A 137,056-nucleotide genomic window follows, 5' to 3' on the forward strand; every position below is an offset into this window, starting at 1 on the left:
GAGCCTTGTGCTCTCCGTGCTGTGCTGAGTCTGGGCGGTCAAGCAACCGCTGGAGGAGCCCTGCAGTTGCCCTCCCATTGCCTCTAATAGAGCCCTCCCTGCTGGAGCGCTTGGCAGTGTGCAACCCACCGGCAACTAAGCCCTCCACAAGAAAGCCTGGGGACTAGCTGCAAAGGCAAGGCAGGAGTGGAGCTGAGGCCAGGATGGCGCCAGTAGAATCTCCCAGTCTCGCGCAGCCTGCTCCTTCCTGGACTGGAAGACTAGCCGCGAGGCAAGTCTGGGCAAGGCTCGCCCAGGACACAGCAGCCTCACGCCAGCAACTCTGCCAGATCGGGCCTCTGAGCAGTGCTGGAGCTCTGCCGTACTAGAAGCGCACTCGGCTCCGCCCAAGCAGGGAATGCAGCCGCACGCAGCCGGGCTGCCTTCTCTTCTCCCGAGGAGTCTCGCTTCCCGCATGCTGTAAACTAGGCTGCCAGGCGAGGACCCCCACGTCTCCCAAAGGTCTTGACTCAGGAGCTGCTTCCCTGAGCTGGGGCTGTGGACGGGAGCCAAGACACGCAGGGGCAGGCCCCAACCACCTGCACACGTCTCTGCTGGGAAGGAGAGTACTAGGGAAATGACGTCTCTCAGGCACCTTCTGGGCTCTCCCGGAGTTCACCTCCGGAGTGTGGGGCTGCAGACCCCAGCCAGAGGCCCTGTGAGCCTTGTGCTCTCCGTGCTGTGCTGAGTCTGGTCGGTCAAGCAACCGCTGGAGGAGCCCTGCAGTTGCCCTCCCATTGCCTCTAATAGAGCCCTCACTGCTGGAGCTCTTGGCAGTGTGCAACCCACCGGCAACTAAGCCCTCCACAAGAACGCCTGGGGACTAGCTGCAAATGCAAGGCAGGAGTGGAACTGAGGCCAGGAAGGCGCCAGTAGCATCTCCCAGTCTCGCGCAGCCCGCTCCTTTCTGGACAGGAAGCCTACGCGAGGCAAGTCTTGGCAAGGCTCGCCCAGGGCACAGGAGGCTCACGCCAGCAACTATGAGAGATCGGACCTTTGAGCAGAGCTGGAGCTCTGCCGTACTGGAGGGGCACTCGGCTCCGCCAAAGTACTGATTGCCTTCGCACGCAGCTGGGCTGCCTTCTCTTGTACTGAGGAGGCTCGCTTCCGGCATGCTGTAAACTAGGCTTCCCGTCGGGGGCGCCCCGCGCCTCCTACAGGTCTTAGCTGAGGAGCTGCTTCCCTGAGCTGGGGCTGTGGAAGGGAGTCCAGACACTCAAGGGGAGGCCCCAACCACCTGCACACGTCTCTGCTGGGGAGGAGAGCACTAGGAAAATGACGTCTGTCTGGCACCTTCTGGGCGCTCCCGGAATTCCCCTCCGGTGTATGGGGCGGCAGACCCCAGCCAGGGGCCCTGTGAGCCTTGGGCTCTCCGTGCTGTGCTGTCTGGGCGGTCAAGAAACCGCTGGAGGAGCCCTGCAGTTGCCCTCCCATTGCCTCTAATAGAGCCATCACTGCTGGAGCGCTTGGCAGTGTGCAACCCACCGGCAACTAAGCCCTCCACAGGAACACCTGGGAACTAGGTGCAAAGGCAAGGCAGGAGTGGAGCTGAGGCCAGGAAGGCGCCAGCATCATCTCCCAGTCTCGCGCAGCCCGCTCCTTCCTGGACTGGAAGCCTATGTGCGAGGCAAGTCTGGGCAAGGCTCGCCCAGGAAAGAGCAGCCTAACTCAACAACTCTGCCAGATCCGGACTCTGAGCAGAGCTGGAGCTCTGCCGTATTGGAGGCGCACTCGGCTCCGCCAAAGCAGTGAATGCAGCCACACAAAGCAGGGCTGCCTTCTCTTCTCCCGAGGAGGCTCGCCTCCCGCATGCTGTAAACTAGGCTTCCAGGCGAGGCCCCCGGCGCCTCCCAAAGGTCTTGACTCAGGAGCTGCTTCCCTGAGCTGGGGCTGTGGACGGGAGCCCAGACACGCTGGGGCAGGCCCCAACCACCTGCACACGTTTCTGCTGGGAAGGAGAGTACTAGGGAAATGACTTCTCTCAGGCACCTTCTGGGCTCTCCCGGAGTTCACCACCGGAGTGTGGGGCTGCAGACCCCAGCCAGGGGCCCTGTGAGCCTTTTGCTCTCCGTGCTGTGCTGAGTCTGGGCGGTCAAGCAACCGCTGGAGGAGCCCTGCAGTTGCCCTCCCATTGCCTCTAATAGAGCCCTCACTGCTGGAGCGCTTGGCAGTGTGCAACCCACCGGCAACTAAGCCCTCCACAAGAACGCCTGGGGAATAGCTGCAAATGCAAGGCAGGAGTGGAGCTGAGGCCAGGAAGGCGCCAGTAGCATCTCCCAGTCTCGCGCAGCCCGCTCCTTTCTGGACAGGAAGCCTACGCGAGGCAAGTCTGGGCAAGGCTCGCCCAGGGCACAGGAGGCTCACGCCAGCAACTATGAGAGATCGGACCTTTGAGCAGAGCTGGAGCTCTGCCGTACTGGAGGGGCACTCGGCTCCGCCAAAGTACTGATTGCATTCGCACGCACCTGGGCTGCCTTCTCTTGTACTGAGGAGGCTCACTTCCGGCATGCTGTAAACTAGGCTTCCCGGCGGGGGCGCCCCGCGCCTCCTACAGGTCTTAGCTGAGGAGCTGCTTCCCTGAGCTGGGGCTGTGGAAGGGAGTCCAGACACTCAAGGGCAGGCCCCAACCATCTGCACACGTCTCTGCTGGGGAGGAGAGCACTAGGGAAATGACGTCTGTCAGGCACCTTCTGGGCGCTCCCGGAGTTCCCCTCCGGTGTGTGGGGCTGCAGACCCCAGCCAGGGGCCCTGTGAGCCTTGTGCTCTCCGTGCTGTGCTGAGTCTGGGCGGTCAAAGAACCGCTGGAGGAGCCCTGCAGTTGCCCTCCCATTGCCTCTAATAGAGCCCTCACTGCCGGAGCGCTTGGCAGTGTGCAACTCACCGGCAACTAAGCCCTCAAAAAGAACGCCTGGGGACTAGGTGCAAAGGCAAGGCAGGAGTGGAGCTGAGGCCAGGAAGGCGCCAGTAGCATCTCCCAGTCTCGCGCAGCCTGCTCCTTCCTGCACTGGAAGCCTAGCCGCAAGGCAAGTCTGGGCAAAATTGCCCTGGGCAGAGCAGCCTCACGCCAGCAACACTGCCAGATTGGGCCTCTGAGCAGAGCTGGAGCTCTGCCGTACTGGAGGCGCACTCGGCTCCGCCAAAGCAGTGAATGCAGCCGCACACAACAGGGCTGCCTTCTCTTCTCCGGAGGAGGCTCGCTTCCCGCATGCTGTAAACTAGGCTTCCAGGCGGGGCCCCCTGCGCCTCCCACAGGTCTTGGCTCAGGAGCTGCTTCCCTGAGCTGGGGCTGTGGACGGGAGCTCAGACACGCAGGGGCAGGCCCCAACCACCTGCACACGTCTCTGCCTGGGAGGAGAGCACTAGGGAAATGACGGCACTCAGGCACCTTCTGGGCGCTCCCGGAGTTCACCTCCGGTGTGTGGGGCAGCAGACCCCAGCCAGGGGCCCTGTGAGCCTTGTGCTCTCCATGCTGTGCTGAGTCTGGGCGGTCAAGCAACCGCTGGAGGAGCCCTGCAGTTGCCCTCCCATTGCCTCTAATAGAGCCCTCACTGCTGGAGCGCTTGGCAGTGTGCAACCCACCGGGAACTAAGCCCTCCACAAGAACGCCTGGGGACTAGGTGCAAAGGCAAGGCAGCAGTGGAGCTGAGGCCAGGAAGGCGCCAGTAGCATCTCCCAGTCTCGCGCAGCCTGCTCCTTCCAGGACTGGAAGCCTAGCCGCGAGACAAGTCTGGGAAAGGTTTGCACAGGGCAGAGCAGCCTCACACCAGCAGCTCTGCCAGATCTGGTCTTGAGCATAGCTGGAGCTCTGCCGTACTGGAGGGGCACTTGGCTCCGCCAAAGCAGTGATTGCAGCCGCACACAGCTGGGCTGCCTCCCCTTCTCCCAAGGACGCTCGCTTCCCGCATGCTGTAAACTGGGCTTTCAGGCGGGGCCCCCTGCGCCTCCCACAGGTCTTGGCTGAGGAGCTGCTTCCCTGAGGTGGGGCTGTGGACGGGAGCCCAGACACGCAGGGCCAGGCCCCAACCACCTGCACATGTCTCTGCTGGGAAGGAGAGCACTAGGGAAATGACGTTTGTCAGGCACCTTCTGGGCTCTCACCGAGTCAGCCTCCGCGTGTGTTGGACTGCAGACCCCAGCCAGGGGCCCTGTGAGCCTTGTGCTCTCCGTGCTGTGCTGAGTCTGGGCGGTCAAGCAACTGCTGGAGGAGCCCTGCAGTTGGCCTCCCATTGCCTCTAATAGAGCCCTCACTGCTGGAGCGCTTGGCAGTGTCCAACCCACTGGCAACTAACCCCTCCACAATAACGCCTGGGGAGTAGGTGCAAATGCAAGGCAGGAGTGGAGCTGAGGCCAGGAAGGCGCCAGTATCATCTCCCAGTCTCGCGGAGCCTGCTCCTTTCTGGACTGGAAGCCTAACGCGAGGCAAGTCTGGGCAAGGCTCGCTCAGGGCACAGCAGCCTCACGCCAGCAACTCTGAGAGATCGGGCCTTTGAGCAGAGCTGGAGCTCTGCCATACTGGAGGGGCACTCGGCTCTGCCAAAGTACTGATTGCAGCCGCACGCAGCAGGGCTGCCTTTTCTTGTACTGAGGAGGCTCGCTTCCGGCATGCTGCAAACTAGGCTTCCCGGCGGGGGCGCCCCGCACCTCCTACAGGTCTTAGCTGAGGAGCTGCTTCCCTGAGCTGGGGCTGTGGAAGGGAGTCCAGACACTCAAGGCAGGCCCCAACCACCTGCACACGTCTCTGCTGGGGAGGAGAGCACTAGGGAAATGACGTCTGCCAGGCACCTTCTGGGCGCTCCCGGAGTTCCCCTCCGGTGTGTGGGGCTGCAGACCCCAGCCAGGGGCCCTGTGAGCCTTGTACTTTCCGTACTGTGCTGAGTCTGGGCGGTCAAGCAAACGCAAGAGGCGACTTGCAGTAGCCCTCCCTTTTCTTCTAATAGAGCTCTCACGGCTGGAGCGCTTGGCAGTGTGCAACCCACCGGCAACTAAGCCCTCCACAAGAACGCCTGGGGACTAGGTGCAAAGGCAAGGCAGGAGTGGAGCTGAGGCCAGGAAGGCGCCAGTAGCATCTCCCAGTCTCACGCAGCCCGCTCCTTCCTGGACTGGAAGCCTATGTGCAAGGCAAGTCTGGGCAAGGCTCGCCAAGGACAGAGCAGCCTAACGCAAGTAACTCTGCCAGATCAGGCCTCTGAGAAGTGCTGGAGCTCTGCCGTACTGGAAGCGCACTCGGCTCCGCCCAAGCAGTGAATGGAGCCGCACGCAGCCGGCCTGCCTTCTCTTCTCCCGAGGAGGCTCGCATCCCGCATGCTGTAAACTAGGCTACCAGGCGGGGCCCCCTGCGCCTCCCACAGGTCTTGGCTCAGGAACTCCTTCCCTGAGCTGGGTCTGTGGACGGGAGCCCAGTCACGCTGGGGCAAGCCCCAACCACCTGCACACGTCTCTGCTGTGGAGGAGAGCACTAGGGAAATGACGTCTGTCAGGCACCTTCTGGGCGCTCACCGAGTCAGCCTCCGCAAGTTTCGGGCTGCAGACCCCAGCCAGGGATCCTGTGAGCCTTGTGCTCTAAGTGCTGTGCTGAGTCTGGGCGGTCAAGCAACCGTAAGAATAGACTTCCAGTTGCCCTCACTTTCCCTCTAATAGAGCCCTCAAGCTGGAGCGCTTGGAAGTGTGCAACCCACCGGTAACTAAGCCCTCCACAAGAACGCCTGGGGAGTTAGTGCAAAGGCAAGGCAGCAGTGGAGCTGAGGCCAGGAAGGCGCCAGTAGCATCTCCCAGTCTCGCGCAGCCCGCTCCTTTCTGAACTAGAAGCGGAGCCTCGAGGCAAGTCTGGGCAAGGCTCCACCAGGGCAGAGCAGCCTCACGCCAGCACTCTGCCAGATCGGGGCTCTGAGCAAAGCTGGAGCTCTGCCGTACTGGAGGCACACTAGGCTCCGCCAAAGCAGTGAATGCAGCCGCACACAGCAGGGCTGCCTTCTCTTCTCCCGAGGAGGCTCGCTTCCCGCATGCTGTAAACTAGGCTTCCAGGCGGGGCCCCCTGCGCCTACCACAGGTCTTGGCTCATGAGCTGGTTCCCTGAGCTGGGGCTGTGGACTGGAGCCCAGACACGCAGGGGCAGGCCCAAACCACCTGCACACGTCTCTGCTGGGGAGGAGAGCACTAGGGAAATGACGTCTCTCAGGCACCTTCTGCGCGCTCACCGAGTCAGCTTCCGTGTGTGTGGGACTTCAGACCCCAGCCAGGGGCCCTGTGAGCCTTGTGCTCTCCGTGCTGTGCTGAGTCTGGGCGGTCAGCAAACGCAAGAGGCTACTTGCAGTAGCCCTCCCTTTGCCTCTAATAGAGCCCTCACTGCTGGAGCGCTTGGCAGTGTGCAACCCACTGGCAACTAAGCCCTCCACAAGAACGCCTGGGGACTAGGTGCAAAGGCAAGGGAGGAGTGGAGCTGAGGCCAGGAAGGCGCCAGTAGCATCTCCAAATCTCGCGCAGCCTGCTCCTTCCTGGACTGGAAGCCTAGCCGCGAGGCAAGTCTGGGCATGGTTCGCCCAGGGCAGAGTAGCCTCACGCCAGCAGCTCTGCCAGATCTGACCTTGAGCACAGCTGGAGCTCTGCCGTACTGGAGGCGCACTCGGCTCCGCCAAAGCAGTGAATGCAGCCGCACACAACAGGGCTGCCTTCTCTTCTCCCGAGGAAGCTCGTTTCCCGCATGCTGTAAACTAGGTTTCCAGGCGGGGCCCCCTGCGCCTCCCACAGGTCTTGGCTCAGGAGCTGCTTCCCTGAGCTGGGGCTTGGACGGGAGCCCAGACACGCAGGATCAGGCCCCAACCACCTGCACTCGTCTCTGCTGGGAAGGAGAGCACTAGGGAAATGACGTCTCTCAGGCAACTTCTGGGCGCTCCCAGAGTTCATCTCCGGTGTGTGGGGCTGCAGACCCCAGCCAGGGGCCCTGTGAGCCTAGTGCTCTGCGTGCTGTGCTGAGTCGGGGCGGTCAAGCAACCCCTGGAGGAGCCCTGCAGTTGCCCTCCCATTGCCTCTAATAGAGCCCTCACTGCTGGAGCGCTTAGCAGTGTGCAACACACCGGCAACTAAGACCTCCACAAGAACGCCTGGGGACTAGGTGCAAAGGCAAGGCAGGAGTGGAGCTGAGGCCAGGAAGGCGCGAGTAGCATCTCCCAGTCTCGCGCCGCCCGCTCCTTTCTGGACTGGAAGCCTAACGTGCGGCAAGTCTCGGCAAGGCTCGCCCAGGGCAGAGCAGCCTCACGCCAGCAACTCTGCCAGATCGGGCCTCTGAGCAGAGCTGGAGCTCTGCCGTAATGGAGGGGCACTCGACTCCGCCAAAGCAGTGATTGCAGCCGCACGCAGCTGGGCTGGCTCCCCTTCTCCCAAGTAGGCTCGGTTCCCGCATGCTGTAAACTAGGCTTCCAGGCGGGGCCACCTGCGCCATCCACAGGTCTTGGCTGAGGAGCTGCTTCCCTGAGCTGGGGCTTTGGACGGGAGCCCAGAAACGCAGGGGCAGGCCCTAACCACCTGCACACGTCTCTGCCGGGGAGGAGAGCACTAGGGAAATGACGCCTGTCAGGCACCTTCTGGGCGCTCACCGAGTCAGCATCCACGTGTGTGGGGCTGCAGACCCCAGCCAGTGGCCCTGTGATCCTTGTGCTCTCCGTGCTGTGCTGAGTCTGGGCGGTCAAGCAACCGCTGGAGGAGCCCTGCAGTTGCCCTCCCATTGCCTCTAATAGAGCCCTCACTGCTGGAGCGCTTGGCAGTGTGCATCCCACGGGCAACTAAGCCCTCCACAAGAACGCCTGGGGACTAGGTGCAAAGGCAAGGCAGGAGTGGAGCTGAGACCAGGTAGGCGCCAGTAGCATCTCCCAGTCTCGCGCAGCCTGCTCCTTCCTGTACTGGAAGCCTAGCCGCGAGGCAAGTCTGGGCAAGGTTCGCCCAGGGCAGAGAAGCCTCACGCCAGCAGCTCTGCCAGATCTGGCCTTGAGCATAGCTGGAGCTCTGCCGTACTGGAAGGGCCCTCGGCTCCGCCAAAGCAGTGATTGCAGCCGCACGCAGCTGGGCTGCCTCCCCTTCTCCCAAGGAGGATCGCATCCCGCATGCTGTAAACTGGGCTTCCAGGCGGGGCCCCCTGCGCCTCCCACAGGTCTTGGCTCAGGAGCTGCTTCCCTGAGCTGGGGCTGTGGACGGGAGCCCAGACACGCAGGGGCAGGCCCCAACCACCTGCACACGTCTCTGCTGGGGAGGAGAGAAATAGGGAAATGACGTCTGTCAGGCACCTTCTGGGCGCTCCCGGAGTTCACCTCCGGTGTGTGGGGCTGCAGACCCCAGCCAGGGGCCCTGTGAGCCTTGTACTTTCCGTGCTGTGCTGAGTCTGGGCGGTCAAGCAAACCCAAGAGGCGACTTGCAGTAGCCCTCCCTTTGCCTCTAATAGAGCGCTCACGGCTGGAGCGCTTGGCAGTGTGCAACCCACCGGCAACTAAGCCCTCCACAAGAACGCCTGGGGACTAGGTGCAAAGGCAAGGCAGGAGTGGAGCTGAGGCCAGGAAGGCGCCAGTAGCATCTCCCTGTCTCACGCAGCCCGCTCCTTTCTGGACTGGAAGCCTAACGTGCGTCAAGTCTGGGCAAGGCTCGCCCAGGGCAGAGCAGCCTCACGCCAGCAACTCTGCCAGATCGGGCCTCTGAACAGAGCTGGAGCTCTGCCGCACTGGAGGCACCCTCGGCTCCGCCCAAGCAGTGAATGCAGCCGCACACAGCAGGGCTGCCTTCTCTTCTCCCGAGGAGGCTCGCTTCCCGCATGCTGTAAACTAGCCTTCCAGGCGGGGCCCCCCTCGCCGCCCACATGTCTTGGCTCAGGAGCTGCTACACTGAGCTGGGGCTGTGGACGGGAGCCCAGACACGCAGGGGCAGGCCCCAAGCACCTGCACACGTCTCTGCTGGGGAGGAGATCACTAGGGAAATGACGTCTGTCAGGCACCTTCTGGGCCCTCACCGAGTCAGTTTCCGCGTATGTGGGGCTGCAGACCCCAGCCAGGGGCCCTGTGAACCTTGTGCTCTCCGTGCTGTGCTGAGTCTGGGCGGTCAAGCAACCGCTGGAGGAGCCCTGCAGTTGCCCTCCCATTGCCTCTAATAGAGCCCTCACTGCTGGAGCGCTTGGCAGTGTGCAACCCACCGGCAACTAAGCCCTCCACAAGAACGCCTGGGGACTAGGTGCAAAGGCAAGGCAGGAGTGGAGCTGAGGCCAGGAAGGCGCCAGGAGCATTTCCCAGTCTCGCGCAGCCCGCTCCTTCCTGGACTGGAAGCCTATGTGTGAAGCAAGTCTGGGCAAGGCTCGCCCAGGACAGAGCAGCCTAACGCCAGCAACTCTGTCAGATCGGGCCTCTGAGCAGAGCTGGTGCTCTGCCGTACTGGAGGCACACTCGGCTGCGCCAAAGCAGTGAATGCAGCCACACACAGCAGGGCTGCCTTCTCTTCTCCGGAGGAGGCTCGCTTCCCGCATGCTGTAAACTAGGCTTCCAGGCGGGGCCACTTGCGCCTCCCACAGGTCTTGGCTCAGGAGCTGCTTCCCTGAGCTGGGGCTGTGGACGTGAGATCAGACACGTAGGGGCAGGCCCCAACCACCTGCATACGTCTCTGCCTGGGAGGAGAGCACTAGGGAAATGCCGGCACTCAGGCACCTTCTGGGCTCTCCCGGAGTTCACCTCAGGTGTGTGGGGCCGCAGATCCCAGCCAGGGGTCCTGTGAGCCTTGTGCTCTCCGTGTTGTGCTGAGTCTGGGCGGTCAAGCAACTGCTGGAGGAGCCCTGCAGTTGCCCTCCCATTGCCTCTAATAGAGCCCTCACTGCTGGAGCGCTTGGCAGTGTGCAACCCACCGGCAACTAAGCCCTCCACAAGAACGCCTGGGGACTAGGTGCAAAGGCAAGGCAGGAGTGGAGCTGAGGCCAGGAAGGCGCCAGTAGCATCTCCCAGTCTCACGCAGCCCGCTCCTTTCGGGACTGGAAGCCTAACGTGCGGCAAGTCTGGGCAAGGCTCGCCCAGGGCATAGCAGCCTCACGCCAGCAACTCTGCCATATCAGGCCTCTGAGCAGAGCTGGAGCTCTGCCGTAATGGAGGGGCACTTGACTCCGCCAAAGCAGTGATTGCAGCCGCACGTAGCTGGCCTGGCTCCCCTTCTCCCAAGGAGGCTCGCTTCCCGCATGCTGTAAACTAGGCCTCCAGGCGGGGCCCCCTGCGCCTCCCACAGGTCTTGGCTCAGGAGCTGCTTCCCTGAGCTGGGGCTTTGGACGGGAGCCCTGAAACGCAGGGGCAGGCCCTAACCACCTGCACACGTCTCTGCTCGGGAGGAGAGCACTAGGAAAATGACGTCTGTCAGGCACCTTCTGGGCGCTCACCGAGTCAGCCTCCGCGTGTGTGGGGCTGCAGACCCCAGCCAGTGGCCCTGTGATCCTTGTGCTCTCCGTGCTGTGCTGAGTTCGGCGTTCAAGCAACCGTAAGAATTGACTTCCAGTTGCCCTCCCATTGGCTCTAATAGAGCCGTCACTGCTGGAGCGCTTGGCAGTGTGCAACCCACCGGCAACTAAGCCCTCCACAAGAACGCTTGGGGACTAGGTGCAAAGGCAAGGCAGGAGTGGAGCTGAGGCCAGGAAGGCGCCAGTAGCATCTCCCAGTCTCGCCCAGGCCGCTCCTTTCTGGACTGGAAAACTAACGTGCGGCAAGTCTGGGCAAGGCTCGCCCAGGGCACAGCAGCCTCACGCCAGCAACTCTGAGAGATCGGGCCTTTGAGCAGAGCTGGAGCTCTGCCGTACTGGAGGGGCACTCGGCTCTGCCAAAGTAGTGATTGCCGCCGCACGCAGCTGGGCTGCCTGCTCTTGTACTGAGGAGGCTCGCTTCCGGCATGCTGTAAACTAGGTTTCCAGGCGGGGGCGCCCCGCGCATCCTACAGGTCTTAGCTGAGGAGCTGCTTCCCTGAGCTGAGGCTGTGGAAGGGAGTCCAGACACTCAAGGGCAGGCCCAAACCACCTGCACACGTCTCTGCTGGGGAGGAGAGCACTAGGGAAATGACGTCTGTCAGGCACCTTCTGGGCGCTCCCGGAGTTCCCCACCGGTGTGTGGGGCTGCAGACCCCACCCAGGGGCCCTGAGAGCCTTGTGCTCTCCGTGCTGTGCTGAGTCTGGGCGGTCAAGCAACTGTAAGAATAGACTTCCAGTTGCCCTCACGTTGCCTCTAATAGAGCCCTCAAGCTGGAGCCCTTGACAGTGTGCAATCCACCGGCAACTAAGCCCTCCACAAGAACGCCTGGAGACTAGGTGCAAAGGCAAGGCAGGAGTGGAGCTGAGGCCCGGAAGGCGCCAGTAGCATCTCCAAGTCTCGCGCAGCCCGCTCCTTTCTGGACTGGAAGCCTAGCCGCGAGGCAAGTCTGGGCAAGGCTCGCCAAGGGCAGAGCAGCCTTACGCCAGCACTCTGCCAGATCGGGCCTCTGAGCAGAGCTGGAGCTCTGCGGTACTGGAGGCGCACTCGGCTCCGCCCAAGCAGTGATTGCAGCCCCACGCACCCGGGCTGCCTCCTCTTCTCCCAAGGAGGCTCGCTTCCCGCATGCTGTGCACTAGGCTTCCAGGAGGGGGCGCCCCACGCCTCCTACAGGTCTTGGCTGAGGAGCTGCTTCCCTGAGCTGGGGCTGTGGACGGGAGCCCAGACACGCAGAGTCAGGCCCCAACCACCTGCACACGTCTCTGCTGGGGAGGAGAGCACTAGGGAAATGACGTCTGTCAGGCACCTTCTGGGCGCTCAACGAGTCAGCCTTCGCTTGTGTGGGGCTGCAGACCCCAGCCAGGGGCCCTGTGAGCCTTGTGCTCTCCGTGCTGTGCTGAGTCTGGGCGGTCAAGCAACCTCTGGAGGAGCCCTGCAGTTGCCCTCCAATTGCCTCTAATAGAGACCTCACTGCTGGAGCGCTTGGCAGTGTGCAACCCACCGGCAACTAAGCATTCCACAAGAACGCCTGGGGACTAGGTGCAAAGGCAAGGCAGGAGTGGAGCTTAGGCCAGGAAAGCGCCAGTAGCATCTCCCAGTATCGCGCATTCTGCTCCTTCCTGGACTGGAAGCCTAGCCTCGAGGCAAGTCAGGGCAAGGCTCGCCCAGGGCACAGCAGCCTCACGCCAGCAACTCTGAGAGATCGGGCCTTTGAGCAGAGCTGGAGCTCTGCCATACTGGAGGGGCACTCGGCTCCGTCAAAGTACTTATTGCAGCCACACGCACCTGGGCTGCCTTCTCTTGTACTGAGGAGGCTCGCTTCCGGCATGCTGTAAACTAGGCTTCCCCGCGGTGGCTCCCCACGCCTCCTACAGGTCTTAGCTGAGGAGCTGCTTCCCTGAGCTGGGGCTGTGGAAGGGAGTCCAGACACTCAAGGGCAGGCCCCAACCACCTGCACACGTCTCTGCTGGGGAGGAGAGCACTAGGGAAATGACGTCTGTCAGGCACCTTCTGGGCGCTCCCGGAGTTCCCCTCCGGTGTGTGGGGCTGCAGACCCCAGCCAGGGGCCCTGTGAGCCTTGTACTTTCCGTGCTGTGCTGAGTCTGGGCGGTCAAGCAAACGCAAGAGGCGACTTGCAGTAGCCCTCCCTTTGCCTCTAATAGAGCCCTCACGGCTGGAGCGCTTGGCAGTGTGCAACCCACCGGCAACTAAGCCCTCCACAAGAAAGCCTGGGGACTAGGTGCAAAGGAAAGGCAGGAGTGGAGCTGAGGCCAGGAAGGCGCCAGTAGCATCTCCCAGTCTCGCGCAGCCTGCTCCTTCCTGGACTGGAAGCCTAGCCGCGAGGCAAGTCTGGGCAAAGCTCGCCCTGGGCAGAGCAGCCTCACGCGAGCAACTCTGCCAGATCGGGCCTCTGAGCAGAGCTGGAGCTCTGCCGTACTGGAGGGGCACTCGGCTCCGAAAAAGCAGTGATTGCAGCCGCACGCAGCTGGGCTGCTCCTCTTCTCCCGAGGAGACTCGCGTCCCTCATGCTGTAAACTAGGCTTCCAGGCGGGGCCCCCTGCACCTCCCACAGGTCTTGGCTCAGGAGCTGCTTCCCTGAGCTTGGGCTGTGGACGGGAGCCAGACACACAGGGGCAGGCCCCAACCACCTGCACACGTCTCTGCTGGGGAGGAGAGCACTAGGGAAATGACGTCTGTCAGGCACTTTCTGGGCACTCACCGAGTCAGCCTCCGAGTGTGTGGGGCTGTAGACCCCAGCCAGGGGCCCTGAGAGCCTTGTGCTCTCCGTGCTGTGCTGAGTCTGGACGTTCAAGCAACCGTAAGAATAGACTTCCAGTTGCCCTCACTTTGCCTCTAATAGAGCCCTCAAGCTGGAGCCCTTGGCAGTGTGCAACCCACCGGCAACTAAGCCGTCCACAAGAATGCCTGGGGACTAGGTGCTAAGGCAAGGCAGGAGTGGAGCTGAGGCCAGGAAGGCGCCAGTAGCATCTCCCAGTCTCGCGCAGCCCGCTCCTTTCTGGACAGGAAGCCTACGCGAGGCAAGTCTGGGCAAGGCTCGCCCAGGGCAGAGCAGCCTCACGCCAGCAATTCTGCCAGATCGGGCCTCTGAGCAGTGCTGGAGCTCCACCGTACTAGAAGCGCACTCGGCTCCGCCCAAGCAGTGAATGCAGCCGCACGCAGCCGGGCTGCCTTCTCTTCTCCCGAGGAGGCTCGCTTCCCGCATGCTGTAAACTAGACTTCCAGGCGAGGCCCCCCGCGCCTCCCAAAGGTCTTGACTCAGGTGCTGCTTCCCTGAGCTGGGGCTGTGGACGGGAGCCCAGACACGCAGGGGCAGGCCCCAACCACCTGCACACGTCTCTGCTGGGAAGGAGAGTACTAGGGAAATGACGTCTCTCAGGCACCTTCTGGGCTCTCCCGGAGTTCACCTCCGGAGTGTGAGGCTGCAGACCCCAGCCAGGGGCCCTGTGAGCCTTGTGCTCTCCGTGCTGTGCTGAGTCTGGGCGGTTAAGCAACCGCTGGAGGAGCCCTGCAGTTGCCCTCCCATTGCCTCTAATAGAGCCCTCACTGCTGGAGCGCTTGGCAGTGTGCAACCCACCGGCAACTAAGCCCTCCACAAGAACGCCTGGGGACTAGCTGCAAATGCAAGGCAGGAGTGGAACTGAGGCCAGGAAGGCGCCAGTAGCATCTCCCAGTCTCGCGCAGCCCGCTCCTTTCTGGACAGGAAGCCTACGTGAGGCAAGTCTGGGCAAGGCTCGCCCAGGGCACAGGAGGCTCACGCCAGCATCTGTGAGAGATCGGAACTTTGAGCAGAGCTGGAGCTCTGCCGTACTGGAGGGGCACTCGGCTCCGCCAAAGTACTGATTGCATTCGCACGCAGCTGGGCTGCCGTCTCTTGTACTGAGGAGGCTCGCTTCCGGCATGCTGTAAACTAGGCTTCCCGGCGGGGGCGCCCCACGCCTCCTACAGGTCTTAGCTGAGGAGCTGCTTCCCTGAGCTGGGGCTGTGGAAGGGAGTCCAGACACTCAAGGGCAGGACCCAACCCCCTGCACACGTCTCTGCTGGGGAGGAGAGCACTAGGAAAATGACGTCTGTCTGGCAACTTCTGGGCGCTCCCGGAATTCCCCTCCGGTGTGTGGGGCTGCATACCTCAGCCAGGGGCCCTGTGAGCCTTTGGCTCTCCGTGCTGTGCTGTCTGGGCGGTCAAGCAACCGCTGGAGGAGCCCTGCAGTTGCCCTCCGATTGCCTCTAATAGAGCCCTCACTGCTGGAGCGCTTGGCAGTGTGCAACCCACCGGCAACTAAGCCCTCCACAAGAACGCCTGGGGACTAGGTGCAAAGGCAAGGCAGGAGTGGTTCTGAGGCCAGGAAGGCGCCAGTAGCATCTCCCAGTCTCACGCAGCCTTCTCCTTCCTGGACTGGAAGCCTAGCCGCGAGGCAAGTCTGGGCAAGGCTCGCCCAGGGCAGAGCAGCCTCACGCAAGCAACTCTGCCAGATCGGGCCTCTGAGCAGAGCTGGAGCACTGCCGTACTGGAGGGGCACTCGGCTCCGCCAAAGTATTGATTGCAGCCGCACGCAGCTGGGCTGGCTCCTCTTCTCCCGAGGAGTCTCGCTTCCCGCATGCTGTAAACTAGGCTTCCAGGCGTTGCCCCCTGCGCCTCCCACAGGTCTTGGCTCAGGAGCTGCTTCCCTGAGCTGGGGCTGTGGACTGGAGCCCAGACACGCCGGGGCAGGCCCCAACCACCTACACACGTCTCTGCTGGGGAGGAGAGCACTAGGGAAATGACGTCTGTCAGGCACCTTCTGGGCGCTAACTGAGTTAGCCTCCGCGTGTGTGGGGCTGCAGACCCCAGCCAGGGGCTCTGTGAACCTTATGCTCTCCGTGCTGTGCTGATTCTTGGCGGTCAAGCAACCGCTGGAGGAGCCCTGCAGTTGCCCTCCCATTGCCTCTAATAGAGCCCTCACTGCTGGAGCGCTTGGCAGTGTGCAACCCACCGGCAACTAAGCCCTCCACAAGAACGCCTGGGGACTAGGTGCAAAGGCAAGTCAGGAGTGGAGCTGAGGCCAGGATGGCGCCAGTAGAATCTCCCAGTCTCGCGCAGCCTGCTCCTTACTGGACTGGAAGCCTAGCCGCGAGGCAAGTCTGGGCAAGGCTCGCCCAGGGCAGAGCAGCCTCACGCCAGCAGCTCTGCCAGATCGGGCCTCTGAGCAGAGCTGGAGCTCTGCCGTACTGGAGGCGCACTCGGCTCCGCCAAAGCAGTGAATGCAGCCACACGCAGCAGGGCTGCCTTCTTTTCTCCCGAGTAGGCCCGCTTCCCGCATGCTGTAAACTAGGCTTCCAGTAAGGGCCCCCTGCGCCTCCCACAGGTCTTGGCTCAGGAGCTGGTTCCCTGAGCTGGGGCTGTGGACGGGAGCCCAGACACGCAGGGGCAGGCCCCAAGCACCTGCACACGTCTCTGCTGGGGAGGAGAGCACTAGGGAAATGACGTCTGTCAGGCACCTTCTGGGCGCTCCCGGAGTTCGCCTCCGGTGTGTGGGGCTGCAGACCCCAGCCAGGGACCCTGTGAGCCTTGTGCTTTCCGTGCTGTGGTGAGTCTGGGCGGTAAAGCAAACGAAAGAGGCGACTTGCAGTAGCCCTCCCTTTGCCTCTGATAGAGCCCTCACTGATGGAGCGCTTGGCAGTGTGCAACCCACCGGCAACTAAGCCCTCCACAAGAACGCCTGGGAACTAGGTGCAAAGGCAAGGCAAGACTGGAGCTGAGGCCAGGAAGGCGCCAGGAGCATCTCCCAGTCTCGCGCAGCCTGCTTCTTCCTGGACTGGAAGCCTAGCCGCGAGGCAAGATTGGGCAAAGCTCGCCCTGGGCAGAGCAGCCTCACGCCAGCAACTCTGCCAGATAGGGCCTCTGAGCAGAGCTGGAGCTCTGCCGTACTGGAGGGGCACTCGGATCCGCCAAAGCAGTGATTGCAGCCACAAGCACCTGGGCTGACTCCTCTTTTCCCGAGGAGACTCGCTTCCTGCATGCTGTAAACTAGGCTTCCAGGCGGGGCCCCCTGCACCTCCCACAGGTCTTGGCTGAGGAGCTGCTTCCCTGAGGTGGGGCTGTGGACGGGTTCCCAGACACGCAGGGGCAGGCCCCAACCACCTGCACACGTCTCTGCTGTGGAGGAGAGCACTAGGGAAATGACGTCTGTCAGGCACATTCTGGGCGCTCACCGAGTCAGCCTCCGCGTGTGTGGGGCTGCAGACCCCAGCCAGGGACCCTGTGAGCCTTGTGCTCTAAGTGCTGTGCTGAGTCTGGGCGGTCAAGCAACCGTAAGAATAGACTTCCAGTTGCCCTCACTTTGCCTCTAATAGAGCCCTCACTGCTGGAGCGCTTGGCATGTGCAACCCACCGGCAACTAAGCCCTCCACAAGAACGCCTGGGGACTATGTGCAAAGGAAAGGCAGGAGTGGAGCTGAGGCCAGGAAGGCGCCAGTAGCATCTCCCAGTCTCGCGCAGCCTGCTCCTTTCTGGACTGGAAGCCTATGTGCGAGGCAAGTCTGGGCAAGGCTCGCCCAGGGCTGAGCAGCCTCACTCCAGCAACTCTGCCAGATCGGGCCTCTGAGCAGTGCTGGAGCTCTGCCGTACTGGAAGCGCACTCGGCTCCGCCCAAGCAGTGAATGCAGCCGCACGCAGCCGGCCTGCCTTCACTTCTCCCGAGGAGGCTCGCTTCCCGCATGCTGTAAACTAGGCTTGCAGGCGGGGACCCCTGCGCCTCCCACAGGTCTTGGCTCAGGAAATCCTTCCTTGAGCTGGGGATGTGGACGGGAGCGCAGACACGCAGGGGCAGGCCCCAACCACCTCCACACGTCTCTGCTGGGGAGGAGAGCACTAGGGCCATGACGTCTTTCAGGCACCTTCTGGGCGCTCCAAGAGTTCGCCTCCGGTGTGTGGGGCTGCAGACCCCAGCCAGGGGCCCTGTGAGCCTTGTGCTTTCCGTGCTGTGCTGATTCTGGGCGGTCAAGCAAACGAAAGAGGCGACTTGCAGTAGCCCTCCCTTTGCCTCTGATAGAGCCCTCACTGCTGGAGCGCTTGGCAGTGTGCAACCCACCGGCAACTAAGCCCTCCACAAGAACGCCTGGGGACTAGGTGCAAAGGCAAGGCAGGAGTGGAGCTGAGGCCAGGAAGGCGCCAGTAGCATCTCCCAGTCTCGCGCAGCCCGCTCCTTTCTGGACTGGAAGCCTAACACGAGGCAAGTCTGGGCAAGGCTGGCCCAGGGCACAGGAGGCTCACGCCAGCAACTATGAGAGATCGGGCCTTTGAGCAGAGCTGGAGCTCTGCCGTACTGGAGGGGCACTCGGCTCCGCCAAAGTACTGATTGCATCCGCACGCAGCTGGGCTGCTTTCTCTTGTACTGAGGAGGCTCGCTTCCGGCATGCTGTAAACTAGAGTACCCGGCGGGGGCGCCCCGCGCCTCCTACAGGTCTTAGCTGAGGAGCTCCTTCCCTGAGCTGGGGCTGTGGAATGGAGTCCAGACACTCAAGGGCAGGCCCCAACCACCTGCACACGTCTCTGCTGGGGAGGAGAGCACTAGGAAAATGACGTCTGTCTGGCACCTTCTGGGCGCTCCCGGAGTTCACCTCCGGTGTGTGGGGCTGCAGACCCCAGCCAGGGGCCCTGGGAGCCTTGTGCTCTCCGTGCTGTGCTGAGTCTGGGCGGTCAAGCAACCGCTGGAGGAGCCCTGCAGTTGCCCTCCCATTGCCTCTAATAGAGCCCACACTGCTGGAGCGTTTGGCAGTGTGCAACCCACCGGCAACTAAGCCCTCAACAAGAACGCCTGGGGACTAGGTGCAAAGGCAAGGCAGGAGTGGAGCTGAGGCCAGAAAGGCGCCCGTAGCATCTCCCAGTCTCGCGCAGCCCACTCCTTTCTGGACTGGTAGCCTAACGTGAGGCAAGTCAGGGCAAGGCTCGCCCAGGGCAGAGCAGCCTCACGCCAGCAACTCTGCCAGATCGGGCCTCTGAGCAGAGCTGGAGCTCTTCCGTACTGGAGGGGCACTCGGCACCGCCAAAGCAGTGATTGCAGCCGTACGCAGCTGGGCTGCCTCCCCTTCTCCCAAGGAGGCTCGCTTCCCGCATGCTCTAAACTGGGCTTCCAGGCGGGGCCCCGTGCGCCTCCCACAGGTCTTGGCTGAGGAGCTGCTTCCCTGATGTGGGGCTGTGCACGGGAGCCCAGACACGCAGGGACAGGGCCCAACCACCTGCACATGTCTCTGCTGGGGAGGAGAGCACTAGGGAAATGACGTCTGTCAGGCACCTTCTGGGCGCTCATCGAGTCAGTTTCCGCGTGTGTTTGGCTGCAGACCCCAGCCAGGGGCCCTGTGAGCCTTGGGCTCTCCGTGCTGTGCTGAGTCTGGGCGGTCAAGCAACCGCAAGAGGAAACTTGCAGTTGCCCTCCCTTTGCCTCTAATAGAGCCCTCACTGCTGGAGCGCTTGTCAGTGTGCAACACACCGGCAACTAAGCCGTCCACAAGAACGCCTGGGGACTAGGTGCAAAGGCAAGGCAGGAGTGGAGCTGAGGCCTGGAAGGCGCCAGTAGCATCTCCCAGTCTCGCGCAGCCCGCTCCTTTCTGGACAGGAAGCCTACGCGAGGCAAGTCTGGGCAGGCTCGCCCAGGGCACAGGAGGCTCACGCCAGCAACTATGAGAGATCGGACCTTTGAGCAGAGCTGGAGCTCTGCCGTACTGGAGGGGCACTCGGCTCCGCCAAAGTACTGATTGCATTCGCACGCAGCTGGGCTGCCTTCTCTTGTACTGAGGAGGCTCGCTTCCGGCATGCTGTAAACTAGGCTTCCCGGCGGGGGCGCCCCGCGCCTCCTACAGGTCTTAGCTGAGGAGCTGCTTCCCTGAGCTGGGGCTGTGGAAGGGAGTCCAGACACTCAAGGGCAGGCTCCAACCACCTGCACACGTCTCTGCTGGGGAGGAGAGCACTAGGAAAATGACGTCTGTCTGGCACCTTCTGGGCGCTCCCGGAATTCCCCTCCGGTGTGTGGGGCTGCAGACCCCAGCCAGGGGCCCTGTGAGCCTTGTGCTTTCCGTGCTGTGCTGAGTCTGGGCGGTCAAGCAAACGAAAGAGGCGACTTGCAGTAGCCCTCCATTTGCCTCTGATAGAGCCCTCACTGCTGGAGCGCGTGGCAGTGTGCAACCCACCGGCAACTAAGCCCTCCACAAGAACGCCTGGGGACTAGGTGCAAAGGCAAGGCAGGAGTGGAGCTTAGGCCAGGAAGGCGCCAGTAGCTTCTCCCAGTCTCACGCAGCCTGCTCCTTCCTGGACTGGAAGCCTAGCCGCGAGGCAAGTCTGGGCAAGGCTCGCCCAGGGCAGAGCAGCCTCACGCAAGCAACTCTGCCAGATCGGGCCTCTGAGCAGAGCTGGAGCACGGCCGAACTAAAGGGGTACTCGGCTCCGCCAAAGTATTGATTGCAGCCGCACGCAGCTGGGCTGGCTCCTCTTCTCCCGAGGAGTCTCGCTTCCCGCATGCTGTAAACTAGGCTTCCAGGCGGGGCCCCTGCGCCTCCCACAGGTCTTGGCTCAGGAGCTGCTTCCCTGAGCTGGGGCTGTGGACAGGAGCCCAGACACGCAGGGGCAGGCCCCAACCACCTGCACACGTCTCTGCTGGGGAGGAGAGCACTAGGGAAATGACGTCTGTCAGGCACCTTCTGCGCGCTCACCGACTCGGCCTCCGCGTGTGTGGGGCTGCAGACCCCAGCCAGGGGCCCTGTGAGCCTTGTGCTCTCCGTGCTGTGCTGAGTCTGGGCGGTCAAGCAACCGCTGGAGGAGCCCTGCAGTTGCCCTCCCATTGCCTCTAATAGAGCCCTCATTGCTGGAGCACTTGGCAGTGTGCAACCCACCGGCAACTAAGCCCTCCGCAAGAACGCCTGGGGACTAGGTGCAAAGGCAAGGCAGGAGTGGAGCTGAGGCCAGGATGGCGCCAGTAGAATCTCCCAGTCTCGCGCAGCCTGCTCCTTCCTGGACTGGAAGCCTAGCCGCGAGGCAACTCTGGGCAAGGCTCGCGCAGGGCACAGCAGCCTCACGCCAGCAGCTCTGCCAGATCGGGCCTCTGAGCAGAGCTGGAGCTCTGCCGTACTGGAGGCGCACTCGGCTCCGCCAAAGCAGTGAATGCAGCAACACGCAGCAGGGCTGCATTCTCTTCTCCCGAGGAGGCTCGCTTCCCGCATGCTGTAAACTAGGCTTCCAGGCAGGGCCCCCTGCGCCTCCCACAGGTCTTGGCTCAGGAGCTGCTTCCCTGAGCTGGGGATGTGGACGGGAGCCCAGACACGCAGGGGCAGGCCCCAAGCACCTGCACACGTCTCTGCTGGGGAGGAGAGCACTAGGGAAATGACGTCTGTCAGGCACCTTCTGAGCGCTCACCGAGTCAGTTTCCGTGTGTGTGGGGCTGCAGACCCCAGCCAGGGGCCCTGTGAGCCTTGGGCTCTCCTTGCTGTGCTGAGTCTGGGCGGTCAAGCAACCGCAAGAGGAAACTTGCAGTTGCCCTCCCTTTGCCTCTAATAGAGCCCTCACTGCTGGAGCGCTTGGCAGTGTGCAACACACCGGCAACTAAGCCGTCCACAAGAACGCCTGGGGACTAGGTGCAAAGGCAAGGCAGGAGTGGAGCTGAGGCCAGGAAGGCGCCAGTAGCATCTCCCAGTCTCACGCAGCCCGCTCCTTTCTGGACTGGAAGCCCAACGTGAGGCAAGTCTGGGCAAGGCTCGCCCAGGGCAGAGCAGCCTCACGCCAGCAACTCTGCCAGATCGGCCTCTGAGCAGAGCCTGAGCTCTTCCGTACTGGAGGGGCACTCGGCACCGCCAAAGCAGTGATTGCAGCCGCACGCAGCTGGGCTGCCTCCCCTTCTCCCAAGGAGGCTCGCTTCCCGCATGCTGTAAACTGGGCTTCCAGGCGGGGCCCCGTGCGCCTCCCACAGGTCTGGGCTGAGGAGCTGCTTCCCTGAGGTGGGGCTGTGCACGGGAGCCCAGACACGCAGGGATAGGCCACAAACACCTGCACATGTCTCTGCTGGGGAGGAGAGCACTAGGGAAATGACATCTGTCAGGCACATTCTGGGCGCTCCCGGAGTTCACCTCAGGTGTGTAGGGCTGCAGACCCCAGCCAGGGGTCCTGTGAGCTTTGTGCTCTCCGTGCTGTGCTGAGTCTGGGCGGTCAAGCAACCGCTGGAGGAGCCCTGCAGTTGCCCTCCCATTGCCTCTAATAGAGCCCTCACTGCTGGAGCGCTTGGCAGTGTGCAACCCACCGGCAACTAAGCCCTCCACAAAGACGCCTGGGACTAGGTGCAAAGGCAAGGCAGAAGTGGAGCTGAGGCCAGGAAGGCGCCAGTAGCATCTCCCAGTCTCACGCAGCACGCTCCTTTCTGGACTGGAAGCCTAACATGCGCCAAGTCTGGGCAAGGCTCGCCCAGGGCATAGCAGCCTCACGCCAGCAACTCTGCCAGATCGGGCCTCTGAGCAGAGCTGGAGCTCTGCCGTAATGGAGGGGCACTCGACTCCGCCAAAGCAGTGATTGCAGCTGCACGCAGCTGGGCTGGCTCCCCTTCTTCCAAGGAGGCTCGCTTCCCTCTTGCTGTAAACTAGGCTTCCAGGCGGGTCCCCCTGCGCCTCCCAAAGGTCTTGGCTGAGGAGCTGCATCCCTGAGCAGGGGCTTTGGACGGGAGTCCAGATACGCAGGGGCAGGCCCTAACCACCTGCACACGTCTCTGCTGGGGAAGAGAGCACTAGGGAAATGACGTCTGTCAGGCACCTTCTGGGCGCTCACCGAGTCAGCTTCCGCGTGTTTGGGGCTGCAGACCCCAGCCAGTGGCCCTGTGATCCTTGTGCTCTCCGTGCTGTGCTGAGTCTCGGCGTTCAAGCAACCGTAAGAATAGACTTCCAGTTGCCCTCCCATTGCCTCTAATAGAGCCCTAACTGCTGGAGCGCTTGGCAGTGTGGAACCCACCGGCAACTAAGCCCTCCACAAGAACGCCTGGGGACTAGATTCAAAGGCAAGGCAGGAGTGGAGCTGAGGCCAGGAAGGCGCCAGTAGCATCTCCCAGTCTCGCGCAGCCCCCTCCTTTCTGGACTGGAAGCCTAACGTGCGGCAAGTCTGGGCAAGGCTCGCCCAGGGCACAGCAGCCTCACGCCAGCAACTCTGAGAGATCGGGCCTTTGAGCAGAGCTGGAGCTCTGCCGTACTGGAGTGTCACTCGGCTCTGCCAAAGTAGTGATTGCAGCCGCACGCAGCTGGGCTGCCTTCTCTTGTACTGAGGAGGCTCGCTTCCCGCATGCTGTAAACTAGGCTTCCAGGCGGGGCCCCCTGCGCCTCCCACAGGTCTTGGCTCAGGAGCTGCTTCCCTGAGCTGGGGCTGTGGACGGGAGCCCAGACACGCAGGATCAGGCCCCAACCACCTGCACTCGTCTCTGCTGGGAAGGAGAGCACTAGGGAAATGACGTCTCTCAGGCACCTTCTGGGCGCTCCCGGAGTTCACCTCAGGTGTGTGGGGCTGAGACCCCAGCCAGGGGCCCTGTGAGCCTTGTGCTCTCCGTGCTGTGCTGAGTCTGGGCGGTCAAGCAACCGCTGGAGGAGCCCGGCAGTTGCCCTCCCATTGCCTCTAATAGAGCCCTCACTGCTGGAGCGCTTGGCAGTGTGCAACCCACCGGCAACTAAGCCCTCCACAAAGACGCCTGGGGACTAGGTGCAAAGGCAAGGCAGGAGTGGAGCTGAGGCCAGGAAGGCGCCAGTAGCATCTCCCAGTCTCACGCAGCACGCTCCTTTCTGGACTGGAAGCCTAACATGCGCCAAGTCTGGGCAAGGCTCGCCCAGGGCATAGCAGCCTCACGCCAGCAACTCTGCCAGATCGGGCCTCTGAGCAGAGCTGGAGCTCTGCCGTAATGGAGGGGCACTCGACTCCGCCAAAGCAGTGATTGCAGCTGCACGCAGCTGGGCTGGCTCCCCTTCTTCCAAGGAGGCTCGCTTCCCGCTTGCTGTAAACTAGGCTTCCAGGCGGGTCCCCCTGCGCCTCCCAAAGGTCTTCGCTGAGGAGCTGCTTCCCTGAGCTGGGGCTTTGGACGGGAGTCCAGATACGCAGGGGCAGGCCCTAACCACCTGCACACGTCTCTGCTGGGGAAGAGAGCACTAGGGAAATGACGTCTGTCAGGCACCTTCTGGGCGCTCACCGAGTCAACTTCCGCGTGTTTGGGGCTGCAGACCCCAGCCAGTGGCCCTGTGATCCTTGTGCTTTCCGTGCTGTGCTGAGTCTCGGCGTTCAAGCAACCGTAAGAATAGACTTCCAGTTGCCCTCCCATTGCCTCTAATAGAGCCCTAACTGCTGGAGCGCTTGGCAGTGTGGAACCCACCGGCAACTAAGCCCTCCACAAGAACGCCTGGGGACTAGATTCAAAGGCAAGGCAGGAGTGGAGCTGAGGCCAGGAAGGCGCCAGTAGCATCTCCCAGTCTCGCGCAGCCCGCTCCTTTCTGGACTGGAAGCCTAACGTGCGGCAAGTCTGGGCAAGGCTCGCCCAGGGCACAGCAGCCTCACGCCAGCAACTCTGAGAGATCGGGCCTTTGAGCAGAGCTGGAGCTCTGCCGTACTGGAGTGTCACTCGGCTCTGCCCAAGTAGTGATTGCAGCCGCACGCAGCTGGGCTGCCTTCTCTTGTACTGAGGAGGCTCGCTTCCCGCCTGCTGTAAACTAGGCTTCCAGGCGGGGCCCCCTGCGCCTCCCACAGGTCTTGGCTCAGGAGCTGCTTTCCTGAGCTGGGGCTATGGACTGGAGCCCAGACACGCAGGATCAGGCCCCAACCACCTGCACTCGTCTCTGCTGGGAAGGAGAGCACTAGGGAAATGACGTCTCTCAGGCACCTTCTGGGCGCTCCCGGAGTTCACCTCAGGTGTGTGGGGCTGAGACCCCAGCCAGGGGCCCTGTGAGCCTTGTGCTCTCCGTGCTGTGCTGAGTCTGGGCGGTCAAGCAACCGCTGGAGGAGCCCGGCAGTTGCCCTCCCATTGCCTCTAATAGAGCCCTCACTGCTGGAGAGCTTGGCAGTGTGCAACCCACCGGCAACTAAGCCCTCCACAAGAACGCCTGGAGACTAGGTGCAAAGGCAAGGCAGGTGTGGAGCTGAGGCCACGAAGGCGCCAGTAGCATCTCCCAGTCTCACGCAGCCAGCTCCTTCCTGGACTTGAAGCCTAAAGTGAGGCAAGTCTGGGCAAGGCTCGCCCAGGGCAGAGCAGCCTCACGCCAGCAACTCTGCCAGATCGGGCCTCTGAGCAGAGCTGGAGCTCTGCCGTAATGGAGGGGCACTCGGATCCGCCAAAGCAGTGATTGCAGCCACACGCAGCTGGGCTGCCTCCCCTTCTCCCAAGGAGGCTCGCTTCCCGCATGCTGTAAACTGGGCTTCCAGGCGGGGCCCCCTGCGCCTCCCACAGGTCTTGGCTCAGGAGCTGCTTCCCTGAGGTGGGGCTGTGGACGGTAGCCCAGACACGCAGGGGCAGGCCCCAACCACCTGCACATGTCTCTGCTGGGGAGGAGAGCACTACGGAATTGACGTCTGTCAGGCACCTTCTGGGCGCTCAAGGAGTCAGCCTCCGCGTGTGTGGGGCTGCAGACCCCAGCCAGGGGCCCTGTGAGCCTTGTGCTTTCCGTGCTGTGCTGCATCTGGGCGGTCAAGCAAACGCAAGAGGCGACTTGCAGTAGCCCTCCCTTTGCCTCTGATAGAGCCCTCACTGCTGGAGCGCTTGGCAGTGTGCAACCCACCGGCAACTAAGCCCTCCACAAGAACGCCTGGGGACTAGGTGCAAAGGCAAGGCAGGAGTGGAGCTGAGGCCAGGAAGGCGCCAGTAGCATCTCCCAGTCTCGAGCAGCCCGCTCCTTTCTGGACTGGAAGCCTAACGCGAGGCAAGTCTGGGCAAGGCTCGCCCAGGGCACAGGAGGCTCACGCCAGTAACTATGAGAGATCGGGCCTTTGAGCAGAGCTGGAGCTCTACCGTACTGGAGGGGCACTCGGCTCCGCCAAAGTACTGATTGCATTCGCTCGCAGCTGGGCTGCCTTCTCTTGTACTGAGGAGGCTCGCTTCCGGCATGCTGTAAACTAGGCTTCCCGGCGGGGGCGCCCCGCGCCTCCTACAGGTCTTAGCTGAGGAGCTGCTTCCCTAAGCTGGGGCTGTGGAAGGGAGTCCAGACACTCAAGGGCAGGCACCAACCACCTGCACACGTCTCTGCTGGGGAGGAGAGAAGTAGGAAAATGACGTCTGTCTGGCACCTTCTGGGCGCTCCCGGAATTCCCCTCCGGTGTGTGGGGCTGCAGACCCCAGCCAGGGGCCCTGTGAGCCTTGGGCTCTCCGTGCTGTGCTGTCTGGGCGGTCAGGCAACCGCTGGAGGAGCCCTGCAGTTGCCCTCCCATTGCCTCTAATAGAGCCCTCACTGCTGGAGCGCCTGGCAGTGTGCAACCCAAAGGCAACTAAGCCCTCCACAAGAACGCCTGGGGACTAGGTGCAAAGGCAAGGCAGGAGTGGACCTGAGGCCAGGAAGACGCCAGTAGCATCTCCCAGTCTCGCGCAGCCTGCTCCTTCCTGGACTGGAAGCCTAGCTGCGAGGCAAGTCTGGGCAAAGCTCGCCCAGGGCAGAGCAGCCTCACGCCAGCAACTCTGCCAGATAGGGCCTCTGAGCAGAGCTGGAGCTCTGCTGTACTGGAGGGGCACTCGGCTCCGCCAAAGCAGTGATTGCAGCCGCACGCAGCTGGGCTGGCTCCCCTTCTCCCGAGGAGACTCGCTTTCCTGCATGCTGTAAACTAGGCTTCCAGGCGGGGCCCCCTGCACCTCCCACAGGTCTTGGCTGAGGAGCTGCTTCCCTGAGGTGGGGCTGTGGACCGAAGCCCAGACACGCAGGGGCAGGCCCCAACCACCTGCACACGTCTCTGCTGGGGAGGAGAGCACTAGGGAAATGACGTCTGTCAGGCACCTTCTGGGCGCTCACCGAGTCAGCCTCCGCGTGTGTGGGGCTGCAGACCCCAGCCAGGGGCCCTGTGAGCCTTGGGCTCTCCGTGCTGTGCTGAGTCTGGGCGGTCAAGCAACCGCAAGAGGAAACTTGCAGTTGCCCTCCCTTTGCCTCTAATAGAGCCCTCACTGCTGGAGCGCTTGGCAGTGTGCAACACACCGGCAACTAAGACGTCCAAAAGAACGCCTGGGGACTAGGTGCAAAGGCAACGCAGGAGTGGAGCTGAGGCCAGGAAGGCGCCAGTAGCATCTCCCAGTCTCGCGCAGCCCGCTCATTTCTGGACAGGAAGCCTATGCGAGGCAAGTCTGGGCAAGGCTCGCCCAGGGCACAGCAGCCTCACGCCAGCAACTCTGCCAGATCGGGCCTTTGAGCAGAGCTGGAGCTCTGCCGTACTGGAAGGGCACTTGGCTCCGCCAAAGCAGTGATTGCAGCCGCACGCAGCTGGGCTGCCTTCTCTTCTACCGAGGAGGCTCGCTTCCCGCATGCTGTGCACCAGGCTTCCAGGCGGGGGCGCCCCGCTCCTCCTACAAGTCTTAGCTGAGGAGCTGCTTCCCTGAGCTGGGGGTGTGGAAGGGAGTTCAGACACTCAAGGGCAGGCCCCAACCACCTGCCACGTCTCTGTTGGGGAGGAGAGCACTAGGGAAATGACGTCTGTCAGGCACCTTCTGGGCGCTCACCGAGTCAGCCTCCGCGTGTGTGGGGCTGCAGACCCCAGGCAGGGGCCCTGTGAGCCTTGTGCTCTCCGTGCTGTGCTGAGTCTGGGCGGTCAAGCAACCGCTGGAGGAGCCCTGCAGTTGCCCTCCCATTGCCGCTAATAGAGCCCACACTGCTGCAGCGCTTGGCAGTGTGCAACCCACCGGCAACTAAGCCCTCCACAAGAACGCCTGGGGACTAGGTGCAAAGGCAAGGCAGGAGTGGAGCTGAGGCCAGGAAGGCGCCAGTAGCATCTCCCAGTCTCACGCAGCCAGCTCCTTTCTGGACTGGAAGCCTAACGTGAGGCAAGTCTGGGCAAGGCTCGCCCAGGGAAGAGCAGCCTCACGCCAGCAACTCTGCCAGATCGGGCCTCTGAGCAGAGCTGGAGCTCTGCCGTAATGGAGGGGCACTCGGATCCGCCAAAGCAGTGATTGCAGCCACACGCATCTGGGCTGCCTCCCCTTCTCCCAAGGAGGCTCGCTTCCCGCATGCTGTAAACTGGGCTTCCAGGCGGGGCCCCCTGCGCCTCCCACAGGTCTTTGCTCAGGAGCTGCTTCCCTGAGGTGGGGCTGTGGACGGTAGCCCAGACACGCAGTGGCAGGCCCCAACCACCTGCACATGTCTCTGCTGGGGAGGAGAGCACTACGGAATTGACGTCTGTCAGGCACCTTCTGGGCGCTCAAGGAGTCAGCCTCCGCGTGTGTGGGGCTGCAGACCCCAGCCAGGGGCCCTGTGAGCCTTGTGCTTTCCGTGCTGTGCTGCGTCTGGGCGGTCAAGCAAACGCAAGAGGCGACTTGCAGTAGCCCTTCCTTTGCCTCTGATAGAGCCCTCACTGCTGGAGCGCTTGGCAGTGTGCAACCCACCGGCAACTAAGCCCTCCACAAGAACGCCTGGGGACTAGGTGCAAAGGCAAGGCAGGAGTGGAGCTGAGGCCAGGAAGGCGCCAGTAGCATCTCCCAGTCTCGAGCAGCCCGCTCCTTTCTGGACTGGAAGCCTATCGCGAGGCAAGTCTGGGCAAGGCTCGCCCAGGGCACAGGAGGCTCACGCCAGCAACTATGAGAGATCGGGCCTTTGAGCAGAGCTGGAGCTCTACCGTACTGGAGGGGCACTCGGCTCCGCCAAAGTACTGATTGCATTCGCTCGCAGCTGGGCTGCCTTTTCTTGTACTGAGGAGGCTCGCTTCCGGCATGCTGTAAACTAGGCTTCCCGGCGGGGGCGCCCCGCGCCTCCTACAGGTCTTAGCTGAGGAGCTGCTTCCCTGAGCTGGGGCTGTGGAAGGGAGTCCAGACACTCAAGGGCAGGCACCAACCACCTGCACACGTCTCTGCTGGGGAGGAGAGAAGTAGGAAAATGACGTCTGTCTGGCACCTTCTGGGCGCTCCCGGAATTCCCCTCCGGTGTGTGGGGCTGCAGACCCCAGCCAGGGGCCCTGTTAGCCTTGGGCTCTCCGTGCTGTGCTGTCTGGGCGGTCAGGCAACCGCTGGAGGAGCCCTGCAGTTGCCCTCCCATTGCCTCTAATAGAGCCCTCACTGCTGGAGCGCGTGGCAGTGTGCAACCCAAAGGCAACTAAGCCCTCCACAAGAACGCCTGGGGACTAGGTGCAAAGGCAAGGCAGGAGTGGAGCTGAGGCCAGGAAGACGCCAGTAGCATCTCCCAGTCTCGCGCAGCCTGCTCCTTCCTGGACTGGAAGGCTAGCCGCGAGGCAAGTCTGGGCAAAGCTCGCCCAGGGCAGAGCAGCCTCACGCCAGCAACTCTGCCAGATAGGGCCTCTGAGCAGAGCTGGAGCTCTGCCGTACTGGAGGGGCACTCGGCTCCGCCAAAGTACTGATTGCATCCGCACGCAGCTGGGCTGCCTTCTCTTGTACTGAGGAGGCTCGCTTCCGGCATGCTGTAAACTAGGCTTCCCGGCGGGAGCGCCCCGCGCCTCCTACAGGTCTTAGCTGAGGAGCTGCTTCCCTGAGCTGGGGCTGTGGAAGGGAGTCCAGACACTCAAGGGCAGGCCCCAACCACCTGCACACGTCTCTGCTGGGGAGGAGAGCACTAGGGAAATGACGTCTGTCAGGCACCTTCTGGGCGCTCACCGAGTCAGCCTCCGCGTGTGTGGGGCTGCAGACCCCAGCCAGGGGCCCTGTGAGCCTTGTGCTCTCCGTGCTGTGCTGAGTCTGGGCGGTCAAGCAACCATAAGAATAGACTTCCAGTTGCCCTCACTTTGCCTCTAATAGAGCCCTCAAGCTGGAGCGCTGGGCAGTGTGCAACACACCGGCAACTAAGCCCTCCACAAGAACGCCTTGGGACTAGGTGCAAAGGCAAGGCAGGAGTGGAGCTGAGGCCAGGAAGGCGCCAGTAGCATCTCCCAGTCTCGCGCAGCCTGCTCCTTCCTGGACTGGAAGCCTATCCGCGAGGCAAGTCTGGGAAAGGCTCGCCCAGGGTAGAGCAACCTCACGCCAGCAACTCTGCCAGATCGGGCCTCTGAGCAGAGCTGGAGCTCTGCAGTACTTGAGGCGCACTTGGCTCCGCCAAAGCAGTGAATGCCGCCACATACAGCAGGGCTGCCTTCTCTTCTCCCGAGGAGGCTCGCTTCCCGCATGCTGTAAACTAGGCTTCCAGGCGGGGCCCCGTGCGCATCCCACATGTATTGGCTTAGGAGCTGCTTCCCTAAGCTGGGGCTGTGGACGGGAGCCCAGACACGCAGGGGCAGGCCCCAACCACCTGCACACGTCTCTGCTGGAGAGGAGAGCACTAGGGAAATGACGTCTGTCAGGCACCTTCTGGGCGCTCACCGAGTCAGCCTCCGCGTGTGTGGGGCTGCAGACCCCAGCCAGGGGCCCTGTGAGCCTTGTGCTCTCCGTGCTGTGCTGAGTCTGGGCGGTCAAGCAACCGTAAGAATAGACTTCCAGTTGCCCTCACTTTGCCTCTAATAGAGCCCTCAAGCTGGAGCGCTTGGAAGTGTGCAACCCACCGGCAACTAAGCCCTCCACAAGAATGCCTGGGGACTAGGTGCAAAGGAAAGGCAGGAGTGGAGCTGAGGCCAGGAAGGCGCCAGTAGCATCTCCCAGTCTCGCGCAGCCCGCTCCTTTCTGGACTGGAAGCCTAGCCGCGAGGCAAGTCTGGGCAAGGCTCGCCCAGGGCAGAGCAGCCTCAGGCCAGCAACTCTGCCAGATCGGGTCTCTGAGCAGAGCTGGAGCTCTCTCGTATTGGAGGCGCACTCCGCTCCGCCCAAGCAGTGAATGCAGCCGCACGCATTTGGGCTGCCTCCTCTTCTCCCAAGGAGGCTCGCATCCCGCATGCTGTGCACTAGGCTTCCAGGCGGGGGCGCCCCACGCCTCCTACAGGTCTTGGCTGAGGAGCTGCTTCCCTGAGCTGGGGCTGTGTTTGGAAGCCCAGACACGCAGGGGCAGGCCCCAACCACCTGAACACGTCTCTGCTGGGGAGGAGAGCACTAGGGAAATGACGTCTGTCAGGCACCTTTTGGGCGCTCACCGAGTCAGCCTCCGCGTGTTTGGGGCTGCAGACCCCAGCCAGGGGCCCTGTGTGCCTTGTGTTCTCCGTGCTGTGCTGAGTCTGGGCGGTCAAGCAGCCGCTGGAGGAGCCCTGCAGTTGCCCTCCCATTGCCTCTAATAGAGCCCTCACTGCTGGAGCGCTTGGCAGTGTGCAACCCACCGGCAACTAAGCCCTCCACAGGAACGCCTGGGAACTAGGTGCAAGGCAAGGCAGGAGTGGAGCTGAGGCAAGGAAGGCGCCAGCAGCATCTCCCAGTCTCGCGCAGCCCGCTCCTTCCTGGACTGGAAGCCTATGTGCGAGGCAAGTCTGGGCAAGGCTCGCCCAGGACAGAGCAGCCTAACGCAAGCAACTCTGCCAAATCCGGACTCTGAGCAGAGCTGGAGCTCTGCCGTACTGGAGGTGCACTCGGCTCCGCCAAAGCAGTGAATGCAGCTGCACACAGCAGGGCTGCCTTATCTTCTCCCGAGGAGGCTGGCTTCCCGCATGCTGTCAACTAGGCTTCCAGGAGGGACCCCCTGCGCCTCCCACAGGTCTTGGCTCAGGAGCTGCTTCCCTGAGCTGGGGCTGTGGACTGGAGCCCAGACACGCAGGGGCAGGCCCCAACCACCTACACACGCCTCTGCTGGGGAGGAGAGCACTAGGGAAATGACGTCTGTCAGGCACCTTCTGGGCGCTAACTGAGTTAGCCTCCGCGTGTGTGGGGCTGCAGACCCCAGCCAGGGGCCCTGTGAGCCTTGTGCTCTCCGTGCTGTGCTGAGTCTGGGCTGTCAAGCAACCGCTGGAGGAGCCCTGCAGTTGCCCTCCCATTGCCTCTAATAGAGCCCTCACTGCTGGAGCGCTTGGCAGTGTGCAACCCACTGGCAGCTACGCCTTTCACAAGAACGCCTGGGGACTAGGTGCAAAGGCAAGGCAGGAGTGGAGCTGAGGACAAGAAGGCGCCAGTAGCATCTCCCAGTCTCACGCAGCCCGCTCCTATCTGGACTGGAAGCCTAACGTGCGGCAAGTCTGGGCAAGGCTCGCCCAGGGCAGAGCAGCCTCACGCCAGCAACTATGCCAGATCGGGCCTCTGAGCAGAGTTGGAGCTCTGCCGTAATGGAGGGGCACTCGGATCCGCCAAAGCAGTGATTGCAGCCGCACGCAGCTGGGCTGCCTCACCTTCTCCCAAGGAGGCCCGCTTCCCGCATGCTGTAAACTAGGCTTCCAGGGGAGGCCCCCCGCGCCTCCCACTGGTCTTGACTCAGGAGCTGCTTCCCTGAGCTGGGGCTGTGGACCGGAGCCCAGACACGCAGGGGCAGGCCCCAACCACCTGCACACGTCTCTGCTGGGAAGGAGAGTACTAGGGAAATGACGTCTCTCAGGCACCTTCTGGGCTCTCCCGGAGTTCAACTCCGGAGTGTGGGGCTGCAGACCCCAGCCAGGGGCCCTGTGAGCCTTTTGCTCTCCGTGCTGTGCTGAGTCTGGGCGGTCAAGCAACCGCTGGAGGAGCCCTGCAGTTGCCCTCCAATTGCCTCTAATAGAGGCCTCACTGCTGGAGCGCTTGGCAGTGTGCAACCCACCGGCAACTAAGCCCTCCACAAGAACGCCTGGGGACTAGCTGCAAAGGCAAGGCAGGAGTGGAGCTGAAGCCAGGAAGGCGCCAGTAGCATCTCCCAGTCTCGCGCAGCCCGCTCCTTTCTGGACAGGAAGCCTACGCGAGGCAAGTCTGGGCAAGGCTCGCCCAGGGCACAGGAGGCTCACGCCAGCAACTATGAGAGATCGGGCCTTTGAGCAGAGCTGGAGCTCTGCCGTACTGGAGGGGCACTCGGCTCCGCCAAAGTACTGATTGCAATCGCACGCAGCTGGGCTGCCTTCTCTTGTACTGCGTAGGCTCGCTTCCGGCATGCTGTAAACTAGGCTTCCCGGCGGGGGCGCCCCGCGCCTCCTACAGGTCTTAGCTGAGGAACTGCTTCCCTGAGCTGGGGCTGTGGAAGGAAGTCCAGACACTCAAGGGCAGGCCCAACCACCTGCACACGTCTCTGCTGGGGAGGAGAGCACTAGGAAAATGACGTCTGTCTGGCACCTTCTGGGCGCTCCCGGAATTCCCCTCCGGTGTGTGGGGCTGCAGACCCCAGCCAGGGGCCCTGTGAGCCTTGGGCTCTCCGTGCTGTGCTGTCTGGGCGGTCAAGCAACCGCTGGAGGAGCCCTGCAGTTGACCTCCCATTGCCTCTAATAGAGCCCTCACTGCTGGAGCGCTTGGCAGTGTGCAACCCACCGGCAACTAAGCCCTCCACAAGAACGTCTGGGGACTAGGTGCAAAGGCAAGGAAGGAGTGGAGCTGAGGCCAGGAAGGCGCCAGTAACATCTCCCAGTCTCACGCAGCCTGCTCCTTCCTGGACTGGAAGCCTAGCCGCGAGGCAAGTCTGGGCAAGGCTCGCCCAGGGCAGAGCAGCCTCACGCAAGCAACTCTGCCAGATCGGGCCAATGAGCAGAGCTGGAGCATTGCCGTACGGGAGGGGCACTCGGCTCCGCCAAAGTATTGATTGCAGCCGCACGCAGCTGGGCTGGCTCCTCTTCTCCCGAGGAGTCTCGCTTCCCGCATGCTGTAAACTAGGCTTCCAGGCGGGGCCCCCTGAGCCTCCCACAGGTCTTGGCTCAGGAGCTGCTTCCCTGAGCTGGGGCTGTGGACAGGAGCCCAGACACGCAGGGGCAGGCCCCAACCACCTGCACACGTCTCTGCTGGGGAGGAGAGCACTAGGGAAATGACGTCTGTCAGGCACCTTCTGCGCGCTCACCGACTCGGCCTCCGCGTTTGTGGGGCTGTAGACCCCAGGCAGGGGCCCTGTGAGCCTTGTGCTCTCCGTGCTGTGCTGAGTCTGGGCGGTCAAGCAGCCGCTGGAGGAGCCCTGCAGTTGCCCTCCCATTGCCTCTAATAGAGCCCTCACTGCTGGAGCACTTGGCAGTGTGCAACCCACCGGGAACTAAGCCCTCCACAGGAACGCCTGGGAACTAGGTGCAAAGGAAAGGCAGGAGTGGAGCTGAGGCCAGGAAGGCGCCAGCAGCATCTCCCAGTCTCGCGCAACCCGCTCCTTCCTGGACTGGAAGCCTATGTGCGAGGCAAGTCTGGGCAAGGCTCGCCCAGGAGAGAGCAGCCTAACGCAAGCAACTCTGCCAGATCCGGACTCTGAGCAGAGCTGGAGCTCTGCCGTACTGGAGGCGCACTGGGCTCCGCCAAAGCAGTGAATGCAGCCGCACACAGCAGGGCTGCCTTCTCTTCTGCCGAGGAGGCTGGCTTCCCGCATGCTGTAAACTAGGTTTCCAGGAGGGGCCCCCTGCGCCTCCCACAGGTTTTGGCTCAGGAGCTGCTTCCGTGAGCTGGGGCTGTGGACTGGAGCCCAGACACGCAGGGGCAGGCCCCAACCACCTACACACGTCTCTGCTGGGGAGGAGAGCACTAGTGAAATGACGACTCTCAGGCACCTTCTGGGCTCTCCCGGAGTTCACCTCCGGAGTGTGGGGCTGCAGACCCCAGCCAGGGGCCCTGTGAGCCTTTTGCTCTCCGTGCTGTGCTGAGTCTGGGCGGTCAAGCAACCGCTGGAGGAGCCCTGCAGTTGCCCTCCCATTGCCTCTAATAGAGCCCTCACTGCTGGAGCGCTTGGCAGTGTGCAACCCACCGGCAACTAAGCCCTCCACAAGAACGCCTGGGGACTAGGTGCAAAGGCAAGGCAGGAGTGGAGCTGAGGCCAGGAAGGCGCCAGTAGCATCTCCAAGTCTCGCGCAGCCTGCTCCTTCCTGGACTGGAAGCCTAGCCGCGAGGCAAGTCTGGGCAAGGTTCGCCCAGGGCAGAGTAGCCTCACGCCAGCAGCTCTGCCAGATCTGGCCTTGAGCAGAGCTGGAGCTCTGCCGTACTGGAGGGGCACTCGGCTCTGCCAAAGTAGTGATTGCAGCCGCACGCAGCTGGGCTGCCTTCTCTTGTACTGAGGAGGCTCGCTTCCGGCATGCTGTAAACTAGGCTTCCAGGCGGGGGCGCCCCACGCGTCCTACAGGTCTTAGCTGAGGAGCTGCTTCCCTGAGCTGGGGCTGTGGAAGGGAGTCCAGACACTCAAGGGCAGGCCCCAACCACCTGCACACGTCTCTGCTTGGGAGGAGAGCACTAGGGAAATGACGTCTGTCAGGCACCTTCTTTGCGCTCCCGGAGTTCCCCTCCGGTGTGTGGGGCTCCAGACCCCAGGCAGGGGCCCTGTGAGCCTTGTGCTTTCCGTGCTGTGCAGATTCTGGGCGGTCAAGCAAACGCAAGAGGCGACTTGCAGTAGCCCTCCCTTTGCCTCTAATAGAGCCCTCACGGCTGGAGCGCTTGGCAGTGTGCAACCCACCGGCAACTAAGCCTTTCACAAGAACGCCTGGGGACTAGGTGCAAAGGCAATGCAGGAGTGAAGCTGAGGCCAGGAAGGCGCCAGTAGCATCTCCCAGTCTCACGCAGCCCGCTCCTATCTGGACTGGAAGCCTAACGTGCGGCAGGTCTGGGAAAGGCTCGCCCAGGGCAGAGCAGCCTCACGCCAGCAACTCTGTCAGAGCGGGCCTCTGAGCAGAGCTGGAGCTCTGCCGTAATGGAGGGGCACTCGGATCCGCCAAAGCAGTGATTGCAGTCGCACGCAGCTGGGCTGCCTCACCTTCTCCCAAGGAGGCTCGCTTCCCGCATGCTGTAAACTAGGCTTCCCGGCGGGGCCCCCTGCGCCTCCCACAGGTCTTGGCTGAGGAGCTGCTTCCCTGAGCTGGGGCTGTGGACGGGAGCCCAGAAACGCAGGGGCAGGCCCTAACCACCTGCACACGTCTCTGCTGGGGAGGAGATCTCTAGGGAAATGACATCTGTCAGGCAACTTCTGGGCGCTCACCGAGTCAGCCTCCGCGTGTGTGGGGCTGCAGACCCCAGCCAGGGGTCCTGTGAGCCTTGTGCTCTCCGTGCTGTGCTGAGTCTGGGCGGTCAAGCAATCGCTTGAGGAGCCCTGCAGTTGCCCTCCCTTTGCCTCTAATAGAGCCCTCACTGCTGGAGTGCTTGGCAGTGTGCAACCCACCGGCAACTAAGCACTCCACAAGAACGCCTGGGGACTAGGTGCAAAGGCAAGGCAGGAGTGGAGCTGAGGCCAGAAAGGCGCCAGTAGCATCTCCCAGTCTCGCGCAGCCCGCTCCTTCCTGGACTGGAAGCCTATGTGCGAGGCAAGTCTGGGCCAGGCTCGCCCAGGACAGAGCAGCCTAACGCCAGCAACTCTGCCAGATCGGGCCTCTGAGCAGAGCTGGAGCTCTGCCGAACTGGAGGCGCACTCGGCTCCACCAAAGCAGTGAATGCAGCCGCACGCAGCCAGGCTGCCTTCTCTTCTCCCGAGGAGGCTCGCTTCCCACATGCTGTAAACTAGGCTTCCAGGTGGGCCCCTCCGCGCCTCCCACAGGTCTTGACTCAGGAGCTGCTTCCCTGAGCTGAGGCTGTGGACGGGAGCCCAGACACGCAGGGGCAGGCCCCAACCACCTTCCCACGTCTCTGCAGGGAAGGAGAGCACTAGGGAAATGACGTCTGTCAGGCACATTCTGGGCGCATCCGGAGTTCACCTCCGGTGTGTGGGGCTGCAGACCCCAGCCAGGGGCCCTGTGAGCCTTGTACTTTCCGTGCTGTGCTGAGTCTGGTCGGTCAAGAAAACGCAAGAGGCTACTTGCAGTAGCCCTCCCTTTGCCTCTAATAGAACCCTCACTGTTGGAGCGCTTGGCAGTGTGCAACCCACCGGCAACTAAGCCCTCCACAAGAACGCCTGGGGACTAGGTGCAAAGGCAAGGCAGGAGTGGAGCTGAGGCCAGGAAGGCGCCAGCAGCATCTCCAAGTCTCGCGCAGCCTGCTCCTTCCTGGACTGGAAGCCTAGCCGCGAGGCAAGTCTGGGCAAGGCTCGCCCAGGGCAGAGCAGCCTCACGCCAGCAGCTCTGCCAGATCGGGTCTCTGAGCAGAGCTGGAGCTCTGCCGTACTGGAGGCGCACTCGGCTCCGCCAAAGCAGTGAATGCAGCCCCACACAGCAGGGCTCCCTTCTCTTCTCCCGAGGAGGCTCACTTCCCGCATGCTGTAAACTAGGCTTCCAGGCGGGGCCCCCTGCGCCTCCCACAAGTCTAGGCACAGGAGCTGCTTCCCTGAGCTGGGGCTGTGGACGGGAGCCCAGACACGCAGGGGCAGGCCCCAAGCACCGGCACACGTCTCTGCTGGGGAGGAGAGCACTAGGGAAATGACGTCTCTCAGGCACCTTCTGGGCTCTCCCGGAGTTCACCTCCGGAGTGTTGGGCTGCAGACCCCAGCCAGGGGCCCTGTGAGCCTTTTGCTCTCCGTGCTGTGCTGAGTCTGGGCGGTCAAGCAACCGCTGGAGGAGCCCTGCAGTTGCCCTCCCATTGCCTCTAATAGAGCCCTCACTGCTGGAGCGCTTGGCAGTGTGCAACCCACCGGCAACTAAGCCCTCCACAAGAAAGCCTGGGGACTAGGTGCAAAGGCAAGGCAGGAGTGGAGCTGAGGCCAGGAAGGCGCCAGTAGCATCTCCAAGTCTCGCGCAGCCTGCTCCTTCCTGGACTGGAAACCTAGCCGCGAGGGAAGTCTGGGCAAGGTTCGCCCAGGGCAGAGTAGCCTCACGCCAGCAGCTCTGCCAGATCTGGCCTTGAGCAGAGCTGGAGCTCTGCCGTACTGGAGGGGCACTCGGCTCTGCCAAAGTAGTGATTGCAGCCACACGCAGCTGGGCTGCCTTCTCTTGTACTGAGGAGGCTCGCTTCCGGCATGCTGTAAACTAGGCTTCCAGGCGGGGGAGCCCCACGCGTCCTACAGGTCTTAGCTGAGGAGCTGCTTCCCTGAGCTGGGGCTGTGGAAGGGAGTCCAGACACTCAAGGGCAGGCCCCAACCACCTGCACACGTCTCTGCTTGGGAGGAGAGCACTAGGGAAATGACGTCTGTCAGGCACCTTCTTTGCGCTCCCGGAGTTCCCCTCCGGTGTGTGGGGCTGCAGACCCCAGGCAGGGGCCCTGTGAGCCTTGTGCTTTCCGTGTTGTGCAGATTCTGGGCGGTCAAGCAAACGCAAGAGGCGACTTGCAGTAGCCCTCCCTTTGCCTCTAATAGAGCCCTCACGGCTGGAGCGCTTGGCAGTGTGCAACCCACCGGCAACTAAGCCTTTCACAAGAACGCCTGGGGACTAGGTGCAAAGGCAATGCAGGAGTGAAGCTGAGGCCAGGAAGGCGCCAGTAGCATCTCCCAGTCTCACGCAGCCCGCTCCTATCTGGACTGGAAGCCTAACGTGCGGCAGGTCTGGGAAAGGCTCGCCCAGGGCAGAACAGCCTCACGCCAGCAACTCTGTCAGAGCGGGCCTCTGAGCAGAGCTGGAGCTCTGCCGTAATGGAGGGGCACTCGGATCCGCCAAAGCAGTGATTGCAGTCGCACGCAGCTGGGCTGCCTCACCTTCTCCCAAGGAGGCTCGCTTCCCGCATGCTGTAAATTAGGCTTCCAGGCGGGGCACCCTGCCCCTCCCACAGGTCTTGGCTCAGGAGCTTCTTCCCTGAGCTGGGGCTGTGGACGGGAGCTCAGACACGCAGGGGCAGGCCCCAACCACCTGCACAAGTCTCTGCCTGGGAGGAGAGCACTAGGGAAATGACAGCACTCAGGCACCTTCTGGGCGTTCCCGGAGTTCACCTCCGGTGTGTGGGGCTGCAGACCCCAGCCAGGGGCCCTGTTAGCCTTGTGCTCTCCGTGCTGTGCTGAGTCTGGGCGGTCAAGCAACCGCTGGAGGAGCCCTGCAGTTGCCCTCCCATTGCCTCTAATAGAGCCCTCACTGCTGGAGCGCTTGGCAGTGTGCAACCCACTGGCAACTAAGCCCTCCACAAGAACGCCTGGGGACTAGGTGCAAATGAAAGGCAGGAGTGGAGCTGAGGCCAGGAAGGCGCCAGTAGCATCTCCCAGTCTCGCGGAGCCTGCTCCTTTCTGGACTGGAAGCCTAACGCGAGGCAAGTCTGTGCAAGGCTCGCCCAGGGCACAGCAGCCTCACGCCAGCATCTCTGAGAGATCGGGCCTTTGAGCAGAGCTGGAGCTCTGCCATACTGAAGGGGCACTCGGCTCCGCCACAGTACTGATTGCAGCCGCACGCAGCTGGGCTGCCTTCTCTTGTACTGCGGAGGCTCGCATCCGGCATGCTGTAAACTAGGCTTCCCGGCGGGGGCGCCCCGCGCCTCCTACAGGTCTTAGCTGAGGAGCTGCTTCCCTGAGCTGGGGCTGTGGAAGGGAGTCCAGACACTCAAGGGCAGGCCCCAACCACCTGCACACGTCTCTGCTGGGGAGGAGAGCATTAGGGAAATGACGTATGTCAGGCACCTTCTGGGCGCTCCCGGAGTTCCCCTCCGGTGTGTGGGGCTGCAGACCCCAGCCAGGGGACCTGTGAGCCTTGTACTTTCCGTGCTGTGCTGAGTCTGGGCGGTCAAGCAAACGCAAGAGGCGACTTGCAGTAGCCCTCCCTTTGCCTCTAATAGAGCCCTCACGGCTGGAGCGCTTGGCAGTGTGCAACCCACCGGCAACTAAGCCTTTCACAAGAACGCCTGGGGTCTAGGTGCAAAGGCAAGGCAGGAGTGGAGCTAAGGCCAGGAAGGTGCCAGTAGCATCTCCCAGTCTCGCGCAGCCTGCTCCTTCCTGGACTGGAAGCCTAGCCGCGAGGCAAGTCTGGGCAAAGCTCGCCCTGGGCAGAGCAGCCTCACGCCAGCAACTCTGCCAGATCGGGCCTCTGAGCAGAGCTGGAGCTCTGCCGTACTGGAGGGGCACTCGGCTCCGCCAAAGCAGTGATTGCAGCCGCACGCAGCTGGGCTGGCTCCTCTTCTCCCGAGGAGACTCGCTTCCCGCATGCTGTAAACTAGGCTTCCAGGCGGGGCCCCCTGCGCCTCCCACAGGTCTTGGCTGAGGAGCTGCTTCACTGAGCTGGGGCTGTGGACGGGAGCCCAGAAACGCAGGGGCAGGCCCTAACCACCTGCACACGTCTCTGCTGGGGAGGAGAGCTCTAGGGAAATGACGTCTGTCAGGCAACTTCTGGGCGCTCACCGAGTCAGCCTCCGCGTGTGTGGGGCTGCAGACCCCAGCCAGGGGTCCTGTGAGCCTTGTGCTCTCCGTGCTGTGCTGAGTCTGGGCTGTCAAGCAATCGCTTGAGGAGCCCTGCAGTTGCCCTCCCTTTGCCTCTAATAGAGCCCTCACTGCTGGAGTGCTTGGCAGTGTGCAACCCACCGGCAACTAAGCACTCCACAAGAACGCCTGGGGACTAGGTGCAAAGGCAAGGCAGGAGTGGAGCTGAGGCCAGAAAGGCGCCAGTAGCATCTCCCAGTCTCGCGCAGCCCGCTCCTTCCTGGACTGGAAGCCTATGTGCGAGGCAAGTCTGGGCCAGGCTCGCCCAGGACAGAGCAGCCTAACGCCAGCAACTATGCCAGATCGGGCCTCTGAGCAGAGCTGGAGCTCTGCCGAACTGGAGGCGCACTCGGCTCCACCAAAGCAGTGAATGCAGCCGCACGCAGCCAGGCTGCCTTCTCTTCTCCCGAGGAGGCTCGCTTCCCACATGCTGTAAACTAGGCTTCCAGGTGGGCCCCTCCGCGCCTCCCACAGGTCTTGACTCAGGAGCTGCTTCCCTGAGCTGAGGCTGTGGACGGGAGCCCAGACACGCAGGGGCAGGCCCCAACCACCTGCACACGTCTCTGCTGGGCAGGAGAGCACTAGGGAAATGACGTATGTCAGGCACCTTCTGGGCGCTCCCGGAGTTCCCCTCCAGTGTGTGGGGCTGCAGACCCCAGCCAGGGGCCCTGTGAGCCTTGTACTTTCCGTGCTGTGCTGAGTCTGGGCGGTCAAGCAATCGCAAGAGGCGACTTGCAGTAGCCCGCCCTTTGCCTCTAATAGAGCCCTCACGGCTGGAGCGCTTGGCAGTGTGCAACCCACCGGCAACTAAGCCTTTCACAAGAACGCCTGGGGTCTAGGTGCAAAGGCAAGGCAGGAGTGGAGCTAAGGCCAGGAAGGTTCCAGTAGCATCTCCCAGTCTCGCGCAGCCTGCTCCTTCCTGGACTGGAAGCCTAGCCGCGAGGCAAATCTGGGCAAGGCTCGGGCCGGGCAGAGCAGCCTCACGCCAGCAGCTCTGCCAGATCTGGCCTTGAGCAGAGCTGGAGCTCTGCCGTACTGGAGGCGCACTCGGCTCTGCCTAAGCAGTGAATGCAGCCGCACACAGCAGGGCTGCTTTCTCTTCTCCCGAGGAGGCTCGCTTCCCGCATGCTGTAAACTAGGCTTCCAGGCGGGGCCCCCTGCGCTTCCCACAGTTCTTGGCTCAGGAGCTGCTTCCCTGAGCTGGGGCTGTGGACGGGAGCCCAGACACGCAGGGGCAGGCCCCAACCACCTGCACACGTCTCTGCTGGGGAGGAGAGCACTAGGGAAATGACGTCTGTCAGGCACCTTCTGGGCGCTCCCGGAGTTCAACTCCGGTGTGTGGGGCTGCAGACCCCAGCCAGGGTCCCTGTGAGCCTTGTGCTCTCCGAGCTGTGCTGAGTCTGGGCGGTCAAGTAACCGTAAGAATAGACTTCCAGTTGCCCTCATTTTGCCTTTAATAGAGCCCTCAAGCTGGAGCGCTTGGCAGTGTGCAACCCACTTGCAACTAAGCCCTCCACAAGAACTCCTGGGGACTAGATGCAAAGGCAAGGCAGGAGTGGAGCTGAGGCCAGGAAGGCACCAGTAGCATCTCCCAGTCTCGCACAGCCCGCTCCTTTCTGGACTAGAAGCCTAGCCGCGAGGCAAGTCTGGGCAATGCTCGCCCAGGGCAGAGCAGCCTCACGCCAGCACTCTGCAAGATCGGGCCTCTGAGCAGAACTGGAGCTCTGCCGTACTGGAGGTGCACTCGGCTCCACCAAAGCAGTGATTGCAGCCGCACGCATTTGGGCTGCCTCCTCTTATCCCAAGGAGGGTCTCTTCCCACATGCTGTGCACTAGGCTTCCAGGCGGGGGCGCCCCGCGCCTCCTACAGGTCTTGTCTGAGGAGCTGCTTCCCTGAGCTGGGGCTGTGGACGGGAGCCCAGACACGCAGGGTCAGGAAGAAACCACCTGCACACGTATCTGCTGGGGAGGAGAGCACGAGGGAAATGACGTCTGTCAGGCACCTTCTGGGCGCTCACCGAGTCAGCCTCCACGTGTGTGGGGCTGCAGACCCCAGCCAGTGGCCCTGTGAGCCTTGTGCTATCCGTGCTGTGCTGAGTCTGGGCGGTCAAGCAACCGCTGGAGGAGCCCTGCAGTTGCCCTCCCTTTGCGACTAATAGAGCCCTCACTGCTGGAGCGCTTGGCAGTTTGCAACCCAAAGTCAACTAAGCCCTCCACAAGAACGCCTGGGGACTAGGTGCAAAGGCAAGGCAGGAGTGGAGCTGAGGCCAGGAAGGCGCCAGTAGCATCTCCCAGTCTCGCGCAACCCGCTCCTTCCTGAACTGGAAGCCTAACGCGAGGCAAGTCTGGGCAAGGCTCGCCCAGGGCACAGCAGCCTCACGAAAGCAACTCTGAGAGATCGGGCCTTTGAGCAGAGCTGGAGCTCTGCCGTACTGGAGGGGCACTCGGCTCCGCCAAAGTACTGATTCCAGCCGCACGCAGCGGGGCTGCCTTCTCTTGTACTGAGGAGGCTCGCTTCTGTCATGCTGTAAACTAGGCTTCCGGGCGGGGGCGCCCCGCGCCTCCTACAGGTCTTAGCTGAGGAGGTGCTTCCGTGAGCTGCGGCTGTGGAAGGGAGTCCAGACACTCAAGGGCAGGCCCCAACCACCTGCACACGTCTCTGCTGGGGAGGAGAGCACTAGGAAAATGACGTCTGTCTGGCACCTTCTGGGCGCTCCTGGAATTCCCCTCCGGTGTGTGGGGCTGCAGACCCCAGCCAGGGGCCCTGTGAGCCTTGGGCTCTCCGTGTTGTGCTGAGTCTGGGCGGTCAAGCAACCGCTGGAGGAGCCCTGCAGTTGCCCTCCCATTGGCTCTAAGGCAGCCCTCACTGCTGGAGCGCTTGGCAGTGTGCAACCCACCGGCAACTAAGCCCTCCACAAGAACGCCTGGGGACTAGGTGCAAAGGCAAGGCAGGAGTGGAGCTGAGGCCAGGAAGGCGCCAGTAGCATCTCCCAGTCTCGCGCAGCCTGCTCCTTCCTGGACTGGAAGCCTAGCCGCGAGGCAAGTCTGGGCAAGGTTCGCCCAGGGCAGAGCAGCCTCACGCCAGCAGCTCTGCCAGATCTGGCCTTGAGCATAGCTGGAGCTCTGCCGTACTGGAGGGGCACTCGGCTCCGCCAAAGCAGTGATTGCACCGCACACAGCTGGGCTGCCTCCCTTTCTCCCAAGGACGCTCGCTTCCCGCATGCTGTAAACTGGGCTTCCAGGTGGGGCTCCCTGTGCCTCCCACAGGTCTTGGCTGAGGAGATGCTTCAATGAGGTGGGGCTGTGGACGGGAGCCCAGACACGCAGGGTAGGCCCCAACCACCTGCACATGTCTCTGCTGGGGAGGAGAGCACTAGGGAAATGACGTCTGTCAGGCACCTTCTGGGCGCTCACCGAGTCAGCCTCTGCGTGTGTTGGACTGCAGACCCCAGCCAGGGGCCCTGTGAGCCTTGTGCTCTCCGTGCTGTGCTGAGTCTGGGCGGTCAAGCATCCGCTGGAGGAGCCCTGCAGTTGCCCTCCCATTGCCTCTATAGAGCCCTCACTGCTGGAGCGCTTGTCAGTGTGCAACCCACCAGCAACTAAGCCCTCCACAAGAACGCCTGGGGACTAGGTGCAAAGGCAAGGCAGGAGTGGAGCTGAGGCCAAGAAGGCGCCAGTAGCATCTCCCAGTCTCGCGCAGCCTGCTCCTTCCTGGACTGGAAGCCTAGCCGTGAGGCAAGTCTGGGCAAGGTTCGCCCAGGGCAGAGCAGCCTCACGCCAGCAGCTCTGCCAGATCTGGCCTTGAGCAGAGCTGGAGCTCTGCCGTACTGGAGGCGCAATCGGCTCCGCCAAAGCAGTGAATGCAGCCGCACACAGCAGGGCTGTTTTCTCTTCTCCCTAGGAGGCTCGCTTCCCGCATGCTGTAAACTAGGCTTCCAGGCGGGGCCCCCTGCGCCTCCCACAGGTCTTGGCTCAGGAGCTGCTTCCCTGAGCTGGGGCTGTGGACGGAAGCCCAGACACGCAGGGGCAGGCCCCAACCACCTGCGCACGTCTCTGCTGGGGAGGAGAGCACTAGGGAAATGACGTCTGTCAGGCACCTTCTGGGTGGTCACCGAGACAGCCTCCGCGTGTGTGGGGCTGTAGACCCCAGCCAGGGGCCCTGAGAGCTTTTTGCTCTCCGTGCTGTGCTGAGTCTGGGCGGTCAAGCAACCGCTGGAGGAGCCCTGCAGTTGCCCTCCCATTGCATCTAATAGAGCCCTCACTGCTGGAACGCTAAGCAGTGTGCTACCCACTGGCAACTAAGCCCTCCACAAGAACGCCTGGAGACTAAGTGCAAAGGTAAGGCAGGAGTGGAGCTGAGGCCTGGAAGGCGCCAGTAGCATCTCGCAGTCTCACGCAGCCTGCTCCTTCCTGGACTGGAAGCCTAGCCACGAGGCAAGTCTGGGCAAGGCTCGCCCAGGGCAAAGCAGCCTCACGCCAGCAACTCTGCCCGATCGGGCCTCTGAGCGGAACTGGAGCTCTGCCGTACTGGAGGCGCTCTCGGCTCCGCCCAAGCAGTGATTGCAGGTGCACGCATCTGGGCTGCCTCCTCTTCTTCCAAGGAGGGTCGCTTCCCGCATGCTGTGCACTAGGCTTCCAGGCGGTGGCGCCGCGCGCCTTCTTCAGGTCTTGGCTGAGGAGCTGCTTCCCTGAGCTCGGGCTGTGGACGGGAGCCCATACATGCAGGGGCAGGCCCAAACCACCTGCAGATTTCTCTGCTGGGGTGGGGAGCCCTAGGGAAATGACGTCTGTCAGGCACCTTCTGGGCGCTCACCGAGTCAGCCTCCGCGTGTGTGGGGCTGCAGACCCCAGACAGGGGCCCTGTGAGCCTTGTGCTCTCCATGCTGTGCTGAGTCTCGGCGGTCAAGCAACCGCTGGAGGCGCCCTGCAGTTGCACTCCCATTGCCTCTAATAGAGCCCTCACTGCTGGAGCGCTTGGCAGTGTGCAACCCACCGGCAACTAAGCCCTCCACAAGAAGGCCTGGGGACTAGGTGAAAAGGCAAGGCAGGAGTGGAGCTGAGGCCAGGAAGGTGCCAGGAGCATCTCCCAGTCTCGCGCAGCCCGCTCCTTCCTGGAATGGAAGCTTAATCGCGAGGCAAATTTGGGCAAGGCTCGCCCAGGACAGAGCAGCCTAACGCCAGCAAGTCTGCCAGATCGGGCCCCTGCGCAGAGCTGGAGCTCTGCCGTACTGGTGGGGCACTCGGCTGCGCCAAAGTACTGATTGCAGCCGCACGCAGCTCGGCTGCCTTCTCTTGTACTGAGGAGGCTCGCTTCCGGCATGCTGTAAATTAGGCTTCCCGGCGGGGGCGCCCTGCGCCTCCTACAGGTCTTAGCTGAGGAGCTGCTTCCCTTAGCTGGGGCTGTGGAAGGGAGTCCAGACACTCAAGGGCAGGCCCCACCCACCTGCCCACGTCTCTGCAGGGAAGGAGAGCACTAGGGAAATGACATCTGTCAGGCACCTTCTGGGCGCTCCCGGAGTTCGCCTCCGGTGTGTGGGGCTGCAGACCCCAGCCAGGGGCCCTGTGAGCCTTGGGCTCTCCGTGCTGTGCTGTCGGGCGGTCAAGCAACCGCTGGAGGAGCCCTGCAGTTGCCCTCCCATTGCCTCTAATAGAGCCCTCACTGCTGGAGCGCTTGGCAGTGTGCAACCCACCGGCAACTAAGCCCTCCACAAGAACGCCTGGGGACTAGGTGCAAAGGCAAGGCAGGAGTGGAGCTGAGGCCAGGAAGGCGCCAGTAGCATCTCCCAGTCTCGCGCAGCCTGCTCCTTTCTGAACTGGAAGCCTAGCCGCGAGGCAAGTCTGGGCAAGGCTCGCCCAGGGCAGAGCATCCTCACGCCAGCACTCTGCCAGATCGGGCCTCTGAGCAGAGCTGGAGCTCTGCCGTACTGGAGGCGCACTCGGCTCCGCCAAAGCAGTGAATGCAGCCGCACGCATCTGGGCTGCCTCCTCTTCTCCCAAGGAGGCTCTCTTCCCGCATGCTGTGCACCAGGCTTCCAGGCGGGGGCGCCCCACGCCTCCTACAGGTCTTGGCTGAGGAGCTGCTTCCCTGAGCTGGGGCTGTGGACGGGAGCCCAGACACGCAGAGGCAGGTCCAAACCACCTGCACACGTCTCTGCTGGGGAGGAGAGCACTAGGGAAATGACGTCTGTAAGGCACCTTCTGGGCGCTAACTGACTTAGCCTCCGCGTGTGTGGGGCTGCAGACCCCAGCCAGGGGCCCTGTGAGCCTTGTGCTCTCCGTGTTGTGCTGAGTCTGGGCGGTCAAGCAACCGCTGGAGGAGCCCTGCAGTTGCCCTCCCATTGGCTCTAAGGCAGCCCTCACTGCTGGAGCGCTTGGCAGTGTGCAACCCACCGGCAACTAAGCCCTCCACAAGAACGCCTGGGGACTAGGTGCAAAGGCAAGGCAGGAGTGGAGCTGAGGCCAGGAAGGCGCCAGTAGCATCTCCCAGTCTCGCGCAGCCTGCTCCTTCCTGGACTGGAAGCCTAGCCGCGAGGCAAGTCTGGGCAAGGTTCGCCCAGGGCAGAGCAGCCTCACGCCAGCAGCTCTGCCAGATCTGGCCTTGAGCATAGCTGGAGCTCTGCCGTACTGGAGGGGCACTCGGCTCCGCCAAAGCAGTGATTGCACCACACACAGCTGGGCTGCCTCCCCTTCTCCCAAGGACGCTCGCTTCCCGCATGCTGTAAACTGGGCTTCCAGGTGGGGCTCCCTGTGCCTCCCACAGGTCTTGGCTGAGGAGATGCTTCAATGAGGTGGGGCTGTGGACGGGAGCCCAGACACGCAGGGTAGGCCCCAACCACCTGCACATTTCTCTGCTGGGGTGGGGAGACCTAGGGAAATGATGTCTGTCATGCACCTTCTGGGCGCTCACCGAGTCAGCCTCCGCCTGTGTGGGGCTGCAGACACCAGCCAGGGGCCCTGTGAGCCTTGTGCTCTCCATGCTGTGCTGAGTCTGAGCGGTCAAGCAACCGCTGAAGGAGCCCTGCAGTTGCACTCCCATTGCCTCTAATAGAGCCCTCACTGCTGGAGCGCTTGGCAGTGTGCAACCCACCGGCAACTAAGCCCTCCACAAGAACGCCTGGGGACTAAGTGCAAAGGCAAGGCAGGAGTGGAGCTGAGGCCAGGAAGGCGCCAGTAGCATCTCCCAGTCTCACGCAGTCCGCTCCTTTCTGGACTGGAAGCCTAACGTGCAGCAAGTCTGGGCAAGGCTCGCCCAGGGCAGAGCAGCCTCACGCCAGCAATTCTGCCAGATCCGGCCTCTGAGCAGAGCTGGAGCTCTGCCGTACTGGAGGACCCTCGGCTCCGCCCAAGCAGTGAATGCAGCCGCACACAGCAGGGCTGCCTTCTCTTTTCCCGAGGAGGCTCGCTTCCCGCATGCTGTAAACTAGTCTTCCAGGCGGGGCCCCCCTCGCCGCCCACATGTCTTGGCTCAGGAGCTGCTACACTGAGCTGGGGCTGTGGACGGGAGCCCAGACACGCATGGGCAGTCCCCAACCACCTGCACACGTCTCTGCTGGGGAGGAGAACACTAGAGAAATGACGTCTGTCAGGCACCTTCTGGTCGCTCACCGAGGCAGCCTTCGCGTGTGTGGGGCTGAAGACAACAGCCAGGGACCCTGTGAGCCTTGTGCTCTCCGTGCTGTGCTGAGTCTGAGTGGTTAAGCAACCGTAAGAATAGACTTCCACTTGCCCTCACTTTGCCTCTAATAGAGCCCTCAAGCTGGTGCTCTTTGAAGTGTGCAACCCACCGGCAACTAAGCCCACCACAAGAACGCCTGGGGTCTAGGTGCAAATGCAAGGCAGGAGTGGTGCTTAGGCCAGGAAGGCGCCAGTAGCATCTCCCAGTCTCGCGCAGCCTGCTCCTTCCTGGACTAGAAGCCTAGCCGAGAGGCAAGTCTGGGCAATGCTCGCCCAGGGCAGAGCAGCCTCACGCCAGCAACTCTGCCAGATCAGGCCTCTGAGCAGAGCTGGAGCTCTGCCGTACTGGAGGCGTACTCGGCTCCGCCAAAGCAGTGAATGCAGCCGCACACAGCTGGGCTGCCTCCCCTTCTCCCAAGGACGCTCGCTTCCCGCATGCTGTAAACTGGGCTTCCCGGCGGGGGCGCCCCGCACCTCCTACAGGTCTTAGCTGAGGAGCTGCTTCCCTGAGCTGGGGCTGTGGAAGGGAGTCCAGACACTCAAGGGCAGGCCCCAACCACCTGCACACGTCTCTGCTGGGGAGGAGAGCACTAGGGAAATGACGTCTGCCAGGCACCTTCTGGGCGCTCCCGGAGTTCCCCACCGGTGCGTGGGGCTGCAGACCCCAGCCAGGGGCCCTGTGAGCCTTGTACTTTCCGTGCTGTGCTGAGTCTGGGCGGTCAAGCAAACGCAACAGGCGACTTGCAGTAGCCCTCCCTTTGCTTCTAATAGAGCTCTCACGGCTGGAGCGCTTGGCAGTGTGCAACCCACCGGCAACTAAGCCCTCCACAAGAACGCCTGGGGACTAGGTGCAAAGGCAAGGCAGGAGTGGAGCTGAGGCCAGGAAGGCGCCAGTAGCATCTCCCAGTCTCACGCAGCCCGCTCCTTCCTGGACTGGAAGCCTATGTGCGAGGCAAGTCTGGGCAAGGCTCGCCCAGGACAGAGCAGCCTAACGCAAGTAACTCTGCCAGATCAGGCCTCTGAGCAGTGCTGGAGCTCTGCCGTACTGGAAGCGCACTCGGCTCCGCCCAAGCAGTGAATGGAGCCGCACGCAGCCGGCCTGCCTTCTCTTCTCCCGAGGAGGCTCGCATCCCGCATGCTGTAAACTAGGCTACCAGGCGGGGCCCCCTGCGCCTCCCACAGGTCTTGGCTCAGGAACTCCTTCCCTGAGCTGGGGCTGTGGACGGGAGCCCAGTCACGCAGGGGCAAGCCCCACCACCTGCACACGTCTCTGCTGTGGAGGAGAGCACTAGGGAAATGACGTCTGTCAGGCACCTTCTGGGCGCTCACCGAGTCAGCCTCCGCGTGTTTCGGGCTGCAGACCCCAGCCAGGGATCCTGTGAGCCTTGTGCTCTAAGTGCTGTGCTGAGTCTGGGCGGTCAAGCAACCGTAAGAATAGACTTCCAGTTTCCCTCACTTTGCCTCTAATAGAGCCCTCAAGCTGGAGCGCTTGGAAGTGTGCAACCCACCGGTAACTAAGCCCTCCACAAGAACGCCTGGGGAGTTAGTGCAAAGGCAAGGCAGCAGTGGAGCTGAGGCCAGGAAGGCGCCAGTAGCATCTCGCAGTCTCGCGCAGCCCGCTCCTTTCTGAACTAGAAGCGGAGCCTCGAGGCAAGTCTGGGCAAGGCTCCACCAGGGCACAGCAGCCTCACGCCAGCACTCTGCCAGATCGGGGCTCTGAGCAAAGCTGGAGCTCTGCCGTACTGGAGGCACACTAGGCTCCGCCAAAGCAGTGAATGCAGCCGCACACAGCAGGGCTGCCTTCTATTCTCCCGAGGAGGCTCGCTTCCCGCATGCTGTAAACTAGGCTTCCAGGCGGGGCCCCCTGCGCCTACCACAGGTCTTGGCTCATGAGCTGGTTCCCTGAGCTGGGGCTGTGGACTGGAGCCCAGACACGCAGGGGCAGGCCCAAGCCACCTGCACACGTCTCTGCTGGGGAGGAGAGCACTAGGGAAATGACGTCTCTCAGGCACCTTCTGCGCGCTCACCGAGTCAGCTTCCGTGTGTGTGGGACTTCAGACCCCAGCCAGGGGCCCTGTGAGCCTTGTGCTCTCCGTGCTGTGCTGAGTCTGGGCGGTCAGCAAACGCAAGAGGCTACTTGCAGTAGCCCTCCCTTTGCCTCTAATAGAGCCCTCACTGCTGGAGCGCTTGGCAGTGTGCAACCCACTGGCAACTAAGCCCTCCACAAGAACGCCTGGGGACTAGGTGCAAAGGCAAGGGAGGAGTGGAGCTGAGGCCAGGAAGGCGCCAGTAGCATCTCCAAATCTCGCGCAGCCTGCTCCTTCCTGGACTGGAAGCCTAGCCGCGAGGCAAGTCTGGGCATGGTTCGCCCAGGGCAGAGTAGCCTCACGCCAGCAGCTCTGCCAGATCTGACCTTGAGCAGAGCTGGAGCTCTGCCGTACTGGAGGCGCACTCGGCTCCGCCAAAGCAGTGAATGCAGCCGCAAACAACAGGGCTGCCTTCTCTTCTCCCGAGGAAGCTCGTTTCCCGCATGCTGTAAACTAGGTTTACAGGCGGGGCCCCCTGCGCCTCCCACAGGTCTTGGCTCAGGAGCTGCTTCCCTGAGCTGGGGCTTGGACGGGAGCCCAGACACGCAGGATCAGGCCCCAACCACCTGCACTCGTCTCTGCTGGGAAGGAGAGCACTAGGGTAATGACGTCTCTCAGGCAACTTCTGGGCCCTCCCAGAGTTCACCTCCGGTGTGTGGGGCTGCAGACCCCAGCCAGGGGCCCTGTGAGCCTAGTGCTCTGCGTGCTGTGCTGAGTCGGGGCGGTCAAGCAACCCCTGGAGGAGCCCTGCAGTTGCCCTCCCATTGCCTCTAATAGAGCCCTCACTGCTGGAGCGCTTGGCAGTGTGCAACACACCGGCAACTAAGACCTCCACAAGAACGCCTGGGGACTAGGTGCAAAGGCAAGGCAGGAGTGGAGCTGAGGCCAGGAAGGCGCGAGTAGCATCTCCCAGTCTCGCGCCGCCCGCTCCTTCCTGGACTGGAAGTCTATATGTGAGACAAGTCTGGGCAAGTCTCGCCCAGGACAGAGCAGCCTAACGCCAGCAACTCTGTCAGATCGGGCCTCTGAGCAGAGCTGGAGCTCTGCCGTACTGGAGGCGCACTCGGCTCCGCCAAAGCAGTGAATGCAGCAGCACACAGCAGGGCTGCCTTCTCTTCTCCGGAGGAGGCTCGCTTCCCGCATGCTGTAAACTAGGCTTCCAGGCGGGGCCCCCAGCGCCTCCCAAAGGTCTTGGCTCAGGAGCTGCTTCCCTGAGCTGGGGCTGTGGACGGGAGATCAGACACGCAGGGGCAGGCCCCAACCACCTGCACACCTCTCTGCCTGGGAGGAGAGCACTAGGGAAATGCCGGTACTCAGGCACTTTCTGGGCGCTCCCGGAGTTCACCTCCGGTGTGTGGGGCTGCAGACCCCAGCCAGGGGCCCTGTGAGCCTAGTGCTCTGCGTGCTGTGCTGAGTCGGTGCGGTCAAGCAACCCCTGGAGGAACCCTGCAGTTGCCCTCCCATTGCCTCTAATAGAGCCCTCACTGCTGGAGCGCTTGGCAGTGTGCAACACACCGGCAACTAAGCCCTCCACAAGAACGCCTGGGGACTAGGTGCAAAGGCAAGGCAGGAGTGAAGCTGAGGCCAGGAAGGCGCCAGTAGCATCTCCCAGGCTCACGCAGCCCGCTCCTTTCTGGACTGGAAGCCTAACGTGCGGCAAGTCTGGGCAAGGCTCGCCCAGGGCAGAGCAGCCTCACGCCAGCAACTCTGCCAGGTCGGGCCTCTGAGCAGAGCTGGAGCTCTGCCGTAATGGAGGGGCACTCGACTCCGCCAAAGCAGTGATTGCAGCCGCACGCAGCTGGGCTGGCTCCCCTTCTCCCAAGTAGGCTCGGTTCCCGCATGCTGTAAACTAGGCTTCCAGGCGGGGCCACCTGCGCCATCCACAGGTCTTGGCTGAGGAGCTGCTTCCCTGAGCTGGGGCTTTGGATGGGAGCCCAGAAACGCAGGGGCAGGCCCTAACCACCTGCACACGTCTCTGCCGGGGAGGAGAGCACTAGGGAAATGACGCCTGTCAGGCACCTTCTGGGCGCTCACCGAGTCAGCATCCGCGTGTGTGGGGCTGCAGACCCCAGCCAGTGGCCCTGTGATCCTTGTGCTCTCCGTGCTGTGCTGAGTCTGGGCGGTCAAGCAACCGCTGGAGGAGCCCTGCAGTTGCCCTCCCATTGCCTCTAATAGAGCCCTCACTGCTGGAGCGCTTGGCAGTGTGCATCCCACGGGCAACTAAGCCCTCCACAAGAACGCCTGTGGACTAGGTGCAAAGGCAAGGCAGGAGTGGAGCTGAGACCAGGTAGGCGCCAGTAGCATCTCCCAGTCTCGCGCAGCCTGCTCCTTCCTGTACTGGAAGCCTAGCCGCGAGGCAAGTCTGGGCAAGGTTCGTCCAGGGCAGAGAAGCCTCACGCCAGCAGCTCTGCCAGATCTGGCCTTGAGCATAGCTGGAGCTCTGCCGTACTGGAAGGGCACTCGGCTCCGCCAAAGCAGTGATTGCAGCCGCACGCAGCTGGGCTGCCTCCCCTTCTCCCAAGGAGGATCGCATCCCGCATGCTGTAAACTGGGCTTCCAGGCGGGGCCCCCTGCGCCTCCCACAGGTCTTGGCTCAGGAGCTGCTTCCCTGAGCTGGGGCTGTGGACGGGAGCCCAGACACGCAGGGGCAAGCCCCAACCACCTGCACACGTCTCTGCTGGGGAGGAGAGAAATAGGGAAATGACGTCTGTCAGGCACCTTCTGGGCGCTCCCGGAGTTCACCTCCGGTGTGTGGGGCTGCAGACCCCAGCCAGGGGCCCTGTGAGCCTTGTACTTTCCGTTCTGTGCTGAGTCTGGGCGGTCAAGCAAACCCAAGAGGCGACTTGCAGTAGCCCTCCCTTTGCCTCTAATAGAGCCCTCACGGCTGGAGCGCTTGGCAGTGTGCAACCCACCGGCAACTAAGCCTTTCACAAGAACACCTGGGGACTAGGTGCAAAGGCAAGGCAGGAGTGGAGCTGAGGCCAGGAAGGCGCCAGTAGCATCTCCTAGTCTCGCGCAGCCTGCTCCTTCCTGGACTGGAAGCCTAGCCGCGAGGCAAGTCTGGGCAAAGCTCGCCCTGGGCAGAGCAGCCTCAAGCCAGCAACTCTGCCAGATCGGGACTCTGAGCAGAGCTGGACCTCTGCAGCACTGGAGTGGCACTCGGCTCCGCCAAAGCAGTGAATGCAGCCTCACGCAGCTGGACTGGCTCCTCTTCTCCCGAGGAGACTCGCTTCCCGCATGCTGTAAACTAGGCTTCCAGGCGGGGCCACCTGCGCCTCCCACAGGTCTTGGCTCAGGAGCTGCTTCCCTGAGCTGGGGCTGTGGACGGGAGCCCAGACACGCAGGGGCAGGCCCCAACCACCTGCACACGTCTCTGCTGGGGAGGAGAGCACTAGGGAAATGACGTCTGTCAGGCATCTTCTGGCCGCTCATCGAGGCAGCCTCTGAGTGTGTGGGGCTGCAGACCCCAGCCAGGGGCCCTGTGAGCCTTGTGCTCTCCGTGCTCTGCTGAGTCTTGGCGGTCAAGCAACCGCTGGAGGAGCCCTGCAGTTGCCCTCCCATTGCCTCTAATAGAGCCCTCACTGCTGGAGCGCTTGGCAGTGGGCAACCCACCGGCAACAAGCCCTCCACAAGAACGCCAGGGGACTAGGTGCAAAGGCAAGGCAGGAGTGGAGCTGAGGCCAGGAAGACGCCAGTAGCATCTCCAAATCTCGCGCAGCCTGCTCCTTCCTGCACTGGAAGCCTAGCCGAGAGGCAAGTCTGGGCAAGGCTCGCCCAGGGCAAAGCAGCCTCACGCCAGCAACTCTGCCAGATCGGGCCTCTGACAGAGCTGGAGCTCTGCCGTACAGGAGGCACTCTCGGCTCCGCCCAAGCAGTGATTGCAGCCGCAGGCATCTGGGCTGCCTCCTCTTCTCCCAAGGAGGGTGGCTTCCCGCATGCTGTGCACTAGGATTCCAGGCGGGGGCGCCGTGCGCCTCCTTCAGTTCTTGGCTGAGGAGCTGTTTCCCTGAGCTGGGGCTGTGGACGGGAGCCCAGACACGCAGGGGCAGGCCCAAACCACCTGCACATTTCTCTGCTGGGGTGGGGAGCCCTAGGGAAATGACGTCTGTCAGGCACCTTCTGGGCGCTCACTGAGTCAGCCTCCGCCTGTGTGGGGCTGCAGACCCCAGTCAGGGGCCCTGTGAGCCTTGTGCTCTCCGTGCTGTGCTGAGTCTGGGCGGTCAAGCAACCGCTGAAGGAGCCCTGCAGTTGCCCTCCCATTGCCTCTAATAGAGCCCTCACTTCTGGAGCGCTAGGCAGTGTGCAACCCACCGGCAACTAAGCCCTCCACAAGAACGCCTGGGGACTAGGTGCAAAGGCAAGGCAGGAGTGGAGCTGAGGCCAGGAAGGCGCCAGTAGTATGTCCCAGTCTCGCACAGCCTGCTCCTTCCTGGACTGGAAGCCTAGCCGCGAGGCAAGTCTGGGCAAGGTTCGCCCAGGGCAGAGCAGCCTCACGCCAGCAGCTCTTCCAGATCTGGCCTTCAGCATAGCTGGAGCTCTGCCGTACTGGAGGGGCACTCGGCTCCGCCAAAGCAGTGATTGCAGCCGCACGCAGCTGGGCTGCCTCCCCTTCTCCCAAGGACGCTCGCTTCCCGCATGCTGTAAACTGGGCTTCCAGGCGGGGCCCCCTGCGCCTCCCACAGGTCTTGGCTGAGGAGCTGCTTCCCTGAGGTGGGGCTGTGGACGGGAGCCCAGACACGCAGGGGCAGGCCCCAACCACCTGCACACGTCTCTGCTGGGGAGGAGAGCACTAGGGAAATGACGTCTGTCAGTCATCTTCTGGGCGCTCCCGGAGTTCACCTCCGGTGTGTGGGGCTGCAGACCCCAGCCAGGGGCCCTGTGAGCCTTGTGCTCTCCGTGCTGTGCTGAGTCTGGGCGGTCAAGCAACCGCTGGAGGAGCCCTGCAGTTGCCCTCCCATTGCCTCTAATAGAGCCCTCACTGCTGGAGCGCTTGGCAGTGTGCAACCCACCGGCAACTAAGCCCTCCACAAGAACGCCTGGGGACTAGGTGCAAAGGCAAGGCAGGAGTGGAGCTGAGGCCAGGAAGGCGCCAGTAGCATCTCCCTGTCTCACGCAGCCCGCTCCTTTCTGGACTGGAAGCCTAACGTGCGGCAAGTCTGGGCAAGGCTCGCCAAGGGCAGAGCAGCCTCACGCCAGCAACTCTGCCAGATCGGGCCTCTGAGCAGAGCTGGAGCTCTGCCGCACTGGAGGCACCCTCGGCTCCGCCCAAGCAGTGAATGCAGCCGCACACAGCAGGGCTGCCTTCTCTTCTCCCGAGGAGGCTCGCTTCCCGCATGCTGTAAACTAGCCTTCCAGGCGGGGCCCCCCTCGCCGCCCACATGTCTTGGCTCAGGAGCTGCTACACTGAGCTGGGGCTGTGGACGGGAGCCCAGACACGCAGGGGCAGGCCCCAACCACCTGCACACGTCTCTGCTGGGGAGGAGATCACTAGGGAAATGACGTCTGTCAGGCACCTTCTGGGCCCTCACCGAGTCAGTTTCCGCGTATGTGGGGCTGCAGACCCCAGCCAGGGGCCCTGTGAACCTTGTGCTCTCCGTGCTGTGCTGAGTCTGGGCGGTCAAGCAACCGCTGGAGGAGCCCTGCAGTTGCCCTCCCATTGCCTCTAATAGAGCCCTCACTGCTGGAGCGCTTGGCAGTGTGCAACCCACCGGCAACTAAGCCCTCCACAAGAACGCCTGGGGACTAGGTGCAAAGGCAAGGCAGGAGTGGAGCTGAGGCCAGGAAGGCGCCAGGAGCATTTCCCAGTCTCGCGCAGCCCGCTCCTTCCTGGACTGGAAGCCCATGTGTGAAGCAAGTCTGGGCAAGGCTCGCCCAGGACAGAGCAGCCTAACGCCAGCAACTCTGTCAGATCGGGCCTCTGAGCAGAGCTGGAGCTCTGCCGTACTGGAGGCACACTCGGCTGCGCCAAAGCAGTGAATGCAGCCACACACAGCAGGGCTGCCTTCTCTTCTCCGGAGGAGGCTCGCTTCCCGCATGCTGTAAACTAGGCTTCCAGGCGGGGCCACTTGCGCCTCCCACAGGTCTTGGCTCAGGAGCTGCTTCCCTGAGCTGGGGCTGTGGACGTGAGATCAGACACGTAGGGGCAGGCCCCAACCACCTGCATACGTCTCTGCCTGGGAGGAGAGCACTAGGGAAATGCCGGCACTCAGGCACCTTCTGGGCGCTCCCGGAGTTCACCTCAGGTGTGTGGGGCCGCAGATCCCAGCCTGGGGTCCTGTGAGCCTTGTGCTCTCCGTGTTGTGCTGAGTCTGGGCGGTCAAGCAACTGCTGGAGGAGCCCTGCAGTTGCCCTCCCATTGCCTCTAATAGAGCCCACACTGCTGGAGCGCTTGGCAGTGTGCAACCCACCGGCAACTAAGCCCTCCACAAGAATGCCTGGGGACTAGGTGCAAAGGCAAGGCAGGAGTGGAACTGAGGCCAGGAAGGCGCCAGTAGCATCTCCCAGTCTCACGCAGCCCGCTCCTTTCGGGACTGGAAGCCTAACGTGCGGCAAGTCTGGGCAAGGCTCGCCCAGGGCATAGCAGCCTCACGCCAGCAACTCTGCCATATCAGGCCTCTGAGCAGAGCTGGAGCTCTGCCGTAATGGAGGGGCACTCGACTCCGCCAAAGCAGTGATTGCAGCCGCACGCAGCTGGCCTGGCTCCCCTTCTCCCAAGGAGGCTCGCTTCCCACATGCTGTAAACTAGGCCTCCAGGCGGGGCCCCCTGCGCCTCCCACAGGTCTTGGCTCAGGAGCTGCTTCCCTGAGCTGGGGCTTTGGACGGGAGCCCTGAAACGCAGGGGCAGGCGCTAACCACCTGCACACGTCTCTGCTCGGGAGGAGAGCACTAGGAAAATGACGTCTGTCAGGCACCTTCTGGGCGCTCACCGAGTCAGCCTCCGCGTGTGTGGGGCTGCAGACCCCAGCCAGTGGCCCTGTGATCCTTGTGCTCTCCGTGCTGTGCTGAGTTCGGCGTTCAAGCAACCGTAAGAAGTGACTTCCAGTTGCCCTCCCATTGGCTCTAATAGAGCCGTCACTGCTGGAGCGCTTGGCAGTGTGCAACCCACCGGCAACTAAGCCCTCCACAAGAACGCTTGGGGACTAGGTGCAAAGGCAAGGCAGGAGTGGAGCTGAGGCCAGGAAGGCGCCAGTAGCATCTCCCAGTCTCGCCCAGGCCGCTCCTTTCTGGACTGGAAAACTAACGTGCGGCAAGTCTGGGCAAGGCTCGCCCAGGGCACAGCAGCCTCACGCCAGCAACTCTGAGAGATCGGGCCTTTGAGCAGAGCTGGAGCTCTGCCGTACTGGAGGGGCACTCGGCTCTGCCAAAGTAGTGATTGCCGCCGCACGCAGCTGGGCTGCCTGCTCTTGTACTGAGGAGGCTCGCTTCCGGCATGCTGTAAACTAGGCTTCCAGGCGGGGGCGCCCCGCGCATCCTACAGGTCTTAGCTGAGGAACTGCTTCCCTGAGCTGGGGCTGTGGAAGGGAGTCCAGACACTCAAGTCAGGCCCCAACCACCTGCACACGTCTCTGCTGGGGAGGAGAGCACTAGGGAAATGACGTCTGTCAGGCACCTTCTGGGCGCTCCCGGAGTTCCCCACCGGTGTGTGGGGCTGCAGACCCCAGCCAGGGGCCCTGTGAGCCTTGTGCTTTCCGTGCTGTGCAGATTTTGGGCGGTCAAGCAAACGCAAGAGGCGACTTGCAGTAGCCCTCCCTTTGCCTCTAATAGAGCCTTCACGGCTGGAGCGCTTGGCAGTGTGCAACCCACCGGCAACTAAGCCTTTCACAAGAACGCCTGGGGACTAGGTGCAAAGGCAATGCAGGAGTGAAGCTGAGGCCAGGAAGGCGCCAGTAGCATCTCCCAGTCTCACGCAGCCCGCTCCTATCTGGACTGGAAGCCTAACGTGCGGCAAGTCTGGGCAAGGCTCGCCCAGGGCAGAGCAGACTCATGCAATCAACTCTGCCAGAGCGGGCCTCTGAGCAGAGCTGGAGCTCTGCCGTACTGGAGGCGCACTCGGCTCCGCCGAAGCAGTGAATGCAGCCGCACACAGCAGTGCTGCCTTCTCTTCTCCGGAGGAGGCTCGCTTCCTGCATGCTGTAAACTAGGCTTCCAGACTGGGCCCCCTGCGCCTCCCACAGGTCTTGGCTCAGGAGCTGCTTCCCTGAGCTGAGGCTGTGGACGGGAGATCAGACACGCAGGGGCAGGCCCCAACCACCTGCACACGTCTCTGCCTGGGAGGAGAGCACTAGGGAAATGCCGGCACTCAGGCACCTTCTGGGCGCTCCCGGAGTTCACCCTCGGTGTGTGGGGCTGCAGACCACAGCCAGGGGCCCTGTGAGCCTTGTGCTCTCCGTGCTGTGCTGAGGCTGGGCGGCAAGCAACCGTAAGAATAGACTTCCACTTGCCCTCACTTTGCCTCTAATAGAGCCCTCAAGATGGAGCTCTTGGAAGTGTGCAACCCACCGGCCACTAAGCCCTCCACAAGAACGCTTGGGGACTAGGTGCAAAGGCAAGGCAGGAGTGGAGCTGAGGCCAGGAAGGCGCCAGTAGCATCTCCCAGTCTCGCCCAGGCCGCTCCTTTCTGGACTGGAAAACTAACGTGCGGCAAGTCTGGGCAAGGCTCGCCCAGGGCACAGCAGCCTCACGCCAGCAACTCTGAGAGATCGGGCCTTTGAGCAGAGCTGGAGCTCTGCCGTACTGGAGGGGCACTCGGCTCTGCCAAAGTAGTGATTGCCGCCGCACGCAGCTGGGCTGCCTGCTCTTGTACTGAGGAGGCTCGCTTCCGGCATGCTGTAAACTAGGCTTCCAGGCGGGGGCGCCCCGCGCATCCTACAGGTCTTAGCTGAGGAACTGCTTCCCTGAGCTGGGGCTGTGGAAGGGAGTCCAGACACTCAAGTCAGGCCCCAACCACCTGCACACGTCTCTGCTGGGGAGGAGAGCACTAGGGAAATGACGTCTGTCAGGCACCTTCTGGGCGCTCCCGGAGTTCCCCACCGGTGTGTGGGGCTGCAGACCCCAGCCAGGGGCCCTGTGAGCCTTGTGCTTTCCGTGCTGTGCAGATTTTGGGCGGTCAAGCAAACGCAAGAGGCGACTTGCAGTAGCCCTCCCTTTGCCTCTAATAGAGCCTTCACGGCTGGAGCGCTTGGCAGTGTGCAACCCACCGGCAACTAAGCCTTTCACAAGAACGCCTGGGGACTAGGTGCAAAGGCAATGCAGGAGTGAAGCTGAGGCCAGGAAGGCGCCAGTAGCATCTCCCAGTCTCACGCAGCCCGCTCCTATCTGGACTGGAAGCCTAACGTGCGGCAAGTCTGGGCAAGGCTCGCCCAGGGCAGAGCAGACTCATGCAATCAACTCTGCCAGAGCGGGCCTCTGAGCAGAGCTGGAGCTCTGCCGTACTGGAGGCGCACTCGGCTCCGCCGAAGCAGTGAATGCAGCCGCACACAGCAGTGCTGCCTTCTCTTCTCCGGAGGAGGCTCGCTTCCTGCATGCTGTAAACTAGGCTTCCAGACTGGGCCCCCTGCGCCTCCCACAGGTCTTGGCTCAGGAGCTGCTTCCCTGAGCTGAGGCTGTGGACGGGAGATCAGACACGCAGGGGCAGGCCCCAACCACCTGCACACGTCTCTGCCTGGGAGGAGAGCACTAGGGAAATGCCGGCACTCAGGCACCTTCTGGGCGCTCCCGGAGTTCACCCTCGGTGTGTGGGGCTGCAGACCACAGCCAGGGGCCCTGTGAGCCTTGTGCTCTCCGTGCTGTGCTGAGGCTGGGCGGCAAGCAACCGTAAGAATAGACTTCCACTTGCCCTCACTTTGCCTCTAATAGAGCCCTCAAGATGGAGCTCTTGGAAGTGTGCAACCCACCGGCCACTAAGCCCTCCACAAGAACGCTTGGGGACTAGGTGCAAAGGCAAGGCAGGAGTGGAGCTGAGGCCAGGAAGGCGCCAGTAGCATCTCCCAGTCTCGCCCAGGCCGCTCCTTTCTGGACTGGAAAACTAACGTGCGGCAAGTCTGGGCAAGGCTCGCCCAGGGCACAGCAGCCTCACGCCAGCAACTCTGAGAGATCGGGCCTTTGAGCAGAGCTGGAGCTCTGCCGTACTGGAGGGGCACTCGGCTCTGCCAAAGTAGTGATTGCCGCCGCACGCAGCTGGGCTGCCTGCTCTTGTACTGAGGAGGCTCGCTTCCGGCATGCTGTAAACTAGGCTTCCAGGCGGGGGCGCCCCGCGCATCCTACAGGTCTTAGCTGAGGAGCTGCTTCCCTGAGCTGGGGCTGTGGAAGGGAGTCCAGACACTCAAGGGCAGGCCCCAACCACCTGCACACGTCTCTGCTGGGGAGGAGAGCACTAGGGAAATGACGTCTGTCAGGCACCTTCTGGGCGCTCCCGGAGTTCCCCACCGGTGTGTGGGGCTGCAGACCCCAGCCAGGGGCCCTGTGAGCCTTGTGCTTTCCGTGCTGTGCAGATTTTGGGCGGTCAAGCAAACGCAAGAGGCGACTTGCAGTAGCCCTCCCTTTGCCTCTAATAGAGCCTTCACGGCTGGAGCGCTTGGCAGTGTGCAACCCACCGGCAACTAAGCCTTTCACAAGAACGCCTGGGGACTAGTTGCAAAGGCAATGCAGGAGTGAAGCTGAGGCCAGGAAGGCGCCAGTAGCATCTCCAAATCTCGCGCAGCCTTCTCCTTCCTGCACTGGAAGCCTAGCCGAGAGGCAAGTCTGGGCAAGGCTCGCCCATGGCAAAGCAGCCTCACGCCAGCAACTCTGCCAGATCGGGCCTCTGAGCAGAGGTGGAGCTCTGCCGTACTGGAGGCGCTCTCGGCTCCGCCCAAGCAGTGATTGCAGCCGCAGGCATCTGGGCTGCCTCTTCTTCTCCCAAGGAGGGTCGCTTCCCGCATGCTGTGCACTAGGCTTCCAGGCGGGGGCGCCGCGCGCCTCCTTCAGTTCTTGGCTGAGGAGCTGTTTCTCTGAGCTGGGGCTGTGGACGGGAGCCCAGACACGCAGGGGCAGGCCCAAACCACCTGCACATTTCTCTGCTGGGGTGGGGAGACCTAGGGAAATGATGTCTGTCATGCACCTTCTGGGCGCTCACCGAGTCAGCCTCCGCCTGTGTGGGGCTGCAGACACCAGCCAGGGGCCCTGTGAGCCTTGTGCTCTCCATGCTGTGCTGAGTCTGAGCGGTCAAGCAACCGCTGAAGGAGCCCTGCAGTTGCACTCCCATTGCCTCTAATAGAGCCCTCACTGCTGGAGCGCTTGGCAGTGTGCAACCCACCGGCAACTAAGCCCTCCACAAGAACGCCTGGGGACTAAGTGCAAAGGCAAGGCAGGAGTGGAGCTGAGGCCAGGAAGGCGCCAGTAGCATCTCCCAGTCTCACGCAGTCCGCTCCTTTCTGGACTGGAAGCCTAACGTGCAGCAAGTCTGGGCAAGGCTCGCCCAGGGCAGAGCAGCCTCACGCCAGCAATTCTGCCAGATCCGGCCTCTGAGCAGAGCTGGAGCTCTGCCGTACTGGAGGACCCTCGGCTCCGCCCAAGCAGTGAATGCAGCCGCACACAGCAGGGCTGCCTTCTCTTTTCCCGAGGAGGCTCGCTTCCCGCATGCTGTAAACTAGTCTTCCAGGCGGGGCCCCCCTCGCCGCCCACATGTCTTGGCTCAGGAGCTGCTACACTGAGCTGGGGCTGTGGACGGGAGCCCAGACACGCATGGGCAGTCCCCAACCACCTGCACACGTCTCTGCTGGGGAGGAGAACACTAGAGAAATGACGTCTGTCAGGCACCTTCTGGTCGCTCACCGAGGCAGCCTTCGCGTGTGTGGGGCTGAAGACAACAGCCAGGGACCCTGTGAGCCTTGTGCTCTCCGTGCTGTGCTGAGTCTGAGTGGTTAAGCAACCGTAAGAATAGACTTCCACTTGCCCTCACTTTGCCTCTAATAGAGCCCTCAAGCTGGTGCTCTTTGAAGTGTGCAACCCACCGGCAACTAAGCCCACCACAAGAACGCCTGGGGTCTAGGTGCAAATGCAAGGCAGGAGTGGTGCTTAGGCCAGGAAGGCGCCAGAAGCATCTCCCAGTCTCGCGCAGCCTGCTCCTTCCTGGACTAGAAGCCTAGCCGAGAGGCAAGTCTGGGCAATGCTCGCCCAGGGCAGAGCAGCCTCACGCCAGCAACTCTGCCAGATCAGGCCTCTGAGCAGAGCTGGAGCTCTGCCGTACTGGAGGCGTACTCGGCTCCGCCAAAGCAGTGAATGCAGCCGCACACAGCTGGGCTGCCTCCCCTTCTCCCAAGGACGCTCGCTTCCCGCATGCTGTAAACTGGGCTTCCCGGCGGGGGCGCCCCGCACCTCCTACAGGTCTTAGCTGAGGAGCTGCTTCCCTGAGCTGGGGCTGTGGAAGGGAGTCCAGACACTCAAGGGCAGGCCCCAACCACCTGCACACGTCTCTGCTGGGGAGGAGAGCACTAGGGAAATGACGTCTGCCAGGCACCTTCTGGGCGCTCCCGGAGTTCCCCACCGGTGCGTGGGGCTGCAGACCCCAGCCAGGGGCCCTGTGAGCCTTGTACTTTCCGTGCTGTGCTGAGTCTGGGCGGTCAAGCAAACGCAACAGGCGACTTGCAGTAGCCCTCCCTTTGCTTCTAATAGAGCTCTCACGGCTGGAGCGCTTGGCAGTGTGCAACCCACCGGCAACTAAGCCCTCCACAAGAACGCCTGGGGACTAGGTGCAAAGGCAAGGCAGGAGTGGAGCTGAGGCCAGGAAGGCGCCAGTAGCATCTCCCAGTCTCACGCAGCCCGCTCCTTCCTGGACTGGAAGCCTATGTGCGAGGCAAGTCTGGGCAAGGCTCGCCCAGGACAGAGCAGCCTAACGCAAGTAACTCTGCCAGATCAGGCCTCTGAGCAGTGCTGGAGCTCTGCCGTACTGGAAGCGCACTCGGCTCCGCCCAAGCAGTGAATGGAGCCGCACGCAGCCGGCCTGCCTTCTCTTCTCCCGAGGAGGCTCGCATCCCGCATGCTGTAAACTAGGCTACCAGGCGGGGCCCCCTGCGCCTCCCACAGGTCTTGGCTCAGGAACTCCTTCCCTGAGCTGGGGCTGTGGACGGGAGCCCAGTCACGCAGGGGCAAGCCCCACCACCTGCACACGTCTCTGCTGTGGAGGAGAGCACTAGGGAAATGACGTCTGTCAGGCACCTTCTGGGCGCTCACCGAGTCAGCCTCCGCGTGTTTCGGGCTGCAGACCCCAGCCAGGGATCCTGTGAGCCTTGTGCTCTAAGTGCTGTGCTGAGTCTGGGCGGTCAAGCAACCGTAAGAATAGACTTCCAGTTTCCCTCACTTTGCCTCTAATAGAGCCCTCAAGCTGGAGCGCTTGGAAGTGTGCAACCCACCGGTAACTAAGCCCTCCACAAGAACGCCTGGGGAGTTAGTGCAAAGGCAAGGCAGCAGTGGAGCTGAGGCCAGGAAGGCGCCAGTAGCATCTCGCAGTCTCGCGCAGCCCGCTCCTTTCTGAACTAGAAGCGGAGCCTCGAGGCAAGTCTGGGCAAGGCTCCACCAGGGCACAGCAGCCTCACGCCAGCACTCTGCCAGATCGGGGCTCTGAGCAAAGCTGGAGCTCTGCCGTACTGGAGGCACACTAGGCTCCGCCAAAGCAGTGAATGCAGCCGCACACAGCAGGGCTGCCTTCTCTTCTCCCGAGGAGGCTCGCTTCCCGCATGCTGTAAACTAGGCTTCCAGGCGGGGCCCCCTGCGCCTACCACAGGTCTTGGCTCATGAGCTGGTTCCCTGAGCTGGGGCTGTGGACTGGAGCCCAGACACGCAGGGGCAGGCCCAAGCCACCTGCACACGTCTCTGCTGGGGAGGAGAGCACTAGGGAAATGACGTCTCTCAGGCACCTTCTGCGCGCTCACCGAGTCAGCTTCCGTGTGTGTGGGACTTCAGACCCCAGCCAGGGGCCCTGTGAGCCTTGTGCTCTCCGTGCTGTGCTGAGTCTGGGCGGTCAGCAAACGCAAGAGGCTACTTGCAGTAGCCCTCCCTTTGCCTCTAATAGAGCCCTCACTACTGGAGCGCTTGGCAGTGTGCAACCCACTGGCAACTAAGCCCTCCACAAGAACGCCTGGGGACTAGGTGCAAAGGCAAGGGAGGAGTGGAGCTGAGGCCAGGAAGGCGCCAGTAGCATCTCCAAATCTCGCGCAGCCTGCTCCTTCCTGGACTGGAAGCCTAGCCGCGAGGCAAGTCTGGGCATGGTTCGCCCAGGGCAGAGTAGCCTCACGCCAGCAGCTCTGCCAGATCTGACCTTGAGCAGAGCTGGAGCTCTGCCGTACTGGAGGCGCACTCGGCTCCGCCAAAGCAGTGAATGCAGCCGCAAACAACAGGGCTGCCTTCTCTTCTCCCGAGGAAGCTCGTTTCCCGCATGCTGTAAACTAGGTTTACAGGCGGGGCCCCCTGCGCCTCCCACAGGTCTTGGCTCAGGAGCTGCTTCCCTGAGCTGGGGCTTGGACGGGAGCCCAGACACGCAGGATCAGGCCCCAACCACCTGCACTCGTCTCTGCTGGGAAGGAGAGCACTAGGGTAATGACGTCTCTCAGGCAACTTCTGGGCCCTCCCAGAGTTCACCTCCGGTGTGTGGGGCTGCAGACCCCAGCCAGGGGCCCTGTGAGCCTAGTGCTCTGCGTGCTGTGCTGAGTCGGGGCGGTCAAGCAACCCCTGGAGGAGCCCTGCAGTTGCCCTCCCATTGCCTCTAATAGAGCCCTCACTGCTGGAGCGCTTGGCAGTGTGCAACACACCGGCAACTAAGACCTCCACAAGAACGCCTGGGGACTAGGTGCAAAGGCAAGGCAGGAGTGGAGCTGAGGCCAGGAAGGCGCGAGTAGCATCTCCCAGTCTCGCGCCGCCCGCTCCTTCCTGGACTGGAAGTCTATATGTGAGACAAGTCTGGGCAAGTCTCGCCCAGGACAGAGCAGCCTAACGCCAGCAACTCTGTCAGATCGGGCCTCTGAGCAGAGCTGGAGCTCTGCCGTACTGGAGGCGCACTCGGCTCCGCCAAAGCAGTGAATGCAGCAGCACACAGCAGGGCTGCCTTCTCTTCTCCGGAGGAGGCTCGCTTCCCGCATGCTGTAAACTAGGCTTCCAGGCGGGGCCCCCAGCGCCTCCCAAAGGTCTTGGCTCAGGAGCTGCTTCCCTGAGCTGGGGCTGTGGACGGGAGATCAGACACGCAGGGGCAGGCCCCAACCACCTGCACACCTCTCTGCCTGGGAGGAGAGCACTAGGGAAATGCCGGTACTCAGGCACTTTCTGGGCGCTCCCGGAGTTCACCTCCGGTGTGTGGGGCTGCAGACCCCAGCCAGGGGCCCTGTGAGCCTAGTGCTCTGCGTGCTGTGCTGAGTCGGTGCGGTCAAGCAACCCCTGGAGGAACCCTGCAGTTGCCCTCCCATTGCCTCTAATAGAGCCCTCACTGCTGGAGCGCTTGGCAGTGTGCAACACACCGGCAACTAAGCCCTCCACAAGAACGCCTGGGGACTAGGTGCAAAGGCAAGGCAGGAGTGAAGCTGAGGCCAGGAAGGCGCCAGTAGCATCTCCCAGGCTCACGCAGCCCGCTCCTTTCTGGACTGGAAGCCTAACGTGCGGCAAGTCTGGGCAAGGCTCGCCCAGGGCAGAGCAGCCTCACGCCAGCAACTCTGCCAGGTCGGGCCTCTGAGCAGAGCTGGAGCTCTGCCGTAATGGAGGGGCACTCGACTCCGCCAAAGCAGTGATTGCAGCCGCACGCAGCTGGGCTGGCTCCCCTTCTCCCAAGTAGGCTCGGTTCCCGCATGCTGTAAACTAGGCTTCCAGGCGGGGCCACCTGCGCCATCCACAGGTCTTGGCTGAGGAGCTGCTTCCCTGAGCTGGGGCTTTGGATGGGAGCCCAGAAACGCAGGGGCAGGCCCTAACCACCTGCACACGTCTCTGCCGGGGAGGAGAGCACTAGGGAAATGACGCCTGTCAGGCACCTTCTGGGCGCTCACCGAGTCAGCATCCGCGTGTGTGGGGCTGCAGACCCCAGCCAGTGGCCCTGTGATCCTTGTGCTCTCCGTGCTGTGCTGAGTCTGGGCGGTCAAGCAACCGCTGGAGGAGCCCTGCAGTTGCCCTCCCATTGCCTCTAATAGAGCCCTCACTGCTGGAGCGCTTGGCAGTGTGCATCCCACGGGCAACTAAGCCCTCCACAAGAACGCCTGTGGACTAGGTGCAAAGGCAAGGCAGGAGTGGAGCTGAGACCAGGTAGGCGCCAGTAGCATCTCCCAGTCTCGCGCAGCCTGCTCCTTCCTGTACTGGAAGCCTAGCCGCGAGGCAAGTCTGGGCAAGGTTCGTCCAGGGCAGAGAAGCCTCACGCCAGCAGCTCTGCCAGATCTGGCCTTGAGCATAGCTGGAGCTCTGCCGTACTGGAAGGGCACTCGGCTCCGCCAAAGCAGTGATTGCAGCCGCACGCAGCTGGGCTGCCTCCCCTTCTCCCAAGGAGGATCGCATCCCGCATGCTGTAAACTGGGCTTCCAGGCGGGGCCCCCTGCGCCTCCCACAGGTCTTGGCTCAGGAGCTGCTTCCCTGAGCTGGGGCTGTGGACGGGAGCCCAGACACGCAGGGGCAAGCCCCAACCACCTGCACACGTCTCTGCTGGGGAGGAGAGAAATAGGGAAATGACGTCTGTCAGGCACCTTCTGGGCGCTCCCGGAGTTCACCTCCGGTGTGTGGGGCTGCAGACCCCAGCCAGGGGCCCTGTGAGCCTTGTACTTTCCGTTCTGTGCTGAGTCTGGGCGGTCAAGCAAACCCAAGAGGCGACTTGCAGTAGCCCTCCCTTTGCCTCTAATAGAGCCCTCACGGCTGGAGCGCTTGGCAGTGTGCAACCCACCGGCAACTAAGCCTTTCACAAGAACACCTGGGGACTAGGTGCAAAGGCAAGGCAGGAGTGGAGCTGAGGCCAGGAAGGCGCCAGTAGCATCTCCTAGTCTCGCGCAGCCTGCTCCTTCCTGGACTGGAAGCCTAGCCGCGAGGCAAGTCTGGGCAAAGCTCGCCCTGGGCAGAGCAGCCTCAAGCCAGCAACTCTGCCAGATCGGGACTCTGAGCAGAGCTGGACCTCTGCAGCACTGGAGTGGCACTCGGCTCCGCCAAAGCAGTGAATGCAGCCTCACGCAGCTGGACTGGCTCCTCTTCTCCCGAGGAGACTCGCTTCCCGCATGCTGTAAACTAGGCTTCCAGGCGGGGCCACCTGCGCCTCCCACAGGTCTTGGCTCAGGAGCTGCTTCCCTGAGCTGGGGCTGTGGACGGGAGCCCAGACACGCAGGGGCAGGCCCCAACCACCTGCACACGTCTCTGCTGGGGAGGAGAGCACTAGGGAAATGACGTCTGTCAGGCATCTTCTGGCCGCTCATCGAGGCAGCCTCTGAGTGTGTGGGGCTGCAGACCCCAGCCAGGGGCCCTGTGAGCCTTGTGCTCTCCGTGCTCTGCTGAGTCTTGGCGGTCAAGCAACCGCTGGAGGAGCCCTGCAGTTGCCCTCCCATTGCCTCTAATAGAGCCCTCACTGCTGGAGCGCTTGGCAGTGGGCAACCCACCGGCAACAAGCCCTCCACAAGAACGCCAGGGGACTAGGTGCAAAGGCAAGGCAGGAGTGGAGCTGAGGCCAGGAAGACGCCAGTAGCATCTCCAAATCTCGCGCAGCCTGCTCCTTCCTGCACTGGAAGCCTAGCCGAGAGGCAAGTCTGGGCAAGGCTCGCCCAGGGCAAAGCAGCCTCACGCCAGCAACTCTGCCAGATCGGGCCTCTGACAGAGCTGGAGCTCTGCCGTACAGGAGGCACTCTCGGCTCCGCCCAAGCAGTGATTGCAGCCGCAGGCATCTGGGCTGCCTCCTCTTCTCCCAAGGAGGGTGGCTTCCCGCATGCTGTGCACTAGGATTCCAGGCGGGGGCGCCGTGCGCCTCCTTCAGTTCTTGGCTGAGGAGCTGTTTCCCTGAGCTGGGGCTGTGGACGGGAGCCCAGACACGCAGGGGCAGGCCCAAACCACCTGCACATTTCTCTGCTGGGGTGGGGAGCCCTAGGGAAATGACGTCTGTCAGGCACCTTCTGGGCGCTCACCGAGTCAGCCTCCGCCTGTGTGGGGCTGCAGACCCCAGTCAGGGGCCCTGTGAGCCTTGTGCTCTCCGTGCTGTGCTGAGTCTGGGCGGTCAAGCAACCGCTGAAGGAGCCCTGCAGTTGCCCTCCCATTGCCTCTAATAGAGCCCTCACTTCTGGAGCGCTAGGCAGTGTGCAACCCACCGGCAACTAAGCCCTCCACAAGAACGCCTGGGGACTAGGTGCAAAGGCAAGGCAGGAGTGGAGCTGAGGCCAGGAAGGCGCCAGTAGTATGTCCCAGTCTCGCACAGCCTGCTCCTTCCTGGACTGGAAGCCTAGCCGCGAGGCAAGTCTGGGCAAGGTTCGCCCAGGGCAGAGCAGCCTCACGCCAGCAGCTCTTCCAGATCTGGCCTTCAGCATAGCTGGAGCTCTGCCGTACTGGAGGGGCACTCGGCTCCGCCAAAGCAGTGATTGCAGCCGCACGCAGCTGGGCTGCCTCCCCTTCTCCCAAGGACGCTCGCTTCCCGCATGCTGTAAACTGGGCTTCCAGGCGGGGCCCCCTGCGCCTCCCACAGGTCTTGGCTGAGGAGCTGCTTCCCTGAGGTGGGGCTGTGGACGGGAGCCCAGACACGCAGGGGCAGGCCCCAACCACCTGCACACGTCTCTGCTGGGGAGGAGAGCACTAGGGAAATGACGTCTGTCAGTCATCTTCTGGGCGCTCCCGGAGTTCACCTCCGGTGTGTGGGGCTGCAGACCCCAGCCAGGGGCCCTGTGAGCCTTGTGCTCTCCGTGCTGTGCTGAGTCTGGGCGGTCAAGCAACCGCTGGAGGAGCCCTGCAGTTGCCCTCCCATTGCCTCTAATAGAGCCCTCACTGCTGGAGCGCTTGGCAGTGTGCAACCCACCGGCAACTAAGCCCTCCACAAGAACGCCTGGGGACTAGGTGCAAAGGCAAGGCAGGAGTGGAGCTGAGGCCAGGAAGGCGCCAGTAGCATCTCCCTGTCTCACGCAGCCCGCTCCTTTCTGGACTGGAAGCCTAACGTGCGGCAAGTCTGGGCAAGGCTCGCCAAGGGCAGAGCAGCCTCACGCCAGCAACTCTGCCAGATCGGGCCTCTGAGCAGAGCTGGAGCTCTGCCGCACTGGAGGCACCCTCGGCTCCGCCCAAGCAGTGAATGCAGCCGCACACAGCAGGGCTGCCTTCTCTTCTCCCGAGGAGGCTCGCTTCCCGCATGCTGTAAACTAGCCTTCCAGGCGGGGCCCCCCTCGCCGCCCACATGTCTTGGCTCAGGAGCTGCTACACTGAGCTGGGGCTGTGGACGGGAGCCCAGACACGCAGGGGCAGGCCCCAACCACCTGCACACGTCTCTGCTGGGGAGGAGATCACTAGGGAAATGACGTCTGTCAGGCACCTTCTGGGCCCTCACCGAGTCAGTTTCCGCGTATGTGGGGCTGCAGACCCCAGCCAGGGGCCCTGTGAACCTTGTGCTCTCCGTGCTGTGCTGAGTCTGGGCGGTCAAGCAACCGCTGGAGGAGCCCTGCAGTTGCCCTCCCATTGCCTCTAATAGAGCCCTCACTGCTGGAGCGCTTGGCAGTGTGCAACCCACCGGCAACTAAGCCCTCCACAAGAACGCCTGGGGACTAGGTGCAAAGGCAAGGCAGGAGTGGAGCTGAGGCCAGGAAGGCGCCAGGAGCATTTCCCAGTCTCGCGCAGCCCGCTCCTTCCTGGACTGGAAGCCCATGTGTGAAGCAAGTCTGGGCAAGGCTCGCCCAGGACAGAGCAGCCTAACGCCAGCAACTCTGTCAGATCGGGCCTCTGAGCAGAGCTGGAGCTCTGCCGTACTGGAGGCACACTCGGCTGCGCCAAAGCAGTGAATGCAGCCACACACAGCAGGGCTGCCTTCTCTTCTCCGGAGGAGGCTCGCTTCCCGCATGCTGTAAACTAGGCTTCCAGGCGGGGCCACTTGCGCCTCCCACAGGTCTTGGCTCAGGAGCTGCTTCCCTGAGCTGGGGCTGTGGACGTGAGATCAGACACGTAGGGGCAGGCCCCAACCACCTGCATACGTCTCTGCCTGGGAGGAGAGCACTAGGGAAATGCCGGCACTCAGGCACCTTCTGGGCGCTCCCGGAGTTCACCTCAGGTGTGTGGGGCCGCAGATCCCAGCCTGGGGTCCTGTGAGCCTTGTGCTCTCCGTGTTGTGCTGAGTCTGGGCGGTCAAGCAACTGCTGGAGGAGCCCTGCAGTTGCCCTCCCATTGCCTCTAATAGAGCCCACACTGCTGGAGCGCTTGGCAGTGTGCAACCCACCGGCAACTAAGCCCTCCACAAGAATGCCTGGGGACTAGGTGCAAAGGCAAGGCAGGAGTGGAACTGAGGCCAGGAAGGCGCCAGTAGCATCTCCCAGTCTCACGCAGCCCGCTCCTTTCGGGACTGGAAGCCTAACGTGCGGCAAGTCTGGGCAAGGCTCGCCCAGGGCATAGCAGCCTCACGCCAGCAACTCTGCCATATCAGGCCTCTGAGCAGAGCTGGAGCTCTGCCGTAATGGAGGGGCACTCGACTCCGCCAAAGCAGTGATTGCAGCCGCACGCAGCTGGCCTGGCTCCCCTTCTCCCAAGGAGGCTCGCTTCCCACATGCTGTAAACTAGGCCTCCAGGCGGGGCCCCCTGCGCCTCCCACAGGTCTTGGCTCAGGAGCTGCTTCCCTGAGCTGGGGCTTTGGACGGGAGCCCTGAAACGCAGGGGCAGGCGCTAACCACCTGCACACGTCTCTGCTCGGGAGGAGAGCACTAGGAAAATGACGTCTGTCAGGCACCTTCTGGGCGCTCACCGAGTCAGCCTCCGCGTGTGTGGGGCTGCAGACCCCAGCCAGTGGCCCTGTGATCCTTGTGCTCTCCGTGCTGTGCTGAGTTCGGCGTTCAAGCAACCGTAAGAAGTGACTTCCAGTTGCCCTCCCATTGGCTCTAATAGAGCCGTCACTGCTGGAGCGCTTGGCAGTGTGCAACCCACCGGCAACTAAGCCCTCCACAAGAACGCTTGGGGACTAGGTGCAAAGGCAAGGCAGGAGTGGAGCTGAGGCCAGGAAGGCGCCAGTAGCATCTCCCAGTCTCGCCCAGGCCGCTCCTTTCTGGACTGGAAAACTAACGTGCGGCAAGTCTGGGCAAGGCTCGCCCAGGGCACAGCAGCCTCACGCCAGCAACTCTGAGAGATCGGGCCTTTGAGCAGAGCTGGAGCTCTGCCGTACTGGAGGGGCACTCGGCTCTGCCAAAGTAGTGATTGCCGCCGCACGCAGCTGGGCTGCCTGCTGTTGTACTGAGGAGGCTCGCTTCCGGCATGCTGTAAACTAGGCTTCCAGGCGGGGGCGCCCCGCGCATCCTACAGGTCTTAGCTGAGGAACTGCTTCCCTGAGCTGGGGCTGTGGAAGGGAGTCCAGACACTCAAGTCAGGCCCCAACCACCTGCACACGTCTCTGCTGGGGAGGAGAGCACTAGGGAAATGACGTCTGTCAGGCACCTTCTGGGCGCTCCCGGAGTTCCCCACCGGTGTGTGGGGCTGCAGACCCCAGCCAGGGGCCCTGTGAGCCTTGTGCTTTCCGTGCTGTGCAGATTTTGGGCGGTCAAGCAAACGCAAGAGGCGACTTGCAGTAGCCCTCCCTTTGCCTCTAATAGAGCCTTCACGGCTGGAGCGCTTGGCAGTGTGCAACCCACCGGCAACTAAGCCTTTCACAAGAACGCCTGGGGACTAGGTGCAAAGGCAATGCAGGAGTGAAGCTGAGGCCAGGAAGGCGCCAGTAGCATCTCCCAGTCTCACGCAGCCCGCTCCTATCTGGACTGGAAGCCTAACGTGCGGCAAGTCTGGGCAAGGCTCGCCCAGGGCAGAGCAGACTCATGCAATCAACTCTGCCAGAGCGGGCCTCTGAGCAGAGCTGGAGCTCTGCCGTACTGGAGGCGCACTCGGCTCCGCCGAAGCAGTGAATGCAGCCGCACACAGCAGTGCTGCCTTCTCTTCTCCGGAGGAGGCTCGCTTCCTGCATGCTGTAAACTAGGCTTCCAGACTGGGCCCCCTGCGCCTCCCACAGGTCTTGGCTCAGGAGCTGCTTCCCTGAGCTGAGGCTGTGGACGGGAGATCAGACACGCAGGGGCAGGCCCCAACCACCTGCACACGTCTCTGCCTGGGAGGAGAGCACTAGGGAAATGCCGGCACTCAGGCACCTTCTGGGCGCTCCCGGAGTTCACCCTCGGTGTGTGGGGCTGCAGACCACAGCCAGGGGCCCTGTGAGCCTTGTGCTCTCCGTGCTGTGCTGAGGCTGGGCGGCAAGCAACCGTAAGAATAGACTTCCACTTGCCCTCACTTTGCCTCTAATAGAGCCCTCAAGATGGAGCTCTTGGAAGTGTGCAACCCACCGGCCACTAAGCCCTCCACAAGAACGCTTGGGGACTAGGTGCAAAGGCAAGGCAGGAGTGGAGCTGAGGCCAGGAAGGCGCCAGTAGCATCTCCCAGTCTCGCCCAGGCCGCTCCTTTCTGGACTGGAAAACTAACGTGCGGCAAGTCTGGGCAAGGCTCGCCCAGGGCACAGCAGCCTCACGCCAGCAACTCTGAGAGATCGGGCCTTTGAGCAGAGCTGGAGCTCTGCCGTACTGGAGGGGCACTCGGCTCTGCCAAAGTAGTGATTGCCGCCGCACGCAGCTGGGCTGCCTGCTCTTGTACTGAGGAGGCTCGCTTCCGGCATGCTGTAAACTAGGCTTCCAGGCGGGGGCGCCCCGCGCATCCTACAGGTCTTAGCTGAGGAACTGCTTCCCTGAGCTGGGGCTGTGGAAGGGAGTCCAGACACTCAAGTCAGGCCCCAACCACCTGCACACGTCTCTGCTGGGGAGGAGAGCACTAGGGAAATGACGTCTGTCAGGCACCTTCTGGGCGCTCCCGGAGTTCCCCACCGGTGTGTGGGGCTGCAGACCCCAGCCAGGGGCCCTGTGAGCCTTGTGCTTTCCGTGCTGTGCAGATTTTGGGCGGTCAAGCAAACGCAAGAGGCGACTTGCAGTAGCCCTCCCTTTGCCTCTAATAGAGCCTTCACGGCTGGAGCGCTTGGCAGTGTGCAACCCACCGGCAACTAAGCCTTTCACAAGAACGCCTGGGGACTAGGTGCAAAGGCAATGCAGGAGTGAAGCTGAGGCCAGGAAGGCGCCAGTAGCATCTCCCAGTCTCACGCAGCCCGCTCCTATCTGGACTGGAAGCCTAACGTGCGGCAAGTCTGGGCAAGGCTCGCCCAGGGCAGAGCAGACTCATGCAATCAACTCTGCCAGAGCGGGCCTCTGAGCAGAGCTGGAGCTCTGCCGTACTGGAGGCGCACTCGGCTCCGCCGAAGCAGTGAATGCAGCCGCACACAGCAGTGCTGCCTTCTCTTCTCCGGAGGAGGCTCGCTTCCTGCATGCTGTAAACTAGGCTTCCAGACTGGGCCCCCTGCGCCTCCCACAGGTCTTGGCTCAGGAGCTGCTTCCCTGAGCTGAGGCTGTGGACGGGAGATCAGACACGCAGGGGCAGGCCCCAACCACCTGCACACGTCTCTGCCTGGGAGGAGAGCACTAGGGAAATGCCGGCACTCAGGCACCTTCTGGGCGCTCCCGGAGTTCACCCTCGGTGTGTGGGGCTGCAGACCACAGCCAGGGGCCCTGTGAGCCTTGTGCTCTCCGTGCTGTGCTGAGGCTGGGCGGCAAGCAACCGTAAGAATAGACTTCCACTTGCCCTCACTTTGCCTCTAATAGAGCCCTCAAGATGGAGCTCTTGGAAGTGTGCAACCCACCGGCCACTAAGCCCTCCACAAGAACGCTTGGGGACTAGGTGCAAAGGCAAGGCAGGAGTGGAGCTGAGGCCAGGAAGGCGCCAGTAGCATCTCCCAGTCTCGCCCAGGCCGCTCCTTTCTGGACTGGAAAACTAACGTGCGGCAAGTCTGGGCAAGGCTCGCCCAGGGCACAGCAGCCTCACGCCAGCAACTCTGAGAGATCGGGCCTTTGAGCAGAGCTGGAGCTCTGCCGTACTGGAGGGGCACTCGGCTCTGCCAAAGTAGTGATTGCCGCCGCACGCAGCTGGGCTGCCTGCTCTTGTACTGAGGAGGCTCGCTTCCGGCATGCTGTAAACTAGGCTTCCAGGCGGGGGCGCCCCGCGCATCCTACAGGTCTTAGCTGAGGAGCTGCTTCCCTGAGCTGGGGCTGTGGAAGGGAGTCCAGACACTCAAGGGCAGGCCCCAACCACCTGCACACGTCTCTGCTGGGGAGGAGAGCACTAGGGAAATGACGTCTGTCAGGCACCTTCTGGGCGCTCCCGGAGTTCCCCACCGGTGTGTGGGGCTGCAGACCCCAGCCAGGGGCCCTGTGAGCCTTGTGCTTTCCGTGCTGTGCAGATTTTGGGCGGTCAAGCAAACGCAAGAGGCGACTTGCAGTAGCCCTCCCTTTGCCTCTAATAGAGCCTTCACGGCTGGAGCGCTTGGCAGTGTGCAACCCACCGGCAACTAAGCCTTTCACAAGAACGCCTGGGGACTAGTTGCAAAGGCAATGCAGGAGTGAAGCTGAGGCCAGGAAGGCGCCAGTAGCATCTCCCAGTCTCACGCAGCCCGCTCCTATCTGGACTGGAAGCCTAACGTGCGGCAAGTCTGGGCAAGGCTCGCCCAGGGCAGAGCAGACTCATGCAATCAACTCTGCCAGAGCGGGCCTCTGAGCAGAGCTGGAGCTCTGCCGTACTGGAGGCGCACTCGGCTCCGCCGAAGCAGTGAATGCAGCCGCACACAGCAGTGCTGCCTTCTCTTCTCCGGAGGAGGCTCGCTTCCTGCATGCTGTAAACTAGGCTTCCAGACTGGGCCCCCTGCGCCTCCCACAGGTCTTGGCTCAGGAGCTGCTTCCCTGAGCTGAGGCTGTGGACGGGAGATCAGACACGCAGGGGCAGGCCCCAACCACCTGCACACGTCTCTGCCTGGGAGGAGAGCACTAGGGAAATGCCGGCACTCAGGCACCTTCTGGGCGCTCCCGGAGTTCACCCTCGGTGTGTGGGGCTGCAGACCACAGCCAGGGGCCCTGTGAGCCTTGTGCTCTCCGTGCTGTGCTGAGGCTGGGCGGCAAGCAACCGTAAGAATAGACTTCCACTTGCCCTCACTTTGCCTCTAATAGAGCCCTCAAGATGGAGCTCTTGGAAGTGTGCAACACACCGGCAACTAAGCCCACCACAAGAACGCCTGGGGTCTAGGTGCAAAGGCAAGGCAGGAGTGGAGCTTAGGCCAGGAAGGCGCCAGTAGCATCTCCCAGTCTCGCGCAGCCTGCTCCTTCCTGGACTGGAAGCCTAGCCGAGAGGCAAGTCTGGGCAATGCTCGCCCAGGGCAGAGCAGCCTCACGCCAGCAACTCTGCCAGATCAGGCCTCTGAGCAGAGCTGGAGCTCTGCCGTACTGGAGGCGCACTCGGCTCTGCCAAAGCAGTGATTGCAGCCGCACACAGCAGGGCTGCCTTCTCTTATCCCGAGGAGGCTCGCTTCCCGCATGCTGTAAACTAGGCTTCCAGGCGGGGCCACCTGCGCCTCCCACATGTCTTGGCTCAGGAGCTGCTTCCCTGAGCTGGGGCTGTGGACGTGAGTCCAGAACCGAAGGGGCAGGCCCAAACAACCTGCACACGTCTCTGCTGGGGAGGAGAGCAATAGGGAAATGACGTCTGTCAGGCACCTTCTGGGGGCTCACCGCGTCAGCTTCCGCGTGTGTGGGGCTGCAGACCCCAGCCAGGGGCCCTGTGAGCCTTGTGCTCTCCGTGCTGTGCTGAGTCTGGGCGGTCAAGCAACCGCTGGAGGAGCCCTGCAGTTGCCCTCCCATTGCCTCTAATAGAGCCCTCACTGCTGGAGCGCTTGGCAGTGTGCAACCCACTGGCAACTACGCCTTTCACAAGAACGCCTGGGGACTAGGTGCAAAGGCAAGGCAGGAGTGGAGCTGAGGCCAAGAAGGCGCCAGTAGCATCTCCCAGTCTCACGCAGCCCGCTCCTATCTGGACTGGAAGCCTAACGTGCGGCAAGTCTGGGCAAGGCTCGCCCAGGGCAGAGCAGCCTCACGACAGCAACTATGCCAGATCGGGCCTCTGAGCAGAGCTGGAGCTCTGCCGTAATGGAGGGGCACTCGGATCCGCCTAAGCAGTGATTGCAGCCGCACGCACCTGGGCTGCCTTCTCTTGTACTGAGGAGGCTCGCTTCCGGCATGCTGTAAACTAGGCTTCCCGGCGGGGGCGCCCCGCGCCTCCTACAGGTCTTAGCTGAGGAACTGCTTCCCTGAGCTGGGGCTGTGGAAGGGAGTCCAGACACTCAAGGGCAGGCCCCAACCACCTGCACACGTCTCTGCTGGGGAGGAGAGCACTAGGAAAATGACGTTTGTCTGGCACCTTCTAGGCGCTCCCGGAATTCCCCTCCGGTGTGTGGGGCTGCAGACCCCAGCCAGGGGCCCTGTGAGCCTTGGGCTCTCCGTGCTGTGCTGTCTGGGCGGTCAAGCAACCGCTGGAGGAGCCCTGCAGTTGCCCTCCCATTGCCTCTAATAGAGCCCTCACTGCTGGAGCGCTTGGCAGTGTGCAACCCACCGGCAACTAAGCCCTCCACAGGAACGCCTGGGAACTAGGTGCAAAGGCAAGGCAGGAGTGGAGCTGAGGCCAGGAATGCGCCAGAAGCATCTCCCAGTCTCGCGCAGCCCGCTCCTTCCTGGACTGGAAGCCTATGTGCGAGGGAAGTCTGAGCAAGGCTCGCTCAGACAGAGCAGCCTAACGCAAGCAACTCTGCCAGATCCGGACTCTGAGCAGAGCTGGAGCTCTGCCGTACTGGAGGCGCACTCGGCTCCGCCCAAACAGTGAATGCAGCCGCACGCAGCCGGGCTGCCTTCTCTTCTCCCGAGGAGGCTCGCTTCCCGCATGCTGTAAACTAGGCTTCCAGGGGAGGCCCCCCGCGCCTCCCACTGGTCTTGACTCAGGAGCTGCTTCCCTGAGCTGGGGCTGTGGACCGGAGCCCAGACACGCAGGGGCAGGCCCCAACCACCTGCACACGTCTCTGCTGGGAAGGAGAGTACTAGGGAAATGACGTCTCTCAGGCACCTTCTGGGCTCTCCCGGAGTTCACCTCCGGAGTGTGGGGCTGCAGACCCCAGCCAGGGGCCCTGTGAGCCTTTTGCTCTCCGTGCTGTGCTGAGTCTGGGCGGTCAAGCAACCGCTGGAGGAGCCCTGCAGTTGCCCTCCCATTGCCTCTAATAGAGCCCTCACTGCTGGAGCGCTTGGCAGTGTGCAACCCACCGGCAACTAAGCCCTCCACAAGAACGCCTGGGGACTAGCTGCAAAGGCAAGGCAGGAGTGGAGCTGAAGCCAGGAAGGCGCCAGTAGCATCTCCCAGTCTCGCGCAGCCCGCTCCTTTCTGGACAGGAAGCCTACGCGAGGCAAGTCTGGGCAAGGCTCGCCCAGGGCACAGGAGGCTCACGCCAGCAACTATGAGAGATCGGACCTTTGAGCAGAGCTGGAGCTCTGCCGTACTGGAGGGGCACTCGGCTCCGCCAAAGTACTGATTGCAATCGCACGCAGCTGGGCTGCCTTCTCTTGTACTGCGGAGGCTCGCTTCCGGCATGCTGTAAACTAGGCTTCCCGGCGGGGGCGCCCCGCGCCTCCTACAGGTCTTAGCTGAGGAACTGCTTCCCTGAGCTGGGGCTGTGGAAGGAAGTCCAGACACTCAAGGGCAGGCCCATCCACCTGCACACGTCTCTGCTGAGGAGGAGAGCACTAGGAAAATGACGTCTGTCTGGCACCTTCTGGGCGCTCCCGGAATTCCCCTCCGGTGTGTGGGGCTGCAGACCCCAGCCAGGGGCCCTGTGAGCCTTGGGCTCTCCGTGCTGTGCTGTCTGGGCGGTCAAGCAACCGCTGGAGGAGCCCTGCAGTTGCCCTCCCATGGCCTCTTATAGAGCCCTCACTGCTGGAGCGCTTGGCAGTGTGCAACCCACCGGCAACTAAGCCCTCCACAAGAACGTCTGGGGACTAGGTGCAAAGGCAAGGAAGGAGTGGAGCTGAGGCCAGGAAGGCGCCAGTAGCATCTCCCAGTCTCACGCAGCCTGCTCCTTCCTGGACTGGAAGCCTAGCCACGAGGCAAGTCTGGGCAAGGCTCGCCCAGGGCAGAGCTGCCTCACGCAAGCAACTCTGCCAGATCGGGCCTCTGAGCAGAGCTGGAGCACTGCCGTACTGGAGGGGCACTCGGCTCCGCCAAAGTATTGATTGCAGCCGCACGCAGCTGGGCTGGCTCCTCTTCTCCCGAGGAGTCTCGCTTCCCGCATGCTGTAAACTAGGCTTCCAGGCGGGGCCCCCTGAGCCTCCCACAGGTCTTGGCTCAGGAGCTGCTTCCCTGAGCTGGGGCTGTGGACAGGAGCCCAGACACGCAGGTGCAGGCCCCAACCACCTGCACACGTCTCTGCTGGGGAGGAGAGCACTAGGGAAATGACGTCTGTCAGGCACCTTCTGCGCGATCACCGACTCGGCCTCCGCGTTTGTGGGGCTGTAGATCCCAGCCAGGGGCCCTGTGAGCCTTGTGCTCTCCGTGCTGTGCTGAGTCTGGGCGGTCAAGCAGCCGCTGGAGGAGCCCTGCAGTTGCCCTCCCATTGCCTCTAATAGAGCCCTCACTGCTGGAGCACTTGGCAGTGTGCAACCCACCGGGAACTAAGCCCTCCACAGGAACGCCTGGGAACTAGGTGCAAAGGCAAGGCAGGAGTGGAGCTGAGGCCAGGAAGGCGCCAGCAGCATCTCCCAGTCTCGCGCAGCCCGCTCCTTCCTGGACTGGAAGACTATGTGCGAGGCAAGTCTGGGCAAGGCTCGCCCAGGACAGAGCAGCCTAACGCAAGCAACTCTGCCAGATCCGGACTCTGAGCAGAGCTGGAGCTCTGCCGTACTGGAGGCGCACTCAGCTCCGCCAAAGCAGTGAATGCAGCCGCACACAGCAGGGCTGCCTTCTCTTCTCCCGAGGAGGCTGGCTTCCCGCATGCTGTAAACTAGGTTTCCAGGAGGGACCCCCTGCGCCTCCCACAGGTCTTGGCTCAGGAGCTGCTTCCCTGAGCTGGGGCTGTGGACTGGAGCCCAGACACGCAGGGGCAGGCCCCAACCACCTACACACGTCTCTGCTGGGGAGGAGAGCACTAGTGAAATGACGACTCTCAGGCACCTTCTGGGCTCTCCCGGAGTTCACCTCCGGAGTGTGGGGCTGCAGACCCCAGCCAGGGGCCCTGTGAGCCTTGTGCTCTCCGTGCTGTGCTGAGTCTGGGCGGTCAAGCAACCGCTGGAGGAGCCCTGCAGTTGCCCTCCCATTGCCTCTAATAGAGCCCTCACTGCTGGAGCGCTTGGCAGTGTGCAACCCACCGGCAACTAAGCCCTCCACAAGAACGCCTGGGGACTAGGTGCAAAGGCAAGGCAGGAGTGGAGCTGAGGCCAGGAAGGCGCCAGTAGCATCTCCAAGTCTCGCGCAGCCTGCTCCTTCCTGGACTGGAAGCCTAGCCGCGAGGCAAGTCTGGGCAAGGTTCGCCCAGGGCAGAGTAGCCTCACGCCAGCAGCTCTGCCAGATCTGGCCTTGAGCAGAGCTGGAGCTCTGCCGTACTGGAGGGGCACTCGGCTCTGCCAAAGTAGTGAATGCAGCCGCACGCAGCTGGGCTGCCTTCTCTTGTACTGAGGAGGCTCGCTTCCGGCATGCTGTAAACTAGGCTTCCAGGCGGGGTCGCCCCACGCGTCCTACAGGTCTTAGCTGAGGAGCTTCTTCCCTGAGCTGGGGCTGTGGAAGGGAGTCCAGACACTCAAGGGCAGGCCCCAACCACCTGCACACGTCTCTGCTTGGGAGGAGAGCACTAGGGAAATGACGTCTGTCAGGCACCTTTTTCGCGCTCCCGGAGTTCCCCTCCGGTGTGTGGGGCTGCAGACCCCAGGCAGGGGCCCTGTGAGCCTCGTGCTTTCCGTGCTGTGCAGATTCTGGGCGGTCAAGCAAACGCAAGAGGCGACTTGCAGTAGCCCTCCCTTTGCCTCTAATAGAGCCCTCACGGCTGGAGCGCTTGGCAGTGTGCAACCCACCGGCAACTAAGCCTTTCACAAGAACGCCTGGGGACTAGGTGCAAAGGCAATGCAGGAGTGAAGCTGAGGCCAGGAAGGCGCCAGTAGCATCTCCCAGTCTCACGCAGCCCGCTCCTATCTGGACTGTAAGCCTAACGTGCGGCAGGTCTGGGAAAGGCTCGCCCAGGGCAGAGCAGCCTCACGCCAGCAACTCTGCCAGAGCGGGCCTCTGAGCAGAGCTGGAGCTCTGCCGTAATGGAGGGGCAATCGGATCCGCCAAAGCAGTGATTGCAGTCGCACGCAGCTGGGTTGCCTCACCTTCTCCCAAGGAGGCTCGCTTCCCGCATGCTGTAAACTAGGCTTCCAGGCGGGGCCCACTGCGCCTCCCAAAGGTCTTGGCTGAGGAGCTGCTTCCCTGAGCTGGGGCTGTGGACGGGAGCCCAGAAACGCAGGGGCAGGCCCTAACCACCTGCACACGTCTCTGCTGGGGAGGAGAGCTCTAGGGAAATGATGTCTGTCAGGCACCTTCTGGGGGCTCACCGAGTCAGCCTCCGCGTGTGTGGGGCTTCAGACCCCAGCCACGGGTCCTGTGAGCCTTGTGCTCTCCGTGCTGTGCTGAGTCTGGGCGGTCAAGCAATCGCTTGAGGAGCCCTGCAGTTGCCCTCCCATTGCCTCTAATAGAGCCCTCACTGCTGGAGTGCTTGGCAGTGTGCAACCCACCGGCAACTGAGCACTCCACAAGAACGCCTGGGGACTAGGTGCAAAGGCAAGGCAGGAGTGGAGCTGAGGCCAGAAAGGCGCCAGTAGCATCTCCCAGTCTCGCGCAGCCCGCTCCTTCCTGGACTGGAAGCCTATGTGCGAGGCAAGTCTGGGCCAGGCTCGCCCAGGACAGAGCAGCCTAACGCCAGCAACTTTGCCAGATCGGGCCTCTGAGCAGAGCTGGAGCTCTGCCGAACTGGAGGCGCACTCGGCTCCACCAAAGCAGTGAATGCAGCCGCACGCAGCCAGGCTGCCTTCTCTTCTCCCGAGGAGGCTCGCTTCCCACATGCTGTAAACTAGGCTTCCAGGTGGGCCCCTCCGCGCCTCCCATAGGTCTTGACTCAGGAGCTGCTTCCCTGAGCTGAGGCTGTGGACGGGAGCCCAGACACGCAGGGGCAGGCCCCAACCACCTTCCCACGTCTCTGCAGGGAAGGAGAGCACTAGGGAAATGACGTCTGTCAGGCACCTTCTGGGCGCATCCGGAGTTCACCTCCGATGTGTGGGGCTGCAGACCCCAGCCAGGGGCCCTGTGAGCCTTGTACTTTCCGTGCTGTGCTGAGTCTGGTCGGTCAAGAAAACGCAAGAGGCTACTTGCAGTAGCCCTCCCTTTGCCTCTAATAGAACCCTCACTGTTGGAGAGCTTGGCAGTGTGCAACCCACCGGCAACTAAGCCCTCCACAAGAACGCCTGGGGACTAGATGCAAAGGCAAGGCAGGAGTGGAGCTGAGGCCAGGAAGGCGCCAGCAGCATCTCCAAGTCTCGCACAGCCTGCTCCTTCCTGGACTGGAAGCCTAGCCGCGAGGCAAGTCTGGGCAAGGCTCGCCCAGGGCAGAGCAGCCTCACGCCAGCAGCTCTGCCAGATCGGGTCTCTGAGCAGAGCTGGAGCTGTTCCGTACTGGAGGCCCACTCGGCTCCGCCAAAGCAGTGAATGCAGCCCCACACAGCAGGGCTGCCTTCTCTTCTCCCGAGGAGGCTCACTTCCCGCATGCTGTAAACTAGGCTTCCAGGCGGGGCCCCCTGCGCCTCCCACAGGTCTTGGCTCAGGAGCTGCTTCCCTGAGCTGGGGCTGTGGACGGGAGCCCAGACACGCAGGGGCAGGCCCCAAGCACCGGCACACGTCTCTGCTGGGGAGGAGAGCACTAGGGAAATGACGTCTGTCAGGCACCTTCTGGGCTCTCCCGGAGTTCACCTCCGGAGTGTGGGGCTGCAGACCCCAGCCAGGGGCCCTGTGAGCGTTTTGCTCTCCGTGTTGTGCTGAGTCTGGGCGGTCAAGCAACCGCTGGAGGAGCCCTGCAGTTGCCCTCCCATTGCCTCTAATAGAGCCCTCACTTCTGGAGCGCTTGGCAGTGTGCAACCCACCGGCTACTAAGCCCTCCACAAGAACGCCTGGGGACTAGGTGCAAAGGCAAGGCAGGAGTGGAGCTGAGGCCAGGAAGGCGCCAGTAGCATCTCCAGGTCTCACGCAGCCCGCTCCTTTCTGGACTGGAAGCCTAACGTGCGGCAAGTCTGGGCAAGGCTCGCCAAGGGCAGAGCAGCCTCACGCCAGCAACTCTGCCAGATCGGGCCTCTGAGCAGAGCTGGAGCTCTGCCGTACTGGAGGGGCACTCGGCTCCGCCAAAGCAGTGATTGCAGCCGCACGCAGCTGTGCTGCCTCCCCTTCTCCCAAGGACGCTCGCTTCCCGCATGCTGTAAACTGGGCTTCCAGGCGGGGCCCCAGCGCCACCCACAGGTCTTGGCTGAGGAGCTGCTTCCCTGAGGTGGGGCTGTGGACGGGAGCCCAGACACGCAGGGCCAGGCCCCAACCACCTGCACATGTCTCTGCTGGGGAGGAGAGCACTAGGGAAATGACGTCTCTCAGGCACCTTCTGGGCGCTCACCGTGTCAGCCTCCGCGTGTGTTGGACTGCAGACCACAGCCAGGGGCCCTGTGAGCCTTCTGCTCTCCGTGCTGTGCTGAGTCTGGGCGGTCAAGCAGCCGCTGGAGGAGCCCTGCAGTTGCCCTCCCATTGCCTCTAATAGAGCCCTCACTGCTGGAGCACTTGGCAGTGTGCAACCCACCGGGAACTAAGCCCTCCACAGGAACGCCTGGGAACTAGGTGCAAAGGCAAGGCAGGAGTGGAGCTGAGGCCAGGAAGGCGCCAGCAGCATCTCCCAGTCTCGCGCAGCCCGCTCCTTCCTGGACTGGAAGCCTATGTGCGAGGCAAGTCTGGGCAAGGCTCGCCCAGGACAGAGCAGCCTAACGCAAGCAACTCTGCCAGATCCGGACTCTGAGCAGAGCTGGAGCTCTGCCGTACTGGAGGCGCACTCGGCTCCGCCAAAGCAGTGAATGCAGCCGCACACAGCAGGGCTGCCTTCTCTTCTCCCGAGGAGGCTGGCTTCCCGCATGCTGTAAACTAGGTTTCCAGGAGGGGCCCCCTGCGCCTCCCACAGGTCTTGGCTCAGGAGCTGCTTCCGTGAGCTGGGGCTGTTGACTGGAGCCCAGACACGCAGGGGCAGGCCCCAACCACCTACACACGTCTCTGCTGGGGAGGAGAGCACTAGTGAAATGACGACTCTCAGGCACCTTCTGGGCTCTCCCGGAGTTCACCTCCGGAGTGTGGGGCTGCAGACCCCAGCCAGGGGCCCTGTGAGCCTTTTGCTCTCCGTGCTGTGCTGAGTCTGGGCGGTCAAGCAACCGCTGGAGGAGCCCTGCAGTTGCCCTCCCATTGCCTCTAATAGAGCCCTCACTGCTGGAGCGCTTGGCAGTGTGCAACCCACCGGCAACTAAGCCCTCCACAAGAACGCCTGGGGACTAGGTGCAAAGGCAAGGCAGGAGTGGAGCTGAGGCCAGGAAGGCGCCAGTAGCATCTCCAAGTCTCGCGCAGCCTGCTCCTTCCTGGACTGGAAGCCTAGCCGCGAGGCAAGTCTGGGCAAGGTTCGCCCAGGGCAGAGTAGCCTCACGCCAGCAGCTCTGCCAGATCTGGCCTTGAGCAGAGCTGGAGCTCTGCCGTACTGGAGGGGCACTCGGCTCTGCCAAAGTAGTGATTGCAGCCGCACGCAGCTGGGCTGCCTTCTCTTGTACTGAGGAGGCTCGCTTCCGGCATGCTGTAAACTAGGCTTCCAGGCGGGGGCGCCCCACGCGTCCTACAGGTCTTAGCTGAGGAGCTGCTTCCCTGAGGTGGGGCTGTGGAAGGGAGTCCAGACACTCAAGGGCAGGCCCCAACCACCTGCACACGTCTCTGCTTGGGAGGAGAGCACTAGGGAAATGACGTCTGTCAGGCACCTTCTGGGCGCTCCCGGAGTTCCCCTCCGGTGTGTGGGGCTGCAGACCCCAGGCAGGGGCCCTGTGAGCCTTGTGCTTTCCGTGCTGTGCAGATTCTGGGCGGTCAAGCAAACGCAAGAGGCGACTTGCAGTAGCCCTCCCTTTGCCTTTAATAGAGCCCTCACGGCTGGAGGGCTTGGCAGTGTGCAACCCACCGGCAACTAAGCCTTTCACAAGAACGCTTGGGGACTAGGTGCAAAGGCAATGCAGGAGTGAAGCTGAGGCCAGGAAGGCGCCAGTAGCATCTCCCAGTCTCACGCAGCCCGCTCCTATCTGGACTGGAAGCCTAACGTGCGGCAGGTCTGGGCAAGGCTCGCCCAGGGCAGAGCAGCCTCACGCCAGCAACTCTGTCAGAGCGGGCCTCTGAGCAGAGCTGGAGCTCTGCCGTAATGGAGGGGCACTCGGATCCGCCAAAGCAGTGATTGCAGTCGCACGCAGCTGGGCTGCCTCACCTTCTCCCAAGGAGGCTCGCTTCCCGCATGCTGTAAACTAGGCTTCCAGGCGGGGCCCCCTGCGCCTCCCACAGGTCTTGGCTGAGGAGCTGCTTCCCTGAGCTGGGGCTGTGGACGGGAGCCCAGAAACGCAGGGGCAGGCCCTAACCACCTGCACACGTCTCTGCTGGGGAGGAGAGCTCTAGGGAAATGACGTCTGTCAGGCAACTTCTGGGCGCTCACCGAGTCAGCCTCCGCGTGTGTGGGGCTGCAGACCCCAGCCAGGGGTCCTGTGAGCCTTGTGCTCTCCGTGCTGTGCTGAGTCTGGGCGGTCAAGCAATCGCTTGAGGAGCCCAGCAGTTGTCCTCCCTTTTCCTCTAATAGAGCCCTCACTGCTGGAGTGCTTGGCAGTGTGCAACCCACCGGCAACTAAGCACTCCACAAGAACGCCTGGGGACTAGGTGCAAAGGCAAGGCAGGAGTGGAGCTGAGGCCAGAAAGGCGCCAGTAGCATCTCCCAGTCTTGCGCAGCCCGCTCCTTCCTGGACTGGAAGCCTATGTGCGAGGCAAGTCTGGGCCAGGCTCGCCCAGGACAGAGCAGCCTAACGCCAGCAACTCTGCCAGATCGGGCCTCTGAGCAGAGCTGGAGCTCTGCCGAACTGGAGGCGCACTCGGCTCCACCAAAGCAGTGAATGCAGCCGCACGCAGCCAGGCTGCCTTCTCTTCTCCCAAGGAGGCTCGCTTCCCACATGCTGTAAACTAGGATTCCAGGTGGGCCCCTCCGCGCCTCCCATAGGTCTTGACTCAGGAGCTGCTTCCCTGAGCTGAGGCTGTGGACGGGAGCCCAGACACGCAGGGGCAGGCCCCAACCACCTTCCCACGTCTCTGCAGGGAAGGAGAGCACTAGGGAAATGACGTCTGTCAGGCACCTTCTGGGCGCATCCGGAGTTCACCTCCGGTGTGTGGGGCTGCAGACCCCAGCCAGGGGCCCTGTGAGCCTTGTACTTTCCGTGCTGTGCTGAGTCTGGTCGGTCAAGAAAACGCAAGAGGCTACTTGCAGTAGCCCTCCCTTTGCCTCTACTAGAACCCTCACTGTTGGAGCGCTTGGCAGTGTGCAACCCACCGGCAACTAAGCCCTCCACAAGAACGCCTGGGGACTAGGTGCAAAGGCAAGGCAGGAGTGGAGCTGAGGCCAGGAAGGCGCCAGCAGCATCTCCAAGTCTCGCGCAGCCTGCTCCTTCCTGGACTGGAAGCCTAGCCGCGAGGCAAGTCTGGGCAAGGCTCGCCCAGGGCAGAGCAGCCTCACGCCAGCAGCTCTGCCAGATCGGGTCTCTGAGCAGAGCTGGAGCTCTGCCGTACTGGAGGCGCACTCGGCTCCGCCAAAGCAGTGAATGCAGCCCCACACAGCAGGGCTCCCTTCTCTTCTCCCGAGGAGGCTCACTTCCCGCATGCTGTAAACTAGGCTTCCAGGCGGGGCCCCCTGCGCCTCCCACAGGTCTTGGCTCAGGAGCTGCTTCCCTGAGCTGGGGCTGTGGACGGGAGCCCAGACACGCAGGGGCAGGCCCCAAGCACCGGCACACGTCTCTGCTGGGGAGGAGAGCACTAGGGAAATGACGTCTCTCAGGCACCTTCTGGGCTCTCCCGGAGTTCACCTCCGGAGTGTTGGGCTGCAGACCCCAGCCAGGGGCCCTGTGAGCGTTTTGCTCTCCGTGTTGTGCTGAGTCTGGGCGGTCAAGCAACCGCTGGAGGAGCCCTGCAGTTGCCCTCCCATTGCCTCTAATAGAGCCCTCACTTCTGGAGCGCTTGGCAGTGTGCAACCCACCGGCAACTAAGCCCTCCACAAGAACGCCTGGGGACTAGGTGCAAAGGCAAGGCAGGAGTGGAGCTGAGGCCAGGAAGGCGCCAGTAGCATCTCCAGGTCTCACGCAGCCCGCTCCTTTCTGGACTGGAAGCCTAACGTGCGGCAAGTCTGGGCAAGGCTCGCCAAGGGCAGAGCAGACTCACGCCAGCAACTCTGCCAGATCGGGCCTCTGAGGAGAGCTGGAGCTCTGCCGTACTGGAGGGGCACTCGGCTCCGCCAAAGCAGTGATTGCAGCCGCACGCAGCTGTGCTGCCTCCCCTTCTCCCAAGGACGCTCGCTTCCCGCATGCTGTAACCTGGGCTTCCAGGCGGGGCCCCTGCGCCTCCCACAGGTCTTGGCTGAGGAGATGCTTCCCTGAGCTGGGGCTGTGGACGGGAGCCCAGACACGCAGGGCCAGGCCCCAACCACCTGCACATGTCTCTGCTGGGGAGGAGAGCACTAGGGAAATGACGTCTGTCAGGCACCTTCTGGGCGCTCACCGTGTCAGCCTCCCCGTGTGTTGTACTGCAGACTACAGCCAGGGGCCCTGTGAGCCTTCTGCTCTCCGTGCTGTGCTGAGTATGGGCGGTCAAGCAGCCGCTGGAGGAGCCCTGCAGTTGCCCTCCCATTGCCTCTAATAGAGCCCTCACTGCTGGAGCGCTTGGCAGTGTGCAACCCACTGGAAACTAACCCCTCCAAAAGAACGCCTGGGGAATAGGTGCAAATGCAAGGCAGGAGTGGAGCTGAGGCCAGGTAGACGCCAGTAGCATCTCCCAGTCTCGCGGAGCCTGCTCCTTTCTGGACTGGAAGCCTAACGCGAGGCAAGTCTGGTCAAGGCTCGCCCAGGGCACAGCAGCCTCACGCAAGCAACTCTGAGAGATCGGGCCTTTGAGCAGAGCTGGATCCCTGCCATACTGGAGGGGCACTCGGCTCTGCCAAAGTACTTATTGCAGCCGCACGCAGCTGGTCTGCCTTCTCTTGTACTGAGGAGGCTCGCTTCCGGTATGCTGTAAACTAGGCTTCCCGGTGGGGGCGCCCCGCGCCTCCTACAGGTCTTAGCTGAGGAGCTGCTTCCCTGAGCTGGGGCTGTGGAAGGGAGTCCAGACACTCAAGTGCAGGCCCCAACCGCCTGCACACGTCTCTGCTGGGGAGGAGAGCACTAGGGAAATGACGTATGTCAGGCACCTTCTGGGCGCTCCCGGAGATCCCCTCCGGTGTGTGGGGCTGCAGACCACAGCCAGGGGCCCTGTGAGCGTTGTACTTTCCGTGCTGTGCTGAGTCTGGGCCGTCAAGCAAACGCAAGAGGCGACTTGCAGTAGCCCTCCCTTTGCCTCTAATAGAGCTCTCACGGCTGGAGCGCTTGGCAGTGTGCAACCCACCGGCAACTAAGCCTTTCACAAGAACGCCTGGGGACTAGGTGCAAATGCAAGGCAGGAGTGGAGCTGAGGCCAGGAAGGCGCCAGTAGCATCTCCCAGTCTCGCGCAGCCTGCTCCTTCCTGGACTGGAAGCCTAGCCGCGAGGCAAGTCTGGGCAAAGCTCGCCCTGGGCAGAGCAGCCTCACGCCAGCAACTCTGCCAGATCGGGCCTCTGAGCAGAGCTGGAGCTCTGCCGTACTGGAGGGGCACTCGGCTCCGCCAAAGCAGTGATTGCAGCCGCACGCAGCTGGGCTGGCTCCTCTTCTCCCGAGGAGACTCGCTTCCCGCATGCTGTAAACTAGGCTTCCAGGCGGGGCCCCCTGCGCCTCCCACAGGTCTTGGCTCAGGAGCTGCTTCCCTGAGCTGGGGCTGTGGACGGGAGCTCAGACACGCAGGGGCAGGCCCCAACCACCTGCACAAGTCTCTGCCTGGGAGGAGAGCACTAGGGAAATGACAGCACTCAGGCACCTGCTGGGCGCTCCCGGAGTTCACCTCCGGTGTGTGGGGCTGCAGACCCCAGCCAGGGGCCCTGTGAGCCTTGTGCTTTCCGTGCTGTGCTGAGTCTGGGCGGTCAAGCAACCGCTGGAGGAGCGCTGCAGTTGCCCTCCAATTGCCTCTAATAGAGCCCTCACGGCTGGAGGGCTTGGCAGTGTGCAACCCACCGGCAACTAAGCCCTTCAAAAGAACGCCTGGGGACTAGGTGCAAAGGCAAGGCAGGAGTGGAGCTGAGGCCAGGAAGGCGCCAGCAGCATCTCCCAGTCTCGCGCAGCCTGCTCCTTCCTGGACTGGAAGCCTAGCCGCGAGGCAAGTTTGGGCAAAGTTCGCCCAGGCCAGAGCAGCCTCACGCCAGCAGCTCTGCCAGATCTGGCCTTGAGCATAGCTGGAGCTCTGCCGTACTGGAGGGGCACTCGGCTCCGCCGAAGCAGTGATTGCAGCCGCTCACAGCTGGGCTGCCTCCCCTTCACCCAAGGACGCTCGCTTCCCGCATGCTGTAAACTGGGCTTCCAGGCGGGGCCCCTGCGCCTCCCACAGGTCTTGGCTGAGGAGCTGCTTCCCTGAGGTGGGGCTGTGGACGGGAGCCCAGACACGCAGGGCCAGGCCCCAACCACCTGCATATGTCTCTGCTGGGGAGGAGAGCACTAGGGAAATGACGTCTGTCAGGCACCTTCTGGGCGCTCACCGAGTCAGCCTCCGCGTGTGTTGGACTGCAGACCACAGCCAGGGGACCTGTGAGCCTTGTGCTCTCCGTGCTGTGCTGAGTCTGGGCGGTCAAGCCACCGCTGGAGGAGCCCTGAAGTTGCCCTCGCATTGCCTCTACTAGAGCCCTCACTGCTGGAGCGCTTGTCAGTGTGCAACCCACTGGCAACTAACCCCTCCACAAGAACGCCTGGGGACTAGGTGCAAAGGCAAGGCAGGAGTGGAGCTGAGGCCAGGAAGGCGCCAGTAGCATCTCCAAGTCTCGCGCAGCCTGCTCCTTCCTGGACTGGAAGCCTAGCCGCGAGGCAAGTCTGGGCAAGGTTCGCCCAGGGCAGAGTAGCCTCACGCCAGCAGCTCTGCCAGATCTGGCCTTGAGCAGAGCTGGAGCTCTGCCGTACTGGAGGGGCACTCGGCTCTGCCAAAGTAGTGATTGCAGCCGCACGCAGCTGGGCTGCCTTCTCTTGTACTGAGGAGGCTCGCTTCCGGCATGCTGTAAACTAGGCTTCCAGGCGGGGGCGCCCCACGCGTCCTACAGGTCTTAGCTGAGGAGCTGCTTCCCTGAGGTGGGGCTGTGGAAGGGAGTCCAGACACTCAAGGGCAGGCCCCAACCACCTGCACACGTCTCTGCTTGGGAGGAGAGCACTAGGGAAATGACGTCTGTCAGGCACCTTCTGGGCGCTCCCGGAGTTCCCCTCCGGTGTGTGGGGCTGCAGACGCCAAGCAGGGGCCCTGTGAGCCTTGTGCTTTCCGTGCTGTGCAGATTCTGGGCGGTCAAGCAAACGCAAGAGGCGACTTGCAGTAGCCCTCCCTTTGCCTCTAATAGAGCCCTCACGGCTGGAGGGCTTGGCAGTGTGCAACCCACCGGCAACTAAGCCTTTCACAAGAACGCCTGGGGACTAGGTGCAAAGGCAATGCAGGAGTGAAGCTGAGGCCAGGAAGGCGCCAGTAGCATCTCCCAGTCTCACGCAGCCCGCTCCTATCTGGACTGGAAGCCTAACGTGCGGCAGGTCTGGGAAAGGCTCGCCCAGGGCAGAGCAGCCTCACGCCAGCAACTCTGTCAGAGCGGGCCTCTGAGCAGAGCTGGAGCTCTGCCGTAATGGAGGGGCACTCGGATCCGCCAAAGCAGTGATTGCAGTCGCACGCAGCTGGGCTGCCTCACCTTCTCCCAAGGAGGCTCGCTTCCCGCATGCTGTAAACTAGGCTTCCAGGCGGGGCCCCCTGCGCCTCCCACAGGTCTTGGCTGAGGAGCTGCTTCCCTGAGCTGGGGCTGTGGACGGGAGCCCAGAAACGCAGGGGCAGGCCCTAACCACCTGCACACGTCTCTGCTGGGGAGGAGAGCTCTAGGGAAATGACGTCTGTCAGGCAACTTCTGGGCGCTCACCGAGTCAGCCTCCGCGTGTGTGGGGCTGCAGACCCCAGCCAGGTGTCCTGTGAGCCTTGTGCTCTCCGTGCTGTGCTGAGTCTGGGCGGTCAAGCAATCGCTTGAGGAACCCAGCAGTTGTCCTCCCTTTTCCTCTAATAGAGCCCTCACTGCTGGAGTGCTTGGCAGTGTGCAACCCACCGGCAACTAAGCACTCCACAAGAACGCCTGGGGACTAGGTGCAAAGGCAAGGCAGGAGTGGAGCTGAGGCCAGAAAGGCGCCAGTAGCATCTCCCAGTCTTGCGCAGCCCGCTCCATCCTGGACTGGAAGCCTATGTGCGAGGCAAGTCTGGGCCAGGCTCGCCCAGGACAGAGCAGCCTAACGCCAGCAACTCTGCCAGATCGGGCCTCTGAGCAGAGCTGGAGCTCTGCCGAACTGGAGGCGCACTCGGCTCCACCAAAGCAGTGAATGCAGCCGCACGCAGCCAGGCTGCCTTCTCTTCTCCCGAGGAGGCTCGCTTCCCACATGCTGTAAACTAGGATTCCAGGTGGGCCCCTCCGCGCCTCCCATAGGTCTTGACTCAGGAGCTGCTTCCCTGAGCTGAGGCTGTGGACGGGAGCCCAGACACGCAGGGGCAGGCCCCAACCACCTTCCCACGTCTCTGCAGGGAAGGAGAGCACTAGGGAAATGACGTCTGTCAGGCACCTTCTGGGCGCATCCGGAGTTCACCTCCGGTGTGTGGGGCTGCAGACCCCAGCCAGGGGCCCTGTGAGCCTTGTACTTTCCGTGCTGTGCTGAGTCTGGTCGGTCAAGAAAACGCAAGAGGCTACTTGCAGTAGCCCTCCCTTTGCCTCTACTAGAGCCCTCACTGCTGGAGCGCTTGTCAGTGTGCAATCCACTGGCAACAAACCCCTCCACAGGAACGCCTGGGGACTAGGTGCAGAGGCAAGGCAGGAGTGGAGCTGAGGCCAGGAAGGCGCCAGTAGCATCTCCCAGTCTCGCGCAGCCCGCTCCTTTCTGGACTGGAAGCCTAACGCGAGGCAAGTCAGGGCAAGGCTCGCCCAGGTCACAGCAGCCTCACGCCAGCAACTCTGAGAGATCGGGCCTTTGAGCAGAGCTGGAGCTCTGCCATACTGGAGGGGCACTCGGCTCCGTCAAAGTATTTATTGCAGCCGCACGCACCTGGGCTGCCTTCTATTGTACTGAGGAGGCTCGCTTCCGGCATGCTGTAAACTAGGCTTCCCGGCGGGGGCTCCCCGCGCCTCCTACAGGTCTTAGCTGAGGAGCTGCTTCCCTGAGCTGGGGCTGTGGAAGGGAGTCCAGACACTCAAGGGCAGGCCCCAACCACCTGCACACGTCTCTGCTGGGGAGGAGAGCACTAGGGAAATGACGTCTGTCAGGCACCTTCTGGGCGCTCCCGGAGTTCCCCTCCGGTGTGTGGGGCTGCAGACCCCAGCCAGGGGCCCTGTGAGCCTTGTACTTTCCGTGCTGTGCTGAGTCTGGGCGGTCAAGCAAACGCAAGAGGCGACTTGCAGTAGCCCTCCCTTTGCCTCTAATAGAGCCCTCACGGCTGGAGCGCTTGGCAGTGTGCAACCCACCGGCAACTAAGCCCTCCACAAGAACGCCTGGGGACTAGGTGCAAAGGAAATGCAGGAGTGGAGCTGAGGCCAGGAAGGCGCCAGTAGCATCTCCCAGTCTCGCGCAGCCTGCTCCTTCCTGGACTGGAAGCCTAGCCGCGAGGCAAGTCTGGGCAAAGCTCGCCCTGGGCAGAGCAGCCTCACGCGAGCAACTCTGCCAGATCGGGCCTCTGAGCAGAGCTGGAGCTCTGCCGTACTGGAGGGGCACTCGGCTCCGCCAAAGCAGTGATTGCAGCCGCACGCAGCTGGGCTGCTCCTCTTCTCCCGAGGAGACTCGCGTCCCTCATGCTGTAAACTAGGCTTCCAGGCGGGGCCCCCTGCACCTCCCACAGGTCTTGGCTCAGGAGCTGCTTCCCTGAGCTTGGGCTGTGGACGGGAGCCAGACACACAGGGGCAGGCCCCAACCACCTGCACACGTCTCTGCTGGGGAGGAGAGCACTAGGGAAATGACGTCTGTCAGGCACTTTCTTGGCACTCACTGAGTCAGCCTCCGCGTGTGTGGGGCTGTAGACCCCAGCCAGGGGCCCTGAGAGCCTTGGGCTCTCCGTGCTGTGCTGAGTCTGGACGTTCAAGCAACCGTAAGAATAGACTTCCAGTTGCCCTCACTTTGCCTCTAATAGAGCCCTCAAGCTGGAGCCCTTGGCAGTGTGCAACCCACCGGCAACTAAGCCCTCCACAAGAACGCCTGGGGACTAGGTGCCAAGGAAAGGCAGGAGTGGAGCTGAGACCAGGAAGGCGCCAGTAGCATCTCCCAGTCTCGCGCAGCCTGCTCCTTCCTGGACTGGAAGCCTAGCCGCGAGGCAAATCTGGGCAAGGCTCGGGCAGGGCAGAGCAGCCTCACGCCAGCAGCTCTCCCAGATCTGGCCTTGAGCAGAGCTGGAGCTCTGCCGTACTGGAGGCGCACTCGGCTCCGCCAAAGCAGTGAATGCAGCCGCACACAGCAGGGCTGCTTTCTCTTCTCCCGAGGAGGCTCGCTTCCCGCATGCTGTAAACTAGGCTTCCTGGCGGGGCCCCCTGCGCCTCCCACAGTTCTTGGCTCAGGAGCTGCTTCCCTGAGCTGGGGCTGTGGACGGGAGCCCAGACACGCAGGGGCAGGCCCCAACCACCTGCACACGTCTCTGCTGGGGAGGAGAGCACTAGGGAAATGACGTCTGTCAGGCACCTTCTGGGCGCTCCCGGAGTTCAACTCCGGTGTGTGGGACTGCAGAACCCAGCCAGGGTCCCTGTGAGCCTTGTGCTCTCCGAGCTGTGCTGAGTCTGGGCGGTCAAGTAACCGTAAGAATAGACTTCCAGTTGCCCTCATTTTGCCTCTAATAGAGCCCTCAAGCTGGAGCGCTTGGCAGTGTGCAACCCACTTGCAACTAAGCCCTCCACAAGAACTCCTGGGGACTAGGTGCAAAGGCAAGGCAGGAGTGGAGCTGAGGCCAGGAAGGCTCCAGTAGCATCTCCCAGTCTCGCACAGCCCGCTCCTTTCTGGACTAGAAGCCTAGCCGCGAGGCAAGTCTGGGCAAGGCTCGCCCAGGGCAGAGCAGCCTCACGCCAGCACTCTGCCAGATCGGGCCTCTGAGCAGAACTGGAGCTCTGCCGTACTGGAGGTGCACTCGGCTCCACCAAAGCAGTGATTGCAGCCGCACGCATTTGGGCTGCCTCCTCTTATCCCAAGGAGGCTCTCTTCCCACATGCTGTGCACTAGGCTTCCAGGCGGGGGCGCCCCGCGCCTCCTACAGGTCTTGTCTGAGGAGCTGCTTCCCTGAGCTGGGGCTGTGGACGGGAGCCCAGACACGCAGGGTCAGGAAGAAACCACCTGCACACGTATCTGCTGGGGAGGAGAGCACGAGGGAAATGACGTCTGTCAGGCACCTTCCTGGCGCTCACCGAGTCAGTCTCCACGTGTGTGGGGCTGCAGACCCCAGCCAGTGGCCCTGTGAGCCTTGTGCTTTCCGTGCTGTGCTGAGTCTGGGCGGTCAAGCAACCGCTGGAGGAGCCCTGCAGATGCCCTCCCATTACCACTAATAGAGCCCTCACTGCTGGAGCGCTTGGCAGTTTGCAACCCAAAGGCAACTAAGCCCTCCACAAGAACGCCTGGGGACTAGGTGCAAAGGCAAGGCAGGAGTGGAGCTGAGGCCAGGAAGGCGCCAGTAGCATCTCCCAGTCTCGCGCAACCCGCTCCTTCCTGGACTGGAAACGGAGCCTCGAGGCAAGTCTGGGCAAGGCTCGCCAAGGGCAGAGCAGCCTCACGCCAGCACTCTGCCAGATCGGGCCTCTTAGCAAAGCTGGAGCTCTGCCGTACTGGAGGCACAATCGGCTCCGCCAAAGCAGTGAATCCAGCCGCACACAGGAGGGCTGCCTTCTCTTCTCCCGAGGAGGCTCGCTTCCCGCATGCTGTAAACTAGGCTTCCAGGCGGGGCCCACTGCGCCTACCACAGGTCTTGGCTCAGGGGCTGTTTCCCTGAGCTGGGGCTGTGGACGGGAGCCCAGACACGCAGGGGCAGGCCCAAACCACCTGCACACGTCTCTGCTGGGGAGGAGAGCACTAGGGAAATGACGTCTCTCAGGCACCTTCTGCGCGCTCACCGAGTCAGTTTCCGTGTGTGTGGGACTTCAGACCCAAGCCAGGGGCCCTGTGAGCCTTGTGCTCTCCGTGCTGTGCTGAGTCTGGGCGGTCAAGCAACCGTAAGAATAGACTTCCAGTTACCCTCACTTTGCCTCTAATAGAGCCCTCAAGCTGGAGCGCTTGGCAGTGTGCAACCCACCGGGAACTAAGCCCTCCACAAGAACGCCTGGGGACTAGGTGCAAAGGCAAGGCAGGAATGGAGCTGAGGCCAGGAAGGCGCCAGTAGCATCTCCCAGTCTCGCGCAGCCTACTCCTTTCTGAACTGGAAGCCTAGCCGCGAGGCAAGTCTGGGCAAGCCTCGCCCAGGGCAGAGCATCCTCACGCCAGCACTCTGCCAGATCGGGCCTCTGAGCAGAGCTGGAGCTCTGCCGTACTGGAGGCGCACTCGGCTCCGCCAAAGCAGTGAATGCAGCCGCACGCATCTGGGCTGCCTCCTCTTCTCCCAAGGAGGCTCTCTTCCCGCATGCTGTGCACCAGGCTTCCAGGCGGGGGCGCCCCACGCCTCCTACAGGTCTTGGCTGAGGAGCTGCTTCCCTGAGCTGGGGCTGTGGACGGGAGCCCAGACACGCAGGGGCAGGTCCAAACCACCTGCACACGTCTCTGCTGGGGAGGAGAGCATTAGAGAAATGACGTCTGTATGGCACCTTCTGGGCGCTAACTGACTTAGCATCCGCGTGTGTGGGGCTGCAGACCCCAGCCAGGGGCCCTGTGAGCCTTGTGCTCTCCGTGTTGTGCTGAGTCTGGGCGGTCAAGCAACCGCTGGAGGAGCCCTGCAGTTGCCCTCCCATTGGCTCTAAGAGAGCCCTCACTGCTGGAGCGCTTGGCAGTGTGCAACCCACCGGCAACTAAGCCCTCCACAAGAACGCCTGGGGACTAGGTGCAAAGGCAAGGCAGGAGTGGAGCTGAGGCCAGGAAGGCGCCAGTAGCATCTCCCAGTCTCGCGCAGCCTGCTCCTTCCTGGACTGGAAGCCTAGCCGCGAGGCAAGTCTGGGCAAGGTTCGCCCAGGGCAGAGCAGCCTCACGCCAGCAGCTCTGCCAGATCTGGCCTTGAGCATAGCTGGAGCTCTGCCGTACTGGAGGGGCACTCGGCTCCGCCAAAGCAGTGATTGCACCGCACACAGCTGGGCTGCCTCCGCTTCTCCCAAGGACGCTCGCTTCCCGCATGCTGTAAACTGGGCTTCCAGGTGGGGCTCCCTGTGCCTCCCACAGGTCTTGGCTGAGGAGCTGCTTCAATGAGGTGGGGCTGTGGACGGGAGCCCAGACACGCAGGGTAGGCCCCAACCACCTGCACATGTCTCTGCTGGGGAGGAGAGCACTAGGGAAATGACGTCTGTCAGGCACCTTCTGGGCGCTCACCGAGTCAGCCTCTGCGTGTGTTGGACTGCAGACCCCAGCCAGGGGCCCTGTGAGCCTTGTGCTCTCCGTGCTGTGCTGAGTCTGGGCGGTCAAGCAACCGCTGGAGGAGCCCTGCAGTTGCCCTCCCATTGCCTCTATAGAGCCCTCACTGCTGGAGCGCTTGTCAGTGTGCAACCCACCGGCAACTAAGCCCTCCACAAGAACGCCTGGGGACTAGGTGCAAAGGCAAGGCAGGAGTGGAGCTGAGGCCAAGAAGGCGCCAGTAGCATCACCCAGTCTCGCGCAGCCTGCTCCTTCCTGGACTGGAAGCCTAGCCGCGAGGCAAGTCTGGGCAAGGTTCGCCCAGGGCAGAGCAGCTTCACGCCAGCAGCTCTGCCAGATCTGGCCTTGAGCAGAGCTGGAGCTCTGCCGTACTGGAGGCGCAATCGGCTCCGCCAAAGCAGTGAATGCAGCCGCACACAGCAGGGCTGTTTTCTCTTCTCCCTAGGAGGCTCGCTTCCCGCATGCTGTAAACTAGGCTTCCAGGCGGGGCCCCCTGCGCCTCACTCAGGTCTTGGCTTAGGAGCTGCTTCCCTGAGCTGGGGCTGTGGACGGAAGCCCAGACACGCAGGGGCAGGCCCCAACCACCTGCGCACGTCTCAGCTGGGGAGGAGAGCACTAGGGAAATGACGACTATCAGGCACCTTCTGGGCGCTCCCGGAGTTCGCCTCCGGTGTGTGGGGCTGCAGACCCCAGCCAGGGGCCCTGTGAGCCTTGTGCTCTCCGTGCTGTGCTGAGTCTGGGCTGTCAAGCAGCCGCTGGAGGAGCCCTGCAGTTTCCCTCCCATTGCTCTAATAGAGCCCTCACTGCTGGAGCGCTTGGCAGTGTGCAACCCACCGGCAACTAAGCCCTCCACAGGAACGCCTGGGAACTAGGTGCGAAGGCAAGGCAGGAGAGGAGCTGAGGCGAGGAAGGCGCCAGCAGCATCTCCCAGTCTCGCGCAGCCCGCTCATTCCTGGACTGGAAGCATATGTGCGAGGCAAGTCTGGGCAAGGCTCGCCCAGGAAAGAGCAGCCTAACTCAAGCAACTCTGCCAGATCCGGACTCTGAGCAGAGCTAGAGCTCTGCCGTATTTGAGGCGCACTCGGCTCCGCCAAAGCAGTGAATGCAGCCGCACACAGCAGGGCTGCCTTCTCTTCTCCCGAGGAGGCTGGCTTCCCGCATTCTGTAAACTAGGCTGCCAGGAGAGGCCCCCTGCGCCTCCCACAGGTCTTGGCTCAGGAGCTGCTTCCCTGAGCTGGGGCTGTGGACTGGAGCCCCGACATGCAGGGGCAGGCCCCAACCACCTACACACGTCTCTGCTGGGGAGGAGAGCTCTAGGGAAATGACGTCTGTCAGGCACCTTCTGGGCGCTAACTGAGTTAACCTCCGCATGTGTGGGGCTGCAGACCCCAGCCAGGGGCCCTGTGAGCCTTGTGCTCTCCGTGCTGTGCTGAGTCTGGGCGGTCAAGCAACCGCTGGAGGAGCCCTGCAGTTGCCCTCCCATTGCCTCTAATAGAGCCCTCACTGCTGGAGCGCTTGGCAGTGTGCAACCCACCGGCAACTAAGCCCTCCACAAGAACGCCTGGGGACTAGGTGCAAAGGCAAGGCAGGAGTGGAGTTGAGGCCAGGATGGCGCCAGTAGAATCCCCCAGTCTCGCACAGCCTGCTCCTTCCTGGACTGGAAGCCTAGCCGCGAGGCACGTCTGGGCAAGGCTCGCCCAGGGCAGAGCAGCCTCACGCCAGCAGCTCTGCCAGATCGGGCCTCTGAGCAGAGCTGGAGCTCTGCCGTACTGGAGGCGCACTCGGCTCCGCCAAAGCAGTGAATGCAGCCACACGCATCAGGGCTGCCTTCTCTACTCCCGAGGAGGCTCGCTTCCCGTATGCTGTAAACTAGGCTTCCAGGCAGGGCCCCCTGCGCCTCTCACAGGTCTTCGCTCAGGAGCTGCTTCCCTGAGCTGGGGCTGTGGACGGGAGCCCAGACACGCAGGGGCAGGCCCCAAGCACCTGCACACGTCTCTGCTGGGGAGGAGAGCACTAGCGAAATGACGTTTGTCAGGCACCTTCTGGGCGCTCACCGAGTCAGTTTCCGCGTGTGTGGGGCTGCAGACCCCAGCCAGGGGCCCTGTGAGCCTTGGGCTCTCCGTGCTGTGCTGAGTCTGGGCGGTCAAGCAACCGCAAGAGGAAACTTGCAGTTGCCCTCCCTTTGCCTCTAATAGAGCTCTCACTGCTGAAGCGCTTGGCAGTGTGCAACACACTGGCAACTAAGCCGTCCACAAGAACGCCTGGGGACTAGGTGCAAAGGCAAGGCAGGTGTGGAGCTGAGGCCAGGAAGGCGCCAGTAGCATCTCCCAGTCTCGCGCAGCCCGTTCCTTTCTGGACAGGAAGCCTACGCGAGGCAAGTCTGGGCAAGGCTCGCCCAGGGCAGAACAGCCTCACGCCAGCAACTCTGCCAGATCGGGCCTCTGAGCAGTGCTGGAGCTCTGCCATACTGGAAGCGCACTCGGCTCCGCCCAAGCAGTGAATGCAGCCGCACGCAGCTGGGCTGCCTTCTCTTCTCCCGAGGAGGCTCGCTTCCCGCATGCTGTAAACTAGGCTTCCAGGCGAGGACCCCGCGCCTCCCACAGGTCTTGGTTCAGGATCTGCTTCCCTGAGCTGGGGCTGTGGACTGGAGCCCAGACACGCAGGGGCAGGCCCCAACCACCTACACACGTCTCTGCTGGGGAGGAGAGCACTAGGGAAATGACGTCTGTCAGTCACCTTCTGGGCGTTAACTGAGTTAGCCTCCGCGTGTGTGGGGCTGCAGACCCCAGCCAGGGGCCCTGTGAGCCTTGTGCTCTCCGTGCTGTGCTGAGTCTGGGCGGTCAAGCAACCGCTGGAGGAGCCCTGCAGTTGCCCTCCCATTGCCTCTAATAGAGCCCTCACTGCTGGAGCGCTTGGCAGTGTGCAACCCACCGGCAAATAAGCCCTCCACAAGAACGCCTGGGGACTAGGTGCAAAGGAAAGGCAGGAGTGAAGCTGAGGCCAGGAAGGCGCCAGTAGCATCTCCCAGTCTCGCGCAGCCTGCTCCTTTCTGGACTGGAAGCCTATGTGCGAGGCAAGTCTGGGCAAGGCTCGCCCAGGGCAGAGCAGCCTCACGACAGCAACTCTGCCAGATCGGGCCTCTGAGCAGTGCTGGAGCTCTGCCGTACTGGAAGCGCATTCGGCTCCGCCCAAGCAGTGAATGCAGCCGCACGCAGCCGGCCTGCCTTCACTTCTCCCGAGGAGGCTCACTTCCCGCATGCCGTAAACTAGGCTTGCAGGCGGGGCCCCCTGCGCCTCCCACAGGTCTTGGCTCAGGAACTCCTTCCCTGAGCTGGGGATGTGGACGGGAGCCCAGACACGCAGGGGCAGGCCCCAACCACCTGCACACGTCTCTGCTGGGGAGGAGAGCACTAGGGAAATGACGTCTTTCAGGCACCTTCTGGGCGCTCCCGGAGTTCGCTTCCGGTGAGTGGGGCTGCAGACCCCAGCCAGGGGCCCTGTGAGCCTTGTGCTTTCCGTGCTGTGCTGATTCTGGGCGGTCAAGCAAACGAAAGAGGCGACTTGCAGTAACCCTCCCTTTGCCTCTGATAGAGCCCTCACTGCTGGAGCGCTTGGCAGTGTGCAACCCACCGGCAACTAAGCCCTCCATAAGAACGCCTGGGGACTAGGTGCAAAGGCAAGGCAGGAGTGGAGCTGAGGCCAGGAAGGCGCCAGTAGCATCTCCCAGTCTCGCGCAGCCCGCTCCTTTCTGGACTGGAAGCCTAACGCGAGGCAAGTCTGGGCAAGGCTCGCCCAGGGCACAGGAGGCTCACGCCAGCAACTATGAGAGATCGGGCCTTTGAGCAGAGCTGGAGCTCTGCCGTACTGGAGGGGCACTCGGCTCCGCCAAAGTACTGATTGCATCCGCACGCAGCTGGGCTGCCTTCTCTTGTACTGAGGAGGCTCGCTTCCGGCATGCTGTAAACTAGAGTTCCCGGCGGAGGCGCCCCGCGCCTCCTACAGGTCTTAGCTGAGGAGCTGCTTCCCTGAGCTGGGGCTGTGGAAGGGAGTTCAGACACTCAAGGGCAGGCCCCAACCACCTGCATACGTCTCTGCTGGGGAGGAGAGGACTAGGAAAATGACGTCTGTCTGGCACCTTCTGGGCGCTCCCGGAATTCCCCTCCGGTGTGTGGGGCTGCAGACCCCAGCCAGGGGCCCTGTGAGCCTTGGGCTCTCCGTTCTGTGCTGTCTGGGCGGTCAAGCAACCGCTGGAGGAGCCCTGCAGTTGCCCTCCCATTGCCTCTAATAGAGCCCTCACTGCTGGAGCGCTTGGCAGTGTGCAACCCACCGGCAACTAAGCCCTCCACAAGAAAGCCTGGGGACTAGGTGCAAAGGCAAGGCAGGAGTGGAGCTGAGGCCAGGAAGGCTCCAGTAGCATCTCCCAGTGTCACGCAGCCTGCTCCTTCCTGGACTGGAAGCCTAGCCGCGAGGCAGGTCTGGGCAAGGCTCGCCCCGGGCAGAGCAGCCTCACGCCAGCAACTCTGCCAGATCGGGCCTCTGAGCAGAGCTGGAGCACTGCCGTACTGGAGGGGCACTCGGCTCCGCGAAAGTATTGATTGCAGCCGCACGCAGCTGGGCTGGCTCCTCTTCTCCCGAGGATTCTCGCTTCCCGCCTGCTGTAAACTAGGCTTCCAGGCGGGGCCCCCTGCGCCTCCCACAGGTCTTGGCTCAGGAGCTGCTTCCCTGAGCTGGGGCTGTGGACAGGAGCCCAGACACGCAGGGGCAGGACCCAACCACCTGCACACGTCTCTGCGGGCGAGGAAAGCACTAGGGAAATGACGTCTGTCAGGCACTTTCTGCACGCTCACCGACTCGGCCTCCGCGTGTGTGGGGCTGCAGACCCCAGCCAAAGGGCCCTGTGAGCCTTGTGCTCTCCGTGCTGTGCTAAGTCTGGGCGTTCAAGCAACCGCTGGAGGAGCCCTGCAGTTGCCCTCCCATTGCCTCTAATAGAGCCCTCACTGCTGGAGCGCTTGGCAGTGTGCAACCCACCGGCAACTAAGCCCTTCACAAGAACGCCTGGGCACTAGGTGCAAAGGCAAGGCAGGAGTGGAGCTTAGGCCTGGAAGGCGCCAGTAGCATCTCCCAGTCTCGCCCAGCCTGCTCCTTTCTGGACTGGAAGCCTATGTGCGAGGCAAGTCTGGGCAAGGCTCGCCCAGGGCAGAGCAGCCTCACGCCAGCAACTCTGCCAGATCGGGCCTCTGAGCAGTGCTGGAGCTCTGCCGTACTGGAAGCGCACTCGGCTCCGCCCAAGCAGTGAATGCAGCCGCATGCAGCCGGCCTGCCTTCACTTCTCCCGAGGAGGCTCGCTTCCCGCATGCTGTAAACTAGGCTTTCAGGCTGAGCCCCCTGCGCCTCCCACTGGTCTTGGCTCAGGAACTCCTTCCCTGAGCTGGGGCTTTCGACGGGAGCCCAGACACGCAGGGGCAGGCCCCAACCACCTGCACACGTCTCTGCAGGGGAGGAGAGCACTAGGGAAATGACGTCTTTCAGGCACCTTCTGGGCGCTCCCGGAGTTCGCCTCCGGTGTGTGGGGCTGCAGACCCCAGCCAGGGGCCCTGTGAGCCTTGTGCTTTCCGTGCTGTGCTGATTCTGGGCGGTAAAGCAAACGCTGGAAGAGCCCTGCAGTTGCCCTCCCATTGCCTCTAATAGAGCCCTCACTGCTGGAGCGCTTGGCAGTGTGCAACCCACCAGCAACTAAGCCCTCCACAAGAACGCCTGGGGACTAGGTGCAAAGGCAAGGCAGGAGTGGAGCTGAGGTCAGGAAGGCGCCAGTAGCATCTCCCAGTCTCACGCAGCCTGCTCCTTCTTGGACTGGAAGCCTAGCCCCGAGGCAAGTCTGGGCAAGGCTCGCCCAGGGCAAAGCAGCCTCATGCCAGCAACTCTGCCAGATCGGGCCTCTGACCGGAGCTGGAGCTCTGCCATACCGGAGGCGCTCTCGGCTCCGCCCAAGCAGTGATTGCAGCCGCACGCATCTGGGCTGCCTCCTCTTCTCCCAGGAGGGTCGCTTCCCGCATGCTGTGCACTAGGCTTCCAGGCGGGGGCGCCGCGCGCCTCCTTCAGGTCTTGGCTTAGGAGCTGCTTCCCTGAGCTGGGGCTGTGGACGGGAGCGCAGACACGCAGGGGCAGGCCCAAACCACCTGTACATTTCTCTGCTGGGGTGGGGAGCCCTAGGGAAATGACATCTGTGAGGCACCTTCTGGGGGCTCACCGAGTAAGACTTCGCGTGTGTGGGGCTGCAGACCCCAGCCAGCGGCCCTGTGAGCCTTGTGCTCTCCATGCTGTGCTGAGTCTGGGCGGTCAAGCAACCGCTGGAGGAGCCCTGCAGTTGCTCTCCCATTGCCTCTAATAGAGCCCTCACTGCTGGAGCGCTTGGCAGTGTGCAACCCACCGGCAACTAAGCCCTCCACAAGAACGCATGGGGACTAGGTGCAAAGGCAAGGCAGGAGTGGAGCTGAGGCCAGCAAGTTGCCAGTAGCATCTCCCAGTCTCGCGCAGCCTGCTCCTTCCTGGACTGGAAGACTAGCCGAGAGGCAAGTCTGGGAAATGCTCGCCCAGGGCAGAGCAGCCTCGCGCCAGCAACTCTGCCAGATCAGGCCTCTGAGCAGAGCTGGAGCTCTGCCGTACTGGAGGCGCACTCGGCTCCGCCAAAGCAGTGAATGCAGCCGCACACAGCAGGGCTGCCTTCTCTTCTCCCGAGGAGGCTCGCTTCCCGCATGCTGTAAACTAGGCTTCCAGGCGGGGCCCCCTGCGCCTCCCACATGTCTTGGCTCAGGAGCTGCTTCCCTGAGCTGGGGCTGTGGACGTGAGTCCAGACCCGCAGGGGCAGGCCCAAACAACCTGCGCACGTCTCTGCTGGGGAGGAGAGCACTAGGGAAATGACGTCTGTCAGGCACCTTCTGGGCGCTCACCGAGTCAGCCTCCGCGTGTGTGGGGCTGCAGACCCCAGCCAGGGGCCCTGTGAGCCTTGTGCTCTCCGTGCTGTGCTGATTCTGGGCAGTCAAGCAACCGCTGGAGGAGCCCTGCAGTTGCCCTCCCATTGCCTCTAATAGAGCCCTCACTGCTGGAGCGCTTGGCAGTGTGCAACCCACCGGCAACTAAGCCCTTCACAAGAACGCCTGGGCACTAGGTGCAAAGGCAAGGCAGGAGTGGAGCTTAGGCCTGGAAGGCGCCAGTAGCATCTCCCAGTCTCGCCCAGCCTGCTCCTTTCTGGACTGGAAGCCTATGTGCGAGGCAAGTCTGGGCAAGGCTCGCCCAGGGCAGAGCAGCCTCACGCCAGCAACTCTGCCAGATCGGGCCTCTGAGCAGTGCTGGAGCTCTGCCGTACTGGAAGCGCACTCTACTCCGCCCAAGCAGGGAATGCAGCCGCACGCAGCCGGGCTGCCTTCTCTTTCCCGATGAGGCTCGCTTCCCGCATGCTGTAAACTAGGCTTCCAGGCGAGGCCCCCCACGCTTCCCAAAGGTCTTGACTCAGGAGCTGCTTCCCGGAGCTGGGGCTGTGGACGGGAGCCAAGACACGCAGGGGCAGGCCCCAACCACCTGCACACGTCTCTGCTGGGAAGGAGAGTACTAGGGAAATGACGTCTCTCAGGCACCTTCTGGGCTCTCCCGGAGTTCACCTCCGGAGTGTGGGGCTGCAGACCCCAGCCAGGGGCCCTGTGAGCCTTGTGCTCTCCGTGCTGTGCTGAGTCTGGTCGGTCAAGCAACCGCTGGAGGAGCCCTGCAGTTGCCCTCCCATTGCCTCTAATAGAGCCCTCACTGCTGGAGCGCTTGGCAGTGTGCAACCCACCGGCAACTAAGCCCTCCACAAGAACGCCTGGGGACTAGCTGCAAATGCAAGGCAGGAGTGGAACTGAGGCCAGGAAGGCGCCAGTAGCATCTCCCAGTCTCGCGCAGCCCGCTCCTTTCTGGACAGGAAGCCTACGCGAGGCAAGTCTGGGCAAGGCTCGCCCAGGGCACAGGAGGCTCACGCCAGCAACTATGAGAGATCGGACCTTTGAGCAGAGCTGGAGCTCTGCCGTACTGGAGGGGCACTCGGCTCCGCCAAAGTACTGATTGCCTTCGCACGCATCTGGGCTGCCTTCTCTTGTACTGAGGAGGCTCGCTTCCGGCATGCTGTAAATTAAAGTTCCCGGCGGGGGCGCCCCGCGCCTCCTACAGGTCTTAGCTGAGGAGCTGCTTCCCTGAGCTGGGGCTGTGGAAGGGAGTCCAGACACTCAAGGGCAGGCCCCAACCACCTGCACACGTCTCTGCTGGGGAGGAGAGCACTAGGAAAATGACGTCTGTCTGGCACCTTCTGGGCGCTCCCGGAATTCCCCTCCGGTGTATGGGGCGGCAGACCCCAGCCAGGGGCCCTGTGAGCCTTGGGCTCTCCGTGCTGTGCTGTCTGGGCGGTCAAGAAACCGCTGGAGGAGCCCTGCAGTTGCCCTCCCATTGCCTCTAATAGAGCCCTCATTGCTGGAGCGCTTGGCAGTGTGCAACCCACCGGCAACTAAGCCCTCCACAAGAACGCCTGGGGACTAGGTGCAAAGGCAAGGCAGGAGTGGAGCTGAGGCCAGGAAGGCGCCAGTAGCATCTCCCAGTCTCACGCAGCCTGCTCTTTCCTGGACTGGAAGCCTAGCCGCGAGGCAAGTCTGGGCAAGGCTCGCCCAGGGCAGAGCAGCCTCACGCAAGCAACTCTGGAAGATCGGGCCTCTGAGCAGAGCTGGAGCACTGCCGTACTGGAGGGGCACTCGGCTCCGCCAAAGTATTGATTGCAGCCGCACACAGCAGGGCTGCCTCCTCTTCTCCCGAGGAGGCTCGCTTCCCGCATGGTGTAAACTAGGCTTCCAGGCGGCGCTCCCTGCGCCTCCCACTGGTCTCGGCTCAGGAGCTGCTTCCCTGAGCTGGGGCTGTGGACGGGAGCCCAGATACGCAGGGGCAGGCCCCAACCACCTGCACACGTCTCTGCTGGGGAGGAGAGCACTAGGGAAATGACGTCTGTCAGGCATCTTCTGGGCGCTCACCGAGTCAGCCTCCGCGTGTGTGGGGCTGCAGACCCCAGCCAGGGGCCCTGTGAGCCTTGGGCTCTCCGTGCTGTGCTGAGTCTGGGCGGTCAAGCAACCGCTGGAGGAGCCCTGCAGTTGCCCTCCCATTGCCTCTAATAGAGCCCTCACTGCTGGAGCGCTTGACAGTGTGTAACCACCGGGCAATTAAGCCCTCCACAAGAACGCCTGGGGACTAGGTGCAAAGGCAAGGCAGGAGTGGAGCTGAGGCCAGGAAGGCGCCAGTAGGTTCTCCCAGTCTCGCGCAGCCCCCTCCTTTCTGGACTGGAAGCCTAGCCGCGAGGCAAGTCTGGGCAAGGCTCGCCCAGGGCAGACAGCCTCACATCAGCACTCTGCCAGATCGGGCCTCTGAGCAGAGCTGGAGCTCTCTCGTACTGGAGGCAAACTCCGCTCCGCCAATGCAGTGATTGCAGCCGCACGCATCTGGGCTGCCTCCTCTTCTCCCAAGGAGGCTCGCTTCCCGCATGCTGTGCACTAGGTTTCCAGGCGGGGGCGCCCCACACCTCCTACAGGTCTTGGCTGAGGAGCTGCTTCCCTGAGTTGGGGCTTTGTTCGGAAGCCCAGACACGCAGGGGCAGGCCCCAACCACCTGAACACGTCTCTGCTGGGGAGGAGAGCACTAGGGAAATGACGTCTGTCAGGCACCTTCTGGGCGCTCACCGAATCAGCCTCCCCGTGTGTGGGGCTGCAGACCCCAGCCAGGGGCCCTGTGAGCCTTGTGCTCTCCATGCTGTGCTGAGTCTGGGCGGTCAAGCAACCGCTGGAGGAGCCCTGCAGTTGCCCTCCCATTGCCTCTAATAGAGCTCTCACTGCTGGAGCGCTTGGCAGTGTGCAACCCACCGGCAACTAAGCCCTCCACAAGAACGCCTGGGGACTAGGTGCAAAGGCAAGGCACGAGTGGAGCTGAGGCCAGGAAGGCGCCAGTAGCATCTCCCAGTCTCGCGCAGCCCGCTCCTTTCTGGATTGGAAGCCGAGCCTCGAGGCAAGTCTGGGCAAGGCTCGCCCAGGGCAGAGCAGCCTCACGCCAGCACTCTGCCAGATCGGGCCTCTGAGCAGAGCTGGAGCTCTGCCGTACTGGAGGCACACTCGGCTCCGCCAAAGCAGTGAATGCAGCCACACACAGCAGGGCTGCCTTCTCTTCTCCCGAGGAGGCTCGCTTCCCGCATGCTGTAAACTAGCCTTCCAGTCGGGGCCCCCTGCGCCTCCCACTGGTCTTGGCTCAGGAGCTGCTTCCCTGAGCTGGGGCTGTGGACGGGAGCCCAGACACGCAGGGGCAGGCCCAAACCACCTGCACACGTCTCTGCTGGGGAGGAGAGCACTAGGGAAATGACATCTCTCAGGCACCTTCTTGGCGCTCACCGAGTCAGCCTCCGTGTATGTAGGGCTGCAGACCCCAGCCAGGGGCCCTGAAAGCCTTTTGCTCTCCGTGCTGTCCTGAGTCTGGGCGGTCAAGCAACCGCTGGAGGAGCCCTGTAGTTGCCCTCCCATTGCACCTAATAGAGCTCTCACTGCTGGAACGCTTAGCAGTGTGCAACCCACTGGCAACAAAGCCCTCCACAAGAACGCCTGGAGACTAAGTGCAAAGGTAAGGCAGGAGTGGAGCTGAGGCCAGGAAGGCGGCAGTAGCATCTCGCAGTCTCACGCAACCTGCTCCTTCCTGGACTGGAAGCCTAGCCACAAGGCAAGTCTGGGCAAGGCTCGCCCAGGGCAAAGCAGCCTCACGCCAGCAACTCTGCCACATTGGGCTTCTGAGCGGAGCTGGAGCTCTGCCGTACTGGAGGTGCTCTCGTCTCCGCCCAAGCAGTGAATGCAGCCACACACAGCAGGGCTGCCTTCTCTTCTCCCGAGGAGGCTCGCTTCCCGCATGCTGTAAACTAGCCTTCCAGTCGGGGCCCCCTGCGCCTCCCACAGGTCTTGGCTCAGGAGCTGCTTCCCTGAGCTGGGGCTGTGGACGGGAGCCCTGACACGCAGGGGCAGGCCCAAACCACCTGCACACGTCTCTGCTGGGGAGGAGAGCACTAGGGAAATGACGTCTGTCAGGCACCTTCTGGTCGCTCCCGGAGTTCGCCTCCGGTGTGTGGGGCTGCAGACCCCAGCCAGGGGCCCTGTGAGCCTTGTGCTCTCCGTGCTGTGCTGAGTCTGGGCGGTCAAGCAAAACGCAAGAGGCGACTTGCAGTAGCCCTCCCTATGCCTCTAATAGAGCCCTCACTGCTGGAGCGCTTGGCAGTGTGCAACACACTGGCTACTAAGCCCTCCACAAGAACGCCTAGGGACTAGGTGCAAAGGCAAGGCAGGAGTGGAGCTGAGGCCAGGAAGGCGCCAGTAGCATCTCCCAGTCTTGCACAGCATGCTCCTTCCTGGACTGGAAGCCTAGCCGCGAGGCAAGTCTGGGCAAGGCTCGCCCAGGGCAGAGCAGCCTCACGCCCGCAGCTCTGCCAGATCGGGCCTTTGAGCAGAGATGGAGCTCTGCCGTACTGGAGGCGCACTCGGCTCTGCCAAAGCAGTGAATTCAGCCGCAGGCAGCAGGGCTGCCTTCTCTTCTCCCGAGGAGGCTCGCTTCCTGCATGCTGTAAACTAGGCTTCCAGGCGGGCCCCCTGCGCCTCCCACAGGTCTTGGCTCAGGAGCTGCTTCCCTGAGCTGGGGCTGTGGACGGGAGCCCAGACACGCAGGGGCAGGCCCCAAGCACCGGCACACGTCTCTGCTGGGGAAGAGAGCACTAGGGAAATGACGTCTGTCAGGCACCTTCTGGGCGCTCACCGAGTCAGTTTCCGCGTGTGTGGGGCTGCAGACCCCAGCCAGTGGCCCTGTGAGCCTTGTGCTCTCCGTGCTGTGCTGAGTCTGGGCGGTCAAGCAACCGCTGGAGGAGCCCTGTAGTTGCCCTCCCATTGCATCTAATAGAGCCCTCACTGCTGGAACGCTTAGCAGTGTGCAACCCACTGACAACTAAGCCCTCCACAAGAACGCCTGGAGACTAAGTGCAAAGGTAAGGCAGGAGTGGAGCTGAGGCCAGGAAGGCGGCAGTAGCATCTCGCAGTCTCACGCAACCTGCTCCTTCCTGGACTGGAAGCCTAGCCACAAGGCAAGTCTGGGCAAGGCTCGCCCAGGGCAAAGCAGCCTCACGCCAGCAACTCTGCCAGATCGGGCCTCTGAGCGGAGCTGGAGCTCTGCCGTACTGGAGGTGCTCTCGGCTCCGCCCAAGCAGTGATTGCAGCCCCACGCAACTGGGCTGCCTCCTCTTCTGCCAAGGAGGGTCGCTTCCCGCATGCTGTGCACTAGGCTTCCAGGCGGGGGCGCCGCGCGCCTCCTTCAGGTCTTGGTTGAGGAGCTGCTTCCCTGAGCTGGGGATGTGGACGGGAGCCCAGACACGCAGGGGCAGGCCCAAACCACCTGCACATTTCTCTGCTGGTGTGGGGAGCCCTAGGGAAATGACGTCTCTCAGGCACATTCTAGGCGCTCCCTGAGTCAGCCTCCATGTGTGTGGGGATGCAGACCCCAGCCAGGGGCCCTGTGAGCCTTGTGCTCTCCATGCTGTGCTGAGCCTGGGCTGTCAAGCAACCGCTGGAGAAGCCCTGCAGTTGCCCTCCCATTGCCTCTAATAGAGCCCTCACTGCTGGAGCGCTTGGCAGTGTGCAACCCACCGGCAACTAAGCCCTCCACAAGAACGCCTGGGAACTAGGTGCAAAGGCAAGGCAGGAGTGGAGCTGAGGCCAGGAAGGTGCCAGTAGCATCTCCCAGTCTCGCGCAGCCTGCTCCTTCCTGGACTGGAAGCCTAGCCGCGAGGCAAGTCTGGGCAAGGCTCGCCCAGGGCAGAGCAGCCTCACGCCAGCAACTCTGCACGATCGGGACTCTGAGCAGAGCTGGATCTCTGCCGTAATGGAGGCGCACTCGGCTCTGGCAAAGCAGTGAATGCAGCCGCACACAGCAGGGATGGCTTCTCTTCTCCCGAGGAGGCTCGCTTCCCAAATGCTGTAAACTAGGCTTCCAGGCAGGGCCCCCTGCGCCTCCTACAGGTCTTGTCTCAGGAGCTGCTTCCCTGAGCTGGGGCTGTGGACGGTAGCCCAGACACGCAGGGGCAGGCCCCAACCACGTGCACACGTCTCTGCTGGGGAGGAGAGCACTAGGGAAATGACGTCTGTCAGGCACCTTCTGGGCGCTCCCGGAGTTCGCCTCCGGTGTGTGGGGCTGCAGACCCCAGCCAGGGGCCCTGTGAGCCTTGTGCTCTCCGTGCTGTGCTGAGTCTGGGCGGTCAAGCAAAACGCAAGAGGCGACTTGCAGTAGCCCTCCCTTTGCCTCTAATAGAGCCCTCACTGCTGGAGCGCTTGGCAGTGTGCAACACATTGGCTACTAAGCCCTCCACAAGAACGCCTAGGGACTAGGTGCAAAGGCAAGGCAGGAGTGGAGCTGAGGCCAGGAAGGCGGCAGTAGCATCTCCCAGTCTTGCACAGCATGCTCCTTCCTGGACTGGAAGCCTAGCTGCGAGGCAAGTCTGGGCAAGGCTCGCCCAGGGCAGAGCAGCCTCACGCCAGCAGCTCTGCCAGATCGGGCCTTTGAGCAGAGATGGAGCTCTGCCGAACTGGAGGCGCACTCGGCTCCGCCAAAGCAGTGAATTCAGCCGCAGACAGCAGGGCTGCCTTCTTTTCTCCCGAGGAGGCTCGCTTCCCGCATGCTGTAAACTAGGCTTCCAGGCGGGGCCCCCTGCGCCTCCCACAGGTCTTGGCTCAGGAGCTGCTTTCCTGAGCTGGGGCTGTGGACGGGAGCCCAGACACGCAGGGGCAGGCCCCAAGGACCGGCACACGTCTCTGCTGGGGAGGAGAGCACTAGGGAAATGACGTCTGTCAGGCACCTTCTGGGCGCTCACCGAGTCAGTTTCCGCGTGTGTGGGGCTGCAGACCCCAGCCAGGGGCCCTGTGAGCATTGGGCTCTCCGTGCTGTGCTGAGTCTGGGCGGTCAAGCAACCGCTGGAGGAGCCCGGCAGTTGCCCTCCCATTGCCTCTAATAGAGCCCACACTGCTGGAACGCTTGGCAGTGTGCAACCCACCGGCAACTAAGCCCTCCAAAAGAACGCCTGGGGACTAGGTGCAAAGGCAAGGCAGGAGTGGAGCTGAGGCCAGGAAGGCGCCAGTAGCATCTCCCAGTCTCACGCAGCCCGCTCCTTTCTGGACTGGAAGCCTAACGTGAGGCAAGTCTGGGCAAGGCTCGCCCAGGGAAGAGCAGCCTCACGCCAGCAACTCTGCCAGATCGTGCCTCTGAGCAGAGCTGGAGCTCTGCCGTAATGGAGGGCACTCGGATCCGCCAAAGCAGTGATTGCAGCCGCACGCAGCTGGGCTGCCTCCCCTTCTCCCAAGGAGGCTCGCTTCTCGCATGCTGTAAACTGGGCTTCCAGGCGGGGCCCCCTGCGCCTCCCAAAGGTCTTGGCTCAGGAGCTGCTTCCCTGAGCTGGGACTGAGGACGGGAGCCCAGACACGCAGGGGCAGGCCCCAACCACCTGCACACGTCTCTGCTGGAGAGGAGAGCACTAGAGAAATGACGTCTGTCAGGCACCTTCTGGGCTCTCCCGGAGTTAACCTCCGGTGTGTGGGGCTGCAGACCCCAGCCAGGGGCCCTGTGAGCCTTGTGCTCTCCTTGCTGTGCTGAGTCTGGGCGGTCAAGCAACCGCTGGAGGAGCCCTGCAGTTGCCCTCCCATTGCCTCTAATAGAGCCCTCACTGATGGAGCGCTTGGCAGTGTGCAACCCACCGGCAACTAAGCTCTCCACAAGAACGCCTCGGGACTAGGTGCAAAGGCAAGGCAGGAGTGGAGCTGAGGCCAGGAAGGCGCCAGTAGCATCTCCCAGTCTCACGCAGCCCGCTCCTTTCAGGACTGGAAGCCTAACGTGCGGCAAGTCTGGGCAAGGCTCGCCCAGAGCAGAGCAGGCTCACGCCAGAAACTCTGGCAGATCGGGCCACTGAGCAGAGCTGGAGCTCTGCCGTAATGGAGGGGCACTCGACTCCGCCAAAGCAGTGATTGCAGCCGCACGCAGCTGGGCTGGCTCCTCTTCTCCCAATGAGGCTCGCTTTCCGCATGCTGTAAACTAGGCTTCCAGGCGGGGCCCCCTGCGCCTCCCACAGGTCTTGGCTGAGGAGCTGCTTCCCTGAGCTGGGGCTGTGGACGGGAGCCCAGAAACGCAGGGGCAGGCCCTAACCACCTGCACACGTCTCTGCTGGGGAGGAGAGCACTAGGGAAATGACGTCTGTCAGTCTCCTTCTGGGCGCTCACCGAGTCAGCCTCCGCGTGTGTGGGGCTGCAGACCCCAGCCAGTGGCCCTGTGACCCTTGTGCTCTCCGTGCTGTGCTGAGTCTCGGCGGTCAAGTAACCATAAGAATAGACTTCCAGTTGCCCTCACTTTGACTCTAATAGAGCCCTCACTGCTGGAGCGCTTGGCAGTGTGCAACCCACCGGCAACTAAGCCCTCCACAAGAACGCCTGGGGACTAGGTGCAAAGGCAAGGCAGGAGTGGAGCTGAGGCCAGGAAGGCGCCAGTAGCATCTCCCAGTCTCGCACAGCCCGCTCCTTTCTGGACTGGAAGCCTAACGCGAGGCAAGTCTTGGCAAGGCTCGCCCAGGGCACAGCAGCCTCACGCCAGCAACTATGAGAGATTGGGCCTTTGAGCAGAGCTGGAGCTCTGCCGTTCTGGAGGGGCACTCGGCTCCGCCAAATTACTGATTGCAGCCGCACGCAGCTGGGCTGCCTTCTCTTGTACTGAGGAGGCTCGCTTCCGGCATGCTATAAACTGGGCTTCCAGGCGGGGGCGCCCGACGCCTCCTACAGGTCTTAGCTGAGGAGCTGCTTCCCTGAGCTGGGGCTTGGAAGGGAGTCCAGACACTCAAGGGCAGGCCCCAACCACCTGCACACGTCTCTGCTGGGGAGGAGAGCACTAGGGAAATGACGTCTGGCAGGCACCTTCTGGGCGCTCCCAGAGTTCCCCTCCGGTGTGTGGGGCTGCAGACCCCAGCCAGGGGCCCTGTGACCCTTGTGCTTTCCGTGCTGTGCAGAGTCTGGGCGGTCAAGGAAACGCAAGAGGCGACTTGCAGTAGCCCTCCCTTTGCCTTTAATAGAGCCCTCACTGCTGGAGCGCTTGGCAGTGTGCAACCCACAGGCAACTAAGCCTTTCACAAGAACGCCTGGGGACTAGGTGCAAAGGCAAGGCAGGAGTGGAGCTGAGGCCAGGAAGGCGCCAGTAGCATCTCCCAGTCTTGCGCAGCCCGCTCCTATCTGGACTGGAAGCCTAACGTGCGGCAAGTCTGGGCAAGGCTCGCCCAGGGCAGAGCAGCCTCACGCCAGCAACTCTGCCAGATCGGGCCTCTGAGCAGAGCTGGAGCTCTGCCGTACTGGAGGTGCACTCGGCTCCGCCAAAGCAGTGAATGCAGCCGCACACAGCAGGGCTGCCTTCTCTTCTCCCGAGGAGGCTCGGTTCCCGCATGCTGTAAACGAGGCTTCCAGGCGGGGCCACCTGCGCCTCCCACATGTTTTGGCTCAGGAGCTGCTTCCCTGAGCTGGGGCTGTGGACGGGAATCCAGACACTCAGGGGCAGGCCCAAACCACCTGCACACGTCTCTGCTGGGGAGGAGAGCACTAGGGAAATGACGTCTGTCAGGCACCTTCTGGGCGCTCACCGAGTCAGCCTCCGCGTGTGTGGGGCTGCAGTCCCCAGCCAGGGGCCCTGTGAGCCTTGTGCTTTTCGTGCTGTGCTGAGTCTGGGCGGTCAAGCAAAACGCAAGAGGCGACTTGCTTAGCCCTCCCTTTGCCTCTAATAGAGCCCTCACTGCTGGAGCGCTTGGCAGTGTGCAACACACCGGCAACTAAGCCCTCCACAAGAACGCATGGGTACTAGGTGCAAAGGCAAGGCAGGAGTGGAGCTGAGGCCAGGAAGGCGCCAGTAGCATCTCCCAGTCTTGCACAGCATGCTCCTTCCTGGACTGGAAGACTAGCCGCGAGGCAAGTCTGGGCAAGGCTCGTCCAGGGCAGAGCAGCCTCACGCCAGCAGCTCTGCCAGATCGGGCCTCTGAGCAGAGCTGGAGCTCTGCCGTACTTTAGGCGCACTCGGCTCCGCCAAAGCAGTGAATTCAGCCGCACGCAGCTGGGCTGCCTTCTCTTCTACCTAGGAGGCTCGCTTCCCGCATGCCGTAAACTAGGATTCCAGGCGGGGCCCCCTGCGCCTCCCACAGGTCTTGGCTTAGGAGCTGCTTCCCTGAGCTGGGGCTGTGGACGGGAGCCCAGACACGCAGGGGCAGGCCCCAAGCACCTGCACACGTCTCTGCTGGGGAGGAGAGCACTAGGGAAATGACGTCTGTCAGGCACCTTCTGGGCGCTCACCGAGTCAGTTTTCGCGTGTGTGGGGCTGCAGACCCCAGCCAGGAGCCCTGTGAGCCTTGGGCTCTCCGTGCTGTGCTGAGTCTGGGCGGTCAAGCAACCGCTGGAGGAGCCCTGCAGTTGCCCTCCCATTGCCTCTAATAGAGCCCTCACTGCTGGAGCACTTGGCAGTGTGCAACCCACCGGCAACTAAGCCCTCCACAAGAACGCCTGGGGACTGGGTGCAAAGGCAAGGCAGGAGTGGAGCTGAGGCCAGGAAGGCGCCAGTAGCATCTCCCAGTCTCGCGCAGCCCGCTCCTTCCTGGACTGGAAGCCTATGTGTGAGGCAAGTCTGGGCAAGGCTCGCCCAGGACAGAGCAGCCTAACGCCAGCAACTCTGTCAGATCGGGCCTCTGAGCAGAGCTGGAGCTCTGCCGTACTGGAGGCGCACTCGGCTCCGCCAAAGCAGTGAATGCAGCCGCACACAGCAGGGCTGCCTTCTCTTCTCCGGAGGATGCTCACTTCCCGCATGCTGTAAATTGGGCTTCCAGGCGGGGCCCCCTGCGCCTCACACAGGTCTTGGCTGAGGAGCTGCTTCCCCGAGGTGGGGCTGTGGACGGTAGCCCAGACACGCAGGGGCAGGCCCTAACCACCTGCACACGTCTCTGCTGGGGAGGAGAGCACTAGGGAAATGACGTCTGGCAGGCACCTTCTGGGCGCTCCCAGAGTTCCCCTCCGGTGTGTGGGGCTGCAGACCCCAGCCAGGGGCCCTGTGACCCTTGTGCTTTCCGTGCTGTGCAGAGTCTGGGCGGTCAAGGAAACGCAAGAGGCGACTTGCAGTAGCCCTCCCTTTGCCTTTAATAGAGCCCTCACTGCTGGAGCGCTTGGCAGTGTGCAACCCACAGGCAACTAAGCCTTTCACAAGAACGCCTGGGGACTAGGTGCAAAGGCAAGGCAGGAGTGGAGCTGAGGCCAGGAAGGCGCCAGTAGCATCTCCCAGTCTTGCGCAGCCCGCTCCTATCTGGACTGGAAGCCTAACGTGCGGCAAGTCTGGGCAAGGCTCGCCCAGGGCAGAGCAGCCTCACGCCAGCAACTCTGCCAGATCGGGCCTCTGAGCAGAGCTGGAGCTCTGCCGTACTGGAGGGGCACTCGGCTCCGCCAAAGCAGTGAATGCAGCCGCACACAGCAGGGCTGCCTTCTCTTCTCCCGAGGAGGCTCGCTTTCCGCATGCTGTAAACGAGGCTTCCAGGCGGGGCCACCTGCGCCTCCCACATGTTTTGGCTCAGGAGCTGCTTCCCTGAGCTGGGGCTGTGGACGGGAATCCAGACACTCAGGGGCAGGCCCAAACCACCTGCACACGTCTCTGCTGGGGAGGAGAGCACTAGGGAAATGACGTCTGTCAGGCACCTTCTGGGCGCTCACCGAGTCAGCCTCCGCGTGTGTGGGGCTGCAGTCCCCAGCCAGGGGCCCTGTGAGCCTTGTGCTTTTCGTGCTGTGCTGAGTCTGGGCGGTCAAGCAAAACGCAAGAGGCGACTTGCTTAGCCCTCCCTTTGCCTCTAATAGAGCCCTCACTGCTGGAGTGCTTGGCAGTGTGCAACACACCGGCAACTAAGCCCTACACAAGAACGCATGGGTACTAGGTGCAAAGGCAAGGCAGGAGTGGAGCTGAGGCCAGGAAGGCGCCAGTAGCATCTCCCAGTCTTGCACAGCATGCTCCTTCCTGGACTGGAAGACTAGCCGCGAGGCAAGTCTGGGCAAGGCTCGTCCAGGGAAGAGCAGCCTCACGCCAGCAGCTCTGCCAGATCGGGCCTCTGAGCAGAGCTGGAGCTCTGCCGTACTTTAGGCCCACTCGGCTCCGCCAAAGCAGTGAATTCAGCCGCACGCAGCTGGGCTGCCTTCTCTTCTACCGAGGAGGCTCGCTTCCCGCATGCCGTAAACTAGGATTCCAGGCGGGGCCCCCTGCGCCTCCCACAGGTCTTGGCTCAGGAGCTGCTTCCCTGAGCTGGGGCTGTGGACGGGAGCCCAGACACGCAGGGGCAGGCCCCAAGCACCTGCACACGTCTCTGCTGGGGAGGAGAGCACTAGGGAAATGACGTCTGTCAGGCACCTTCTGGGCGTTTCCGGAGTTCCCCTCCGGTGTGTGGGGCTGCAGACCCCATCAAGGGGCCCTGTGAGCCTTGTACTTTCCGTGCTGTGCTGAGTCTGGGCGGTCAAGCAACCGCTGGAGTAGCCCTGCAGTTGTCCTCCCATTGCCTCTAATAGAGCCCTCACTGCTGGAGCGCTTGGCAGTGTGCATCCCACCGGCAACTAAGCCCTCCACAAGAACGCCTGGGGACTAGGTGCAAAGGCAAGGCAGGAGTGGAGCTGAGGCCAGGAAGGCGCCAGTAGCATCTCCCAGTCTCGCGCAGCCTGCTCCTTCCTGGCCTGGAAACCTAGACGCGAGGCAAGTCTGGGCAAGGCTCGCCCAGGGCAAAGCAGCCTCACGCCAGCAACTCTGCCAGATCGGGCCTCTGAGCGGAGCTGGAGCTCTGCCGTACTGGAGGTGCTCTCGGCTCCGCCCAAGCAGTGATTGCAGCCCCACGCAACTGGGCTGCCTCCTCTTCTGCCAAGGAGGGTCGCTTCCCGCATGCTGTGCACTAGGCTTCCAGGCGGGGGCGCCGCGCGCCTCCTTCAGGTCTTGGTTGAGGAGCTGCTTCCCTGAGCTGGGGATGTGGACGGGAGCCCAGACACGCAGGGGCAGGCCCAAACCACCTGCACATTTCTCTGCTGGTGTGGGGAGCCCTAGGGAAATGACGTCTCTCAGGCACATTCTAGGCGCTCCCTGAGTCAGCCTCCATGTGTGTGGGGATGCAGACCCCAGCCAGGGGCCCTGTGAGCCTTGTGCTCTCCATGCTCTGCTGAGCCTGGGCGGTCAAGCAACCGCTGGAGAAGCCCTGCAGTTGCCCTCCCTTTGCCTCTAATAGAGCCCTCACTGCTGGAGCGCTTGGCAGTGTGCAACCCACCGGCAACTAAGCCCTCCACAAGAACGCCTGGGAACTAGGTGCAAAGGCAAGGCAGGAGTGGAGCTGAGGCCAGGAAGGTGCCAGTAGCATCTCCCAGTCTCGCGCAGCCTGCTCCTTCCTGGACTGGAAGCCTAGCCGCGAGGCAAGTCTGGGCAAGGCTCGCCCAGGGCAGAGCAGCCTCACGCCAGCAACTCTGCACGATCGGGACTCTGAGCAGAGCTGGATCTCTGCCGTAATGGAGGCGCACTCGGCTCTGGCAAAGCAGTGAATGCAGCCGCACACAGCAGGGATGGCTTCTCTTCTCCCGAGGAGGCTCGCTTCCCAAATGCTGTAAACTAGGCTTCCAGGCAGGGCCCCCTGCGTCTCCTACAGGTCTTGTCTCAGGAGCTGCTTCCCTGAGCTGGGGCTGTGGTCGGTAGCCCAGACACGCAGGGGCAGGCCCCAACCACGTGCACACGTCTCTGCTGGGGAGGAGAGCACTAGGGAAATGACGTCTGTCAGGCACCTTCTGGGCGCTCCCGGAGTTCGCCTCCGGTGTGTGGGGCTGCAGACCCCAGCCAGGGGCCCTGTGAGCCTTGTGCTCTCCGTGCTGTGCTGAGTCTGGGCGGTCAAGCAAAACGCAAGAGGCGACTTGCAGTAGCCCTCCCTTTGCCTCTAATAGAGCCCTCACTGCTGGAGCGCTTGGCAGTGTGCAACACATTGGCTACTAAGCCCTCCACAAGAACGCCTAGGGACTAGGTGCAAAGGCAAGGCAGGAGTGGAGCTGAGGCCAGGAAGGCGGCAGTAGCATCTCCCAGTCTTGCACAGCATGCTCCTTCCTGGACTGGAAGCCTAGCCGCGAGGCAAGTCTGGGCAAGGCTCGCCCAGGGCAGAGCAGCCTCACGCCAGCAGCTCTGCCAGATCGGGCCTTTGAGCAGAGATGGAGCTCTGCCGAACTGGAGGCGCACTCGGCTCCGCCAAAGCAGTGAATTCAGCCGCAGACAGCAGGGCTGCCTTCTTTTCTCCCGAGGAGGCTCGCTTCCCGCATGCTGTAAACTAGGCTTCCAGGCGGGGCCCCCTGCGCCTCCCACAGGTCTTGGCTCAGGAGCTGCTTTCCTGAGCTGGGGCTGTGAACGGGAGCCCAGACACGCAGGGGCAGGCCCCAAGGACCGGCACACGTCTCTGCTGGGGAGGAGAGCACTAGGGAAATGACGTCTGTCAGGCACCTTCTGGGCGCTCACCGAGTCAGTTTCCGCGTGTGTGGGGCTGCAGACCCCAGCCAGGGGCCCTGTGAGCATTGGGCTCTCCAGGCTGTGCTGAGTCTGGGCGGTCAAGCAACCGCTGGAGGAGCCCGGCAGTTGCCCTCCCATTGCCTCTAATAGAGCCCACACTGCTGGAACGCTTGGCAGTGTGCAACCCAAGGCAACTAAGCCCTCCAAAAGAACGCCTGGGGACTAGGTGCAAAGGCAAGGCAGGAGTGGAGCTGAGGCCAGGAAGGCGCCAGTAGCATCTCTCAGTCTCACGCAGCCCGCTCCTTTCTGGACTGGAAGCCTAACGTGAGGCAAGTCTGGGCAAGGCTCGCCCAGGGCAGAGCAGCCTCACGCCAGCAACTCTGCCAGATCGGGCCTCTGAGCAGAGCTGGAGCTCTGCCGTAATGGAGGGCACTCGGATCCGCCAAAGCAGTGATTGCAGCCGCACGCAGCTGGGCTGCCTCCCCTTCTCCCAAGGAGGCTCGCTTCTCGCATGCTGTAAACTGGGCTTCCAGGCGGGGCCCCCTGCGCCTCCCAAAGGTCTTGGCTCAGGAGCTGCTTCCCTGAGCTGGGACTGAGGACGGGAGCCCAGACACGCAGGGGCAGGCCCCAACCACCTGCACACGTCTCTGCTGGAGAGGAGAGCACTAGAGAAATGACGTCTGTCAGGCACCTTCTGGGCTCTCCCGGAGTTAACCTCCGGTGTGTGGGGCTGCAGACCCCAGCCAGGGGCCCTGTGAGCCTTGTGCTCTCCTTGCTGTGCTGAGTCTGGGCGGTCAAGCAACCGCTGGAGGAGCCCTGCTGTTGCCCTCCCATTGCCTCTAATAGAGCCCTCACTGATGGAGCGCTTGGCAGTGTGCAACCCACCGGCAACTAAGCTCTCCACAAGAACGCCTCGGGACTAGGTGCAAAGGCAAGGCAGGAGTGGAGCTGAGGCCAGGAAGGCGCCAGTAGCATCTCCCAGTCTCACGCAGCCCGCTCCTTTCAGGACTGGAAGCCTAACGTGCGGCAAGTCTGGGCAAGGCTCGCCCAGAGCAGAGCAGGCTCACGCCAGAAACTCTGCCAGATCGGGCCACTGAGCAGAGCTGGAGCTCTGCCGTAATGGAGGGGCACTCGACTCCGCCAAAGCAGTGATTGCAGCCGCACGCAGCTGGGCTGCCTCCCCTTCTCCCAATGAGGCTCGCTTTCCGCATGCTGTAAACTAGGCTTCCAGGCGGGGCCCGCTGCGCCTCCCACAGGTCTTGGCTCAGGAACTCCTTCCCTGAGCTGGTGCTGTGGACGGGAGCCCAGACACGCAGGGGCAGGCCCCAACCGCCTGCACACGTCTCTGCTGGGGAGGAGAGCACTAGGGAAATGACGTCTTTCAGGCACCTTCTGGGCGCTCCCGGAGTTCGCCTCCGGTGTGTGGGGCTGCAGACCCCAGCCAGGGGCCCTGTGAGCCTTGTGCTCTCCGTGCTGTGCTGCGTCTGGGCGGTCAAGCAAACGTAAGAGGCGACTTGCAGCAGCCCTCCCTTTGCCTCTGATAGAGCCCTCACTGCTGGAGCGCTTGGCAGTGTGCAACCCACCGGCAACTAAGCCCTCCACAAGAACGCCTGGGGACTAGGTGCAAAGGCAAGGCAGGAGTGGAGCTGAGGCCAGGAAGGCGCCAGTAGCATCTCCCAGTCTCGCGCAGCCCGCTCCTTTCTGGACTGGAAGCCTAACGCGAGGCAAGTCTGGGCAAGGCTCGCCCAGGGCACAGGAGGCTCACGCCAGCAACTATGAGAGATCGGGCCTTTGAGCAGAGCTGGAGCTCTGCCGTAAGGGAGGGGCACTCGGCTCCGCCAAAGTACTGATTGCAGCCGCACTCAGCTCGGCTGCCTTCTCTTGTACTGAGGAGGCTCGCTTCCGGCATGCTGTAAACTAGGCTTCCCGGCGGGGGCGCCCCGCGCCTCCTACAGGTCTTAGCTGAGGAGCTGCTTCCCTGAGCTGGGTCTGTGGAAGGGAGTCCAGACACTCAAGGGCAAGCACCAACCACCTGCACACGTCTCTGCTGTGGAGGAGAGCACTAGGAAAATGACGTCTGTCTGGCACCTTCTGGGCGCTCCCGGAATTCCCCTCCGGTGTGTGGGGCTGCAGACCCCAGCCAGGGGCCCTGTGAGCCTTGGGCTCTCCGTGCTGTGCTGTCTGGGCGGTAAGGCAACCGCTGGAGGAGCCCTGCAGTTGCCCTCCCATTGCCTCTAATAGAGACCTCACTGCTGGAACGCGTGTCAGTGTGCAACCCACCGGCAACTAAGCCCACCACAAGAACGCCTGGGGACTAGGTGCAAAGCCAAGGCAGGAGTGGAGCTGAGGCCAGGAAGGCGCCAGTAGCATCTCCCAGTCTCGCGCAGCCTGCTCCTTCCTGGACTGGAAGCCTAGCCACGAGGCAAGTCTGGGCAAGGCTTGCCCAGGGCAGAGCAGCCTCACGCCAGCAACTCTGCCAGATCGGGCCTCTGAGCAGAGCTGGAACACTGCCGTACTGGAGGGGCACTCGGCTCCGCTAAAGTATTGATTGCAGCCGCACGCAGCTGGGCTGGCTCCTCTTCTCCTGAGGAGTCTCGCGTCCCGCATGCTGTACACTAGGCTTCCAGGCGGGGCCCCCTGCGCCTCCCACAGGTCTTGGCTCAGGAGCTGCTTCCCTGAGCTGGGGCTGTGGACAGGAGCCCAGACACGCAGGGGCAGGCCCCAACCACCTGCACACGTCTCTGCTGGGGAGGAGAGTACTAGGGAAATGACGTCTGTCAGGCACCTTCTGCGCGCTCACCGACTCGGCCTCCGCGTGTGTGGGGCTGCAGACCCCAGCCAGGGGCCTTGTGAGCCTTGTGCTCTCCGTGCTGTGCTGAGTCTGGGCGGTCAAGCAGCCGCTGGAGGAGCCCTGCAGTTGTCCTCCCATTGCCTCTAATAGAGCCCTCACTGCTGGAGCGCTTGGCAGTGTGCAACCCACCGGCAACTAAGCCCTCCACAGGAACGCCTGGGAACTAGGTGCAAAGGCAAGTCAGGAGTGGAACTGAGGCCAGGAAGGCGCCAGCAGCATCTCCCAGTCTTGCGCAGCCCGCTACTTCCTGGACTGGAAGCCTATGTGCGAGGCAAGTCTGGGCAAGGCTCGCCCAGGACAGAGCAGCCTAACGCAAGCAACTCTGCCAAATCCGGACTCTGAGCAGAGCTGGAGCTCTGCCGTACTGGAGGTGCACTCGGCTCCGCCAAAGCAGTGAATGCAGCCGCACACAGCAGCGCTGCCTTCTCTACTCCCGAGGAGGCTGGCTTCCCGCATGCTGTAAACTAGGCTTCTAGGAGGGGCCCCCTGCGCCTCCCACAGGTCTTGGCTCAGGAGCTGCTTCCCTGAGCTGGGGCTGTGGACTGGAGCCCAGACACGCAGGGGCAGGCCCCAACCACCTACACATGTCTCTGCTGGGGAGGAGAGCACTAGGGAAATGACGTCTGTCAGGCACCTTCTGGGCACTCACCGAGTCAGTTTCCGCGTTGTGGGGCTGCAGACCCCAGCCAGGGGCCCTGTGAACCTTGTGCTCTCCGTGCTGTGCTGAGTCTGGGCGGTTAAGCAACCGCTGGAGGAGCCCTGCAGTTGCCCTCCCATTGCCTCTAATAGAGCCCTCACTGCTGGAGCGCTTGGCAGTGTGCAACCCACCGGCAACTAAGCCCTCCACAAGAACGCCTGGGGACTAGGTGCAAAGGCAAGGCAGGAGTGGAGCTGAGGCCAGGAAGGCGCCAGGAGCATCTCCCAGTCTCGCGCAGCCCGCTCCTTCCTGGACTGGAAGCCTATGTTTGAAGCAAGTCTGGGAAAGGCTCGCCCAGGACAGAGCAGCCTAACGCCAGCAACTCTGTCAGATCGGGCCTCTGAGCAGAGCTGGAGCTCTGCCGTACTGGAGGCACACTCGGCTGCGCCAAAGCAGTGAATGCAGCCGCACACAGCAGGGCTGCCTTCTCTTCTCCGGAGGAGGCTCGCTTCCCGCATGCTGTAAACTAGGCTTCCAGGCGGGGCCACCTGCGCCTCCCACAGGTCTTGGCTCAGGAGCTGCTTCCCTGAGCTGGGGCTGTGGACGGGAGATCAGACACGCAGGGGCAGGCCCCAACCACCTGCATACGTCTCTGCCTGGGAGGAGAGCACTAGGGAAATGCCGGCATTCAGGCACCTTCTGGGCGCTCCCGGAGTTCACCTCAGGTGTTTGGGGCTGCAGACCACAGCCAGGGGTCCTGTGAGCCTTGTGCTCTCCGTGCTGTGCTGAGTCTGGGCGGTCAAGCAACCGCTGGAGGAGCCCTGCAGTTGCCCTCCCATTGCCTCTAATAGAGCCCACACTGCTGGAGCGCTTGGCAGTGTGCAACCCACCGACAACTAAGCCCTCCACAAGAACACCTAGGGACTAGGTGCAAAGGCAAGGCAGGAGTGGAGCTGAGGCCAGGAAGGCGCCAGTAGCATCTCCCAGTCTCACGCAGCCCGCTCCTTTCGGGACTGGAAGCCTAACGTGCGGCAAGTCTGGGCAAGGCTCGCCCAGGGCAGAGCAGCCTCACGCCAGCAACTCTGCCATATCAGGCCTCTGAGCAGAGCTGGTGCTCTGCCGTACTGGAGGTGCACTCGGCTCCGCCAAAGCAGTGATTGTAGCCGCAAACAGCAGGGCTGCCTTCTCTTCTCTCGAGTAGGTTCGCTTCCCGCATGCTGTGCACTAGGCTTCCAGGCGGGGGCGCCCCGCGCCTCTTACAGGTCTTGGCTGAGGAGCTGCTTCCCTGAGCTGGGGCTGTGGACGGGAGCCCAGACACGCAGGGGCAAGCCACAACCACCTGCACACGTCTCTGCTGGGGAGGAGAGCACTAGGGAAATGACGTCTGTCAGGCACCTTCTGGGCACTCACCGAGTCAGCCTCCGCGTGTGTGGGGCTGCAGACCCCAGCCAGGGGCCCTGTGAGGCTTGTGCTCTCCATGCTGTGCTGAGTCTGGGCGGTCAAGCAACAGCTGGAGGAGCCCTGCAGTTGCCATCTAATTGCCTCTAATAGAGCCCTCACTGCTGGAGCGCTTTGAAGTGTGCAACCCTCTGGCAACTAAGCCCTCCAGAAGAACGCATGGGGACTAGATGCAAAGGCAAGGCAGGAGTGGAACTGAGGCCAGGAAGGCGCCAGTAGCATCTCCCAGTCTCGCGCATCCTGCTCCTTCCTGGCCTGGAAACCTAGACGCGAGGCAAGTCTGGGCATGGCTCGCCCAGGGCAGAGCAGCTTCACGCCAGCAACTCTGCCAGATTGGGACTCAGAGCAGAGCTGGAGCTCTGCCGTACTGAAGGCGCACTCGGCTCTGCCAAAGCAGTGAATGCAGCCGCACACAGCAGGGCTGCCTTCTCTTCTCCTGTGGAGGCTCGCTTCCCGCATGCTGTAAACTAGGCTTCCAGGCGGGGCCCCCTCGCCTACCACAGGTCTTGGCTGAGGAGCTGCTTCCCTGAGCTGGGGCTGTGGACGGGAGCCCAGACACGCAGGGGCAGGCCCAAACCACCTGCACACGTCTCTGCTGGGGAGAAGAGCACTAGAGAAATGACGTCTGTCAGGCACCTTCTGGTCGCTCACCGAGGCAGCCTTCGCGTGTGTGGGGCTGCAGACCCCATCCAGGGACCCTGTGAGCCTTGTGCTCTCCGTGCTGTGCTGAGTCTGGGTGGTTAAGCAACCGTAAGAATAGACTTCCACTTGCCCTCACTTTGCCTCTAATAGAGCCCTCAAGCTGGAGCTCTTGGAAGTGTGCAACCCACCGGCAACTAAGCCCACCACAAGAACGCCTGGGGTCTAGGTGCAAAGGCAAGGCAGGAGTGGAGCTGAGGCCAGGAAGGCGCCAGTAGCATCTCCCAGTCTCACGCAGCCCGCTCCTTTCGGGACTGGAAGCCTAACGTGTGGCAAGTCTGGGCAAGGCTCGCCCAGGGCAGAGCAGCCTCACGCCAGCAACTCTGCCATATCAGGCCTCTGAGCAGAGCTGGAGATCTGCCGTAATGGAGGGGCACTCGACTCCGCCAAAGCAGTGATTGCAGCCGCACGCAGCTGGGCTGGCTCCCCTTCTCCCAAGGAGGCTCGCTTCCCGCATGCTGTAAACTAGGCTTCCAGGCGGGGCCCCCTGCGCCTCCCACAGGTCTTGGCTCAGGAGCTGCTTCCCTGAGCTGGGGCTTTGGACGGGAGCCCAGAAACGCAGGGGCAGGCCCTAACCACCTGCACACGTCTATGCTGGGGAGGAGAGCACTAGGAAAATGACGTCTGTCAGGCACCTTCTGGGCGCTCACCGAGTCAGCCTCCGCGTGTGTGGGGCTGCAGACCCCAGCCAGTGGCCCTGTGATCCTTGTGCTCTGCGTGCTGTGCTGAGTCTCGGCGTTCAAGCAACCGTAAGAATTGACTTCCAGTTGCCCTCCCATTGCCTCTAATAGAGCCGTCACTGCTGGAGCGCTTGGCAGTGTGCAACCCACCGGCAACTAAGCCCTCCACAAGAACGCATGGGGTCTAGGTGCAAAGGCAAGGCAGGAGTGGAGCTTAGGCCAGGAAGGCGCCAGTAGCATCTCCCAGTCTCGCGCAGCCTGCTCCTTCCTGGACTGGAAGCCTAGCCGAGAGGCAAGTCTGGGAAATGCTCGCCCAGGGCAGAGCAGCCTCACGCCAGCAACTCTGCCAGATCAGGCCTCTGAGCAGAGCTGGAGCTCTGCCGTACTGGAGGCGCACTCGGCTCTGCCAAAGCAGTGATTGCAGCCGCACACAGCAGGGCTGCCTTCTCTTCTCCCGAGGAGGCTCGCTTCCCGCATGCTGTAAACTAGGCTTCCAGGCGGGGCCACCTGCGCCTCCCACATGTCTTGGCTCAGGAGCTGCTTCCCTGAGCTGGGGCTGTGGACGTGAGTCCAGACCCGCAGGGGCAGGCCCAAACAACCTGCACACGTCTCTGCTGGGGAGGAGAGCAATAGGGAAATGACGTCTGTCATGCACCTTCTGGGCGCTCACCGAGTCAGCTTTCGCGTGTGTGGGGCTGCAGACCCCAGCCAGGGTCCCTGTGAGCCTTGTGCTCTCCGAGCTGTGCTGAGTCTGGGCGGTCAAGTAACCGTAAGAATAGACTTCCAGTTGCCCTCATTTTGCCTCTAATAGAGCCCTCAAGCTGGAGCGCTTGGCAGTGTGCAACCCACTTGCAACTAAGCCCTCCACAAGAACTCCTGGGGACTAGATGCAAAGGCAAGGCAGGAGTGGAGCTGAGGCCAGGAAGGCGCCAGTAGCATCTCCCAGTCTCGCACAGCCCGCTCCTTTCTGGACTAGAAGCCTAGCCGCGAGGCAAATCTGGGCAAGGCTCGCCCAGGGCAGAGCAGCCTCACGCCAGCACTCTGCCAGATCGGGCCTCTGAGCAGAACTGGAGCTCTGCCGTACTGGAGGTGCACTCGGCTCCACCAAAGCAGTGATTGCAGCCGCACGCATTTGGGCTGCCTCCTCTTATCCCAAGGAGGCTCTCTTCCCACATGCTGTGCACTAGGCTTCCAGGCGGGGGCGCCCCGCGCCTCCTACAGGTCTTGTCTGAGGAGCTGCTTCCCTGAGCTGGGGCTGTGGACGGGAGCCCAGACACGCAGGGTCAGGAAAAAACCACCTGCACACGTATCTGCTGGGGAGGAGAGCACGAGGGAAATGACGTCTGTCAGGCACCTTCTGGGCGCTCACAGAGTCAGCCTCCACGTGTGTGGGGCTGCAGACCCCAGCCAGTGGCCCTGTGAGCCTTGTGCTTTCCGTGCTGTGCTGAGTCTGGGCGGTCAAGCAACCGCTGGAGGAGCCCTGCAGTTGCCCTCCCTTTACGACTAATAGAGCCCTCACTGCTGGAGCGCTTGGCAGTTTGCAACCCAAAGTCAACTAAGCCCTCCACAAGAACGCCTGGGGACTAGGTGCAAAGGCAAGGCAGGAGAGGAGCTGAGGCCAGGAAGGCGCCAGTAGCATCTCCCAGTCTCGCGCAACCCGCTCCTTCCTGGACTGGAAGCCTAACGCGAGGCAAGTCTGGGCAAGGCTCGCCCAGGGCACAGCAGCCTCACGAAAGCAACTCTGAGAGATCGGGCCTTTGAGCAGAGCTGGAGCTCTGCCGTACTGGAGGGGCACTCGGCTCCGCCAAAGTACTGATTGCAGGCGCACGCAGCTGAGCTGCCTTCTCTTGTACTGAGGAGGCTCGCTTCTGTCATGCTGTAAACTAGGCTTCCGGGCGGGGGCGCCCCGCGCCTCCTACAGGTCTTAGCTGAGGAGGTGCTTCCCTGAGCTGGGGCTGTGGACGGGAGCCCAGACACGCAGGGGCAGGTCCAAACCACCTGCACACGTCTCTGCTGGGGAGGAGAGCACTAGGGAAATGACGTCTGTAAGGCACCTTCTGGGCGTTAACTGACTTAGCCTCCGCGTGTGTGGGGCTGCAGACCCCAGCCAGGGGCCCTGTGAGCCTTGTGCTCTCCGTGTTGTGCTGAGTCTGGGCGGTCAAGCAACCGCTGGAGGAGCCCTGCAGTTGCCCTCCCATTGGCTCTAAGAGAGCCCTCACTGCTGGAGCGCTTGGCAGTGTGCAACCCACCGGCAACTAAGCCCTCCACAAGAACGCCTGGGGACTAGGTGCAAAGGCAAGGCAGGAGTGGAGCTGAGGCCAGGAAGGCGCCAGTAGCATCTCCCAGTCTCGCGCAGCCTGCTCCTTCCTGGACTGGAAGCCTAGCCGCGAGGCAAGTCTGGGCAAGGTTCGCCCAGGGCAGAGCAGCCTCACGCCAGCAGCTCTGCCAGATCTGGCCTTGAGCATAGCTGGAGCTCTGCCGTACTGGAGGGGCACTCGGCTCCGCCAAAGCAGTGATTGCACCGCACACAGCTGGGCTGCCTCCCCTTCTCCCAAGGACGCTCGCTTCCCGCATGCTGTAAACTGGGCTTCCAGGTGGGGCTCCCAGTGCCTCCCACAGTTCTTGGCTGAGGAGATGCTTCAATGAGGTGGGGCTGTGGACGGGAGCCCAGACACGCAGGGTAGGCCCCAACCACCTGCACATGTCTCTGCTGGGGAGGAGAGCACAAGGGAATTGACGTCTGTCAGGCACCTTCTGGGCGCTCACCGAGTCAGCCTCTGCGTGTGTTGGACTGCAGACCCCAGCCAGGGGCCCTGTGAGCCTTGTGCTCTCCGTGCTGTGCTGAGTCTGGGCGGTCAAGTAACCGCTGGAGGAGCCCTGCAGTTGCCCTCCCATTGCCTCTATAGAGCCATCACTGCTGGAGCGCTTGTCAGTGTGCAACCCACCAGCAACTAAGCCCTCCACAAGAACGCCTGATGACTAGGTGCAAAGGCAAGGCAGGAGTGGAGCTGAGGCCAAGAAGGCGCCAGTAGCATCTCCCAGTCTCGCGTAGCCTGCTCCTTCCTGGACTGGAAGCCTAGCCGCGAGGCAAGTCTGGGCAAGGTTCGCCCAGGGCAGAGCAGCCTCACGCCAGCAGCTCTGCCAGATCTGGCCTTGAGCAGAGCTGGAGCTCTGCCGTACTGGAGGCGCAATCGGCTCCGCCAAAGCAGTGAATGCAGCCGCACACAGCAGGGCTGTTTTCTCTTCTCCCTAGGAGGCTCGCTTCCCGCATGCTGTAAACTAGGCTTCCAGGCGGGGCCCCCTGCGCCTCCCACAGGTCTTGACTCAGGAGCTGCTTCCCTGAGCTGGGGCTGTGGACGGAAGCCCAGACACGCAGGGGCAGGCCCCAACCACCTGCGCACGTCTCTGCTGGGGAGGAGAGCACTAGGGAAATGACGTCTGTCAGGCACCTTCTGGGTGGTCACCGAGACAGCCTCCGCGTGTGTGGGGCTGTAGACCCCAGCCAGGGGCCCTGAGAGCTTTTTGCTCTCCGTGCTGTGCTGAGTCTGGGCGGTCAAGCAACCGCTGGAGGAGCCCTGCAGTTGCCCTCCCATTGCATCTAATAGAGCCCTCACTGCTAGAACGCTAAGCAGTGTGCTACCCACTGGCAACTAAGCCCTCCACAAGAACGCCTGGAGACTAAGTGCAAAGGTAAGGCAGGAGTGGAGCTGAGGCCTGGAAGGCGCCAGTAGCATCTCGCAGTCTCACGCAGCCTGCTCCTTCCTGGACTGGAAGCCTAGCCACGAGGCAAGTCTGGGCAAGGCTCGCCCAGGGCAAAGCAGCCTCACGCCAGCAACTCTGCCCGATCGGGCCTCTGAGCGGAACTGGAGCTCTGCCGTACTGGAGGCGCTCTCGGCTCCGCCCAAGCAGTGATTGCAGGTGCACGCATCTGGGCTGCCTCCTCTTCTTCCAAGGAGGGTCGCTTCCCGCATGCTGTGCACTAGGCTTCCAGGCGGTGGCGCCGCGCGCCTTCTTCAGGTCTTGGCTGAGGAGCTGCTTCCCTGAGCTGGGGCTGTGGACGGGAGCCCAGACATGCAGGGGCAGGCCCAAACCACCTGCAGATTTCTCTGCTGGGGTGGGGAGCCCTAGGGAAATGACGTCTGTCAGGCAACTTCTGGGCGCTCACCGAGTCAGCCTCCGCGTGTGTGGGGCTGCAGACCCCAGCCAGGGGCCCTGTGAGCCTTGTGCTCTCCATGCTGTGCTGAGTCTCGGCGGTCAAGCAACCGCTGGAGGCGCCCTGCAGTTGCTCTCCCATTGCCTCTAATAGAGCCCTCACTGCTGGAGCGCTTGGCAGTGTGCAACCCACCGGCAACTAAGCCCTCCACAAGAAGGCCTGGGGACTTGGTGAAAAGGCAAGGCAGGAGTGGAGCTGAGGCCAGGAAGGTGCCAGGAGCATCTCCCAGTTTCGCGCAGCCCGCTCCTTCCTGGAATGGAAGCTTAATCGCGAGGCAAGTCTGGGCAAGGCTCGCCCAGGACAGAGCAGCCTAACGCCAGCAAGTCTGCCAGATCGGGCCCCTGCACAGAGCTGGAGCTCTGCCGAACTGGTGGGGCACTCGGCTGCGCCAAAGTACTGATTGCAGCCGCACGCAGCTCGGCTGCCTTCTCTTGTACTGAGGAGGCTCGCTTCCGGCATGCTGTAAACTAGGCTTCCCGGCGGGGGCGCCCTGCGCCTCCTACAGGTCTTAGCTGAGAAGCTGCTTCCCTGAGCTGGGGCTGTGGAAGGGAGTCCAGACACTCAAGGGCAGGCCCCACCCACCTGCCCACGTCTCTGCAGGGAAGGAGAGCACTAGGGAAATGACATCTGTCAGGCACCTTCTGGGCGCTCCCGGAGTTCGCCTCCGGTGTGTGGGGCTGCAGACCCCAGCCAGGGGCCCTGTGAGCCTTGTGCTCTCCGTGCTGTGCTGAGTCTGGGCGATCAAGCAACCGCACAAGGAATCTTGAAGTTGCACTCCCTTTGCCTCTAATAGAGCCTTCACTGCTGGAGCGCTTGGCAGTGTGCAACCCACCGGCAACTAAGCCTTTCACAAGGACGCCTGGGGACTAGGTGCAAAGGCAAGGCAGGAGTGGAGCTGAGCCCTGGAAGGCGCCAGTAGCATCTCCCATTCTCGCGCAGCCTGCTCCTTCCTGGATTGGAAGCCTAGCCGCAAGGCAAGTCTGGGCAAATTTGCCCTGGGCAGAGCAGCCTCACGCCAGCAACACTGCCAGATCGGGCCTCTTAGCAGAGCTGGACTCTGCCGTACTGGAGGCGCACTCGGCTCCGCCAAAGCAGTGAATGCACCCGCACACAGCAGGGCTGCCTTCTCTTCCCTGGAGGAGGCTCGCTTCCCGCATGCTGTAAACTAGGATTCCAGGCGGGGCCCCCTGTGGCTCCCACAGGTCTTGGCTCAGGAGCTGCTTCCCTGAGCTGGGGTTGTAGATGGGAGTTCAGAAACGCAGGGGCAGGCCCCAACCACCTGCACTCGTCTCTGCCTGGGAGGAGAGCACTAGGGAAATGACGGCACTCAGGCACCTTCTGGGAGCTCCCGGAGTTCACCTCCGTTGTGTGGGGGCTGCAGACCCCAGCCAGGGGCCCTGTGAGCCTTGTGCTCTCCGTGCTGTGCTGAGTCTGGGCGGTCAAGAAACCGCTGGAGGAGCCCTGCAGTTGCCCTCCCATTGCCTCTAAGAGAGCCCTCACTGCTGGAGCGCTTGGCAGTGTGCAACCCACAGGCAACTAAGCCCTCCACAAGAACGCCTGGGGACTAGGTGCAAAGGCAAGGCAGGAGTGGAGCTGAGGCCAGGAAGGCGCCAGTAGCATCTCCCAGTCTCACGCAGCCTGCTCCTTCCTGGACTGGAAGCCTAGCCGCGAGGCACGTCTGGGCAAGGTTCGCCCAGGGCAGAGCAGCCTCACGCCAGCAGCTCTGCCAGATCTGGCCTTGAGCAGAGCTGGAGCTCTGCCGTACTGGAGGGGCACTCGGCTCCGCCAAAGCAGTGATTGCACGGTACACAGCAGGGCTGCCTCCCCTTCTCCCAAGGACGCTCGCCTCCCGCATGCTGTAAACTGGGCTTCCAGGCGGGGCCCCCTGCGCCTCCCACAGGTCTTGGCTGAGGAGATGCTTCCATGAGGTGGGGCTGTGGACGGGTTCCCAGACACGCAGGGGCAGGCCCCAACCACCTGCACACGTCTCTGCTGTGGAGGAGAGCACTAGGGAAATGACGTCTGTCAGGCACCTTCTGGGCGCTCACCGAGTCAGCCTCCGCGTGTGTGGGGCTGCAGACCCCAGCCAGGGACCCTGTGAGCCTTGTGCTCTAAGTGCTGTGCTGAGTCTGGGCGGTCAAGCAACCGTAAGAATAGACTTCCAGTTGCCCTCACTTTGCCTCTAATAGAGCCCTCAAGCTGGAGCGCTTGGAAGTGTGCAACCCACCGGCAACTAAGCCCTCCACAAGAACGCCTGGGGACTAGGTGAAAAGGCAAGGCAGCAGTGGAGCTGAGGCCAGGAAGGCGCCAGTAGCATCTCCCAGTCTCACGCAGCCCGCTCCTTTCTGGACTGGAAGCGGAGCCTCGAGGCAAGTCTGGGCAAGGCTCGCCAAGGGCAGAGCAGCCTCACGCTAGCACTCTGCCAGATCGGGCCTCTGAGCAAAGCTGGAGCTCTGCCGTACTGGAGGCACACTCGGCTCCGCCAAAGCAGTGAATGCAGCCGCACACAGCAGGGCTGCCTCCTCTTCTCCCAAGGAGGCTCGCTTCCAGCATGCTGTGCACTAGGCTTCCAGGCGGGGGCGCCCCGCGCCTCCTACAGGTCTTGGCTGAGGAGCTGCTTCCCTGAGCTGGGGCTGTGGACGGGAGCCCAGACACGCAGGGGCAGGCCCCAACCACCTGCACACGTCTCTGCTGGGGAGGAGAGCAATAGGGAAATGACGTCTGTCAGGCAACTTCTGGGCGCTCACCGAGTCAGCCTCCGCGTGTGTGGGGCTGCAGACCCCAGCCAGGGGCCCTGTGAGCCTTGTGCTCTACGTACTGTACTGAGTCGTGTGGGTCAAGCAACCGCTCGAGGAGCCCTGCAGTTGCCCTCCCATTACCTCTAATAGAGCCCTCACTGCTGGAGCGCTTGGCAGTGTGCAGCCAACCGGCAAGTAAGCCCTCCACAGGAACGCCTGGGGATTAGGTGCAAAGGCAAGGCAGGAGTGGAGCTGAGGCCAGGAAGGCGCCAGTAGCATCTCCCAGTCTCGCGCAGCCCGCTCCTTTCTGGACTGGAAGCCTAGCCGCGAGGCCAGTCTGGGCAAGGCTCGTCCAGGGCAGAGCAGCCTCACGCCAGCAACTCTGCCATATCGGGTCTCTGAGCAGAGCTGGAGCTCGGCAGTCCTGGAGGCGCACTCGGCTCCGCCAAAGCAGTGAATGCAGCCGCAAACAGCAGGGCTGCCTCCTCTTCTCCCGAGGAGGCTCGTTCCCGCATGCTGTAAACTAGGCTTCCAGGCGGCGCTCCCTGCGCCTCCCACAGGTCTTGGCTCAGGAGCTGCTTCCCTGAGCTGGGGCTGTGGACGGGAGCCCAGATACGCAGGGGCAGGCCCCAACCACCTGCACACGTCTCTGCTGGGGAGGAGAGCACTAGGAAATTGACGTCTGTCAGGCACCTTCTGGGCGCTCACTGAGTCAGCTTCCGCGTGTGTGGGGCTGCAGACCCCTGCCAGGGGCCCTGTGAGCCTTGTGCTCTCTGTGCTGTGCTGAGTCTGGGCGGTCAAGCAACCGCTGGAGAAGCCCTGCAGTTGCCCTCCCATTGCCTCTAATAGAGCCCTCACTGCTGGAGCGCTTGGCAGTGTGCAACCCACCGGCAACTAAGCCCTCCACAAGAACGCCTGGGGACAAGGTGCAAAGGCAAGGCAGCAGTGGAGCTGAGGCCAGGAAGGTGCCAGTAGCATCTCCCAGTCTCACGCAGCCCGCTCCGTTCTGGACTGGAAGCCTAGCCACGAGGCAAGTCTGGGCAAGGCTCGCCGAGAGCAGAGCAGCCTCACGCCAGCACTCTGCCAGATCGGGCCTCTGAGCAGAGCTGGAACTCTGCCGTAGTGGAAGCGCACTCGGCTCCGCCCAAGCAGTGATTGCAGCCTCACTGGTCTGGGATGCCTCCACCTCTCCCAAGGAGGCCCGCTTCCCGCATGATGTGCACTAGGCTTCCAGGCGGGGGCGCCCCGCGCCTCCTACAGGTCTTGGCTGAGGAGCTGCTTCCCTGAGCTGGGGCTGTGGACGGGAGCCCAGACACGCAGGGGCAGGCCCCAACCACCTGCACACGTCTCTGCTGGGGAGGAGAGCACTAGGGAAATGACGTCTTTCAGGCACCTTCTGGGCGCTCCCGGAGTTCGCCTCCGGTGTGTGGGGCTGCAGACCCCAGCCAGGGGCCCTGTGAGCCTTGTGCTTTCCGTGCTGTGCTGATTCTGGGCGGTCAAGCAAACGAAAGAGGCGACTTGCAGTAACCCTCCCTTTGCCTCTGATAGAGCCCTCACTGCTGGAGCGCTTGGCAGTGTGCAACCCAAAGTCAACTAAGACCTCCACAAGAACGCCTGGGGACTAGGTGCAAAGGCAAGGCAGGAGTGGAGCTGAGGCCAGGAAGGCGCCAGTAGCATCACCCAGTCTCACGCAGCCCGCTCCTTTCTGGACTGGAAGCCTAACGCGAGGCAAGTCTGGGCAAGGCTCGCCCAGGGCACAGGAGGCTCACGACAGCAACTATGAGATATCGGGCCTTTGAGCAGAGCTGGAGCTCTGCCGTACTGGAGGGGCACTCGGCTCCGCCAAAGTACTGATTGCATCCGCACGCAGCTGGGCTGCCTTCTCTTGTACTGAGGAGGCTCGCTTCCGGCATGCTGTAAACTAGAGTTCCCGGCGGGGGCGCCCCGCGCCTCCTACAGGTCTTAGCTGAGGAGCTGCTTCCCTGAGCTGGGGCTGTGGAAGGAAGTTCAGACACTCAAGGGCAGGCCCCAACCACCTGCATACGTCTCTGCTGGGGAGGAGAGGACTAGGAAAATGACGTCTGTCTGGCACCTTCTGGGCGCTCCCGGAATTCCCCTCCGGTGTGTGGGGCTGCAGACCCCAGCCAGGGGCCCTGTGAGCCTTGGGCTCTCCGTTCTGTGCTGTCTGGGCGGTCAAGCAACCGCTGGAGGAGCCCTGCAGTAGCCCTCCCATTGCCTCTAATAGAGCCCTCACTGCCGGAGCGCTTGGCAGTGTGCAACCCACCGGCAACTAAGCCCTCCACAAGAAAGCCTGGGGACTAGGTGGAAAGGCAAGGCAGGTGTGGAGCTGAGGCCAGGAAGGCGCCAGTAGCATCTCCCAGTCTCACGCAGCCTGCTCCTTCCTGGACTGGAAGCCTAGCCCCGAGGCAGGTCTGGGCAAGGCTCGCCCAGGGCAGAGCAGCCTCACGCCAGCAACTCTGCCAGATCGGGCCTCTGAACAGAGCTGGAGCACTGCCGTACTGCAGGGGCACTCGGCTCCGCCAAAGTATTGATTGCAGCCGCACGCAGCTGGCTGGCTCCTCTTCTCCCGAGGATTCTCGATTCCCGCCTGCTGTAAACTAGGCTTCCAGGCGGGGCCCCCTGCGCCTCCCACAGGTCTTGGCTCAGGAGCTGCTTCCCTGAGCTGGGGCTGTGGACAGGAGCCCAGACACGCAGGGGCAGGACCCAACCACCTGCACACGTCTCTGCGGGGGAGGAGAGCACTAGGGAAATGACGTCTGTCAGGCACCTTCTGCACGCTCACCGACTCGGCCTCCGCGTGTGTGGGGCTGCAGACCCCAGCCAAAGGGCCCTGTGAGCCTTGTGCTCTCCGTGCTGTGCTAAGTCTGGGCGTTCAAGCAACCGCTGGAGGAGCCCTGCAGTTGCCCTCCCATTGCCTCTAATAGAGCCCTCACTGCTGGAGCGCTTGGCAGTGTGCAACTCACCGGCAACTAAGCCCTCCACAAGAACGCCTGGGTATTAGGTGCAAAGGAAAGGCAGGAGTGGAGCTGAGGCCAGGAAGGCGCCAGTAGCATCTCCCAGTCTCGCGCAGCCTGCTTCTTTCTTGACTGGAAGCCTATGTGCGAGGCAAGTCTGGGCAAGGCTCGCCCAGGGCAGAGCAGCCTCACGCCAGCAACTCTGCCAGATCGGGCCTCTGAGCAGTGCTGGAGCTCTGCCGTACTGGAAGCGCACTCGGCTCCCCCCAAGCAGTGAATGCAGCCGCACGCAGCCGGCCTGCCTTCACTTCTCCCGAGGAGGCTCGCTTCCCGCATGCCGTAAACTAGGCTTGCAGGCGGGGCCCCCTGCGCCTCCCACAGGTCTTGGCTCAGGAACTCCTTGCCTGAGCTGGGGATGTGGACGGGAGCCCAGACACGCAGGGGCAGGCCCCAACCACCTGCACACGTCTCTGCTGGGGAGGAGAGCACTAGGGAAATGACGTCTTTCAGGCACCTTCTGGGCGCTCCCGGAGTTCGCCTCCGGTGTGTGGGGCTGCAGACCCCAGCCAGGGGCCCTGTGAGCCTTGTGCTTTCCGTGCTGTGCTGATTCTGGGCGGTCAAGCAAACGAAAGAGGCGACTTGCAGTAACCCTCCCTTTGCCTCTGATAGAGCCCTCACTGCTGGAGCGCTTGGCAGTGTGCAACCCACCGGCAACTAAGCCCTCCACAAGAACGCCTGGGGACTAGGTGCAAAGGCAAGGCAGGAGTGGAGCTGAGGCCTGGAAGGCGCCAGTAGCATCTCCCAGTCTCACGCAGCCCGCTCCTATCTGGACTGGAAGCCTAACGTGCGGCAAGTCTGGGCAAGGCTCGCCCAGGGCAGAGCAGCCTCACGCCAGCAACTCTGCCAGATCGGGCCTCTGAGCAGAGCTGGAGCTCTGCCGTAATGGAGGGGCACTCGGATCCGCCAAAGCAGTGATTGCAGCCGCACGCAGCTGGGCTGCCTCACCTTCTCCCAAGGAGGCTCGCTTCCCGCATGCTGTAAACTAGGCTTCCAGGCGGAGCCCCCTGCGCCTCCCACAGGTCTTGACTCAGGAGCTGCTTCCCTGAGCTTGGGCTGTGGACGGGAGCCCAGACACGCAGGGGCAGGCCCCAACCACCTGCACACGTCTCTGCCTGGGAGGAGAGCACTAGGGAAATGACGGCACTCAGGCACCTTCTGGGCGCTCACCGAGTCAGCCTCCGCGTGTGTCGGGCTGCAGACCCCACCCAGGGGCCATGTGAGCCTTGTGCTCTCCGTGCTGTGCTGAGTCTGGGCGGTCAAGCAACCGCTGGAGGAGCCCTGCAGTTGCCCTCCCATTGCCTCTAATAGAGCCCTCACTGCTGGAGCGCTTGGCAGTGTGCAACCCACCGGCAACTAAGCCCTCCACAAGAACGCCTGGGGACTAGGTGCAAAGGCAAGGCAGGAGTGGAGCTGAGGCCAGGAAGGCACCAGTAGCATCTCCCAGTCTCGCGCAGCCTGCTCCATCCAGGACTGGAAGACTAGCCGCGAGGCAAGTCTGGGCAAGGCTCGCCCAGGACACAGCAGCCTCACGCCAGCAACTCTGCCAAATCGGGCCTCTGAGCAGTGCTGGAGCTCTGCCGTACTAGAAGCGCACTCGGCTCCGCCCAAGCAGGGAATGCAGCCCCACGCAGCCGGGCTGCCTTCTCTTCTCCCGAGGAGGCTCGCTTCCCGAATGCTGTAAACTAGGCTTCCAGGCGAGGACCCCCACGTCTCCCAAAGGTCTTGACTCAGGAGCTGCTTCCCTGAGCTGGGGCTGTGGACGGGAGCCAAGACACGCAGGGGCAGGCCCCAACCACCTGCACACGTCTCTGCTGGGAAGGAGAGTACTAGGGAAATGACGTCTCTCAGGCACCTTCTGGGCTCTCCCGGAGTTCACCTCCGGAGTGTGGGGCTGCAGACCCCAGCCAGGGGCCCTGTGAGCCTTGTGCTCTCCGTGCTGTGCTGAGTCTGGTCGGTCAAGCAACCGCTGGAGGAGCCCTGCAGTTGCCCTCCCATTGCCTCTAATAGAGCCCTCACTGCTGGAGCGCTTGGCAGTGTGCAACCCACCGGCAACTAAGCCCTCCACAAGAACGCCTGGGGACTAGCTGCAAATGAAAGGCAGGAGTGGAACTGAGGCCAGGAAGGCGCCAGTAGCATCTCCCAGTCTCGCGCAGCCCGCTCCTTTCTGGACAGGAAGCCTACGCGAGGCAAGTCTTGGCAAGGCTCGCCCAGGGCACAGGAGGCTCACGCCAGCAACTATGAGAGATCGGACCTTTGAGCAGAGCTGGAGCTCTGCCGTACTGGAGGGGCACTCGGCTCCGCCAAAGTACTGATTGCCTTCGCACGCAGCTGGGCTGCCGTCTCTTGTACTGAGGAGGCTCGCTTCCGGCTTGCTGTAAACTAGGCTTCCCGGCGGGGGCGCACCGCGCCTCCTACAGGTCTTAGCTGAGGAGCTGCTTCCCTGAGCTGGGGCTGTGGAAGGGAGTCCAGACACTCAAGGGCAGGCCCCAACCCCCTGCACACGTCTCTGCTGGGGAGGAGAGCACTAGGAAAATGTCGTCTGTCTGGCACCTTCTGAGCGCTCCCGGAATTCCCCTCCGGTGTGTTGGGCTGCAGACCCCAGCCAGGGGCCCTGTGAGCCTTTGGCTCTCCGTGCTGTGCTGTCTGGGCGGTCAAGCAACCGCTGGAGGAGCCCTGCAGTTGCCCTCCCTTTGCCTCTAATAGAGCCCTCACTGCTGGAGCGCTAGGCAGTGTGCAACCCACCGGCAACTAAGCCCTCCACAAGAACGCCTGGGGACTAGGTGCAAAGGCAAGGCAGGAGTGGTTCTGAGGCCAGGAAGGCGCCAGTAGCATCTCCCAGTCTCACGCAGCCTGCTCCTTCCTGGACTGGAAGCCTAGCCGCGAGGCAAGTCTGGGCAAGGCTCGCCCAGGGCAGAGCAGCCTCACGCAAGCAACTCTGCCCGATCGGGCCTCTGAGCAGAGCTGGAGCACTGCCGTACTGGAGGGGCACTCGGCTCCGCCAAAGTATTGATTGCAGCCGCACGCAGCTGGGCTGGCTCCTCTTCTCCCGAGGAGTCTCGCTTCCCGCATGCTGTAAACTAGGCTTCCAGGCGTTGCCCCCTGCGCTTCCCACAGGTCTTGGCTCAGGAGCTGCTTCCCTGAGCTGGGGCTGTGGACTGGAGCCCAGACACGCAGGGGCAGGCCCCAACCACCTACACACGTCTCTGCTGGGGAGGAGAGCACTAGGGAAATGACGTCTGTCAGGCACCTTCTGGGCGCTAACTGAGTTAGCCTCCGCGTGTGTGGGGCTGCAGACCCCTGCCAGGGGCCCTGTGAACCTTATGCTCTCCGTTCTGTGCTGAGTCTTGGCGGTCAAGCAACCGCTGGAGGAGCCCTGCAGTTGCCCTCCCATTGCCTCTAATAGAGCCCTCACTGCTGGAGCGCTTGGCAGTGTGCAACCCACCGGCAA

Source organism: Capricornis sumatraensis, unplaced genomic scaffold (genome assembly GCF_032405125.1).
Source record: "Capricornis sumatraensis isolate serow.1 unplaced genomic scaffold, serow.2 scaffold10, whole genome shotgun sequence".
NCBI lineage: Eukaryota > Metazoa > Chordata > Mammalia > Artiodactyla > Bovidae > Capricornis > Capricornis sumatraensis.